Raw genomic sequence first — 126,050 nt, forward strand, 5'->3', positions numbered from 1 at the left:
GACATGAATCTGGGGGCAGAGATGGAGGGGACATGAATCTGGAGGCAGAGATGGAGGGACATGAATCTGGGAGCAGAGATGGAGGGGACATGAATCTGGGGGCAGAGATGAAGGGGACATGAATCTGGGGACAGAGATGGGGGGACATGAATCTGGGGGCAGAGATGGAGGGACATGAATCTGGGGGCAGAGATGGAGGGGACATGTCACGAACTGAATTCTCTGGGTCTTGAACCCATGACTTCCTGGCTATGTTCTGCGGCCTTAACGATAGTACTATTTGGAATCCTGTTTTGTTCTGTGCTTTACCTTGTCTGGTCTTTTCTGTTGAAGTAATTGGTTATTAAGATCACCTGTTCTGTGGCCAATCACAGTTTAGCCTGTCCTATATAAACCCACAGCTTACTCCATCCTGTGCCTGATTATTCTGGCTGTCTGCTTCCTGTTGCCCTGAAACTCACCACTACCTTGCTGCTCCTGTGTACCGAACCTTGCTTACGCCTGACTACGATTGACCTGCTCCTCCTGTGTACTGAACTTTGCTAACGCCTGACTATGATTGATCTGCTCCTCCTGTGTACCGAACTTTGCTAACGCCTGACTACGATTGATCTGCTCTTCCTGTGTACCGAACCTTGCTAACGTCTGACTACGGTTGATCTGCTCCTCCTGTGTACCGATCCCGGCAAACATCTGACCACGGTTTCTTCTACCTCTGAGGTACCTTTCCTCCATTTATTATTATTTAAGTACTGTACCATTTGCCCCACCATTTGGACTCCAAATCTGATAACTAGCATTGTTACAGGACATGAATCTGGGGGCAGAGATGGAGGGGACATGAATATGGGGGCAGAGATGGAGGGGACATGAATCTGGGGGCAGAGATGGAGGGGACATGAATCTGGGGGCAGAGATGGAGGGGACATGAATCTGGGGGCAGAGATGGGGGAACGTGAATCTGGGGGCAGAGATGTGGGGACGTGAATCTGGGGCAGAGATGTGGGGACGTGAATCTGGGGCAGAGATGTGGGGACATGAATCTGGGGACAGAGAAGGAGAGGACATGAATCTGGGGGCAGAGATGGAGAGGACATGAATCTGGGGGCAGAGATGGAGAGGACATGAATCTGGGGGCAGAGATGGGGGACATGAATCTGGGGGCAGATATGTGGGGACATGAATCTGGGGGCAGAGATGGAGGGGACATGAATCTGGGGCAGAGATGTGGGGACGTGAATCTGGGGCAGAGATGGAGGGGACATGAATCTGGGGCAGAGATGGAGGGGACATGAATCTGGGGCAGAGATGTGGGGACATGAATCTGGGGACAGAGAAGGAGAGGACATGAATCTAGGGGCAGAGATGGAGAGGACATGAATCTGGGGCAGAGATGGAGAAGACATGAATCTGGGGGCAGAGATGGAGAGGACATGAATCTGGGGCAGAGATGGGGGACATGAATCTGGGGGCAGAGATGGAGAGGACATGAATCTGGGGGCAGAGATGAGATGGGGGGACATGAATCTGGGGGCAGAGATGAGGCGGCATGAATCTGGGGGCAGAGATAGGGGGGCATGAATCTGGGGGCAGAGATGTGGGGACGTGAATCTGGGGGCAGATATGTGGGGACATGAATCTGGGGGCAGAGATGGAGGGGACATGAATCTGGGGGCAGAGATGAAGGGGACATGAATCTGGGGGCAGAGATGGGGGACATGAATCTGGGGGCAGAGATGGGGGACATGAATCTGGGGGCAGAGATGGAGGGGGCATGAATCTGGGGGCAGAGATGGAGGGGGCATGAATCTGGGGGCAGAGATAGGGGGACGTGAATCTGGGGGCAGAGATGGAGGGGACATGAATCCGCGCCACACATTTTGTCCCTCTTTCGGTTCTTCAAAAGTTGGGAGGTATGAATCTGGGGTCTGAAATGTACAAATCCTGTGTGTCATCCAATGATCGGGTGGCCTGGTACCAAGTAGTCCACTGCCAGGTACTTGTCCGCAGTAGTGGATGGACGGTATTGGCCACCATGTTCCAACAAGACTGCAAAGTTAGCATGGAAAAGTCAAAGTAATTTTTTGAGCCAGAAAAAAATCATCTTCATGCATGACAATGCACCATCTCATGCAGCAAATAATACCTTTAAGTCATTGCCTGCTATGGTCATAAAAGGAGAAAAATTAATGGTGCGGCCACCATTTTTCCTAATCTCAACCCTATTGAGAACCTTTGGAGAATACTCAAGTAAGGGTGCATGCACACTGAGTAACGCCGGGCGTGTATGAGAGCCGTACACGCCGGCATTACGGCAGACTGCCGAACACTTCCCATTCACTTCAATGGGAGCGCTCGTAACAGCGGCGTTTACGAGCGCTCCCATTGAAGTGAATGGGAAGTGTTCGGCAGCCCTGCTGTAACGCCGGGGTGTACGGCTCTCATACACACCCGGCGTTACTCAGTGTGCATGCACCCTTAGGGTGCATTCAGACTACGTAACGCCGGGCGTGTATGAGAGCCGTACACGCCGGCATTACGGCAGACTGCCGAACACTTCCCATTCACTTCAATGGGAGCGCTCGTAAACGCCGCTGTTACGAGCGCTCCCATTGAAGTGAATGGGAAGTGTTCGGCAGTCTGCCGTAATGCCGGCGTGTACGGCTCTCATACACGCCCGGCGTTACGTAGTCTGAATGCACCCTTAGGGTGCATTCACACAGAGTAAAATGGAGTGTAATTTGGAGCGTATACGGAGCGTTTACGTTAACGCTCCGTATACGCTCCGTAAACGCTCCGTAAACGCTCCAAATTACACTCCATTTTACTCCGTGTGAATGCACCCTAAGAGTTCTATAAAGGTGGTTGGCAGTATATCAAAACAGCAGCTCTAGGAGACTATTCTGACTTCACAAACTCACAAGTTCAATGGATGCAAGAATTGTGAAGGTGATATCAAAAAAGGACTTCTATGTTAGGGTGAATTCACACTGAGTAAACGCTAGCTTATTCTGAACGTAAAACACGTTCAGAATAAGCGGCGTCTAAAGCAGCTCCATTCATTTCTATGGGAGCGGGGATACGAGCGCTCCCCATAGAAATGAATGGGCTGCTTCTTTCACTCCGTGCAGTCCCATTGAAGTGAATGGGGAGTGCCGGCGTATACGGCAAGCTCTGCTCATGCCGGAGCGTACACGCCGGCACTCCCCATTCACTTCAATGGGACTGCACGGAGTGAAAGAAGCAGCCCATTCATTTCTATGGGGAGCGCTCGTATCCCTGCTCCCATAGAAATGAATGGAGCTGCTTTAGACGCCGCTTATTCTGAACGTGTTTTACGTTCAGAATAAGCTAGCGTTTACTCAGTGTGAATGCACCCTTAACATGTAACTTGGCCTGTTAAGATTTTTTATTTCAGTAAATGTGACCTCTTACTGCTGCAAATTCAACATGTTACCATTTTCAGTTCTTTACAACTTATAGAATATTTATTCTGTTGTGCATATTAATTTGGAACAGTGGATCTGAATTTTTTAATTTAGGGGAAAAAACGTTATCATTGGGAAGTTTATCTCATAAAATTTGATTTATACTCTAACGGTTGAAGATTTTAACATTATTCAGACTCTCATTTGCATCGATCATTAGGAAAATCAGTAAATAATAAAATTTGCATAATAATTCAGAACACAATTATAAAGTCATCTCACCCACTAAGCCAAGAAGTTTCCCAATTTTCCAAACTAATTTTTGCCAATTAGTGAGCTAATTTTAAGGCTAAATTTTGGGCTAATCTTCTCTTTTCTGACAGTGGAAGGCTGTTTGTCATAAATCTTCTCACTCCAGCTCACCAGTGGGGGAGGGTCATAAATTTACAAAGCATAGACTGCCAGACATCAAGGAAAATCAGAAAATAGATCAAAGAAAGTCTATCGAGTCGTAGTGTGTTGTGCATGACCTTTGGGACCCACTGGTTTCTGGACTCAGTTGCAACTGTGACCCCTACAGTTACAATCCTATGAAAAAGTTTGGGCACCCCTATTAATCTTAATCATTTTTAGTTCTAAATATTTTGGTGTTTGCAACAGCCATTTCAGTTTGATATATCTAATAACTGATGGACACAGTAATATTTCAGGATTGAAATGAGGTTTATTGTACTAACAGAAAATGTGCAATATGCATTAAACCAAAATTTGACCGGTGCAAAAGTATGGGCACCTCAACAGAAAAGTGACATTAATATTTAGTAGATCCTCCTTTTGCAAAGATAACAGCCTCTAGTCGCTTCCTGTAGCTTTTAATCAGTTCCTGGATCCTGGATAAAGGTATTTTGGACAAACAATTCAAGTTCAGTTAAGTTAGATGGTCGCCGAGCATGGACAGCCCGCTTCAAATCATCCCACAGATGTTCAATGATATTCAGGTCTGGGGACTGGGATGGCCATTCCAGAACATTGTAATTGTTCCTCTGCATGAATGCCTGAGGATTTGGAGCGGTGTTTTGGATCATTGTCTTGCTGAAATATCCATCCCCGGCGTAACTTCAACTTCGTCACTGATTCTTGAACATTATTCTCAAGAATCTGCTGATACTGAGTGGAATCCATGCGACCCTCAACTTTAACAAGATTCCCGATGCCGGCATTGGCTACACAGCCCCAAAGCATGATGGAACCTCCACCAAATTTTACAGTGGGTAGCATGTGTTTTTCTTGGAATGCTGTTTCTTTTTGGACGCCATGCATAACGCCTTTTTTTATAACCAAACAACTCAATTTTTGTTTCCAAAATGAAGCTGCCTTGTCCAAATGTGCTTTTTCATACCTCAGGCAACTCTATTTGTGGCGTACGTGCAGAAACGGCTTCTTTCTCATCACTCTCCCATACAGCTTCTATTTGTGCAAAGTGCGCTGTATAGTTGACCGATGCACAGTGACACCATCTGCAGCAAGATGATGCTGCAGCTCTTTGGAGGTGGTCTGTGGATTGTCCTTGACTGTTCTCACCATTCTTCTTCTCTGTCTTTCTGATATTTTTCTTGGCCTGCCACTTCTGGGCTTAACAAGAACTGTCCCTGTGCTCTTCCATTTCCTTACTATGTTCCTCACAGTGGAAACTGACAGGTTAAATCTCTGAGACAACTTTTTGTATCCTTCCCCTGAACAACTATGTTGAACAATCTTTGTTTTCAGATCATTTGAGAGTTGTTTTGAGTAGCCCATGATGCCACTCTTCAGAGGAGATTCAAATAGGAGATCAACTTGCAATTGGCCACCTTAAATACCTTTTCTTATGATTGGATACATCTGGCTATGAAGTTCAAAGCTCACTGAGGTTACAAAACCAATTTTGTGCTTCAGTAAGTCAGTAAAAAGTAGTTAGGGGAATTCAAATCAATAAAATGATAAGGGTGCCCATACTTTTGCACCGGTCAAATTTTGGTTTAATGCATATTGCACATTTTCTGTTAGTACAATAAACCTCATTTCAATCCTGAAATATTACTGTGTCCATCAGTTATTAGATATATCAAACTGAAATGGCTGTTGCAAACACCAAAATATTTAGAACAAAAAATGATTAAGATTAATAGGGGTGCCCAAACTTTTTCATAGGACTGTATGCTAGAGTGCCCACACTTCCATGACGATTTTTCATGACACATCTCTGCAGTTTGCTGCCAATGTCAATGTCTTTGTTATTTACAATATACAGATATTACCTATTGAAAAGGTATGGAATAACTGACGGACTGAAGGGCTCCAGCGATAAGATAAACAGGAGCCTGCAAGTTTCCCAAGTGTACCATGAGAATAGGGTGCTGAAGCAAATGCTCATTCAGGACTACATTCACATCAGAAGAACACCAAGGTACTTGTGGGCCTAAATACATGGGTGTCAGTGTGAAATTAGGTAATCTTGTCACATATCATTGGATCACTATATGGCAGCTTTATATTAATTTGAGTTGTTATTATTACAGATTTTTCTGTAGTTGCTTGAAAACTTTCTTTTCACTATAACAACACTATAATTATTTATATGAAGATGTTAAAACAATACTTATAATTTTTCAATCCCACGTTGTATGATTTATCACAGGACCAAGAATTTAGAACATAATTTTCTCATTTCTAGCCAATAAGTATTTCAGAAAACAACGACCATTGAAAACTTTGAAGAATGGTCTGTTTTATTACTCCAATATTTTTGTGTGTAAAGATATGCATAAAAATAAAGGGAGCTACATAAAATTAACAGCTCAGATCAAAGATACAATAAAGCAGAGTGATGCTGGAAACTTGAAAAAGAGATAAAATCTATTTTACCTTCAGCTTTGTATTAAATACAAACCAGATTAGCTTTTAATTCATATGGTTTGACTGAATTATACCAGTTTGAAACATATTTCATATACCTGCAGTTATTATACACTCCTGCCCTCTAGTGGCCAACTACGTTGCAAGAGCATTGAATTCATTTTGCGGAAAACTGAAATGCCTTGCCATTGCCCAAGTGACAAGTTATTTTCATAGATATGATAATTAGCCGTCTTTCCATTTCTTGACCCCTTTCGTATTCTTGATTATAAAAACAGCAGGTTCCAGGACTTAACATTCTTTCCAGCAATTACAGCTCTGCATGACTGCAGTCTACTCCTGGCGTCTCTGACAGCCCAGAGCTTAAACTAGTTTACGGAGACTGACAGTGACTTAAAAGGTCAATAAGTCTCATCTTTATTGTGGCAGGCTTATGGGAAATGCGCAATACTGGGCTGCAATTCTAAGCTTGTCAACCTACCCATGCTTCCCAACTCTTGGAGATGTAAAAAATGTTGTGTCAGTCCAGGTAGCTGCAACGGGGCTAAGGAATAGTAGTAGGAAATCTCACCCTGCACTACTCCCACTAGCTAACCCGGTCCCTGCCTCACGGGTGTGGGTCGGCTGTTCTCAGGCTAAGCCTGACCCCAACAGCTCCTCTCTCACTGATTCCGTAGGCCTAGAGGGAAGTGGGAGAAGGAATGCCCTATAAGACCTCTAGGGACTGGAGACTAAAGGGGGTCACCCCTAACGAACAAGTGAAGCTGCTACTGACAGGGACTGACAAGGGTGTGCGCTGACTAACAACACAAGCAGCACACAGGAAAAATGTGGGAAAGGATTCCCCCAAACCAATATGGGAAGGAACCTTACACTAGGAAACAAACACAGGGAAACTGAGTAGAAATCAAAGGATAAGGCAATTCACTCACACAGTCAATTATACACAGAGGGAGGTTTGGTGAACACAGAAGGGAAAACACACAAACCAACTCGTTCACCCAAACCTCCCAAAAACCAACCACGGAACTTCCTCTATCCAAGATAACCACCTACTCCTCCTGCTAAGGCCTAGCTCTGTAAAAGCGACACTCAGCACAGAACCATGGGAGGCATGGGTTTAAATACAGAGTAGAGACCACTCCTTCCAGGTGCAAATGGGAGGACAGATTAATCAACCAGGAAATAAAGCTGCCTACCAGCAGTGCGCGCGTGCAAGTCAGAAGGTGTGCACCAATACCCACGACAGGACAACCCCGCAGCGCCAGAATGCCACCCCAGACACCGCGCAGCCAAAAACTCCCCAGGTAAGAAAAATAGAAAGCAATGAACCACAATACTCCTAACAGGATCCTCCCCTCAAGGAGAAGACTGCGGATTCTCTAGGAGCATCCTTCTTCGGGAACTCCTTGTGGAATTTCTCCACGAGTCTGGGGGCTGACATATCCGACTCCAGAACCCAAGAATTATCCTCAGGACCGTATCCCTTCCATGCCACCAGATACCGTAGCTTCCCCCGAACATATTTGCTATCCAGAACTCGGGATATCTCATACTCCCCGGACTCAGAAACTGGTGGAACCCTAACTGGAGACGTTCCCTTCTTGGCCTTCTTTAACAAGGAGACATGGAACACCCGGTTTATCTTCCACCTTTTAGGTAGTTGCAGCTGCGCCGCCACTTCATTTACCATCTTGATGATCTTAAAAGGACCCACAAACCTGGGACCCAGCTTCTTGCTAGGAACCTTCAACCTGATATTCTTGGTGGACAACCAAACCATCTCACCAGGGAAGAACTGCAACTCTCCTCTCTTCCTATCCGCCTGGACCTTAGCCTGGTGCGACGCCCGCACCAGATTCTCTCGGATACGGGACCATACCCCTTGCAGCTTTTTAGAAAATAGCTCCTCCTCCGGAACTGGGGAAGAAATGGAAGAAAATACTCCGAAAACAGGATGTCTACCACCGGAGCAAAAAAAAGGTGTGGTACCTGTGGCGTTGGAATCATGGTTGTTTAGGGAAAATTCTGCCAGGGGAAGAAAGTCAGCCCAATTATTCTGATTCTCTCGAACAAAACACCTCAGAAACTGTTCCACATCCTGATTCTTCCTCTCTGTTTGCCCGTTAGACTCCGGGTGAAACCCGGAGGAAAACGACAGTGTAACTCCCAGCCTGCTGCAAAAAGCCCGCCAGAATTTAGCCACAAATTGCGGACCCCTGTCCGAAACGATCTCCTCAGGAAGACCATGCAACCTTACAATCTCTTTAATAAATGCTTCTGATAGTGTCTTGGCACATGGCAGCCTGGAAAACGGGATCAAATGGCACATTTTCGTGAAGCGGTCAACGACTACCCAAATGACCGTGAAACCCTTAGACACCGGAAGGCCCGTGATGAAATCCATAGACAGATGAGTCCAAGGTGCCTTAGGAGGTTCCAATGGATGTAGAAGACCGTGGGGACGGGTATGCGACGCCTTGGCTCTTGCACAGACCGAACAATTTTGAACAAACTGCAAGACATCCCTACTCCACCCTGGCCACCAAAAATTCCTAGACACCAATCTCATGGTCTCTGAAACCCCCGGGTGACCAGCAAGAACCGACTCGTGACACTCCCTCAGGAGACTTTGTCGGAGAGTAGTTGGGACAAACAGCTTGTTTCTAGGTATCTTGGAAGGTGCAGCGTGTTGCGCTTCGATCAAGGCCTTCTCCAATTTCGCGCCCAATACTGCTACCACCACTCCATCCCCAAGAATAGTGCCAGGCGCCTCTCGTTCCTCCTCGGTCGACATATACCGGGATAAAGCATCAGCCTTAACATTCTTCGAACCCGGCACATAAGTCACGGTAAAGTGGAACCGCGCAAAAAATAGAGCCCATCTGGCCTGCCGTGCATTTAATCTCTTCGCCGACCCAAGATAAACCAAATTCTTGTGATCAGTAAATACCTGGACTGGCCTTCTGGCCCCCTCCAGGAAATGACGCCAATGTTCGAACGCTAGTTTTATTGCCAGTAGTTCCCTATCTCCGATTTCATAATTCCGTTCAGAGGCAGAGAGTTTCTTAGAAAAGAAGGCACAGGGATGCGTACCCTCCTCGAACTCCTGAGAAAGTACTGCTCCCACCCCCACCGAGGAGGCATCCACCTCCACTCGGAAGGCCAACCTCTCATCCGGCTGTCTCAAAATGGGAGCGGACGAGAATCGCTTCTTCAATTCTTCAAACGCGGCTAGTGCCTCTGGCGACCACTTAGCACAGTCAGCCCCCTTCTCAGTCAAGTCCGAGATGGGTTTCACAACCTCAGAAAATCCCTTAATAAACTGGCGATAGTAGTTGGAGAATCCCAAGAACCGTTGGACCGCCTTTAGGTTCTCAGGTCGCGGCCACTCCAAGACTGCCCTGACCTTCTCAGGGTCCATCTCGAACCCCTTGTCCAATAGGATATAGCCAAGGAAACATAATTTATTGACCGCGAACACACATTTCTCCAGCTTAGCACTTAATTGGTTAACCCTCAGGAGATCTAAAACCTCTCTCACTCTCTCCCAATGAGTCTCCAAATCCGGGGTGTAAATGAGTATATCGTCCAGATAGACCACAACCCCCCTCCCTATGACGGCACTTAGTACATCATTAATAAAATTCTGAAAAAACGCGGGCGCATTAGTTAGACCAAAAGGCATCACCAGACTCTCAAAGTGTCCTAGGGGTGTGTTAAACGCTGTTTTCCACTCATCCCCCTTCTTGATTCTCAGCAAGTTATACGCCCCACGTAAATCTATTTTACTAAACCAGCGAGCTCCCGTAATCTGGCTGAATAGATCCGAGATCAACGGGATGGGATAGGGATTCCGCACCGTGATTTTATTAATCTCCCTAAAATCCAAACAAGGGCGCAACCCTCCATCTTTCTTCTTTACAAAGAAAAACCCCACTGCTACTGGGGACTTAGATGGGCGAATATGCCCCACCTCTAGACTCCCCTCAATATACACCTTGAGCGCCTCCCTCTCCGGAATAGTGAGATTGTACAACCTTGTCTTGGGTAACACTGCATTTGGTATAAATTTAATTGAGCAATCATAGGTGCGATGTGGTGGTAATGTCTTGGCTGCCCTTTCCTCAAAGACCTCCCTGAACTCACATATTTCTTGAGGCAAATTGTCTATAGACAAAGACATAACGGATATGGGCAGACATCGACCATTACACCCCTGCCCCCAAGAAACTACTGACTCGGTCTCCCAGTTGATAATAGGGTTATGCTGCTTCAGCCAGGGCCACCCCAACACTACTTGTGCTGGTAACTTAGACAATAAGAACAAGTTAATCTCTTCCTTGTGACCACCCACAATAAACTCCAGACTCTCCACCTGTTTGGAGATGACAGCTTGCTGTAGAGGGGTCTTATCAATAGCCCACACCGGTATCTGAGACTTCAAGACCAAAGGACTCACCCTTAGTTGCTCACAAAACTCTGAGTCAATAAGGTTGACTGCTGAACCACAATCAACCAAAATCCGGCACTTCTGCCCATTTACCCATCCATCAAGGGTCAACCCGGCAGTCTGAGTACAGGAAACATACACACCTCCCTCCTTAGTAGGTTTTCTCCCTTTACCCTCAATAGACCTGGGGTTATTACTCTCCTTGGCGAACCATTCTCCGGAGGGGCATACCCTTGCTACATGTCCCATCCCTCCACACACAAAACAGCGTACTGTGCGGGACCCTTCACTCTTGGGTCTAGCACTTCGCACAGTGGCCCCAATCTGCATGGGTTGGTCCCCCGAGTCCTCTCTAAATACAGAGAATTGAGGAGGGCTAACCCCCCCAGGACTCTTGTCTCCATGCTCCCGGAGGCGCCGTCCAACTCTAATTGCCAGCTGCATGGCCTCATCTAGATCTCCCGGAACAGGGTGAGAAACTAGATGGTCTTTAACCTGGTCTGAGAGTCCTGTCTCAAACTGACTAAGTAGAGCGGGGTCATTCCAGTGTACTTCTGCTGCCCACCTACGAAACTCTGTGCAATATTTCTCTATAGCGTGATCCCCTTGCACCAAACGTCATAGGTTATACTCAGCCGTGCGTACCCTGTCTGGGTCGTCATACAGTAACCCCATTGTGGAGAAAAACGCCTCTACAGTTAGTAAGCAAGCTGAGTCGGCTGGTAACGAATGTGCCCAGATGAGGGGATCATCTCTCAATAAAGTAATAATAATCCCAACTCTCTGTACCTCAGAACCGAAGGAAAACGGCCGTAGCCGGAAATACAAAAGACAGTCCTTTTGAAAGCGGAAAAAATCTGACCTCTTACCTCGGAAGGGTTCAGGTAAGCTGACTTTTGGCTCCAGAGGCCGACCCACAGGGGCGCTACTCACCTGCCTCTGTATGCCCTCCACCTGAGAGGCTGTGTGTTGAGCCAACTGCTGTAACTGAGATACGTCAGAAGCTTGGATGGCATCCATTCGTAGCTTGATCCCCTCCATCTCAGTGGAGATCTGCTGCACCGCCTGGTATAACTGTTTCAGGTCCGTCATAATGCAAACGAACCTTTCCTTTTTTTTTTTTTTTTTTTTTTTTTTTTTACGGCTGAGTGTACTGTTGTGTCAGTCCAGGTAGCTGCAACGGGGCTAAGGAATAGTAGTAGGAAATCTCGCCCTGCACTACTCCCACTAGCTAACCCGGTCCCTGCCTCACGGGTGTGGGTCGGCTGTACTCAGGCTAAGCCTGACCCCGACAGCTCCTCTCTCACTGATACCGTAGGCCTAGAGGGAAGTGGGAGAAGGAATGCCCTATAAGATCTCTAGGGACTGGAGACTAAAGGGGGTCACCCCTAACGAACAAGTGAAGCTGCTACTGACAGGGACTGACAAGGGTGTGCGCTGACTAACAACACAAGCAGCACACAGGAAAAATGTGGGAAAGGATTCCCCAAACCAATATGGGAAGGAACCATACACTAGGAAACAAACACAGGGAAACTGAGTGGAAATCAAAGGATAAGGCAATTCACTCACACAGTCAAATAACACACAGAGGTAGGATTGGTGAACACAGAAGGGAAAACACACAAACCAACTAGTTCACCCAAACCTCCCAAAAACCAACCACGGAACTTCCTCTATCCCAGATAACCACCTACTCCTCCTGCTAAGGCCTAGCTCTGTAAAAGCGACACTCAGCCCAGAACCATGGGAGGCATGGGTTTAAATACAGAGTAGAGACCACTCCTTCCAGGTGCAAATGGGAGGACAGATTAATCAACCAGGAAATAAAGCTGCCTACCAGCAGTGCGCGCATGCAAGTCAGAAGGTGTGCACCAATACTCACGACAGGACAACCCCGCAGCGCCAGGATGCCACCCCAGACACTGCGCAGCCAAAAACTCCCCAGGTAAGAAAAATAGAAAGCAATGAACCACAATACTCCTAACAAAAAATAACTACATTCCTCATAAAAGTTTGATAATTTTGTGCTCTAAACTTGTCCACACAAAGTTGGAAGCAATTTTCTAAAATGTCATTGTATGTTGTAGCATTAATATTACCCTTCACTGAAACTTATCCAAACCCTGAAATACAGCACCATATTATTATTTTCCTCCATCAAATTTTACATTCTGAAAGGTACTGTTTCCCAGGCACACCTGCTACTCCTAAACTTATAGCCGATATATCCTCTAGACCACTGTCAGGAATCTCAGCTCAACTACTATTGCTTTAAGGTTACCATGCTGACCTGGACGGTCTCTGCAGTGTCAGAGTTCTCTGGTTTATCCAATTATTAGCTGTGGATTTGTATTTAAACCCTCTTCCTCCTCAACCAGGTGCCGGCAATTGGTAGTTCCATGTCTGATTTTCACACCTGATTCTTTGTGTTGCACAGCTTTATACTAACCTCCAGGCACTGACATTTGGCTTGATACTGAAAAACTACTTGTCTACTTATCTGACTCTGAAGTGATCTCTAGGAACTGACTCATGCCTTAATAATGGAAAAACGCTTGTCCCCTGACTCCTACTTTGCTGTTTCCTCTTGATTTGACTACTGAACTGGATGTTAACTCTCCTGATTTATCCTCCTGATTCTGATCAGTTTATTGTAGGTTCTGATTTCATTTCTGATTGTGGAGCGTTTATTCCTCGTATGGTTTCTGAGGTGATAACTTGGACTCTGAGTTCAGCACAATTCCATCTATCTATCTCTCAGTGCTGTATACGGTTTAAACAGCTAGTTCTACTGCTATCAGCCAGATCCTGCTATTTTCTGATATAGTCTACCACTCAGTGTCCACAGTGCATTGGGTATGCCTGTCTTCCCTTGAAAATATCATTGAAGCATTAAGATAGATCAGTAGAAACAAGATGCTTAATGAAGCCTTGATGAAGATGATGAAATAAAGGCTGAAGTTTTATGATCTACATCAGTGATTTGGTACATCAGTTGTCATTTATCATGTTTCCACTACTCTAGAGTCAAGTAGCAACTTGGTCTCTCTACACCACTCCAGCCAATGCTTACTATTGCACATGGTGATCAAAGACTTGTTTGCTAAACCGCTGCTAAAGCATGGAAACAGAATTCCTGAAGCTTCAGATGTACAGTTCCTGTGCTGATAGCACTTTCAGAGGCAATTTGGTACTCTGTAGTGAGTCAGTGAATAGGGAGTTTATATGCACCCAGCACTATGAGATGATTTGGTTCTAGCTGCTTCCACTTATAATAAGTTACAGTATACAGAAGTGATATGAAATGATTAGTGGTAAAGGTGACACCCTTTTATAGTCATCACAGTCACTATATTTACTATAGTTGTGACTGATATTGTGAATTGAATGCAACTATTAAAGAGGTTTTCTTGTTACACTCTTGCCATACAGTTTATATTGTCATATAGCCAAAGTGGTCTGAATACAGAGATGGGAAATTCTTGCACTGTAATGTTGACTAAAAGTATTAGTTATTAATAATTTTGCTGTCCCCTTGCATGCTGTGGTATATGGTATTCAAGTGGGCATGGCCTAACAGAACTACAGGAGCATACTGCGCCTGCTCGCGTAAGTGACCACAAAAAAATGGCTGCATGTGAAGTCGGCTCTGCCCGAGGCCTGCTGGCAGAGCTGACTTGCATTGAATTTTGAACCCCCGCGCACCAGAAGAAGACGCGTGTAGAGGCCGTTGCTGAAGAAGATGGAGGCGGTACTGGAGAGAGTTGTCTCGCAGCATTGGGGACGCCCCCAGTGCTGTTTGAGTGCTGGGGCCCGCCCCCAGTGCTGCGAGATAAGTCATTTGCATACCGACAAAAACCAGGATTTCAAGCAGTTTCTCCCCATAATATAATGTCCCTCTCCTGGTACCAGCCAAACAAAAAAAAACAAAAAAAACACTGATACTCACCTCTCCCCATCCCCTGCTGTTCTGACTGAAGTCTCTGCTCCTGGAGGCTTCAGGGAGTTATAGCGCAATGTGAGTGACATCATTACATCGTGCCTATTCCTCTTGGAGCAAACAAGGGGAGGATGATGAAGCAGGGAATGGACGGATCCCTGTTGAACATTTATATTCAACCTCTTCTGCATCTGAATGCAGATGAGTTGTAGTCGGGACATACATCTAGCCAACCAAGACAGTGAGCGGGACAGGACCAGTAATATGGGACTGTTCCACTAAATCCAAGACAGTTGAGAGGTATGCATTACGGCCTAAAGCCAGCAACTAATGGCTTAACACTGCACATTCAGTGCATGTTAGAGGTTTATGTTGGGTGGATTTCTTCAAATTTGAATATGGCATAGCGCACCAGACTGTAAGTTCCATACAATTGCAAAAAATAGCATAACAAATTAGCAATGCATACCAGTCCAGAACACGACTTTGGTATTTGTCAGATGAATGTGTGAGCAGACTGTAAACAAAAGTACAGGAAATTGACAAAAACTGTTTTTTTACAGCATTGTGTTTAGTGAATCAAAAGAGGAAGTTTGGAAAGTGTGCACAACTTTTTCTTTAAAAAAAAACCAAACCAAAACCTCTTTTCAGTAAATGACATTAAAATTCAGTCTGTTTCTATGGCACTAATACATCCTCTAAGTGAAAGATGCTGATTTCATTCATTTTTTTACTATAATAATGGTGAAACAAGACATGTCTGAATGTCTAAAGAGTTCCTCATAGTGAGGTTTTATGCTGCCATCTTGTGAAGAAAAAGGATTTTGCATGAAGTTCAGTGGGGGAAAGCAGCAGGGCCAAAGATAGTAAAACAGGAATACACAATTACACAGGAATACACTTTTTCGAGGTATCATTCACATGTCAATGTGAATGGCCATTACAAAGTCTTGGAATATTTTCACATGTTTTTGTCTTTGTTTTTTCACATGTTTTTTTACGGTGCGCGCATACGCCGCGTTAACACCGCGTGTACGCGGCGTTAACGCGGCGTATGCACGCACCGTAAAAAAACGCGGCATACACGTCCCGTAAACGCGCCACGTTGCGTGGCGTGTTTACTCCGTGTGAACGAGCCTTTAGACTAAGGCCCCACAGGACGTCTCGAAGCTAAAAAGTGCTACAGGAAAAACCACAGTGGCAATGCATCACGGTTCTTTTTGCAGCGCTTTGACCAGAAAACCGCTGGCGTTTCTGTAGATATAATTGACATTCTGCAATTTCCAAAACTGTGCCGGTTTTGGAAATCACAGCGTATCCGCACCACAGTTTTTAAAGCAAAGTGGGCAAGGGATTTGCTAAAATCCCATCCACTTTGCCTGTACTGTAAACTGCCATGATTTTTCCCGCTGCGTTTCCGCAGCGGGCAAATCGCAGTGTATCCGGCCCATGGGGCCCCAGCCTAATGTGGTAACTCCTTAATTGGTTGGAGTTTCCATCAATAGAGCCATATGAGGGCTTGTTTTTTTGTAGAATAATCTGTAGTTTTAAATTGCACCATTTGGGATATATACAATGTATTGAATAACTTTCATAGATTTCTGGGAGAATTATATATATAAAAAAAAAACATCAATTCTGTAGAAATCTGCAACTTTTTTAGTTTGTTTGCACAAAAATGTTTCAATTGTTTGAACCCTTATGCCACCCATTCCACGTTTGAAAAGTAAAGGAAAGCAGGTGTGAAAAATCTATACACCAAATTTATGAAATGTGACCTAAAAATATACATACTCAGTTTTCTGTTCTGCCTGGGATTCAACAGATCCCCAATCCTCATGTAGGCAGAAGATCAACAAAGACCAATCTGCAACCTCCTCCAGAGAGGTGCGTAAGCATATTTTGTTATTTTAAACTTCCATAGAGGGGAAGAAAATGACTTGGAACACCCTTTTCAGATAGAAGTGTTATAAACAACAATTTTAGGGTAAGTTCACATGGAGTTTTTTGGTCAGGGTTTTGAGGCCGTATTCACCTTAAAACCCTGACCAAAAAGACGGCTCCCATTGATATCAATGGGAGCCGCTCAGGTCTTTTTTCCGGGAGCCGTTTCTTCCGCCTCCCGGAAAAAAGAAGCGAGGTACTCATTCTTCAGGCCTCATTCTTCGCCTGAAGACACACCCTCCTCCGGACTAGGCCCATTCAGTGGGCCTAATCTGGAGCAGAGTGCGCGGATTGATGGCGGTGCAGTGCACCGGCTTTCAGTCGCAGCTACCCGTTTTTTGAATCGGAACTTAAGGCAGCCTCCGCCTCAGGTTCTGATCCAAAAAATCCTGTGTGAACTTACCCTTATCATTTTGCGGAACTTGCATCAGCTTTGGTACAAAATACGTCCCTCCATCAAAACTGACTTTATAAACTCTTTCTGGGTAAGGCCCCATGTAGCGAAACACAGCAAATTAAAAAAGCAGAAAAAAAAGGCGAAGGAAACACATCGCTGTTTTTTTCACAGAATTTTTTCATTGCATTTTCGCAGTTTTCCTCAACGGACTTTATGCCCCTATTATACCTATACAGAAAATGCCAGTGTTCCTGCCTGGTATAACTGACGTGCCAATTTTCAAAAATGTAAGCGTCTTTGAAAATGCAATTTTTCCGCTGCAGATTTTTTTCTGTTATGTATGGATGGGATTAGCCACAATCCAGGTACTGTAAAGCGCAGTGTTTTTGCAATGTGGGGCTTCAGCTTAAGACTGAGTTTTTTATAGAATAAATTGTTTTTGTATTGCTGCAAAGACAGACCTATATAAAGAGTTGTTTTTGCAGGACCACTTTTGATTGTCATTAGTGATATTTTGGGGTACATTTGACTTTTTCATCATTTCTCTTTTTTTATGCTTTATAATGTATTTATTTTAATAAAGGGGTCATTATTAGAGATGAGTGAACACTAAAATGTTCGAGGTTCGAAATTCGATTCGAACAGCCGCTCACTGTTCGAGTGTTCGAATGGGTTTCGAACCCCATTATAGTCTATGGGGAACATAAACTCGTTAAGGGGGAAACCCAAATTCGTGTCTGGAGGGTCACCAAGTCCACTATGACACCCCAGGAAATGATACCAACACCCTGGAATGACACTGGGACAGCAGGGGAAGCATGTCTGGGGGCATAAAAGTCACTTTATTTCATGGAAATCCCTGTCAGTTTGCGATTTTCGCAAGCTAACTTTTCCCCATAGAAATGCATTAGCCAGTGCTGATTGGCCAGAGTACGGAACTCGACCAATCAGCGCTGGCTCTGCTGGAGGAGGCGGAGTCTAAGATCGCTCCACACCAGTCTCCATTCAGGTCCGACCTTAGACTCCGCCTCCTCCCGCAGAGCCAGCGCTGATTGGCCGAAGGCTGGCCTATGCATTCCTATGCGAATGCAGAGACTTAGCAGTGCTGAGTCAGTTTTGCTCAACTACACATCTGATGCACACTCGGCACTGCTACATCAGATGTAGCAATCTGATGTAGCAGAGCCGAGGGTGCACTAGAACCCCTGTGCAATCTCAGTTCACGCTAATAGAATGCATTGGCCAGCGCTGATTGGCCAATGCATTCTATTAGCCCGATGAAGTAGAGCTGAATGTGTGTGCTAAGCACACACATTCAGCACTGCTTCATCATGCCAATACAATGCATTAGCCAGTGCTGATTGGCCAGAGTACGGAATTCGGCCAATCAGCGCTGGCTCTGCTGGAGGAGGCGGAGTCTAAGGTCGGACCTGAATGGAGACTGGTGTGGAGCGATCTTAGACTCCGCCTCCTCCAGCAGAGCCAGCGCTGATTGGCCGAATTCCGTACTCTGGCCAATCAGCGCTGGCCAATGCATTCTATTAGCCCGATGAAGTAGAGCTGAATGTGTGTGCTTAGCACACACATTCAGCTCTACTTCATCAGGCTAATAGAATGCATTGGCCAATCAGCGCTGGCCAATGCATTCTATTAGCTTGATGAAGCAGAGTGTGCACAAGGGTTCAAGCGCACCCTCGGCTCTGATGTAGCAGAGCCGAGGCTGCACAAGGGTTCAAGTGCACCCTCGGCTCTCCTACATCAGAGCCGAGGGTGCGCTTGAACCCTTGTGCAGCCTCGGCTCTGCTACATCAGAGCCGAGGGTGCGCTTGAACCCTTGTGCACACTCTGCTTCATCAAGCTAATAAAGTGCATTGGCCAGCGCTGATTGGCCAGAGTACGGAATTCGGCCAATCAGCGCTGGCCAATGCATCCCTATGGGAAAAAGTTTATCTCACAAAAATCATAATTACACACCCGATAGAGCCCCAAAAAGTTATTTTTAATAACATTCCCCCCTAAATAAAGGTTATCCCTAGCTATCCCTGCCTGTACAGCTATCCCTGTCTCATAGTCACAAAGTTCACATTCTCATATGACCCGGATTTGAAATCCACTATTCGTCTAAAATGGAGGTCACCTGATTTCGGCAGCCAATGACTTTTTCCAATTTTTTTCAATGCCCCCGATGTCGTAGTTCCTGTCCCACCTCCCCTGCGCTGTTATTGGTGCAAAAAAGGCGCCAGGGAAGGTGGGAGGGGAATCGAATTTTGGCGCACTTTACCACGCGGTGTTCGATTCGATTCGAACATGGCGAACACCCTGATATCCGATCGAACATGTGTTCGATAGAACACTGTTCGCTCATCTCTAGTCATTATGATTGATGGATGGACAACAGCAGAGCCAGACAGATCCTACTCACACCTAATTGGGTCTATCAGGGATCCATTATTTTGAAAGACAAAAAAAAGTCCTGTATGCAGGACCTTTTCATCTGCAATTTCAGGCAGACTCTATGATGGAGGCTCGTAAGAGAGCTTCCATTACAGATATAAACCCTTAAAAGTAAGTGCATTTATATGTATTTCTATAATGAAGCTGAGGTCACACTCAAGGCGCAGCGAATGCAGCTCAGTTTGAAAACAGCAAGACTTCAGGATTTTTTTCACTATAAATAATGACAGAAAATGTAAGAAAACATACCTCATAGACAGAGATTTACAAGTTGGCAAAATAAAATCCAGTCACAGAGTGCCCTAAACTTCAAAGTGCTTGTGGCATAATACATTTTGAGCAAATTCATACTGTGTTTGCAGTTCCTGAAGCATATACTGAACACAAACATAGGGCCTTGTTTCAGGGCCACTTTAACCATAGGGTCAACGGTGTACTTGCACCAGGCCCTATGGTAGCCAGGACCCATTTGGGACACCCCCGCATATAGGGTGCTGTCTCAGGCAGTGGTTCTGGACTGTCACAACTCCAAGTCATCCATGTCCTCTGTAAGGAAATGAGTTGGGTACAAAGGTGTTGTCCAGGTTCTGTTTCACCATTTGGTCCCTGTCTCTTCTCCCATTGTCTTGGTGCAGTTGGTGTGATGTAGTGCGGTCAAATAGATTGTGCCTGTTGCTCCCTGAAGCCTCCGGGACTAAAGACAGTAGAAAACAGGGGAATGGGGAAAGGTGATTATTAAGGTCTTTATCTTTGTTTGATATATACGGTGGGGTACCTGAAGAGGACATGAAACTGTGTGGGCAAATAGGAGGGGCATAAGAAACTGTGGGGGTAACTTGGGGGAGACATGAAACTGTAAGGGCAACTTGGGGGAGAAATGAAACTATGGGGGCAACCTGGGGGGGGGGTCATGAAATTATGGGGGTAACCTTGGGAGAGGCATGAAACTATGGGGACAACATGGAGGTGGATATGTGGAACTGTGGGGGCAACTAGAGGGAACATGAAAATGTGGAGGCAACTGAAGGGGGCCATTATTATATAATATCTGAGGGCCTACTAGGGTGAGACAGGTTAATGTGTGATGAATGCAGTGGTATTTCACTGTGTGATGGACCTCAGAGGGACATTATATTGTATGAGGCCACATTGGAGGCATTATACTGTTTGAGGGCCACTAAGGGCCATTATGCTATGTGGGAACATTAAAATTTTACGTGGGTCAGGTATTTCAAAGTGGTGGTGATGGGTTAAAATGGCCCTGACTTTTGCCACGTTGGGAAGGTATATGTAAAAATATATTATACTCATTAACCTAAAAAATTGACTAAGAAGAAGTTGTAGGAATTATATGTAATGATGACCTATGTAAGTGACTACAATATTACAAATGGAAGCATACAGGTTCCATATGGTATCATGCAGCACAGTTGCCCATATATGTTGCAACCGGGCCTATAGATTCTGCACACTGGTAGGCTGCTGAAGCTGGTTTGGTTTGGGACCATTTGGTCCCAGAAATGCTGACAACTGACAGAAAAAGGAAGTGTTGCAATCTATTAGAGACATTCTGAGGGAAACCCTCATTGTGTGTGGGTGAGCACAGCCCTGCTGAAAAATTCTAGTTGGAAGCCCTAGTCGCAGGACATTCTGCACACGTTACTGAGTTGTTATTGTCCTTTGTAGTACTACTAAGGGTGAACAAATATCACATTTAATGGTTCTCTAAATCATCACCAGCAGTTGAGGCAGTGTATCTCTCCACAGTAAAGACATGATTGCAATGCTCACCATGAAGCCTTCATACTCGATCTTGACCATTGTCAGATCCCAGCCAATATGTAGAAGTCCATGACTTTTGGATATGGGATGTCCCTCACTCCTTCCTAAAACCACCCAAACTACAGTAAATATTGACTTTGGAATAAATGCACAAAACACTTTATTTTGGGTGTCAAAATGGCCACAGCTTTATTAAACTCACAGAAGTAAAATAATGACAGAAGGTGTCAGGTGAAGTGCTAGACCATTGGGATTCACGAATACTGTGAGATCCCCTGCTGTCTGACATACAGCACCCGGCCAGACAGCAATAAATAAATAAAGGCTTGCAATTCTAGCAGAGCCAGTACACTTTAAGGGCACCAACGACCCTGTGCTTAACCCCTGTGCCCGCCCCTGGATGACGTTACTATTACCACATCCCTTAGGCTGGCCATTTCCAAAGCTCAGCCTGTTCACCACCATGAGGTTTAACCTCCTCTATTAGCTAAAATAAGTCCACAATAACTTGCCTGCAACTTCCACCTGACTCCTCAACCGCAAAAGTAAAGCTGTGACAGTTTACCAATGGACCATGTGACACGTAACACTTTATTACACATGACTTACTAAACATGGCAAACCCCCGACTCACAAAGAGTCATCCTACAGCACTCAGGAGAGGAAAGACCTGTGGAGGAAACCTCTAGGGAACCATGGCTGGAGGACTGCCCTTCCCTTGGGCTTAGAAGGATAATTCCCAACAATAACTCATCAAAGTCATCTCATAATTGAATATATAGAGCCAGATACACAATTACAGTAACAAAGAAATGATACAATAATAGAGATGAGCGAACAGTGTTCTATCGAACACATGTTCGATCGGATATCAGGGTGTTCGCCATGTTCGAATCGAATCGAACACCGCGTGGTAAAGTGCGCCAAAATTCAATTCCCCTCCCACCTTCCCTGGCGCCTTTTTTGCACCAATAACAGCGCAGGGGAGGTGGGACAGGAACTACGACACCGGGGGCATTGAAAAAAATTGGAAAAAGTCATTGGCTGCCGAAATCAGGTGACCTCCATTTTAGACGAATAGTGGATTTCAAATCCGGGTCATATGAGAATGTGAACTTTGTGACTATGAGACAGGGATAGCTGTACAGGCAGGGATAGCTAGGGATAACCTTTATTTAGGGGGGAATGTTATTAAAAATAACTTTTTGGGGCTCTATCGGGTGTGTAATTGTGATTTTTGTGAGATAAACTTTTTCCCATAGGGATGCATTGGCCAGCGCTGATTGGCCGAATTCCGTACTCTGGCCAATCAGTGCTGGCCAATGCATTCTATTAGCTTGATGAAGCAGAGTGTGCACAAGGGTTCAAGCGCACCCTCGGCTCTGATGTAGCAGAGCTGAGGCTGCACAAGGGTTCAAGCGCACCCTCGGCTCTGATGTAGGAGAGCCGAGGGTGCACTTGAACCCTTGTGCACCCTCGGCTCTGCTACATCAGAGCCGAGGGTGCGCTTGAACCCTTGTGCACACTCTGCTTCATCAAGCTAATAGAATGCATTGGCCAGCGCTGATTGGCCAATGCATTCTATTAGCCCGATGAAGTAGAGCTGAATGTGTGTGCTAAGCACACACATTCAGCTCTACTTCATCGGGCTAATAGAATGCATTGGCCAGCGCTGATTGGCCAGAGTACGGAATTCGGCCAATCAGCGCTGGCTCTGCTGGAGGAGGCGGAGTCTAAGATCGCTCCACACCAGTCTCCATTCAGGTCCGACCTTAGACTCCGCCTCCTCCAGCAGAGCCAGCGCTGATTGGCCGAATTCCGTACTCTGGCCAATCAGCACTGGCTAATGCATTGTATTGGCGTGATGAAGCAGTGCTGAATGTGTGTGCTTAACACACACATTCAGCTCTACTTCATCGGGCTAATAGAATGCATTGGCCAATCAGCGCTGGCCAATGCATTCTATTAGCGTGAACTGAGTTTGCACAGGGGTTCTAGTGCACCCTCGGCTCTGCTACATCAGATTGCTACATCTGATGTAGCAGTGCCGAGTGTGCATCAGATGTGTAGTTGAGCAAAACTGACTCAGCACTGCTAAGTCTCTGCATTCGCATAGGAATGCATTGGCCAGCCTTCGGCCAATCAGCGCTGGCTCTGCCGGAGGAGGCGGAGTCTAAGGTCGGACCTGAATGGAGACTGGTGTGGAGCGATCTTAGACTCCGCCTCCTCCAGCAGAGCCAGCGCTGATTGGTCGAGTTCCGTACTCTGGCCAATCAGCACTGGCCAATGCATTTCTATGGGGAAAAGTTAGCTTGCGAAAATCGCAAACTGACAGGGATTTCCATGAAATAAAGTGACTTTTATGCCCCCAGACATGCTTCCCCTGCTGTCCCAGTGTCATTCCAGGGTGTTGGTATCATTTCCTGGGGTGTCATAGTGGACTTGGTGACCCTCCAGACACGAATTTGGGTTTCCCCCTTAACGAGTTTATGTTCCCCATAGACTATAATGGGGTTCGAAACCCATTCGAACACTCGAACAGTGAGCGGCTGTTCGAATCGAATTTCGAACCTCGAACATTTTAGTGTTCGCTCATCTCTATACAATAATACATTAGACAGGAAAATGTGAAAAAAGCAAGTGTAACTTAATGATGAAAAGAGGGCGGACGGGCGGGAAATGCTTCATCCAGGTCTTGTGATGAGAAAGAGGATGAAGATGGATGAGACAGGAAGTGACATCTATTCCTAACTCCTCCCTCCCTACAGTAACACACTAAGCACTATATACTAAAGCAGAATATACACAGATATATACTCCTAAAGCTGAATATACACAAATGTATACTCCTAAAGCAGAATATACAGTTAGGGCCAGAAATATTTGGACAGTGACACAATTTTCGCGAGTTGGGCTCTGCATGCCACCACATTGGTTTTGAAATGAAACCTCTACAACAGAATTCAAGTGCAGATTGTAACGTTTAATTTGAAGGGTTGAACAAAAATATCTGATAGAAAATGTAGGAATTGTACACATTTCTTTACAAACACTCCACATTTTAGGAGCTCAAAAGTAATTGGACAAATAAACATAACCGAAACAAAATATTTTTATTTTCAATATTTTGTTGCGAATCCTTTGGAGGCAATCACTGCCTTAAGTCTGGAACCCATGGACATCACCAAATGCTGGGTTTCCTCCTACTTAATGCTTTGCCAGACCTTTACAGCCGCAGCCTTCAGGTCTTGCTTGTTTGTGGGTCTTTCCGCCTTAAGTCTGGATTTGAGCAAGTGAAATGCATGCTCAATTAGGTTAAGATCTGGTGATTGACTTGGCCATTGCAGAATGTTCCACTTTTTTGCACTCATGAACTCCTGGGTAGCTTTGGCTGTATGCTTGGGGTCATTGTCTATCTGTACTATGAAACGCCGTCCGATCAACTTGGCAGCATTTGGCTGAATCTGGGCTGAAAGTATATCCCGATACACTTCAGAATTCATCCGGCTACTCTTGTCTGCTGTTATGTCATCAATAAACACAAGTGACCCAGTGCCATTGAAAGCCATGCATGCCCATGCCATCACGTTGCCTCCACCATGTTTTACAGAGGATGTGGTGTGCCTTGGATCATGTGCCGTTCCCTTTCTTCTCCAAACTTTTTTCTTCCCATCATTCTGGTACAGGTTGATCTTTGTCTCATCTGTCCATAGAATACTTTTCCAGAACTGAGCTGGCTTCTTGAGATGTTTTTCAGCAAATTTAACTCTGGCCTGTCTATTTTTGGAATTGATGAATGGTTTGCATCTAGATGTGAACCCTTTGTATTTACTTTCATGGAGTCTTCTCTTTACTGTTGACTTAGAGACAGATACACCTACTTCACTGAGAGTGTTCTGGACTTCAGTTGATGTTGTGAACGGGTTCTTCTTGACCAAAGAAAGTATGCGGCGATCATCCACCACTGTTGTCATCCGTGGACGCCCAGGCCTTTTTGAGTTCCCAAGCTCACCAGTCAATTCCTTTTTTCTTAGAATGTAACCGACTGTTGATTTTGCTACTCCAAGCATGTCTGCTATCTCTCTGATGGATTTTTTTTTTTTCAGCCTCAGGATGTTCTGCTTCACCTCAATTGAGAGTTCCTTTGACCGCATGTTGTCTGGTCACAGCAACAGCTTCCAAATGCAAAACCACACACCTGGAATCAACCCCAGACCTTTTATCTACTTCATTGATTACAGGTTTACGAGGGAGACGCCTTCAGAGTTAATTGCAGCCCTTAGAGTCCATTGTCCAATTACTTTTGGTCCCTTGAAAAAGAGGAGGCTATGCATTACAGAGCTATGATTCCTAAACCCTTTCTCCGATTTGGATGTGGAAACTCTCATATTGCAGCTGGGAGTGTGCACTTTCAGCCCATATTATATATATAATTGTATTTCTGAACATGTTTTAGTAAACAGTTAAAATAAAAAAACTTGTGTCACTGTCCAAATATTTCTGGCCCTAACTGTACACAGATATATACTCCTAAAGCTGAATATACACAGATATATACTCCTACCGCTGGATATACACAGATATATACTCCTAAAGCTGAATATACACAGATATATACTACTAAAGCTGAATATACACAGATATATACTCCTAAAGCAGAATATACACAGATATATTCTTAAATCTGAACCAGTCTGTATAAATCTACACAACTACTGCACGAAGAAGAAACTGCAGGAGTTATTGGTTCCCCCATCCCAAAGTCATGTCCCCCTTTGCCGATGGCTCCGGGGGTGTCTGGATTCTTGTTCACTAAACCACTTCAAACAAAGGCAGAGGAGAATGGTTATCAATGGTAGTCCATGTAATAGACACCAAAATATCTTCTGTGGTGTGCCTGGAAATGGTCCGGGCCCTCATGTAACAACTGCTATTTACACCTTCTAACAGCTTGGTTACAATAGCCTAGATGGCAAGCAATTCATCTAAGCGACTATCATACTTCTTTCAGTCCAATAAGGCGCTCCCTCTCAAAGTCTGTAAACTGGGCAAACTGTTTTTGAGTGGATTGAAGTAGCAGCATTTCTAGCAGTCAATGATCTCTCACCAAAAAGTAAACTTCTGAAAAATAGCCTCTTAGAAACTTTTTATCGGGCAGCACTTTTATGTTCTCTTGTATCAAGACCCATACGGTGAAAAAAAATCAAAAGTACCACCATTTTACTGCAGTTTTGCCTTCCATAAAAATTTGGATGAAAAGTGATCTAAGCTATAGCAATTCCCCAAACATAAACAGCTGAAAAATAAATCTGTCCCCTTAAAAAAAAAAAACAAAAAAAAAAAACGCCTTATACATCCCAGTAAACAGAAATAAATAAAAAGTTTAAGGTGTCAGAATATGGCAAATGCAAAAAATATCTTTGCAAATGTTTCGCTTTTAAGTTAAGATGTAAATAAAACTATATATATTTGGTATGCCTGGAATCGTACTGACCCATAGAATACCGAAACACAGTTTTTCTCCAATTCCACCAGATTCTGAATTATTTTACAGCTTATTGAAAGCTACCATTACAAAGTGCAATTTATCTGTGAACAAAAACATAAAAAAAAGTTATGGGGCTTGGAAGACGGGGAATCAATAACTGTGCTGACTGTTGCTCTCTGAAGCTACTGGCAGCAGAGACAGAAGGCAACAGGGGATCAGTGAAAGGTGAGTATTAGGTGATATTATTTTTTCCTTATTTGATTGATACTGGAGTGGGGCATCCTGGAAAGGGGACATTATACTTTTGGGATAACCCGGAAAAGGAACAATGTACTGTGGGGGCAAACTGGAAAGGGGACATGATACTGGAGGGAAAGCAGGAAAGTGGACATTATATGTGTGTGTGTGGGGGGGGTGCAAGCTGTGAAAGGGACATTATACTGTGAGGGAAACCTGGAAAAGGGAAATTATCCTGTGGGGGCAAAGTAGAAGGGAACATTATGATATAATGTCTGAGGGGCCACGGGCGTAGCATATGTTAATGTATGAGGGGGCCACTGGGGGTGGACCTGTTATTGTGTGATGCCTCTGCAGGTTCATTTTATAGTGTGATGGGCCAGTGAAGGGCATTATACAGTATTGTATGGGACCACTAAGGAGGCATTATACTGTATGAGGGCCATTAAGGGGCATTATACCACGAGGGAGCCACTGATAGGGCACTATAATTTGAGCAGGTTAGTTATTTCTAAAGATAGGTGCTTTGTAAGATTTTTGTAGACCGAAAGTAGAAATGTGGTGTGATAACACCCAAATGCAATTGACATATGGTTAAGGTCCACAGTGAGATGTCCATAGTAGACATTCCTCAGTGGATCCAGCAGTGGTAAAGAACAAACAAAATTGTCTGGTTTTCACCTTTGCCAAGATTGAAAGCCATAGTTGAAGCTGGCGCAAAAACTGCCATGTGGTAAGTTCAAAACCTGCAATGCAAGACACTTTGTTCTGCGCTTCTCATCTGCAGTGTGGAGATGGGATATGTTTGAACTGCAGTGGGTCAGCTACCACTGTGAACTTCCGCCATGCATCCATTGTATTAGTCTTCACATCCATGAATTCAGCACCGTTCTACTTGTGGTTATTCTTCATCCCAGAGATCAAAGGGGCTCCTCAAATCCCAGGCATTAGAGTAGTAGCTCAGCCAGTCGCGTAACTAGGGATGGCTGGGCCCCGAGGTCCCATGTCCCCTCGCTCCAACCGGCCCCACTCTTGCACAAACCGCATTTCCGCACACATTATTATGCCCCAAAGTGGCCCCTACACACACTATCTGGAACATCACCAAACAGAGCTGAAGCCTGCCGGAGCGCATGAGACGTAAGTAAGGGCCCCTTCACACGGCGTAAGCGTTCGGCTCATTCCGAGCCGTACACGTGAGCGCTTCTAAACACTTCCCATTCACTTCAATGGGAGCGCGCGTAAAGCCGGCTTTACGAGCGCTCCCATTGAAGTGAATGGGAAGTGTTTAGAAGCGCTCGCGTGTACGGCTCGGAATGAACTGAGCGCTTACGCCGCGTGAAGGGGCCCTAACAGTGTTTTTTTTATGTTCCCCTCACCTCCCCATGCCATCCGATTATTATACTTTGGGGTCTGAAAACCCCCCAGAGTACAGTGACAGCACTGTTTATGGGGATCACGGTCCCGTGGCCTTATTTACCAATCCTCGCTCCTGCTCACAGCCACATCCGCAGAAGGGGAAGCACAGGCAGCCGTGAACAGGAGCGAAGATCGGTAAGTAAATAGGGCCCATTACCTGCTGAAGTTACTCCAACAGGTAACTGCCTATTAAAAATTAAAAAAAAAAACATCAGGGGCCTGCCGGGCCCACTCATGTGGGAGCTGCTACCGCTGTTACGCTCCTGAGCTCATCTGTCGGTGGCATGGGACACGTGTTCAGCACTTATACACACTGCATTATACCGCTGCTGTAAAAAAGGAATTTGGGGTTAAAAATCATACAGTATATGTCTAGCCAATTTGAGCCTTCAGGCTTCTGACATGTAGATCTATTACTGATCATGCACCAATATTTTGGAGGCATCCTATCCTATCCTATCCTACTAACCCTATCCTACTTCCTATCCTATTCCTACTATAATATTATAAATGTGAAACTTTATTCACAGGCTAAACGGATTTGGATGAAATTTGACACATAGATAGTTTGTAACCTCGATTAACACATAGGCTACTTTTTATCCTGGTAAATGTCATGGCTTCACAACTGTTATGAATTTATGTTCATATATTATATTAAACTGCTGCTGCCAGCAGCAGTATCTCAGCTAATTGGAGTTTGCTGATAAAGCCTGGTCTGTTATCTCTCTATGCAAACACACAGATAACACTGAGTCCATTGTGTACAAGCATTTGAATATTATCTGATCTGCTCCAGGCTGGCACACTGAGAAGGGGAAACCCACCTTTAAAGGGATCCCATCACTCAGACACAATTTTTTCTAAGTACCACTTCGGAAAAGCCTTAAGAAAGGCTATTCGTCTCCTACCTTTCGTCGTCTTCTCCGCGTCACCGTTCGCCTATAATCCCTGTTTTTCTCGGGATGCAAATTAGCTCACTCGCAGCACTAGGGGCAGACCCCAACGCTCAAACAGCACTGGGGTGTCCCCAATGCTGCGAGAGAACTCTCTCCAGCGCCGCCTCCATTTTCGTCGGTAGCGTCATCTTCAGCCTCTTCCTCCAGCGATGGCTTGTAACTTCTAGGCCTCGGGCAGAGCAGACTGCAGTGGCGGCGGAGATGAATAGCCTTTCTTAAGGCTATTCTGACATGGTACCTAGAAAAAATTGTGTCTGAGTGATAGGATCCCTTTAATCCAAATTGGCAGTTTCCCAATGTTAAACATGCCGGGAAAAAGAAAATCTAATTCGTCACAAAATTCTCAAAAACGAGAGCTACGAAAATAGCCAGAAGTCACAGACTTCTCCTCAAGCGGAGCTGAGGAGGATTGAGCAAACTACGCGTCAAGTGGCTCTTAGAGCAGCCAAAACGCCAGGGCAGGTAGATCATTGGCAACACACTCATTATATGACATCAAAGCCAGCTGCTGATTTGCTGGAACAATCACAGGCACGGCGTGAAGAACAAGTTCAGCAGCAGGACAGCTTGAGAGCAGGCAAAACATCGACGGCGGCAATTCATTGAATATAGGCAGATCATGGATGCCAACAACCCGCAGACTAAGTCACAGTCAGAGGCTAGTATTTCATATTATTAGTAGATTTGGCAACTCTCTCTTGGCAAATCCTCTAAGCCACAAGTTTTTATAAAAACTAGGTTTGTTGTACATAACATATTAAATACATTTGTATGCACTTTCCTTAGTAACTATATGGAGCCATAAGAGATGACTCTTCAGGTGTCTGCTCCTTATAAGCAGCGCTCACACACGGCCGCTCTCTGCCGATGACACACACAACAAAGTGACCACGCTGTCTGTGACGTCAGCGGCCCGCCTCCAATCAGCACGCAGCCTGTGAAACGTCCTCCCTCCTGCCCTGGCCCGGGATTATCCCGCCCTCCTTCCCTCACAGCACAGGGGCGTGTATGTGTACGCGGTGCCGGCCAGAAAACCACGGCTGCCTCAGCAAAATAACAGGCCAGCAGGGGGAGGAGGGAGACTGGAGAGCTGCTGCTTGCTGCAGTCCTTGCTAGGAGGCTCGTCAGCGCCAGGTAACCGGAGGAGGAGGGGGGAAGTCATCATTCCTCTCCTAAGTTCAGTACACATTGATACCCGTTGCTGGCTGCCCACTATGTGCCAGCTCTGCAGCCAGGTGCCATGAAGAGGAGAACTGATAAGAGCCCAGGGGCAACCAGGAGGAAGAACTTGGGCTGGCGTAAGAAACCCCGAGATGAGCTGTGGGAAGAAGATGAAGACATGGAAGATGTGGAGTATGTGGACGATGACATCTACATTAGTGTGACAGGTGAGAGTGTGGCCCTGCCTGCAGTGGTGGGGGCTGCAGGCCACAGAGGGTACTGCCAGTCCTGGCGTCACACAACCTATAGGGGAGAATAGTTTGCTATCTGTTGTGATGTCATCAGGAATGTGCTAGGAATTGCCTAAAGCAACCAATCAGGATGCAGCTTTCATAGTCCTAAGCTACTCTGAAAACTGAGAGCTGGAATCCAACTGGTTGTTATGAGCAAGCCCTTCACTTTTCCCTTGCACTAGTTTTCTTACGTTTCCCTAGTTTCCTGGTATGTACATATAAACTGGAATAGGCTCTTGTATGCTGGTGTGTCCTTGGCACTATACACACATGCTTTATTGCACCTCTCATGCTACATAAAGGTTCATACATGAGCCCCAGTATTTGGGTTGGTATGTGGCATATATTTCAGTATATTCCACTTATCTGTTTCTATACAAAGACAATACCATATTCTAGAAGATGTGGACAGAGAAGCAACCTCATTTATACAAGACTCCAGGGGCAACATGGTGGCTCAGTGGTTAGCACTGTAGCCTTGCAGCGCTGGAGTCCTGGGATCGAATCCCGCCAGGAACAACATCTGCAAGGAGTTTACATGTTCTCCCTGTGTTTGCCTGGATTTCCTCACAATCTTCAAAAAGACATACTGACGGGAAAAAAAATGTAAATTGTGATCCCTATATAGGGCTCACAATCTACATTAAAAAAGAAATTCAGACTCCAATAATAGTGAGATATGAGGCCTGTAAGGCCCGGTTTACATCTGCGTTTGAGCTGTTGTGTCCCCCTCTCTTCTGCATAAATATTGCGGAGAGAAAAGTGCTACAAGCAGCACTTTTTTTCTTCGCATTTTTCATGTGGAAACGGAGCAGAAACCACACACATCACATTCTAGTCTATGGGGTTTGCAGGTTTCCTCAGGTAACTGATTTTTTTTTTTTTTTTTTAAATAATGCAGATTAGGTTTCCGTTCGGGGGGCCCCAAGCAAACTCCCTGAACAGTAACCCATGTACAGATGTGAACCGGGTCTACCAAATGGCATATAATATTGAACTGTGTGGTTGCCATCAGGGTTTGTGTTTCTTGCAGTCCCAACTTTATTATTGCTTTTATTATAGTTTATTTATATAGCACCATTAATTCCATGGTGCTTTACATTTGAGGGTTTACATACAGTGCACAAAATATACAAACAAATATAATACTAATAATGACCGACTGGCACAGTGGGATAGAGGGCCCTGCCCGCAAGGGCTCACAGTCTATGTGAACTGGTGCCACAGCTATAGAGCTATTCCAATAGAGGGGTATTTTTTTACTTATTCAAGACAATCATGTAGTTTAACGTCCAGAGATTTAAAGAAATTTTCCAACACGTCCTAGCCTGGCATACACCAAAAGGACCCTCTTTGACTGGGGCCCCATGCATATGGTTGATATGTGCCAGAAGCTTTTTCAGCACGTAAGTTGAAAGAAATTTATGCATATAATGTGAACAGAATCTATGGTATATGTAAAGAACATGATCAACTTAAACAGTATTGGCCTGTAACAGCTTAGAGGTAAGAATCTTGTGATCTCCGTCACTAGGTGAAGATGAGAAGTCATGTCAAGGAGTCTTCACATTCATACAGCCTTGTTCTGTTTATGCCAGCCTCATTTCTCAAACTGATCACAGCAATGTGAATGGAGCATTGTGAGTTATGGTGCAGAGGGCTCCCAAATGGGCACATCACTTCAGTACTGAACTGACATAAAGCTGTTTAGTTTAGTACAGTAGCACTTCAAGCTATTCTTAAGCTCACTACATTATGACTTGTGATGAGTTCTATTCGCACAGCCATGGTCAGTACAGGGAATGTGAGATGGCTCATGATGCCTAGGCCCATTAGTTACTACTGTATTACAACAGAAAACTAGAAAAATGGATTTACTTTCCGACTCACAAGAAATCTGAAATGCTTCAGAATTATTAAGAGGCCAGAGCCTAAGAATTCTAGCCTATCTTGTGCCAGCAAGGGAATGGATTAAGACTGATTTAGCAAATACAAATTTTAATAAAATTTACTATTTTCTTTAATTGCAGATTTTACTGCCTTTTTTTTATTTTTTAGCTAAAGCCAGAAGAGCATTTTAGCAAGGTAGAGAAACAAGTCTTTACTTTATTTTTTGCCACTCCTCTTAAATTTGCTCTTGTCTTCGTGGGGAGTTTGCTGGCACAAAAGCGGCACATTTTTAGAATACATGCATGTATCACTTTGTCAGTCTTCTGACCCGCTCCCCATTGTTGAGAAAAGTGAGCAGAACAGGGAAGCCTTATTCTGTCAGATTCACTATAATATGCCAGAAAACTAATGTGAGTTATACCCGAAATCTACACCAGTCTCTAAATGGTGTAATTTTCAATTCTGGCACATGGGTGCTCTAGAATTATTCACAAGCTAATAAGATAACCGCAGGCAGACAGATGCGTCCCAGGACAGCCAAAAGAAGACTGTTCCTGGAGAAGAGGGATTTACCACTTATGAGTTGGAGGTGGGGCGATGGCCATCAGAATGAATGAAAGGCTATCCTGGCACCCCAGGTGTGAGGTCCCGGGGCTCTGGGGTTTGGGCAATCAGATCGTCCATCCTATACAGGACCATTTTTAAATAGTATGAAAAGACTCTTCCAATGACAGGGAGAACGTCGTTTTGTTTTTTTTTTAATAGCCAGTAGAAGGAAACTAGCATGGGACCTTTTACATCTGGAGCAGTCAGTTGGGATCATAAACAAGAGTAAAGCCTCAAGGGGGTTTGGGAGGAAAATTTCCGTCATTTTGGCTGCATGTGTCATGACTTGAGTCCAGAAATCTGGAATCGGAGAACAGCTGCACTATATGTAGGCCATGGTAGAAATTAGTCAGCTGAGCATAGTCAAAGGAGGCCCTGTGGGTATTATGGTCACAGGGAAGGAGATCTGATAGAAGGACTATGGGTGTGCTAGAAATGATGTGGAAAAAGCAGAGGCGTAGCTAAAGGTTGAGCACAGGGGAAGGTGAACATGTCCATGTGGGCTCCCAACTTGGGTATACCGATATTATGACTATACGGTCACCATATAATGGTAGAGATCGGTTCTACACAGGACTCTGCAGACGATTTAGGTGAATACAGGGCAGTAACATTAAGTGACTTACCAGTGGCGTCTCTGACTAATCGTTTACTTAGAATAGGGATACAGACTTCGTCCAGGTGCTGAAGCTAGGGTCCCACCCCGTATCAATTAGGAAAAAAGGAGCTTCACACAAAGATGCGTGCCAACAAATCAGGTGTGTTTTATTAGTAGAGCAAACGTTTTCGGTCTAGGCTTGACCTTCCTCAGGCTCTACATGAAAACATAACACAGATACCAAACAAAAAGGTGGGATATTACAATTATGTCCCAGAATTTGAAAAATAAAGTACATGACAAACATCTCACATTGTGCACAAACAGTAATATGTACAGAGAACCAAACAGTGGCTGGCTTCTGATGCTATCTAAAGGATATATATAAACACATAGTCAAGGTGACATAACATGTCAATACATGAAAGCACAAATAATGGCCAGGTTTCCATTAAACTATCGATAAACAGACCATATAGATGAAATAAATGGCAAAGTAAAATAAAGGAAGATAGAAACCAGGCTAGTAAGTGAGATAAAAAAGTGTGTGAGAAATTCTCTATACCTGCTCAATATAGTTCTCAGTCACAGGTGTTGGTCAGGTAAATAAAGTAGGAGGTAAATGAGCTAGAGATATAGGGTGCATGTTAGTACTGCACATGGTGTAGTAAATGGACTTCAAGATCATAGACCAAAACATGCTCGTTGTATAGGGGGATCTTACCTCTGTTGCTGCTGTTCCGAGGCCCGCTCACTCAGTGGAGGAGTAATGTTGCGCATAAAACAAAAGGCAGACGTCTGCCACAGGGGAGCGCACAGAGTTTGTGGCGTCTCACCTGCTTAAAAAGGCGCCGGACCGCAATTCGTTGGTCCGTCGGGCGCCTGCGCATTTCCGTATGCACGGAGAAACAAAAAAGTCAGTGCGCATGCGCGAACGCGCGCACAGTGCGAGCCCGAGGTACGGGTTAGAAAATAAACTGCGCATGCGTGAGTCCTAAGGAGACATCACGGAAGCAGGGGACGGAAAGTGGATATAGATGAAGCTGTGCAGACGCTGACAATACTGGATAATAGTCATAGTAATTAGAGAGACTCGAGTAAAATGGATAATGTGACAAATGGCAACAGACCTAAATAGCCAGGTGAAAATAATAAAGGTGTGATGAAACTGATGTGCCAATAAAGGAACATAGATGAATATATATAAAAACAAAAAACAGAGGGAAGGAAGAGGAATAAGGTCCAGAATCAGACAACAAAGAACAAGTAGAAAAGAAAAAAAGAAAGAAAGAAGAAAAAATGAGAAAATGAAAAATAAAAATAAACATAAAAATAAAAATAAATAAAAATAAAAATGGAAAAACTTGAAAAGTAAAAAATAAAAAATAAAATAACAAATAAAAAATAAAAAAATAAAAAATTAAAAATCACCTAGGTCGGTAACCAAAAAAAGGGGGGGAGAAGTGAACAAGACAAAAATTAAAGAAGAAAAATTGAAAAAATGAAAATTAAAAATAAAAAAATATAAAAAAATAAAAAATAAAAAGTGAAAATTAATATGCAACTATCAGTAAGTAGCGATCAGAAAGGATACTGGGATAGGCGGGCCCGGAAAGGTCAGTCAGAGGTTGATTTAACGAGTCTGTGAAAAAAATAAAAAACAAGCAGGTGAGAGAATGCAAATGAATATGACATGTTGATAAGCATATATATTGGATAATAAGCAGATAGAGCATCTGGTTCACAAATACGCCTGTATTTCATACTCTCTATTTAAGCCATGGGGTTCCATGGTTTGTAATCTGTGGATCCAAAACGCCTCTCTTTTTTTAACGACTTCTTCACTTGTAACTCCAATTTCGTCGTTTATCTTATTAAATGTCCGTGCGGTCTCGCATACGTTGGGGAGACCACCCAACGTGTGCGAGACCGCATAAAACAACACAAATCCAATATTCGATGTCGCAATCTACTGTTACCTATCCCAAGTCATTTTATTCAAGCAGGACATAGTGTCGCACAACTCAGATTTCAAATACTCGAACATGTGGAGAGTCCACGGAGAGGCGGTAATAGAATTACCCTTCTTAAAAAAAGAGAGACGTTTTGGATCCACAGATTACAAACCATGGAACCCCATGGCTTAAATAGAGAGTATGAAATACAGGCGTATTTGTGAACCAGATGCTCTATCTGCTTATTATCCAATATATATGCTTATCAACATGTCATATTCATTTGCATTCTCTCACCTGCTTGTTTTTTATTTTTTTCACAGACTCGTTAAATCAACCTCTGACTGACCTTTCCGGGCCCGCCTATCCCAGTATCCTTTCTGATCGCTACTTACTGATAGTTGCATATTAATTTTCACTTTTTATTTTTTATTTTTTTATATTTTTTTATATTTTTTTATTTTTAATTTTCATTTTTTCAATTTTTCTTCTTTAATTTTTGTCTTGTTCACTTCTCCCCCCCTTTTTTTGGTTACCGACCTAGGTGATTTTTAATTTTTTATTTTTTTATTTTTTATTTGTTATTTTATTTTTTATTTTTTATTTTTTACTTTTCAAGTTTTTCCATTTTTATTTTTATTTATTTTTATTTTTATGTTTTTATTTTTCATTTTCTCATTTTTTCTTCTTTCTTTCTTTTTTTCTTTTCTACTTGTTCTTTGTTGTCTGATTCTGGACCTTATTCCTCTTCCTTCCCTCTGTTTTTTGTTTTTATATATATTCATCTATGTTCCTTTATTGGCACATCAGTTTCATCACACCTTTATTATTTTCACCTGGCTATTTAGGTCTGTTGCCATTTGTCACATTATCCATTTTACTCGAGTCTCTCTAATTACTATGACTATTATCCAGTATTGTCAGCGTCTGCACAGCTTCATCTATATCCACTTTCCGTCCCCTGCTTCCGTGATGTCTCCTTAGGACTCACGCATGCGCAGTTTATTTTCTAACCCGTACCTCGGGCTCGCACTGTTCGCGCATGCGCACTGACTTTTTTGTTTCTCCGTGCATACGGAAATGCGCAGGCGCCCGACGGACCAACGAATTGCGGTCCGGCGCCTTTTTAAGCAGGTGAGACGCCACAAACTCTGTGCGCTCCCCTGTGGCAGACGTCTGCCTTTTGTTTTATGCGCAACATTACTCCTCCACTGAGTGAGCGGGCCTCGGAACAGCAGCAACAGAGGTAAGATCCCCCTATACAACGAGCATGTTTTGGTCTATGATCTTGAAGTCCATTTACTACACCATGTGCAGTACTAACATGCACCCTATATCTCTAGCTCATTTACCTCCTACTTTATTTACCTGACCAACACCTGTGACTGAGAACTATATTGAGCAGGTATAGAGAATTTCTCACACACTTTTTTATCTCACTTACTAGCCTGGTTTCTATCTTCCTTTATTTTACTTTGCCATTTATTTCATCTATATGGTCTGTTTATCGATAGTTTAATGGAAACCTGGCCATTATTTGTGCTTTCATGTATTGACATGTTATGTCACCTTGACTATGTGTTTATATATATCCTTTAGATAGCATCAGAAGCCAGCCACTGTTTGGTTCTCTGTACATATTACTGTTTGTGCACAATGTGAGATGTTTGTCATGTACTTTATTTTTCAAATTCTGGGACATAATTGTAATATCCCACCTTTTTGTTTGGTATCTGTGTTATGTTTTCATGTAGAGCCTGAGGAAGGTCAAGCCTAGACCGAAAACGTTTGCTCTACTAATAAAACACACCTGATTTGTTGGCACGCATCTTTGTGTGAAGCTCCTTTTTTCCTGACTAATCGTTTACATTACCATTCTATTATTCTTCCATCTGGACCACCATGACCACTTCGATTCGAAAAGTATGATTGGTTTCCGCTGCAATTTTTCCTGCAGTGGTGTTTTGTTTTTGTTTTTTGTTTTTTTGCGGCAGCCTGCTACGTGGGGCCTATGTGAATTGCCCCTTTACATTATGCCCCTGACATAAATATTGCACACCTAATTAACCCTTATATAAATGACCTCCTCCCACTTTGTAATGTCCCCTAATAGCCCTTATATAAATGACCCCCCCCCCCCCCCACATCGTCCTAATGCCCTCTGCAGAATCCTCTCTTCTATTTCCCCCTCCTAACAATCCCTTATACTATGAAAACAGCCACAACTGCGCTAAAAAAAAAAAGGTACTACTCTCCTACCTGCAATCCTTTGCTGAATAGAGGAGCCTCCTCTGCGTCCACGCATAGGACATCTGTATACCGATGCAGGAGGCGCGATGACCTCATCCCGCGGGCCTGTGCCGAGAACAGACTTGTTTTGTATGGTCTTGGTGTCCTGTAAACCGCAGGCCTAAAGTAGCTTGCGGATTACAAGACAAGGATGGGTTTTAACTAGATCGGTATCTGCAGACACTGATCTAGTTAAAGTTAAAGCATTAATGGCGGTCCTGGGATGGGCCCCACAGAGTCAGTGGGCACGGGGCAGTCATCACCTCTGCCCTACCCCCGCAAGATATGCCTCTGGGAAAAGGTAAAGGGGGTAAATTTCAATCTACCAAGAATGTGATTGCATGACGCTTCTGGAGGGAAACCTGGGTTGTCTGTTTTAGGGAGCGTAGATCCCGTAGGGTCTATTAGGGAGTTGGATGGGAATAACGTAAATCTAAAAGAGTGTCATATGTACTGAAAGGTTACGTCTGCAAAGAGAGATTAGGGTGGAGAGGGCTTAGATCAAAGTAATTGCTCTATTTGGATCCAGAGAAGAGCCATGAAAGAAATCGAGCATGCAAGACTGAACTGTAGTAATACAACTCCAACCTCCCTTGTCTTTAGGTCTAATTGGTATTCTAGCCCTCATGTGCTTTCCTGTCTGTCCACACAAACTGGCAGAAAAGTTTGATGCAGTCAAACAAGGGTTAGGCGATTTGGCCAAAAAATGAAAATCTCTGGAAAAGAAAGCCTGCATAGAATATATCGCTGACTAAACGGACTGTGAGCAAATGCTCTGATGAAGGGTGCGTGGCATGACTTAAAATGGGGTTGGGTCGTTCAGTACATTTATTCCATATCCACAGGACGGTGTCTGATTGGAAAGGGCCAAACTGCTAGGTCCCCTAGTAATCAGGAGAGCAGCGGAGTAAAAGTCCTTCTAAAGCCTCCTTGTGAATGGCGCGCCAGAGGGCTTGTGTTATTGCCCCTCTATTCATTTGTATGGGGCTGAAGACGCTACAAGAGATTATGCTTAGCATTTCATTGAAGTGAATGGAGCACTGTGGATAGGGGATAAAAGTGTCCTTAATGGCATTAGGGCAAATTTTTTTTTTTTTTTTTTTTTTTAAGAGCTCCCTCTAGGGAGCCTGAACCAGCGATTAGATCGCTTGTATATACTCTGCATCATTACTGTATTGCAGCCCATGTTAAAATTCTTGTATAAATATAAATAATGTATAAAAATAGTGACATACTATGGAAGGTACGGGACCCTTGAGAAAGTGCCTGGTTGACATAGGAACCAAATGGCTCCTGCAATCGTGAAGGACAGGAGCTGTTCGAAGGGGAGGGGGGTTTGAAAGCAATGGATCCTCTCAGGGGCCATGGTCACATCTGACTAGGGCACCTGATGTTAAATGCCAGCGATCAGAGGGATTAGGAAGTCATGTGCCTCAGTGTTGCAAACCAATAGAGGGCACTCACTGGAATGTGCAAGCCTGTTTTCCCTGATGTAATTAGCAAGACAGAATCTCAATGATATAGATTTGCATATTCTTCCCATGGTCCCTTGCACAGTGGAATGCTAAAGGCTTAATAAGTCTCCACACACCTAAATGGTGGTCTCTCCCCAAGGAGTGATGATATCCCCCTATGCTGTATGAAGCAGCAGATACTACACAGCCATGGTGCCTCATCTGGCAGCTCCTGATATGGTTGCCATGTTTAAAGCCATGCCACCCTATCAAATGTCTATTCAGTGTCGAGGGAGAGGATCATGAAAGAGATGTGTTCGCATTGAGCATAATGAATGATGTCTAGCATTTCAGTATAATTGCAGATTGCCTTCTTCAGGATTAACCCTACCTGGTCAAAAGAGGTTTCAGCTTACTGGCTAACACTTGTTCACAACGTTTGAGGTCTACGTTCAGAAGAGAATTGGGACGATAGCTTGAACATGTTGGGTTCCTCATTAGGTTTAGGGAATACCAAAACATGGGTTTTCATGGTCTGAGAGAAAAGGATGGATGTCTAGAGAAACTATTAAACACCTTCAGGAGTAGAGGGGAGAAACATTTTATAAAACTCAGGGCTCGTTCACATCTGCGTTCATCTGTCCTTATTGCAGGTTTCCGTTTCCTGCATAAAACAGATGCAGGAGACGGAAGCCTGCAGGAGACTTTCTCACCCATTCATTTGCATGGGTGAGAAAGCTGTCCGGCCGTGAGCGGCGGTGAGCGTTTTGCGCTCTCCGCCGCGAAACCGGGTTTTATAATCCGGACACAGTCGGACATGCACTACTCTGTGTCCGGATTAAAAAATCCGGTTTCGTGGCGGAGAGCCTAAAACGCTCACCGCCGCGCACGGCCGGACCCGGTCTATGGTTTCCGTCTTCTGCCATGCAGAAGACGGAAACCATAGAACGGAGACATGAACGCAGGTGTGAACCTAGCGTTAGTCTTGAAGCTATTGGGACCTAGACTTTTGCTTTCAGGGAGCATCACCTTTGAAAACGGGTCATCCAAGGCTGGGTATATCCCTGTGGGGGGGGGGGGTCATCTGGTCGCTTTCCTTGGTGGGGTGGGTAGAGGCTGAAGCCTCTTAAAGATGTTTTTCCACAAATTAAACTCTGCAGGACCTTTGTCCTGTTCTGAATTCAAAATGAGTGCAGCCAGAATGAATGTGGGCAGGACTAGTGACAGTCGGTACCCCTATTCAATTCAGTGGGAGCGAAGGCAATACCAGAGTGCTGTATTTTGGCTATCTTGGGCTCTCCCATTGAAGTGAACTCCCAGTCCTGCCCATATTAACACTGGCTGCGCTAATTTTGAATGTAGAATGGGACAAAGGTCTTGCTGAGTTTACTTTGTGGGACACCCATTTAATCATTTTGGTGCACCTTCCACCAGTACTCTCAATGTTAAGGCTTATGCACAATGCGCTGGCTCTTAATGAATTCCTTTCAATGTGTATCTTCAGCCTTAGGTTGGTTCCATTTACTAAGTTGCTTGGGCCATTATTTTAGCGTAAATTGCACCGTCTGTTGGCACAAAATAGTACAACTTTGCATTGCTGTGTAAATTGGTCTTAAATCTTAAGGGCTAAGGAGTATCCTTGTCCTTCTCCACCCTCTTGTGCCACTCTTTACACCAGAGGTTGTTTTAATCCGGTTAGTAAGTTCCCCAACTGTCTCTTGCTGTGGAAGACTTTGGTATAACTTTAGGGTTACAATAAAACCAGTATATGACACTTTTAATCTCCAACTCCCACTACTTCTATAGACAATAGTTATCCCAGATCAAAAATAGATAACTTATGCATGGCAAAAATTGTTGTGTAGGCCACTGACCTCCAGCTGTTGGTAAGATCTAATACCCATTGTGCTATGATGGTGACTGACATGATTTCACATTTAGATATCAGTATACTACAAGGAAAAATCTTTATGTAAATTGGCTAGCTGGAATAAATGACGTCTATTTTTATGCAGTGTAAATGACATGAAGCTATAAAAGTAAGATGAAAATACAGTTGTATTGTTAACAATGTACTGTAATTTGCTTCTTTGCTGCATTCTATAATGGACTATATGTTTTAACAACATTTTTGTATCTAAAAATTCACCTCTGAGGTAATGGTGTTATTAACATTTAACTGACTGGTACTATATAATGAGAAATTGCAACTCCCGAATTGACATCTACGGTAATGGTTGGAGAGAGCTGCAGGGACTTATAAAGAGACTTAGGGCTAGTTCACACGTGAACTGCCCGCGCGGGTTTTGACACAGAGAGAGACGCGGCGAGCCGTGTCTCTCTCTTGTCAAAACCCGCCCGCCGCGACCATCGCTGTCGCGGCTTAACCCTCTGCTGTCGGCTCAAATGAATGAGCCGACATAGGAGGGAGCTGCCGGGGGCGGAAGCCGCGCGGCTGAGCCTGCGCGGCTTCCGCCTGAAGAAAGGACATGTCCTTTCTTTTCTCCGCTAGCAGCAGCCCGCCGCTAGCGGAGAAAAGAAGCCCGGCGGTCTCCATAGACCACCATTATAAGGGGAGGTTTTGGACGCGAAATCCGCTGTCAAAAACCTCCCCTTATACTCACGTGTGAACTAGCCCTTAGTCCTGTGTTCAACTGAGTAGTGGACACCATTGTATTCAGACTAGGCAATACTCTGTGAGCTAAGTACATGTGAACATCTTTCTGCTAGTTTTCTACAACATCTGAAGACCAGCCGATTTAGGTAGCCAAACACTAGATCTTGACAGCTGATTCAGCCAGCAAACGTCTGGCTATCAGACAGGGGGATGCAGGCTCACTGCACTTCCTCCCCTCATTGGGAAGTTTTGGTGGGACCATTCATACGATTGATCCCATAATCAATCTCTAATATTTATGGCCAGCCTTGCGCTCAGAGAACATAGCCCGACTAGTGACTGTTGTATTCACATCTCAGCTGAAAGCAGGGCTAGCCATACTTATGTACAGTATATGGTGTTTTCAGGCTTTGAATATAAAGCTAGGTTCATGCCTGCGTCAAAGTCTTGTTTGGAGACTCCGTGACAGTGTCCATCTAAAAAAAAAAAAAAAAAAAAATCACATGACGGGAAAGTCCTGCAAGCCCAACTTTTTCATCTGATAATTTCTGTTAAAAAGAACAGATAACCAACTGACCTGAATATAGTCAATAGGGTCCTTTTGGTCTCTGTTAGTGTCCACTATTTTATAGGTCCGTTTGTCTGTTCTTCTGGTCCTCTGACAGACCCGAACAACTAATACCCTGATGCAGGTGTGAACCTAGAATATGCAAGATTTTCTCGTAATCAAATGCACCCCCTATACATGACAACTCAGATCAGCTGAGCAGTACATCTGTAGAGAGGAAGCTCCTCCTCTGCCAGTGCTTTTCTACCCCCAGAACAAAAGGATTAAACCATTGAAATCCGGCCAGCTTTATTCATTCTGCCATAACAATTTCAGAAGTTGCTAATTGTAAATCATTCCTAAAACAAGTAACTTAATTCTAGATGTCCTGTGTTCATTAGCTGCATCACACTACTTCACTGAATATTGGGGCCAGGACTCCTTTGTTCATTGTCCAGTCGGGGTCCAATGGTATGTCACACTTTTATGGCATTGTAAACTGAAGCCCATCTGTAGTGCTGGTTGTTGTGTGAGTGGCTGGTATGCTTGTGAATGGTTAGTCTTGCATTGTATGGTAGTGAATCCTATTAATATTATAAATGTGAAAGTTTGTGGGTTTGTGAGTTTGGATGTTCGGATGTTTGTTCCTCAATCACGCAAAACCCGCTCGACCGATTTGGCTGAAAGTTTCCACAAACATAGGCACTACACCCGATTGCGCAATAGGCTACTTTTCGTCACAATAGCGCACATACGTTTGTGCCAGGACCCCCACAAAACCCAAACTCGCACCACCATCTCTGCAATCTCACACACTTTGGACCATAGCAAGCCACAAAATTCATATTGCCCTCTGCAGTCTCGCCCCTAACCCCACACAATCACATATACATATACTTTACCACTCTGCCCCTCACCTTAACGATACTCCAGGAGGCGCTCTATAACGCTCCGGAGCAGCCATGTTTGCCGACCCCCACCGCTCTGACAATCCGCAACACCGCCCACCCATGTCAATACCCCTAGGCGGCCTAATAAATGCAAAAAAAAGTTAAAAAAAGTTAAAAAAATATAAAAACAAATAAAAAGGATTAAAAATTCAAATCACCCCCCTTTCCCTAGAACACATATAAAAGTAGTTAAAAACTGTGAAACACATACATGTTAGGTATCCCCGCGTCCGAAATTGCCCGCTCTACAAAGCTATACAAATATTTTTCCTGTTCGGTAAACGCCGTAGCGGGAAAAATGGTCAAAAGTGCCAAACCGCCGTTTTTTCACTGTTTTGATTCTGATAAAAATTTGAATAAAAAGTGATCAAAGCAATAACATTTCCCAAAAATGGTAGAACTACAAAGTACACCCGGTCCCGCAAAAAAAGACGCCCTATGCATCCCCGTACACGGACGTATAAAAAAGTTACGGCTGTCGGAATATGGCGACTTTTCAAAAAAAAATTTTTTAACATAGTTTTGGATTTTTTTAAGGGGTCAAAATGTAAATAAAGCCATATAAATTTGGTATCGCCGGAATCGTAATGAAACACAGAATACAGGGGACATGTCATTTTGGCTGCAGAGTGAACGCCGTAAAACCAAAGCCCGTAGGAAAGTCGCAGAAATGCATTTTTTCTTCAAATCCACCCCATTCTGAATTTTTTTCCCTGCTTCCCAGTACATTATATAGAATAAATAATAGTGGCATCATGAAGAAAAATTTGTCCCAGAAAAATTAAGACCTCATATGACTCTGAGAGCGGAGAAATAAAAAAGTTATGAGGTTTAGAAGGAGGGGAGTCAAAAACTAAAAACCAAAATCACAAAAATGCCATCGGCGGGAAAGGGTTAACTTCAAATACTTCTGTCCCAAAGTCACTATGTAAAGTTTCTCACAACACCGTATAGCAGCTCAAATACAAAGTAACTTCAACACAAAAGTCTCACGTATTCTCTGAATTTCAGCAAAAACAAGATACAAAGTTACATTTCATATCCCATACCTTATACACAGTACGAAAACCTTACCCGCGCCTGTATATACCCACTTCTACAATCACCGCAGACGAAGTCGCGGGTAACAGCTAGTGGAAAATAAATGAATGGTATCCCTAACGAATAGTGAAATATAGAGATCTACCAGATTATGGTGTTTAGTAAATTCCTCAGTTGTACGGACTATACACTGTATATATACTTTTATATTTTGTGTGTCAAAATGAAGCGTCATCCATCACTGAGTATAGATGCTTCTGTCTACGGTTGCTGTGATTTATTGTAGATTACAAGAGTAAGAAATCTGCATGAAAGCCAGAGACCTGCCCTGTTTCCATATTGTCCAATATAGTATACTATAATCTGATAATCTTTGTGCATTATGAAAGATGTGTGACTTCACAGCACCCCTCCATCACAGTCTATGGGTGTTAAGAAAATAGCTGAGTAGAGGTCGTGTCTCCTTTTTTTTTTTTAGTGTTCAGAAAAGTGAATGGAAAACTGTGTATGCATTTTAGTCTTGTAACCGTTCCAGCATCAGTTGTTGATGTCCTCGGTTGTCATTCATGGATTTCTGCCTTCTTTGTCATACATTCTCTTCTGCAGCACCATCTGGTGGATGCTAATGGAATCATTATGTATTTTTATCTCTTACAGTAGTATATTTTACAGATATCCACTCCTAACCCGTTTTAAAGATGCAGCACTTTTTTGTGATTTATTGATTTGTTTTAGCAGAATGCATTCCAAGAGCCATAACTTTTTTTTTTCTTGCATTCCTGTGTTAATGTGTGTGGTTTTTTTTTTTTTTTTTTTTTTTTTTAAGGCCACATCTCCACCAAAGAATTTGTGATGCTTTGTTAAAAGTAGGACTGGACAATTATCACAAAAACGCGATTAGTGGGGCATGTTACATCGATTAAGATTATTGGTGATTATTCAGAGCACACCCCTTAAAATACACCCCTTTCTAAGTATGAGTATGTTTTGGGTGAACCTGGCAAGGTTTTATGTTCAGATGGAACACATCCTGAATATCAGAATATAGGGTCTCTTCAAACACCAAAGTATAATTAGTGAGGCCCATGGGATGTGAGCAAAAAAAAAACAAAACACAACGGTGTTACTCACCTCCTCTGAGCTCTGGCACTTGCATCTTTGTTTCTTGAAGCGATGTGACTGCTGAGGCTCAATTACAGGCCTCAGTGGTCACTAATGTTATTCAGGAGCCCGGAGGAAGACTAAGACCAATGTCGGAACCCAGGGGAGGTGAGTAGCACTGTTTTTTATGTTTGCTCAACTCCCATGGGCCCCTGCTAATTAGACTAGTACAATAGTAGTTCCAATTCAGACATGTTTGGCCCAAATGAAACTGCAGGAAAAGGCTTTTAAATAATGTAATAACCGAACCGAAATAATGGCATGCACAAAATCATGTTGGTTATCCAAATTAACAGTCAGTTTCAGTTAAAGGTACCTGAGTTTTAATGAAAAGTTGAAATATGTGCAGGGTTTTCCCTGGCAGACTGTATAAGTCTTCATACATTGTGTCCTATAAGCTTTGTTTGCTTCTAATTAATCACATTTTGGCTGCAGTACATTTTGCTTTTGTCTCTGATGTAGGGTGGATGTATGATAAAGAGCCATCTCCCCCTTCCCCTATCCATTACTACTTTCTTTGCATGTAATTCTGCCAGAAGTCGCTGTACAATAGCAATGAAATACAGTCCTATGAAAAAGTTTGGGCACCCCTATTAATCTTAATCATTTTTAGTTCTAAATATTTTGGTGTTTGCAACAGCCATTTCAGTTTGATATATCTAATAACTGATGGACACAGTAATATTTCAGGATTGAAATGAGGTTTATTGTACTAACAGAAAATGCGCAATATGCATTAAACCAAAATTTGACCGGTGCAAAAATATGGGCACCTCAACAGAAAAGTGACATTAATATTTAGTACATCCTCCTTTTGCAAAGATAACAGCCTCTAGTCGCTTCCTAATTTAGAAACTAACACAGTAGCAGCAACACTTCTCAAATTTGGGTCGAGCCATGTCTACCATTATGTAGCGCCCCCTCTTCTTTTTGCAACAGTCTGTAAATGTTGAGGAAATGGAGTGACCAATTGCTAGAGTTTTGGGAGAGGAATGATGTCCCATTCCTGTCTGATACAGGATTCTATCTGCTCAACAGTCCTGATTCCTCTTTGCTGGATTTATTGTTCCATAAAGCACCAAATATTTTCTATAGGTGGAAGGTCTGGACTGTAGGCAGGTTAGTTCAACACCCCGATTTTCTTTCTGTGGAGCCATGCTGTTCTGATGGATGCAGGATGTGTCTTAACACTCCCAAAATTTGCAAAGACTTCGCTGAAAGGGACTTTGTGTGGATGGGAGCTTATGTTGTACTAAATCTCTATATACTGCTCAGCATTCATAGTGTCTTTCAAATTGTGTAAGCTACCCAAGAAACTATTTCTGAAAGTATACACTCACCGGCCACTTTATTAGGTACACCATGCTAGTAACGGGTTGGACCCCCTATTGCCTTCAGAACTGCCTCAATTCTTCGTGGCATAGATTCAACAAGGTTCTGGAAGCATTCCTCAGAGATTTTGGTCCATATTGACATGATGGCATCACACAGTTGCCGCAGATTTGTCGGCTGCACATCAATGATGCGAATCTCCCGTTCCACCACATCCCAAAGATGCTCTATTGGATTGAGATCTGGTGACTGTGGAGGCCATTGGAGTACAGTGAACTCATTGTCATGTTCAAGAAACCAGTCTGAGATGATTCCAGCTTTATGACATGGCGCATTATCCTGCTGAAAGTAGCCATCAGATGTTGGGTACATTGTGGTCATAAAGGGATGGACATGGTCAGCAACAATACTCAGGTAGGCTTTGGCGTTGCAACGATGCTCAATTGGTACCAAGGGGCCCAAAGAGTGCCAAGAAAATATTCCCCACACCATGACACCACCACCACCAGCCTGAACCGTTGATACAAGGCAGGATGGATCCATGCTTTCATGTTGTTGACACCAAATTCTGACCCTACCATCCGAATGTCGCAGCAGAAATCGAGACTCATCAGACCAGGCAACGTTTTTCCAATCTTCAATTGTCCAATTTCGATGAGCTTGTGCAAATTGTAGCCTCAGTTTCCTGTTCTTAGCTGAAAGGAGTGGCACCTGGTGTGGTCTTCTGCTGCTGTAGCCCATCTGCCTCAAAGTTCGACGTACTGTGCGTTCAGAGATGCTCTTCTGGCTACCTTGGTTGTAACGGGTGGCTATTTGAGTCACTGTTGCCTTTCTATCAGCTCGAACCAGTCTGGCCATTCTCCTCTGACCTCTGGCATCAACAACACATTTCTGCCCACAGAACTGCCGCTCACTGGATGTTTTTTCTTTTTCGGACCATTCTCTGTAAACCCTAGAGATGGTTGTGCGTGAAAATCCCAGTAGATCAGCAGTTTCTGAAATACTCAGACCAGCCCTTCTGGCACCAACAACCATGCCACGTTCAAAGGCACTCAAATCACCTTTCTTCCCCATACTGATGCTCGGTTTGAACTGCAGGAGATTGTCTTGACCATGTCTACATGCCTAAATGCACTGAGTTGCCGCCATGTGATTGGCTGATTAGAAATTAAGTGTTAACGAGCAGTTGGACAGGTGTACCTAATAAAGTGGCCGGTGAGTGTACGTGAGCCCATGCAGTGATTTGCTTAACCAATTTGTGCCTGTATTTAATGCAGTGCCACCTGAGGGTCTATAGATTACGAGCATCAAATATTGACTGTTGGTTTTGTTCCTTGTGCTCATGGATTTCTCCAGATTCTCTGAATCTGTTGATGGCGAAATATTCAGATTTTTAAATTTTCTGTTGAACATTTTTCTGAAATTTTTAGATGCAATTTTTCACAGAATGGTGAACCTCTGATCATCTTTGCTTCTGAGAGACTCTGCCTCTCTAATGGCATAAATAGAAACTTTTTACTAATAATGTTATTTAGAAAGTAGGGTTAAGGTGTTTAGATTAGTGTAGGGATTTCAAAAGATCCCGGACAACCCCTTTAATTGATATCTGCAAACGCCATGGGGAAAGGGGGGTGAATACTGATTAACTGTGGCATCTAAGAGGTTAATGCCGCCAGATCGGCAACATTTCCACTCTCACTATCTGCCACTATGTACTACAAGAGACAGATCGGGAGAAAGTGGAGTGGGAGGTGGTGTGAGTCAGCTCCTGAGTGGCCCAAGGCACCATGGTAGTTGTAGGAAGACAGAACAGGAAGATACCTATGTATTCTAATGCAGAAGATACCAGGAGCTCCCAGAGAAACCCAGAAATCACTCAAAACACTGCTAAACATATTTGGGTGCATTTATTAACCTATTAATAGCACTATCGGACCTTTTTTGAAAAATTATTTTTGGCCCAGGAAACCCCTTTCCTCTGGGGCCTCATGGGGCGGAAATCATGGAGTTTTACAATACGGGCAAAGTGGATAGGATTCTAGCGAATTCCATGCACACTTTACAGTAAAAAGCACAGTGTGGACACGCCACAATTTACAAAACGTTGCGGTTTTGAAAATCACAGACTCTCATTTATACCTATGGAAACACCGGCGGTTTCCCCATAGGTATAATGGTAACCGAAAGTCCGCAGAGGAAATTTTCTGTTTAAAGCGCTGTGGGAAGAACCGTGATGTGTTGCCACCAAGGTTTTTCCCGCAGCGCTTTATTGCTGAGGGACGTCACATGGGGCCATAGCCTCAAAGAGGACCTTTCATGTCTTAGGGGGCATTCCTCACAGTTCAGCATCATCACTGGGCGGTAAGAAATGCCCCCTCTGACAGTACAGCGCTACGGACAGTACTGTCAGGAGGTGCTTTCCTCAGCCCTGCTTTTTTCACAAGTGAAAAAAGCCTAGCTGATTTTGTCACTGATTTTTCAGCGTCACTTTTTTTTGGACACTGTTTTTTGCATTGGACGCTGTTTTTGACACTGTTTTTGACGCTTTTTCGGTCGCTGTTTTTTTTTTTTTTTTGAAGCTTTTCTTTTTGCACTACAAAAAAGTACATGATAAAAAATGCTAGTGGTTTCAGTCGCTGTTTTTGCCAAAACAGCTGCAAAAATAAGCGACCAAAAACCGCTAGCGTTTTTTTCAGCGCCCCATAGACTCCAATTCATTTTTTCAGGCGTTAAACCCCTGAAGAAAGGTCATGTTGCTTCTTTTTCAGCAAAAAAAAAAAAAAAAGCTAGCAATTCACATAGGGCTACATTTTATGGAGGCTGATTTGGCCGCAAAATCAGCTGTCAAAATCAGCGTCCATGTCCCCATGTGAACTAGTCCATTTCAATCATCTTTATTTTTGGATGACCAAAAAAAATTAAATCTGAATTTATGTAGATGGATATGGGAGACTTATTTTACTTCCCAATCTCCCACTGTGACAGGATATGGGATGGGGGACATTGATGGCTACTTTTTATACTTTTATTACTTCCAAAGTTTTTGTGAGCAGTTGGACAGGGCTGGGCATGGCAGTGCTCACATGCATACCCTGTGCCAGTCAGGGTGGTTTACATCAGGCATGTCAAACATGTGGCCCGCGGGCCCCATGCGGCCCTTTACAGGCATATCTGCGGCCTGCACAAAAGTCTCAAACTTTGTCTCTAAAGTTTAGAGACAAAGTTTGAGACTTTTGTGCGGGCCGCAGAGGTGCAAAACTCTCGCTGCTACACGCTGCTGTATGCTGCTGTGTAGACGTGATGACGTCACATCGCGTCTACAACTGTTAGCGCGAGAGAGAGTGCGGCGGGGGAGCGAGGACTTGGAGTCGTCGGAGAAGGTAAGTTTAACGTGTGTACACATAGAGGTGGAACGTGAAACTGGGGGCAGATGAAGGAGGGGACGGCATGACACTGGGGGCAGAGATGGAGAGGACGGCATGACACTGGGGGCGGAGATGGAGGGACATGAATCTAGGGGTAGAGGTGGAGGGACATGAATCTGGGGGCAGAGATGGGGGCATGACACTGGGGGCAGAGATGGGAGGGGGGACATGAATCTGGGGGCAGAGATGGGAGGGGGGACATGAATCTGGGGGCAGAGATGGGAGGGGGGACATGAATCTGGGGGCAGAGATGGGAGGGGGGACATGAATCTGGGGGCAGAGATGGGAGGGGGGACATGAATCTGGGGGCAGAGATGGGAGGGGGGACATGAATCTGGGGGCAGAGATGGGAGGGGGGACATGAATCTGGGGGCAGAGATGGGAGGGGGGACATGAATCTGGGGGCAGAGATGGGAGGGGGACATGAATCTGGGGGCAGAGATGGGAGGGGGGACATGAATCTGGGGGCAGAGATGGGAGGGGGGACATGAATCTGGGGGCAGAGATGGGAGGGGGGACATGAATCTGGGGGCAGAGATGGGAGGGGGGACATGAATCTGGGGGCAGAGATGGGAGGGGGGACATGAATCTGGGGGCAGAGATGGGAGGGGGGACATGAATCTGGGGGCAGAGATGGGAGGGGGGACATGAATCTGGGGGCAGAGATGGGAGGGGGGACATGAAACTGGGGGCAGAGATGGGAGGGGGGACATGAAACTGGGGGCAGAGATGGGAGGGGGGACATGAAACTGGGGGCAGAGATGGGAGGGGGGACATGAAACTGGGGGCAGAGATGGGAGGGGGGACATGAAACTGGGGGCAGAGATGGGAGGGGGGACATGAAACTGGGGGCAGAGATGGGAGGGGGGACATGAAACTGGGGGCAGAGATGGGAGGGGGGACATGAAACTGGGGGCAGAGATGGGAGGGGGGACATGAAACTGGGGGCAGAGATGGGAGGGGGGACATGAAACTGGGGGCAGAGATGGGAGGGGGGACATGAAACTGGGGGCAGAGATGGGAGGGGGGACATGAAACTGGGGGCAGAGATGGGAGGGGGGACATGAAACTGGGGGCAGAGATGGGAGGGGGGACATGAAACTGGGGGCAGAGATGGGAGGGGGGACATGAAACTGGGGGCAGAGATGGGAGGGGGGACATGAAACTGGGGGCAGAGATGGGAGGGGGGACATGAAACTGGGGGCAGAGATGGGAGGGGGGACATGAAACTGGGGGCAGAGATGGGAGGGGGGACATGAAACTGGGGGCAGAGATGGGAGGGGGGACATGAAACTGGGGGCAGAGATGGGAGGGGGGACATGAAACTGGGGGCAGAGATGGGAGGGGGGACATGAAACTGGGGGCAGAGATGGGAGGGGGGACATGAAACTGGGGGCAGAGATGGGAGGGGGGACATGAAACTGGGGGCAGAGATGGGAGGGGGGACATGAAACTGGGGGCAGAGATGGGAGGGGGGACATGAAACTGGGGGCAGAGATGGGAGGGGGGACATGAAACTGGGGGCAGAGAAGGGAGGGGGGACATGAAACTGGGGGCAGAGATGGAGGGGGGACATGAAACTGGGGGCAGAGATGGAGGGGGGACATGAAACTGGGGGCAGAGAAGGGAGGGACATGAAACTGGGGGCAGAGAAGGGAGGGACATGAAACTGGGGGCAGAGATGGAGGGGGGACATGAAACTGGGGGCAGAGAAGGGAGGGACATGAAACTGGGGGCAGAGAAGGGAGGGGGGACATGAATCTGGGGGCAGAGAAGGGAGGGACATGAAACTGGGGGCAGAGATGGAGGGGGGACATGAAACTGGGGGCAGAGATGGAGGGGGGACATGAATCTGGGGGCAGAGATGGAGGGGGGACATGAAACTGGGGGCAGAGAAGGGAGGGACATGAAACTGGGGGCAGAGAAGGGAGGGGGGACATGAATCTGGGGGCAGAGAAGGGAGGGGGGACATGAATCTGGGGGCAGAGATGGAGGGGGGACATGAATCTGGGGGCAGAGATGGAGGGGGGACATGAATCTGGGGGCAGAGATGGAGGGGGGACATGAATCTGGGGGCAGAGAAGGGAGGGGGGACATGAATCTGGGGGCAGAGAAGGGAGGGACATGAAACTGGGGGCAGAGATGGGAGGGGGGACATGAAACTGGGGGCAGAGATGGGAGGGGGGACATGAAACTGGGGGCAGAGATGGGAGGGGGGACATGAAACTGGGGGCAGAGATGGGAGGGGGGACATGAAACTGGGGGCAGAGATGGGAGGGGGGACATGAAACTGGGGGCAGAGATGGGAGGGGGGACATGAAACTGGGGGCAGAGAAGGGAGGGGGGACATGAATCTGGGGGCAGAGAAGGGAGGGACATGAAACTGGGGGCAGAGATGGAGGGGGAACATGAATCTGGGGGCAGAGATGGAGGGGGGACATGAATCTGGGGGCAGAGAAGGGAGGGGGGACATGAAACTGGGGGCAGAGAAGGGAGGGGGGACATGAAACTGGGGGCAGAGATGGAGGGGGGACATGAAACTGGGGGCAGAGATGGAGGGGGGACATGAAACTGGGGGCAGAGAAGGGAGGGACATGAAACTGGGGGCAGAGAAGGGAGGGACATGAAACTGGGGGCAGAGATGGAGGGGGGACATGAAACTGGGGGCAGAGAAGGGAGGGACATGAAACTGGGGGCAGAGAAGGGAGGGGGGACATGAATCTGGGGGCAGAGAAGGGAGGGACATGAAACTGGGGGCAGAGATGGAGGGGGGACATGAAACTGGGGGCAGAGATGGAGGGGGGACATGAATCTGGGGGCAGAGATGGAGGGGGGACATGAAACTGGGGGCAGAGAAGGGAGGGGGGACATGAATCTGGGGGCAGAGAAGGGAGGGACATGAAACTGGGGGCAGAGAAGGGAGGGACATGAAACTGGGGGCAGAGAAGGGAGGGGGGACATGAATCTGGGGGCAGAGAGGGGAGGGGGGACATGAATCTGGGGGCAGAGATGGAGGGGGGACATGAATCTGGGGGCAGAGATGGAGGGGGGACATGAATCTGGGGGCAGAGAAGGGAGGGGGGACATGAATCTGGGGGCAGAGAAGGGAGGGACATGAAACTGGGGGCAGAGATGGGAGGGGGGACATGAAACTGGGGGCAGAGATGGGAGGGGGGACATGAAACTGGGGGCAGAGATGGGAGGGGGGACATGAAACTGGGGGCAGAGATGGGAGGGGGGACATGAAACTGGGGGCAGAGATGGGAGGGGGGACATGAAACTGGGGGCAGAGAAGGGAGGGACATGAAACTGGGGGCAGAGAAGGGAGGGGGGACATGAATCTGGGGGCAGAGAAGGGAGGGACATGAAACTGGGGGCAGAGATGGAGGGGGGACATGAATCTGGGGGCAGAGATGGAGGGGGGACATGAATCTGGGGGCAGAGAAGGGAGGGGGGACATGAATCTTGGGGCAGAGAAGGGAGGGACATGAAACTGGGGGCAGAGATGGGAGGGGGGACATGAAACTGGGGGCAGAGATGGGAGGGGGGACATGAAACTGGGGGCAGAGATGGGAGGGGGGACATGAAACTGGGGGCAGAGAAGGGAGGGACATGAAACTGGGGGCAGAGAAGGGAGGGGGGACATGAAACTGGGGGCAGAGAAGGGAGGGGGGACATGAATCTGGGGGCAGAGAAGGGAGGGACATGAAACTGGGGGCAGAGATGGAGGGGGGACATGAATCTGGGGGCAGAGATGGAGGGGGGACATGAATCTGGGGGCAGAGAAGGGAGGGGGGACATGAATCTTGGGGCAGAGAAGGGAGGGACATGAAACTGGGGGCAGAGATGGAGGGGGGACATGAATCTGGGGGCAGAGAAGGGAGGGACATGAAACTGGGGGCAGAGAAGGGAGGGACATGAAACTGGGGGCAGAGATGGAGGGGGGACATGAAACTGGGGGCAGAGAAGGGAGGGACATGAAACTGGGGGCAGAGATGGAGGGGAGACATGAAACTGGGGGCAGAGAAGGGAGGGACATGAAACTGGGGGCAGAGATGGAGGGGGGACATGAATCTGGGGGCAGAGATGGAGGGGGGACATGAATCTGGGGGCAGAGATGGAGGGGGGACATGAATCTGGGGGCAGAGAAGGGAGGGACATGAAACTGGGGGCAGAGAAGGGAGGGACATGAAACTGGGGGCAGAGATGGAGGGGGGACATGAAACTGGGGGCAGAGAAGGGAGGGACATGAAACTGGGGGCAGAGAAGGGAGGGACATGAAACTGGGGGCAGAGAAGGGAGGGGGGACATGAATCTGGGGGCAGAGAAGGGAGGGACATGAAACTGGGGGCAGAGATGGAGGGGGGACATGAATCTGGGGGCAGAGATGGAGGGGGGACATGAATCTGGGGGCAGAGAAGGGAGGGGGGACATGAATCTGGGGGCAGAGAAGGGAGGGACATGAAACTGGGGGCAGAGATGGAGGGGGGACATGAATCTGGGGGCAGAGAAGGGAGGGACATGAAACTGGGGGCAGAGAAGGGAGGGACATGAAACTGGGGGCAGAGATGGAGGGGGGACATGAAACTGGGGGCAGAGAAGGGAGGGACATGAAACTGGGGGCAGAGAAGGGAGGGACATGAAACTGGGGGCAGAGATGGAGGGGGGACATGAAACTGGGGGCAGAGAAGGGAGGGACATGAAACTGGGGGCAGAGATGGAGGGGGGACATGAATCTGGGGGCAGAGATGGAGGGGGGACATGAATCTGGGGGCAGAGAAGGGAGGGACATGAAACTGGGGGCAGAGAAGGGAGGGACATGAAACTGGGGGCAGAGATGGAGGGGGGACATGAAACTGGGGGCAGAGAAGGGAGGGACATGAAACTGGGGGCAGAGATGGAGGGGGGACATGAAACTGGGGGCAGAGATGGAGGGGGGACATGAATCTGGGGGCAGAGATGGAGGGGGGACATGAATCTGGGGGCAGAGATGGAGGGGGGACATGAATCTGGGGGCAGAGATGGAGGGGGGACATGAATCTGGGGGCAGAGAAGGGAGGGGGGACATGAATCTGGGGGCAGAGAAGGGAGGGGGGACATGAAACTGGGGGCAGAGAAGGGAGGGGGGACATGAAACTGGGGGCAGAGATGGAGGGGGGACATGAAACTGGGGGCAGAGATGGAGGGGGGACATGAAACTGGGGGCAGAGAAGGGAGGGACATGAAGCTGGGGGCAGAGAAGGGAGGGACATGAAACTGGGGGCAGAGATGGAGGGGGGACATGAAACTGGGGGCAGAGAAGGGAGGGACATGAAACTGGGGGCAGAGAAGGGAGGGGGGACATGAATCTGGGGGCAGAGAAGGGAGGGACATGAAACTGGGGGCAGAGATGGAGGGGGGACATGAAACTGGGGGCAGAGATGGAGGGGGGACATGAATCTGGGGGCAGAGAAGGGAGGGACATGAAACTGGGGGCAGAGATGGAGGGGGGACATGAATCTGGGGGCAGAGATGGAGGGGGGACATGAATCTGGGGGCAGAGAAGGGAGGGACATGAAACTGGGGGCAGAGAAGGGAGGGACATGAAACTGGGGGCAGAGATGGAGGGGGGACATGAAACTGGGGGCAGAGAAGGGAGGGACATGAAACTGGGGGCAGAGATGGAGGGGGGACATGAAACTGGGGGCAGAGATGGGAGGGGGGACATGAAACTGGGGGCAGAGATGGGAGGGGGGACATGAAACTGGGGGCAGAGATGGGAGGGGGGACATGAAACTGGGGGCAGAGATGGGAGGGGGGACATGAAACTGGGGGCAGAGATGGGAGGGGGGACATGAAACTGGGGGCAGAGATGGAGGGGGGACATGAATCTGGGGGCAGAGATGGAGGGGGGACATGAATCTGGGGGCAGAGATGGAGGGGGAACATGAATCTGGGGGCAGAGAAGGGAGGGGGGACATGAAACTGGGGGCAGAGAAGGGAGGGACATGAAACTGGGGGCAGAGATGGAGGGGGGACATGAAACTGGGGGCAGAGAAGGGAGGGACATGAAACTGGGGGCAGAGAAGGGAGGGACATGAAACTGGGGGCAGAGATGGAGGGGGGACATGAAACTGGGGGCAGAGAAGAGAGGGACATGAAACTGGGGGCAGAGAAGGGAGGGGGGACATGAATCTGGGGGCAGAGAAGGGAGGGACATGAAACTGGGGGCAGAGATGGAGGGGGGACATGAATCTGGGGGCAGAGATGGAGGGGGGACATGAATCTGGGGGCAGAGAAGGGAGGGGGGACATGAATCTGGGGGCAGAGAAGGGAGGGACATGAAACTGGGGGCAGAGATGGGAGGGGGGACATGAAACTGGGGGCAGAGATGGGAGGGGGGACATGAAACTGGGGGCAGAGATGGGAGGGGGGACATGAAACTGGGGGCAGAGATGGGAGGGGGGACATGAAACTGGGGGCAGAGATGGGAGGGGGGACATGAAACTGGGGGCAGAGATGGGAGGGGGGACATGAAACTGGGGGCAGAGATGGGAGGGGGGACATGAAACTGGGGGCAGAGAAGGGAGGGACATGAAACTGGGGGCAGAGAAGGGAGGGGGGACATGAATCTGGGGGCAGAGAAGGGAGGGACATGAAACTGGGGGCAGAGATGGAGGGGGGACATGAATCTGGGGGCAGAGATGGAGGGGGGACATGAATCTGGGGGCAGAGAAGGGAGGGGGGACATGAAACTGGGGGCAGAGATGGGAGGGGGGACATGAAACTGGGGGCAGAGATGGGAGGGGGGACATGAAACTGGGGGCAGAGATGGGAGGGGGGACATGAAACTGGGGGCAGAGATGGGAGGGGGGACATGAAACTGGGGGCAGAGAAGGGAGGGACATGAAACTGGGGGCAGAGAAGGGAGGGGGGACATGAATCTGGGGGCAGAGAAGGGAGGGACATGAAACTGGGGGCAGAGATGGAGGGGGGACATGAATCTGGGGGCAGAGATGGAGGGGGGACATGAATCTGGGGGCAGAGAAGGGAGGGGGGACATGAATCTGGGGGCAGAGAAGGGAGGGAAATGAAACTGGGGGCAGAGATGGAGGGGGGGCATGAATCTGGGGGCAGAGAAGGGAGGGACATGAAACTGGGGGCAGAGAAGGGAGGGACATGAAACTGGGGGCAGAGATGGAGGGGGGACATGAAACTGGGGGCAGAGAAGGGAGGGACATGAAACTGGGGGCAGAGAAGGGAGGGACATGAAACTGGGGGCAGAGATGGAGGGGGGACATGAAACTGGGGGCAGAGAAGGGAGGGACATGAAACTGGGGGCAGAGAAGGGAGGGGGGACATGAATCTGGGGGCAGAGAAGGGAGGGACATGAAACTGGGGGAAGAGATGGAGGGGGGACATGAATCTGGGGGCAGAGATGGAGGGGGGACATGAATCTGGGGGCAGAGAAGGGAGGGACATGAAACTGGGGGCAGAGAAGGGAGGGACATGAAACTGGGGGCAGAGATGGAGGGGGGACATGAAACTGGGGGCAGAGAAGGGAGGGACATGAAACTGGGGGCAGAGATGGAGGGGGGACATGAAACTGGGGGCAGAGATGGAGGGGGGACATGAATCTGGGGGCAGAGATGGAGGGGGGACATGAATCTGGGGGCAGAGATGGAGGGGGGACATGAATCTGGGGGCAGAGAAGGGAGGGGGGACATGAATCTGGGGGCAGAGAAGGGAGGGACATGAAACTGGGGGCAGAGATGGAGGGGGGACATGAATCTGGGGGCAGAGATGGAGGGGGGACATGAATCTGGGGGCAGAGAAGGGAGGGACATGAAACTGGGGGCAGAGAAGGGAGGGACATGAAACTGGGGGCAGAGATGGAGGGGGGACATGAAACTGGGGGCAGAGAAGGGAGGGACATGAAACTGGGGGCAGAGAAGGGAGGGACATGAAACTGGGGGCAGAGATGGAGGGGGGACATGAAACTGGGGGCAGAGAAGGGAGGGACATCAAACTGGGGGCAGAGAAGGGAGGGGGGACATGAATCTGGGGGCAGAGAAGGGAGGGACATGAAACTGGGGGCAGAGATGGAGGGGGGACATGAATCTGGGGGCAGAGATGGAGGGGGGACATGAATCTGGGGGCAGAGAAGGGAGGGACATGAAACTGGGGGCAGAGAAGGGAGGGACATGAAACTGGGGGCAGAGATGGAGGGGGGACATGAAACTGGGGGCAGAGAAGGGAGGGACATGAAACTGGGGGCAGAGATGGAGGGGGGACATGAAACTGGGGGCAGATGAAGGGTGTATATGTAAACAGATAATTTTCTTTTATGAAACTATCAAAATCTTCTCAGAGAACAAGGCTGACTGATCACCACTCATCAGCTTTGATCAAAGTAGGCACTGCGTTGTCATTTCAGCCTGATATACCAACAATTGTTAGCACAAAGAGGTGTCAAGCTTCAGGACAAAACACTAAAAAGGATTGAAAAAAATGATAGCAAATAAATGTTTAGTTTTTAATTGCTGTATTTTTGTTAAATATATTAGTTGCTGTTGCGCACTGCAAATATATGTTGCTGTTACATATTACTACTTCATATCTTGTTTTCATGACTGCTGTTAAAATACTTGTGTGACATTAGCTGCTGTGTGTGGCCCTCACAACAACCTCTTGTTGCTCATGTGGCCCTCTGGGTACCCTGAGTTTGACATGCCTGGTCTACATGATCAGTTGTCAGTAAGTTTTGCCCAGAGTTGTACTTGATGAGGAGGCAGACATGCTAATCTCTCAGAGAGGCTGACAAGGGGGAGACCGGCGCTTCAGCCAGTGGAGTTTGTTAGTAGGTGCCAGACATTATTGTGACTGGCTGTGATATGCCCGGAAACCACACATATATACAGTATATATTTATAGACGGTGAGACCTCGGATCTCGCTGCAGATACATCCTTACAGAGTTAGAAAGGGACTGCAGACATATTTACTCAACGGATGGTCCTGAACTGTTCCAGGTGCAGGTGTCTAATGGTATGTGCCTGTGATCTCGTGTGTCTAATCACATTGCAGTGGTGACTAGCACATGTTACTATGCATCATACCAGTATACTAACAACCAGTACACCAGAGATTTTCAGCTTAATACAGATAAGATGTATACTAACATGTGCTAGGCATAACTACAATTAGAAACTGGTGATAGCAAAAAAGCACTGTCTAAACCTAGCCTAATAGTGGGTAATTTAGCGTACAGCATTTAGAAAGCCGTATCACTTGGTGTTCATTAAACAGAATGGGGAGGGGGTTATAAATTTGTCATCTAACATAACCTCACAGATTTTGTTGGCCGTGCACAATATTCAGAAATTGCATTATCTTCCATCTCTTAGCTAAAAAAAATTGTAAACTGTGGGGTGAGGGGTAGTAGGATGTGCAGGTTGCCCTGTACTGGTAATTTATGAATTTAAAGAGAAACCCTAAAATTAGTGTGGGGAAAGTAAGAAACAAGAACTAGTGGACCGTACTATAAATATGTGATGAGGGACGAGTTGTGCTTTGAGGTGATGGAAACTGTAGAGAATTTATATTATAGATAAGTACTCCAGGGCAGCAGTTCTCAACCGGTGTGTACCCTAGGGGTTTCAGCCTGTAGGCTTAGGGTGTGTTCACACAGAGGAAAATGGCCTTGAATATGGTGTGGAATCAGTGTCAGATTCAGAGCTGAAAAAAAAAGCCTCCCATTGACTTTTTTTCAGCACTGAATCTGGCACTGATTCCAAACCAAATTCAGCGCCATTTTCCTCAGTGTGAACGCACTCTTAGGGTGCCTTCACACAGAGTTGCGCTCCATGCATTTTATCCATTTTACACGAGCGTAACTCCGTGTGAAGGCACCCTTACACTGATCGTTTGGGACTGAGGATGTGGGGAGGTGGGATCTCAATCTGAATTTTCTGCTTTGGGCACCAGAAAACCTTGTCCTGGCTGGAAATAAAATACATATTATATCTTATGAACTCTTGTGACCTTTTTGTCCCTTTGTAAAACCTCTTTTATGATGTGTGACAGGCCTGGTACTAGCAGGAAAACATGTTAAACATGTGGCACATACTGTACAAATGATGCACAAGGCATGCACCTATTGGCCTCACCCATACATACAGCTGCCAAACAAGTTTGTGAGAGCGTTAAGAATGATAGGGTATAGATGTACATGTTAACTCTAGCGGGGTTTATTGAATAAAATGAAACTACAAACTGGATTAGATCTAATCTTTCTGAGAAGAAAGGGTTTCCTTCATATTCTTCTCTGCTTAGGATCTACTTCTAGTTTGTGCCTCAGGGTATCAAACGAAATGATGTCTGACGGTGAGTCTCGTGTCCCTAAGTTACAACATCCTGGGGATCAGTGATGCTGTGAGTTGTGGTCATTATACCCAAGGTTGGAAATGGATTTGTAGTTATACGGTCTGGAAAATCCAGATGCATTACAGCTGCATGAGAAAGACAATAGGATTTAATCTTCCTAAATGTCAGGAGGTGGAAGCCCTTAGACTCATGTTATGCTGCTGAGGTTGTTGGTTTAAAGGGGCTTTCTAGTGCCAGAAAAATAAAGTAATTAATAAAAATAATTAAAATGTACCCATGTTTCCACGATCCTTACATACTGTTCAAATACCAACTGACCTCCGTTTAGTTATGTCTCCTAACACATGGGGTAACATGCTTTGAGATGCCCATACGGCCAGTCACTGGTTATAGCGGGAACCTGCCAATGATTGACTGGATGGGCGTCTTGTAGCATTTCTCCTGGTATCAGGAGGTACCAAAAATAGAAATCTGTGGATTTGGGCCAGCCTGTGATGTTTAGTACAGATGACTTATCTTACGTTAATATACCCTTATGCAGCTTTTTGGTTTTTCCAGGGATGATGCATACAGAATAGTCCTGTTTAAGGAGCTTGTCCTACAGTTACACTGTATCGCTCCTTAATATAGAGCAATACTTCTTCCACATGAAGTCTTAAGCTCAGTGTGTTGCTGTGTGTGCAGAGACATTCCCTTCTAGAAGCAATGCCTTTGGGCACAATACCCATGTACACTCACCGGCCACTTTATTAGATACACCATGCTAGTAACGGGTTGGACCACCTTTTGCCTTCAGAACTGCCTCAATTCTTCGTGGCATAGATTCAACAAGGTGCTGGAAGCATTCCTCAGAGATTTTGGTCCATATTGACATGATGGCATCACACAGTTGCCGCAGATTTGTCGGCTGCACATCCATGATGCGAATCTCCCGTTCCACCACATCCCAAAGATGCTCTATTGGATTGAGATCTGGTGACTGTGGAGGCCATTGGAGTACAGTGAACTCATTGTCATGTTCAAGAAACCAGTGTGAGATGATTCCAGCTTTATGACATGGCGCATTATCCTGCTGAAAGTAGCCATCAGATGTTGGGTACATTGTGGTCATAAAGGGATGGACATGGTCAGCAACAATACTCAGGTAGGTTTTGGCGTTGCAACGATGCTCAATTGGTACCAAGGGGCCCAAAGAGTGCCAAGAAAATATTCCCCACACCATGACACCACCACCACCAGCCTGAACCGTTGATACAAGGCAGGATGGATCCATGCTTTCATGTTGTTGACGCCAAATTCTGACCCTACCATCCGAATGTCGCAGCAGAAATCGAGACTCATCAGACTAGGCAACGTTTTTCCAATCTTCAATTGTCCAATTTTGATGAGCTTGTTCAAATTGTAGCCTCAGTTTCCTGTTCTTAGCTGAAAGGAGTGGCACCCGGTGTGGTCTTCTGCTGCTGTAGCCCATCTGCCTCAAAGTTCGACGTACTGTGCGTTCAGAGATGCTCTTCTTGCTACCTTGGTTGTAACGGGTGGCTATTTGAGTCACTGTTGCCTTTCTATCAGCTCAAACCAGTCTGGCCATTCTCCTCTGACCTCTGGCATCAACAACACATTTCCGTCCACAGAACTGCCGCTCACTGGATGTTTTTTCTTTTTCGGACCATTCTCTGTAAACCCTAGAGATGGTTGTGCGTGAAAATCCCAGTAGATCAGCAGTTTCTGAAATACTCAGACCAGCCCTTCTGGCACCAACAACCATGCCACGTTCAAAGGCACTCAAATCACCTTTCTTCCCCATACTGATGCTCGGTTTGAACTGCAGGAGATTGTCTTGACCATGTCTACATGCCTAAATGCACTGAGTTGCCGCCATGTGATTGGCTGATTAGAAATTAAGTGTTAACGAGCAGTTGGACAGGTGTACCTAATAAAGTGGCCGGTGAGTGTATATACAAGTGACTAAAAATGCCTCAATATAAAATCTGAAAGAGTGCATAGGTACAGTAGAGTCTTTGTGGACCATTATGGTTCTGTAAAAAAAAAAAAAAAAAAAAGGATTGGTTATATGGCTGCGTAAATGAGCCTTAAAGATAATGGTGGGGAAGATATTGTAAGTGAAAGGAGATTGAGGGGATTGCAAATTCTGGGCAGAATCCTCTCACAGGTTTTATAAGTAACATAACAAAGTAATGGTTTAATAATCCTGCACTTTACAAACCGGACAGCTATATAATGGAAATTTGCACTATGAGGAAAAGCCAATTGGATGAACACTTGTATAGTTTGAGCTGCTTGTTTCATGTTACTTTATTTCTAGCTTTTCCATTCCTTTATGTGACTTTTATGTATAAAATATCTCATAACTCTTCTCACGAGGTCCTATGGAAAGCAGACTGAATAAATGTTACTGCAGTATGCACCTCCAACATAGTCACATGGTTCTTTGTATTAGTGACTATCGTCAAGTATCCATGTCTTCTAACCAGTTTATCAAGGATGTGAAAAGGCGGTAATGTTATTGGTTTTACATAATCAGATGGTTATTTAAAGCTGAGTAATAATAGGACACATGTTCCTTTAGCATTCGATTTAATAGATCAACAAATCTCACGTGTGTCTTTGTGAACAAACCTGGTTATGTAATCTGATAAACATCAGGAAGGCATTATCTAAGTGCGTGTAATAACTACTCGGATCAGAAACTTTCATTACCTCTGTTGTAATCCACCGATAATAGTCCATCATGTTATATCTTTTAGCCCCAGGAATCGGGATCTTTCATGGAAGGTTTTTGTTTGAAACACTGAGCTAGATTTACTAAACTTGTCTAATATTTAGAAAAACATAGTAAACTTCACACCACTACTGAGGGGGTGTTCACACTTGCGCCCGTGTCTGCCCGCCGGGTCTCCGTCCTATTCCCCAGAGACACTGCATAGGGGACAGCTTCCGTATGTGAATGAAAGCAAGCAGAGACTTTAAAAAATAGTGAGGAATTGATTCTAAAAGTATATTGGAATTTTTATTTTTATATATATTTTTTTTATTATACAAACAAAAACATTGGTCTCTTTATATTGATCTGTAAGGGGCCAAGCCCTTTGGCTATAAATAGCTTAGTCTTCCAGATAGGTCATAAACACCTGATTGTGGGGGCTGAGAGCCGGCCCCTGTAGTGATCAGATGTACAATGCTGCTTCTGTAGCTCACAACCAGGGACTGAATTTTCTGCTACTTGCCCTGCACAGTATGTATCAATAGTTCTCAACCTTTTTCAAGCGAAGTAACTCCTGGTGATTAAATTTCCCAACAGAGTACCCCTAAAGTAGCAATCACTTATAAATATTAATAAAATAAGGCTTTGTTTAGAACTTTCGTTAACAATTATGTAATGGACCCATCAGTACCCCACATGTAATAGACTCGGCTCAGGTGTGAACCTAGCCTTACCTGGACAGTCAAATCAAGGGACTTGTACAAAGTGGCAAATGACCAGCCAAATTTGATCATGCCATACACCTGCATTTTTGTTTGACTATGGATGAAATTTTCCAACCTAGCTGATAGCATTATTGGTAGACATAACACTGGCACCACATGCCATAAAAGATGCTAAAAATTTTTGGGTATAGGCAGCATAAGAGAGCATACATATCAATGGGGCAGTCAGAAAATGTGCCAAATCTATCAGTCACTTTTTCCCCTCTTTATACCACCTTTTTACCACCGAGTCTGTCCATGACCTTAATAAATGCGGTGCATTTTATAGCTCAACGAAGTTATCTTTCCTTCTTAGGCTAAGGCCCCACTTTGTGGAAATGCTGCTTCTTTTTTTTTTTTTTTTTTTGTTGTTGTTGCGGTTTTCTAAGCCCAAAATGGCTACAAAAGGAATGGGAAATATATAGGAAGCTTCTAATACTTCTCCCTTCTGCTCAATCTACTCCTTCATTTGAGCCAAAAAAAAAAAACCTCAGCAAAATCTGCAACAAAAAAAAGCTGCATTTCCACAATGTGGGGCCTCAGCCTTAGCCACTCTGAAAGTGGGGGGGGGGGAAGAAAAAACTTCTGCACAAATTTTGTATGTTCTTTACTTCTGTAGGTTTTCTCCCAGATGCCAAAGACTTTATGGTCTATTCATTTAGATTGTGAGTCCTACAAGGCATGACCATGTCTGTAAAGTGCTGCGATTTATGCTAGTTTATGTTAGCGTTGTATAAACAAGAAATAAAAAATGGCAAGATACAGACAACTGTCCTTTTTGGAGTAAAGTGTATAAAATTTGGCAAAATTGATTTTGCTCCATAATTATGATGCAAGCAATACCGGAATAGTGTCCAATTTTGGCAGTACGTGATTTACGATCTCGCTGCCTTTTGTCCCTGGTTGTGATGTTCTTTTATCTGCTCAGGGAAATGTTTCTATTAATCACAAAAGACTTGGACTGCTCCTTCTCTTTCTCTATTTGAGTGTTGGATTGGGAGATGGATGGAATAATTCCCAATGATTCATATACAGAGATAGGTGAACCTGTGGAAGACTTTATAGTCTGCGAATAGTATGTGAGGAAACTAGTAGAGCTGGTCTTTCTGGTTTTTTTCTTCTAGCTCTCATACAGTGGATAGTAAGAATTTTACAGAGCTCTAGTGTTTGGGAAATTGTTGGATACAAAAGTCATATCCATTCTTTATATACCACGAATACGTTCTCATTTCTGGAAATTCCTGAAGGCCGGGGACAAACTTTGCATAGTTATGCTGGGTTAGCTGCTGTGAAATTGCTGGTATGTATCTCCCTGGAATGTACAGTAGCAAGTCAATGGCCTACCTATCCTGGAGATCATTGGGTCTAAAATTAAAAAGCAGGTAGATCAGTATATTAAGGACTGTTATACCCCAAATCAACCACCCATACCCACCACTTCCCCCCAACCCCGAGTCCAACTCCCCCACCACACTTTACTAACTTTGGCAATGCCAAATATCTATTCGGACGTGCCAATAAAGCCTGTTTTGTTTGATTTGAGTCTTCTAATGCATTTACTTCTAGAGGGCTGGTCAACATCTCTACCAACTCCAACTAAACTGCATCCTTCAATAAATGCTAATTCACATATCACTCCCTTTAATAAATTAACTACTTCTCAAAATCCACCATAATTGCTACGGAGGATGTCTAGTATTTAAATATGTATTATACAGCAAACATTGGGCCCGAATATTATATAGCAGAGACCTGGAACTAATACCTGCAGTCAGTGCCCGCACTGATGATGGGCATTAAGGGCCCCGGTGCCTGTCAAAGTTGACCAAGGCGTCATTTTGCCAGGAGGTGCCGCCAGAATCTGAGGCTGGCGTCCTGTTGTCATGATGTTGAAGTCTCCCAGGCTTCTCTGCCATTCATTTGTATGCTTAGAAGAGGACCGGAATACAGATAGGGCACAGATGCCCGAAACGCGTTGTTTCTTCTATCGAAATAAAGCACTTTTAATTCATCCACTGAGCGCGGTGATCCTATCTGTATTCCGGTCCTCTTCTAAATATTCGACTGACACCAAGGGTGGTACAGGATCCTGCAGTCTCATTATCCCGGGAGAGAACCCCCCTCATTAAGTGGTTCAAAAGCCTATAAAAGCGGTTGTGGTCACAACCATCCAAGGTGAGAAGATATCTTACCAGCTCTTTTCGAATTATTATACAGTACTTCACTATATACAGCTCGGTGCTGTTTTTTGTTTTTGTCTCATATTCATTTGTATGCGGGGCTGCTTTATGAGCCTGTAAGAAAGTCGTACAAATGCACTTTCTTCAATTCCACCCAATTATGAATCTCTTTCCAGCTTCACAGTACATTATACAGAATAATAAATATTACCATTTATGAAGAACAATTTGTCCCATAAACATTAAGCCCCCATATGGCTCTGAGAACGGAAAAATTACAAGTTTATGGGCTTTGGAAGATGGGCAGTGAATATGAAAATTTAAAAATTCCTCCAACAGCAAGGGGTTAAATTAAATTCTACCGTTAAATTTTTAAAATCTACTCCCAATTCCTCACTGTTATATATGTAAGCAATTAATTTGAAGCAATGCCTTAGCCTCATGTATATATGGTAATGTGACTGCATCTTTCATGGCCTTAAAAGGAACCTGTCAGCTGGTTTGGGACCACTAAACTGTTAATATGCCATTAAGCAAACTTATTTAGCATACTACTGTTGGTGTGTGTAGCAATAAAAGTTTGAAGAGGTCCTGAATCCACTAAGTTGAGTCCGCAGAAAGACCCCAAGTATGTGCATTGCATGCATTGAAGCTAAGGTCAGAACACCTTGCTTCACTGCAACAGATCTGTATATCTGGCACCAGAGTACCTTAGAGGGGCTCTATCAGCAAAATTATGCTAATAGAGCCCCACATATGCGTGAATAGCCTTTAAAAAGGCTATTCAGGCACCGTAAATGTTATATTAAATCCCGGTCCCATTTTTAAATACAAGCATTAAAACCTATATGCAAATCTTACCGAACGTGCACCATGGTCGGGGATAAACGAAGCGACGTCAGCTTCGGGCACGCCTGCCTCTTCTGTCTTCTTGTAGTAACGCCCTCTGGTTCCGTGTCTTCTTCAGGCTTCTTCTCTTCAAATCCCGCGCCTGCGTAGTAGCGCTTCCCTCCGGAGCACTACTGTGCAGGCTCACTCGCCATTTTACTTAATGGCAGTTCGCGAGTGAGCCTGCGCAGTAGCGCTCCGGAGGGAAGCGCTACTACGCAGGCGCGGGATTTGAAGAGAATCTGTTTGATGAAATGACTAGAGATGAGCGAACACTAAAATGTCCGAGGTTCGAAATCCGATTCGAACAGCCGCACACTGTTCAGCTGTTCCAACGGATTTCGAACCCCATTATAGTCTGTGGGGGGAAATGCTTGTTTCAGGGGTACGCAACATTCGATAAAATCATACTTACCAAGTCCACGAGTGACGGTCGGGCTGGATTCTGCTTAAAGTCTTTTCCCGACGCAGGGTCCCCGCGTCCTCTTCCGGGTGGAATTCACTCTGCCTAGGCATCCGGCCTAGGTAGAGCCGACTGCGCGTGCATGCCCGCACATGCGCAGTCGGCTCTGCCTAGGCCGGATGCCTAGGCAGAGTGAATTCCACCCGGAAGAAGACGCGGGGACGGAGCGTGGAGAAGACTTCAGAAAGGTAAGAGAAGAACCAGCGTTGATTGGCAGAATGTATACTGTAGCATTCTGCCAATCAACGCTGGTTCTGAATCGAACCTTAAACTTCGAACAGCTAGTAGTATTCGATCGAACACTACTCGCTCATCTCTAGAAGTGACAGTTCCTGTTAAGGTTCTGGTATGAAACCCAAGCAGAACTCTGACAGTCCATTCATATAAGGAAAAATATCTTTGTATCATGTTAGCCAGTAAATATAAAAAAAAAAAAAAATTGAGGAGTCTTCAGTAGTTGATACCTTTATTAATGGCTAACTAAAAATGATGACATATTGCAAGCTTTCGGGATAACTAAAATGTTCCCAACCTGATGAAGGGAACATTTTAGTTATCCCAAAAGTTCGCAATCTGTCATCATTTTTAGTTAGCCATTATTAAAGGTATCAACTACAATAAGTGAGGAGGTGGTTTTATTAGTCTTTTCAGCTTAATGAAGAAATCTGTTGTAGATTATGAATGCATTTCATTGAAGCTGTCAGAGAATGTGGCTACTCTGAAACTTAATAGAGTATTTTTTCTAATGTCGCTGTGACTGGCCTGTGACATCAGATTATCTCCTAATTATCACAATACATCTTCCCAATTACCTTGATGTAATGTAATCACTGCTTGAAGTAGGACAGATTAGTATGCGGCAGGGTCTGCAGCACAGCCAGTTAAAGGGCCTCTTTATGTCCTGTCTATTCAGGTCAGTAGCACAATAGATTTTTTTAAAAAAAGGAAAGAGCTATACATGCCCTCTCATTTAACAGTCTATAAGTATGGCATACTGCACAAGTCAAAAGCCCAGCAACAAGAAAGACTCTGTGTGACTATGTAGCCACCAAGTATACACTAAATCTTTGCAATATATTCTCCACTTTTTTAAAACATCAGTTGCCACAAATTTATACTGCAACTGGTGTTTATAAAGTCGCAAATCCAAGGTGACGTTTTATGCCAGACATTTGGTATAAAATAATATTAGACGTTGTAAAGGCAAATCAATTAATTTTTAAAATAGGCCTTGAGGAGTTGGGGGGAGGGAATCATTCTCTCTTGTCCTTGGTGCTCCGATGTCCTCCCTACGAAGTCCAGTATTCCTGCTCCAACGTCTTCTCAAACTGCTCGCTGGCTGTTACTTCATGGATCCCGTCTGATGAAGCTGTTGATTAGGCCTCAACGGTCATATGCGGCAGGGACTTCTGCCAGAGAACATCAAACGGACCGAGTAGACCAATCCATGCTTGTAGGCATCGGGGAAGGGTGAGTATGATATTTTTATTTGTTTACTAATTAGGTTGGGGGAAGTGGGGAAAAAAAATACTCTCGGGTCCCCGATTCTCCTATTCCTCCACGCGCAACCTGGTCCTGCAGCTCTGTTCTTGCCTTCCAGTGGAAGTACCCATGGCATGTGACCACTAAGGCCAAACAGTGGCCTCAGTGGAAGGAAACCAGGATGTCTCAGCCGGAGAGAAATTCCACAGCAAGAAAGCAGCTGAGCTGCATAACTGGCTCGCCCTGGGAGAACCCTGGAGCTTCAGGGACAGGTAGTATGCTGTGTTTGTAGCTTTTTGGATGGGAGGGGGTTTTAGATAGATAGATAGATAGATAGACAACAAAAAAAGTTAAGGCTGCACATCCCAGCGTGTACAGGTGCTCACTGTGAAGTAATATATATATATATATATATATATATATATATATATATATATACACACAAAAATGCAGGGCACACAGCACAAGGGCATATAATAAAAACACCTAATATGCTATACAATTTAGAGGTTCTTTGTTCTACATATTTGATCAAACCATATGAAGCCCACTTGCCCCGACAAGGCGACCTTATTTAGATGGGAACCTACACTAAATAAACATACCTCTCTTGGACCTGGATAGGTCTACAGTGTGAACACAGGGCAAACTACCTCTCTCGGACCTGGAACAGGCCTAGAGTGTTAAAGGGGCTCTATCAGCAAAATCATGCTGATAGAGCCCCACATATGCGTGCATAGCCTTTAAAAAGGCTATTCAGGCACTGTAAAAGTTAAACTACCCCGCCGTTTTAAAATAATAACTTAAAAAAGAATGTGATCTACTTACTGAAGGTGCACGCTGGGCGGGCATTCAGGGTGCGCCGTCTTCTTCTTCCCCGCCTCGTCTTCCTCTGACGTCTTCGAGTCCCGTCCTCCTCCGGCGCACCGGACACTGATAAAAAAAAATAGCCCGGGCGCATGCGCAGTAGCCGTAGTAGAAGCCGCGTGCTACTGCGCATGCGCCCGGGCTATTTTTTTTTGTCAGTGTCCGCGAGCAAGCGCCGGAGGAGGACGGGACCCGAAGACGTCAGAGGAAGAAGAGGCGGGGAAGAAGAAGACGGCGCACCCTGAATGCCCGCCCAGCGTGCACCTTCAGTAAGTAGATCACATTCTTTTTTAAGTTATTATTTTAAAACGGCGGGGTAGTTTAATTTAACTTTTACAGTGCCTGAATAGCCTTTTTAAAGGCTATGCACGCATATGTGGGGCTCTATCAGCATGATTTTGCTGATAGAGCCCCTTTAACACAGGGTGAGTGAAAATATATAGCTTTGTACCATATTAGCCAGTAGATATAAATTGATCATTTTCAGTAGTTGATAGCTTTTCAATGGCTAACTGAAAAGATGACAAATAGTAAGCTTTCCAGAGTACTTGGTTTACCCCATTAAGTATGGTATAGCACAATATCTGAATAGCTAAATATGTATGTTCCTATGGCCTTCTGTACACAAATATGACTCTTCGGCACACACATGGGACCATGTAATTCATGGTGATGTGTACCCACAAAATAAATAGGGCCGTGTGCTATCCGGGAATAACCCAGATAGCACACAGTCATCTGTAAGGGGCTTTACTGTGATATGCCGAAGTTATAAGTGACTGAAGTAAAAGCACACCTTGTCATAAATTAGGCGCATCCTCCAGGGCAGGGCTAGGGAACCTTTGGCTCTCCAGCTGCTGTGAAACTACAACGCCCAGCATGCTCCATTCACTTCCATGGGAGTTCCCAGAACAGCAGAGCCAGTATGCATGCTGGGAGTTGTAGTTTTGCAACAGCTGGAGAGCCATACGTTCCCTACCCCTGCTCCAGGGTGTTCCACGCCAGGTCCTTACTAGTCTAGAATTCTGGCACCATTTATTCCTGAAAACTGAAATCATTCTGACAGGTCAGGAAAGGTGGTGTGTGTCAGTTTTTGTTTTGTTTTTTTTTTCTTCATGGCTTGTATGCCAGTAGGAGTAGGGTGGGTCCTAGACATCGTAGTCCAACACTGCTGGTGCACTACTAAATTGACAAAGCTGGCAGTTCTATATTTTAGGGATCCGGACAGTCAGGATCTCACTGCATCACAACTCATTATATGGCTGTAGTCAGTCCATTAAAAACAGACAGAACATGGTGGTGAGAATAAGCCCTAAGTCAAGGTGGCCAATATTTTTCACCACCTCCAAGTTCAGCTTTTTAATCATTTAAAGGGGCTCTATCAGCAAAATCCTGCTGATAGAGTCCCACATATGTGTGATATGGCAGCTGCATATGGCGATGCTGCTATTCTGCTCCTCCGCCCCCCCCCCCCCCCCCCTCCGGAATAGCAGCATCGCTCCTGCCGCTGCTGGCTTCACCTGTGCCGGCGTCTACACTCCCCGGCATCCGCCTCTCTATTACAGCAGATGCCGGGTCTGTATTACATTGTGAAGGCTGTATGTCCGATACGTAGTGCATCGGCAGCGCCCACGCAGGGCCAGCGGCATAGAAGCGACTTCTCGCCGCTGGCTTTGCATATGTAACCCCCCCCCCCACCAATGACGCAACAAAGCCGGAAGACAGAAGAATTTACTGCAGCGAAGACTAGCGAGTATGCGACGTGGGACAACCCCTTTAAAGGGGTTATCCAGTTTGTAATACTGATGGCCATCAATATTAGATCTGAGGAGTTCTGTCATCTGGGACCCCTATAGATCACAGGTACTGAAACGGCACAGCTTGCAGTATTGTATACATACCACAAGCCGTGCTGCTCACTTGCTATGCAACTCCTGGTTCACATCTGTGTTCGGGGAGTCCGCTTGTGGACACCCCCCCCCCCCTTCCCTGAACGGAATACTGCATGCATTAAAAAGCGGTTAGCTAAGAACCACATGGGCCCCATAGAATATAATGGGGTCCGTCTGTTTTCCATTCCAGTCATGTGGAGAGAAAAGTCCTGCAGCACCACTTTTAGGTGCATTCACATGGAGGAAAATGACACTGAAAAAAAGCCTCCCATTGACTTCAATGGGTTCCTTTTTCAGCAGACTACTTTTTTTTTTTTAGCGCTGAATCTGACTCGGATTCCACACCAAATTCAGCGCCATTTTCCTCTGTGTGAATGCACCCTTTCTCTCCGCATGACTTGAGTGGAAAACAGATGGACCCCATTATACTCTATGGGGTCCGTGTGGTTTCTTAGCCAACTGCTTTTAACTCTCGGCACCGTTAGGCGGATCCCCAAGTGGACTTTCCGAACGGAATGTGGAACGCAGATGTGAACCAGTCCTGAACCATAGCGGCGAGTGTGGGTGCTGTAGCAATGTGCCATTATAAGCTATGGGGGCCTCAGCCTAAAGGGGTTTTCCAGCCCCAAATCGCTTTTGTTTCCATACTGATGACCTATGTACAGGATACTAGTGGGGACTTCTTCGGCTTTAGCTTTAACATTCTGATTTAAAATGGTAAAGAAATCTGTACTGTGTGAATAGGCGTATCCATAGGGTTTTCCGGACAGGTTGTAAACACTGAGCACATTAGGCATGTTCAGTAGCGCTACCTCTAGGAGACCTGAGACTGATAACGTCAGTCTGGGAGCTGAATGTACGGCGCAGCGCTATCTGTGCGGGTCGCCCTGTCAGTACGCAGTGCTTGTGGAGGGGGCGGAGCATGCTCTCTGGGCATTTAAACTTCTGGCCCCTCTCTATTGGCTCCGAGCCGCATTCCTTTTAACAACGGCTGGCGCGGTGACCAATCAGCTAGTAAGGATCGGACACTGGGCGGGGCCACAGAGTAGCCCACGTCCTCCTTACTTTTCCTTGTTTGCCAGGTTGGGATCCATAACAAACTGGACTGGTGCTCACTAGTGTGTGCGGGCAGCGCTGCAGTCCTGAGCCGCTCTTGGCAAGACAGATGCCCAGCGAGTGAGGAAAGTTTCTGTCGTGCAGCGGCGCAGTTCACTAGCTGCCCGGACTAAAGCGGAAGCTTCCTCTCACTACTAAGCACTTGGCTCGGCACCAGAGTCATCACAGATCTGCGGGAGGACTGAATGGCCGGAGATTGTGTGCTGGCAGCTCCTGTGCCAGCCCGTCACACCTACTAACCCTCCATTCTCCGCTGTCGCCACTCTCCAGCCTCTACTACTCAGCATGGGGGACGAGCCAGAGCTCCCGCCCGGTGCGGTGGAGGTGTTCGATGGTAAGCAGTGTTGGCTGGCTGCCATTGTCATAGCCTGTGTGAGAGGGAAAGACCCCATATCCTTACACCTAGTGTGCGAGTTAGAAGAGGGGGATGGCTGGTGACTGTATAACCCCCACCAGCCTTGTCACTCCTCTGCAGACACCAATCACATGCCTTTTTTACTTCTGCAGTTTGCAGTGAGGACAGATAAGCTGCTTTGGGATTGCCTCTTGTCTATCCCTGAGACCCCTGGTGAATGGTTACAGGCCAGCTCTGGCTGCCTCTTCCTGTCCCTCCCTTGTAGTAAAGGTCATCTGCACATGTATGGTGACCTGGGGCACTCCTCACAACCTGTAATGTGTACACAGTTACTGTGTGTTTTGCTTTGGATTGTTGTGGTGGCAGAATGTCTTCAGTTTGACTCTATCACACATGATATAACAGTGCACTTTTCTGACCACTGTCCTCCATACCCATGTCTATGCAAGGACAGTCTGTAATATACGTGCAGTCATTCTTCTTTCCACCTCATGCAACATTCAGGCACATCTTTTCCATAGTGAAGCTGGCGCTAGACTCTGCAATTTTTCCATAAGAAATGACTAATAATGAACCACCCTGACCATATTTGTCTATGACCCGGGGGGAGGGGGGATGGAGTTTTCCATGTTTGTTCTGTGGAGCTCAAAGCAACCACGGTCAATATAACATTGGTTCACAATGTAGTGATGTATAAAAGGTAGCCCTGCATATGAAATCCCCCTCCGTTTATAGTTCCACACAGCTGAGGTCATGTGTAATAAGTATATCACCTAACATTAGCCCCATGTTCCTCTTTTGCTCAATGTTTCCTTTTGTTGTAGTGTTGTGTAAACACCAGTTATATTCACTTCTGGTGAGAGTTGTGTACACTTTGTAACTCAATAGTAACCTTGTATTCAGTGCTCGCTTAGGAAAACGCTATTCTACTCTTGCGCTAGGTTTACATTTGTGGCGTTATTTCCATTCTTCTGTTTTTCTATTGTCCTGATTCTTTGACGGAACAGATCTGTTCTTTGACGTAAACTGAACCCGAGGGACTCCATTGACCAGATTTCTGAACATAGCCTTAGTCTCATTCCAGGGTTACATTACTTTCTATTTGTAAGGTATAATTTTCAATAGTTTTTACATTGTGCAAAGATGTACACTATAAGAACAAAAGTATTAAGACACCTGCTATACATATACAGACACGCATACATCAGCTTTTGACATCTCAAATCTCATCAGCTGTATCCCTAGGCATTAATAGGGAGTTTGTAACTCTCATGCCCCCGACCCTCTTGTAGTTTAAAACTTCTTCCTCTCTTCTGAAAAGCTATGCCACATGATTTTGTAGTGTATATGTAGGAATTTTTGCCCATTCATCAAAAAGAGCATTCGTGAGGTCAGACACTGGTCTTGGGAGAGAGAGCCTGGCTCACAATCTCCATTCTAATTCAACCGTGTTCAGTAGGGTTGGGGTCAGGGCTTTGTGAGGAACAGTAAAGTACTTCCACACCAATCTTACCCAAATCATGTCTTTATGGACTTTGCTTTATGTGGCACAGTCATGCTGGTCCAGAAAAAGTCTACAGTTGTCCAAAAAATGTTTCAGTATGTTGAAGGAAATAAGGGTTTTAGGCCAACCTGAAAAGAACAACCCCATAGTATTAGCCCTCCCTCCACCAAACATTACAGTTTACAATGTAGTCAGTCAGATAATGTCTTGCCACTGATAATCTCAGACTTGACCATCAAATTGCCAGATAGGGAAGCGTAAGCACTTGGCTTGTGTGCAGCTGCTTATCCAAGGAGACACTTGCTAGGAAGCTCTTGGCGGACAGTTTTTCGTATTTTCATTCAGTTCTGTTTCCACAGGTGTATAAAATCCACCTAGTCATTCAGTCTGCCTTTATAAAAATTAGTGAAAGAATGTTTGTTCTAAATGATTCAGATAATGGCTATATTATACCACAAATAAGCATGTGAAGGATCTAAGGCAATGTTTAAACAGCAGTTTGTTTGGATTCAATCCAAATTTTGATTTCATATATGACCTGTTGGCTGTCGATCTATGCATTGCAGATGCACAGTAAATTGCAGTACAATATATATTGATGAGGCTTTGAAAATCTGCAGCATACTGCTTTTTCCTGATGAGAAATATTTGCCACATCTGGGCCTTCAAATTGTGGAAATACTGTGACTTTCTCCCCTGTAATGTATATGGATAAAATTCACATGTACCAAATACAGATTACAGCCCCATACCTGAAATTGAACATATTAAAGGGAGTCTGTCACCAGAATGCCACCAAGGAGGCATCCATTCAGAATGATGGTGAAACCCATGTAGTGTTAGTTTTTCAGAGATAGACTCAGTAGCCAATGTGATCAGGCCATCAGCCTTTATCTTCTACGCTGATTCTGCCCTCCTGGATGCGCACACAGGCTTTCTTATACGGTAACACATACAGTGTTGGCCAAAAATATTGGCACCCCTGCAATTCTGTCAGATAATACTCATTTTCTTCCAGAAAATGATTGCAAGCACAAACTCTTTGGTATTAATATCCTCATTTAAAAATTCAAAAGTCAAATCATTGATCATTTTACACACAACTCCAAAAATGGGCCGGACAAAAGTATTGGCACCCTCAGCCTAATACTTGGTAGCACAAACTTTAGACAAAATAACTGCGAACAACCGCTTCCGGTAACCATCAATGAGTTTCTTACAATGCTCTGCTGGAATTTTAGACCATTCTTCTTTGGCAAACTGCTCCAGGTCCCTGAGATGTGAAGGGGGCCTTCTCCAAACTGCCATTTTGAGATCTCTCCCCCACAGGTGTTCTATGGGATTCAGGTGTGGACTCATTGCTGGCCACTTTAGACGTCTCCAGTGCTTTCTCTCAAACCATTTTCTAGTGCTTTTTGAAGTGTGTTTTGGGTCATTGTCCTGCTGGAAGACCCATGACCTCTGAAGGAGACCCAGCTTTCTCACACTGGACCCTACATTATGCTGCAAAATTTGTTGGTAGTCTTCAGACTTCATAATGCCATGCACACGGTCAAGCAGTCCAGTGCCAGAGGCCCAAAGCACCCCCAAAACATCAGGGAACCTCCGCCATGTTTGATTGTAGGGACCGTGTTCTTTTCTTTGAAGGCCTTTTTTTTTTTTTTTTCCTGTAAACTCTATGTTGATGCCTTTCCCAAAAAGCTCTACTTTTTGTCTCATCTGACCAGAGAACATTCTTCCAAATTGGCAAACTCCAGCCTGGCTTTTTTATGTCTCTGGGTAAGAAGTGGGGTCTTCCTGGGTATCCTACCATACAGTCCCTTTTCATTCAGACGCTGACGGATAGTATAGGTTGACACTGTTGTACCCTCGGACTGCAGGGCAGCTTGAACTTGTTTGGATGTTTAGTCGAGGTTTTTTATCCACCATCCACACAATCTTGCGTTGAAATCTCTCATCAATTTTTCTTTTCCGTCCACATCTAGGGAGGTTAGCCACAGTGCCATGAGCTTTAAACTTCTTGATGACAGTGCGCACGGTAGACACAGGAACATTCAGGTCTTTGGAGATGGACTTGTAGCCTTGAGATTGCTCATGCTTCCTCACAATTTTGCTTCTCAAGTTCTCAGACAGTTCTTTGGTCTTCTTTCTTTTCTGCATGCTCAATGTCGTACACACAAGGACACAGGACAGAGGTTGAGTCAACTTTAATCCATTTCAGCTGGCTGCAAGTGTGCTTTAGTTATTGCCACCACCTGTTAGATGCCTCAGGTAAGTAACAGGTGCTGTTAATTACACAAATTAGAGAAGCATCACTTGATTTTTCAAACAGTGCCAATACTTTTGTCCACCCACTTTTTTATGTTTGCTGTGGAAATCTATCCAATTTTGCTTTTTGACAATTCTTTTTGTGGTTTTCCATTGAAGACAAATTTAAGTGAAGATAATAATACCAAAGAATTTATGATTGCAATCATTTTCTGAAAGAAAATGAGTATTATCTGACAGAATTGCAGGGGTACCAATACTTTTGGCCAACACTGTAAGTGGGGAAGCGATGTTAGACACCAATTTTTCTGACTGTGCATAGTAAGCAAAGCGTGCGTGTCTCTGCAGTATACTAAGGGGACTGCTTTACCACTTTGTACACTGCACAGTTCGCTATTCTCAAGGGGAAAAAAACATGTTAGGGTCACCTGAATCAAACCATCTATACACAGGGCTAGGTTTATATGATGGATTCTGATGACAGTCCTTTTAATGATCTACAATGCCATGCCTTTTGTACAGAATGTGCATTGTTTTACACCTGAGTGCGTCTTGTCTTGTTTATGGAATTTGGGAGTGCGGTTAGGTGTGTCTTTGGCATGCTATATTTATAGTATCATTGTGCTTTGTGTTCTTTTCTTTGCTGAAGTACAGTGACTCGTCTTCACTGAGCAAGTATTGCTACACCTTTTGTTGTAATGAGCTGTAGAAGTGTTGTGTATGGCATGTGTGGTATGTATGGCCTTTTTGCACTCCAAGTGAGTAGCTGGAGTGTATTGAAATTTACTAGTGGAACCATAACCTAATGTCCCTCACATACTGAGTCTGTCCCCCTTGCCTCATAGATTGTAAGCCCATGCAGAGTTGTACTGGTTTTGTGTATTTTTGTGACTTGTATGTAAACCCTAAAATGAATATCACCATGGAATTTAATGGTGCTCTAAAAATTAATAATAATAAACTTTTTGATGCCATGTAACGTATATTCTTTTTGCATCTTTTTAGAGCGTCTTTACTTTGCCATCCTCTGCGGCAAACCAAAGACCACTTCAAGTACACATTATTTCAGCATAGATGATGAGCTTCTGTATGAAAAGTAAGTAAACTGAGTTATGCTATGAAAGATTGAAGATTGATTTGTGCCTGCCCCCGATCATGAGAAGGGGAGGTCCTGTGAATGCCCTATGCATAGAGCTGCAGGTTGTGCGTGCAAGTTATTGTTTCTATCAATTCTGTGGGAATACCGCAGATTCTGCATTACTGAATCATCTTTAACAATGCTTCAGCTATACAGGGTATTTGTAACCTCTATTCTTGTGATCTGTGAGGCTCTGGGATAAGGGATTACGGTAATATTCCTTTTAAGTTGACTTTAAACATTTACAAGCAAGGTACAGTACAGGGTAGTGGGAGAGGGCCAATACAGGAGAGGCACTAGGAGTAAAGGGCAACCCCTTTTTCCAAATAAGATAATCATTCACATGAGTGGCAGCAAAGACAGCAGCTGCAGAGGAGAGTGGGAAATGGACAATTTATTATTAATTAATTGCTCTATTAACCTTTTGCCTACCTTCAGAGAACTGCTCTAAATGCAGGGTAGCATTTCTCTTGAAATGTATTTTTTTTTCTAATTTTACACTGCAACTGACACATCTCAAATTCTGTTGCATACTTCACTGAGATGAAATCTATTCCTCTCCTACTGTATTCTGGTGAGCAGATTGAGCATGACTGCTTACAATTGTCATGTCCATTTTACAAAAGCGGTAATCTGACCATACAAATCAGTACAGGAGTGATGGAGTAATTCCTTTATGTTAAACTACTGTTTGTTTCTTGTCCAATGTTCTTAGGCCCTATTCATATCTGCGTTCAGGGAGTCCGCCTGGGGACCCCCCTTCCCTGAACGGAAGACTATACGCATTAAAAACCTGTTACCTAAGGCGGGTTCACATCTGTGCCCGGTTTCCGCTTTCGGGTTTCCGACTTCTGCCAAGAGAAACTGAACAGAAGACTGAAACCCGGTGGTCAGTTTTCAATCCCATTCACTTGAATGGGTTTGCAAAGTGACCGCCCGTGCGCTTCTTCTGCCTGTCCGCGGCGAAACCTTCTTTTTAAACTGGACACAAAGTCCTGCATGTCCGACTTTGTGTCTGGTTATTAAAAAAAAAAAAAAAAGTTTCACCGCAGAGAGGGTAAACCCCCCTATAATGGGATCTGTGAGGTTTCCACTGGGCTTCCGTACAAAACGTGCAGAGAGAACTGCTGCTTGCAGGACTTTTCTCTATGCATGTTTTGTGCGGAGACTACACGGTCCCCGTTATAGTCTATGAGTTCCATGGGTTTCTTTAGGTAACTGCTTTTTAATGAATATAGGTTTCCATTTGGGGGGTCCCCAAGCGGATTCCCTGAATGCAGATGTGAACCCGGCCTTAGTTTGTACAATATTATATTTTAATTAATGTTTATTACAAATTTTCTATAAGTAAAACCAGTACAAAACGAGGAGAGAACGACAATAACAAACTGAGCCACAGGACCACAGTGTAATGCAGTAAACTACCAGCTCACAGTATACTGCGTAATAAATACCACGTGATAAAGACAAATGGGTCAGCAGCATTAAATGGAATCCAAAGGGCAAGGCACCTGGTGAAGTCCCAGTGTACAACAGGCAACCACAAACTCGGGTGACACCAAGGGCCCCTCCACTGAAGCCATGGGAGCTTACAGTTAGGATGAATGGGGAGAGACAGACAAGAAGGAGGAGACCAAAGGAGGGAGACAGGAAACAATGCTGCATGCAGGATTTTTCTGTCCGCTTGAAAAATTGGACGTGGTTGTAAACGGACACTTAAGGACACAACATAATATCCCATTTAAATTAATGGAAATTGTAAACTGACACAGGTAGTGTCCGATGCTAAAATCTTGCGCGGACATTAGCTATGGACACTGCTGTCGGACACCTATGGTAGTGTGAATGCCCTCTTACAGGTCTGGATCACTGTTAATTGATACTATTATTTATTGTGGGCTGGTATGTTTGCTGCACCCTTCAGCTGATAGGCCATATTTTAGACAAGCTCCTGACATATTGCCAGACATTTTAGTGCTTTATTTATCTTTCTCTTGTATTTTCATTCCCTCCTAGATGTAGTAACCCGTTATCTGTTTATGTGAATTAGCAGTGGTTGTATTGTGTCTTTTAGCTTTTATGCTGACTTTGGACCTCTTAACCTGGCCATGCTGTACAAATACTGCTGTAAGCTAACTAGAAAGATGAAGGTAAGTTCCAAAGGTGCAGTAATCTGCCTTTTAAAGAGGACCTTTCACCACTTTTGGGCACATGCAGTGTTATATACTGCTGGAAAGCTGACAGTGCGCTGAATTCAGCGCACTGTCGGCTTTCCCGATCCGTGCCCGGTGTACAGAGCTTACGGTGCCGGTACCGTAGTGCTCTATGGTCAGAAGGGCGTTTCTGACCATTAGCCAGAGACGTCCTTCTGCCTCGCGGTGCCAATCGCGCTGTGCTGTGGAGCCGGGAGGAACTCCCCCCTCCCTCTGCTCACAGTACTCATCCATAGACGAGCATTATCAGGAGTGGGAGGGGGCGTTCCTCCCCGCTCCACAGCACAGCGTGATAGGCGCCGCGAGGCAGAAGGATGTCTCTGGCTAATGGTCAGAAACGCCCTTCTGACCATAGAGCACTACGGTACCGGCACTGTAAGCTCTGTACACCGGGCAAAGATCGGGAAAGCCGACAGTGCGCTGAATTCAGCGCACTGTCAGCTTTCCAGCAGTATATAACACTGCATGTGCCCAAAAGTGGTGAAAGGTCCTCTTTAAGTGTGTGGAGGTATTTTGTGTGTGTGTTGGTATTGAGCTGTGTGTCCTTTCTAGCTATAACATTTGGCTTCTCATGAGGCGTTTATATGCTCTCCTTTGAAACCAACTGTATTGTCCTATGATCTCACTATGGGGGTTGCAAAGTGTCACAGAGATGTAAAGGAATACAGAACACCAAAACTAGAAATCCTGCTGCATCTTCTTCTTTTTTTTTTTTTTTAATTCCTACTGCAGCTGTTTTTTTTTTTTTGAAGGAGCAGAAGTGTCATCAAAATGCTGCTTTTAATACGACTGGAGCAGCTATCTTGACTTGTCTATTTTAGTAAATACATCTATCCTTCATTAATAAAAACATTATTTTAGTTAGATATAGAGAAATAGATGTGTTTTCTGGTGTATGTTTCCTTTGTTATTTTGGTAGACAGTGCTGACAGAATTGTTAGGAAAGTTGTAAATTGTACAGGAAGGATGCAGCACCACAGAGGCTTGTATCAGGTGAAAAACTGACTTTTCTCTTTGTTGGATCAAACTAATGTGTCACAAAGTGTGTGGCGTGCCACATTTCAGCAGGCGTTCCTTCCGAAACATTGCTTGATGTGCACTTTGTGATGTACCTTCTGTGAGCCAATAAACAAAAGCCTTTTTTTTTCTTTTCTTGATGCGAGTCTCTGTGGTGCAGAGATGTTCCTGTACGATGTTTTTGTTTTTGGATTGGCAATTCTTGTGGCCACAGTCACACAGAGACTGAATGTTGGTGTTAGACATTCTCTGTTTGGGCATGTAGAGAGAAGTCCTATCTGGATACATAGCACATCCTAATACAATGCTCAGCTTCACCATAGTGTACTAAATATAATATATGGGTGAATTATGCCCCCATTCTGTGATTACTTAAACGGTTTTCTCGGAATTAAATATTGATGCGTTATTCTTCGGAAAGGTCACCAATATTACATTGCTGGGGATCCCACACCCCTATAAGCAGCAGTTCTAAGTAGTGGAAAGCACAGCTATACAATGTACAACACTGTGCTTGGTAAGCAGTGAAGATGCCGTAGTCTCTTCAAACAGCTGTTGGGTGTGAGTGGTGGGTGTTGGACCCTTGCACATCTGACATATACTAAATACAATCGTCCAAAATGGAAAAATCCAGCATCAAATTCCTTCAATAAAACTTAACTTTTATTGTGAAAAGTTTTTCTGAACATTAAATGTTCCATAAAATTTCAATAAATATTCATGATGGCAGAGTTGAATACGAAAAACGTCCGGCTGACGCGTTTCGGGGCGTTAACGCTGCCCCTTCCTCATAGTCTCAGGTTATGAATATTTAAAGAGGACCTTTCATCAGATTGGGCACAGGCTATATACTGCTGGAAAGCTGACAATGTGCTGAATTCAGATCACTATCGGCTTTCCCGATCTGTGCCCGGTGTAAAGCGCTATCTGTCCCAGTACCGTAGCGCTTTATTGTCAGAAGGGCGTTCCTGACAGCCAGGGACGCCCTTCTGCCCAGCAGCGCCTACCGCGCTGTACTGTGTGAGCGGGGAGGAACGCCCCCTCCCTCTGCTCACACAGCTCATCCATAGACGAGTATTATCAGGAGAGGGAGGAGACGTTCCTCCCCAGTCTTAGAGCACAGCGCGATAGGCGCTGCTGAGCAGAAGGGCATCCCTGGCTAACTGTCAGAAACGCCCTTCTGACTGTAAAGCCCTACGGTCCCGGGACTGATAGCGCTTTACACCGGGCATAGATCGAGAAAGCCGATTGTGCGCTAAATTCAGCGCACTGTAAGCTTTCCAGCAGTATATAGAACTGCCTGTGCCCAATCTGATGAAAGGTTCTCTTTAAGTAATAAAAACCCACTTTGAGGGGGAAGGCACACTATACATAATAGTAATAAATGTGTTTGAAATGCTTATGTTGCACTCTCTGGGTTCACAAAGATGTAATGCTTTTGCTATATGGCCCATAATACACTCGTGAATTTAGACTAACATAGTCTTTGTAGTGACCCGTATAGTGTGTTGTTTTTTTTTTGTTCCTCCCCTTTTATTCTAAAGCCACACCCTCTTGTTAGAAAAAAAAAAACATGGACACAGTGTCATGCATGGTCACATGCTCTGCCATCTGCAACCATCTTATGTATAAAATAGCCAAAGCCTTTTATTGCCCCTTTATAGCAGTGGTCCCCCACCTTCTTTGCACCAGTGACCGGATTCAAGCAAGACCATTTTTCCATGGCAGGGCAGGGGCAAGGGTTTGGTCATATGGGGGTGGGGTTATAGGTGGGCTCCACCATGTAGATGGGAAGGCTCTCTGCCAGGTGGTTGTAACACGAGCATCTGAGTGGACATGGTGAATCACTAGACACACTGCCTAGATACTTTGCGCTAGGCCACGTTGCTATGGTAACATGTAAACTATCAGCTCAGTGCCCTTAGCAGCTACAGGACGCCGCGCTAACAATAGTATACATGTCACCATAGCAATGTGGCCTAGCGCAAAGCATTCAGCTAAGGGGTTTTTATGAGGCCGTACTGCAGACCTGCATAAAAACCCCAACGACCCGATCCTGGTCCGTGGACCAGTGGTTGGGGACACCTGCTTTCTAATAATAGAGATGATCTCGCAAAGACTGCTCCGGTTCTCTTACTCCTAGAAATTATCTGTTAAGGGGAAGCCGCATCTGCAGGGGAATGTAGAGTACAAAATCTGTTACAGTCGGAGCTTCTAAATATTAAATGTGTCCCTGTGCTAGTGAATGACTGACTTAAAATAAGACCAAACTGATGGCTATCACCTATTTTGCTTTAACACATTCACTTCCTCTGGGAACGTTTTATGTAACATAACTTAGACAAACAACTTTGAGGATAATAGTTTTCTCTGATTTTCTGTTTAACGTTTTGTTTTGTTTTTTAGTCTTTCTCTCTGACAAAGAAGAAGATTATACATTACACCAATGGTGACCAGAAAAAGCAAGCCAATGCTGCCTGTTTAATAGGGATTTATGCTGTAAGTACAAGAGTTACACCTGCCCATTACAGTCTCTGTGCTCATCAATGCTTTGTGATAGAGGGGTGAATTCTGTGCAGGTAAGGGCTCATAAATCCAGGAGTTATATTCAGTCCTTTTGTCAATTATCTGAATTTTATCATCCGTTCGAATTCCCAAATCTTTCTTTTTGACATTCTTAGAGACCTTTTAGAATCAGGACTTTTAAGTCTGACACGTTATGGTCTAATCCAGAGAAGTGATTCCCTACACGGGGTATCCAGCTGAAACTTTGTGACCCGGCCTGCAGTTTTGTTTTGTTTCTCCAATGTAAATTCCTTCATTTGGACATCTTGTACACAGTATAATGTACACCACATTGGAGGATGTACATGAAAATGTTCCATACATTTTATAGTCCTGCAGTGTGTTTGCCAGTCTCTGATTATGACACAAGCAAACTTCTAACCAGGAGATTCCTTATGTTTGCTGGTTGTTTATAAGTAAGGAAAGGCAAATCTAGGAATACTTCATATTTATTATAGTTTACTGCCCCTTTGAAATATTGATTGAAGGTCAGCAGTAATTTTCCTCAAGATGTTCATTTGGAATCACGTTTAACCACTAAGGGCACCCTGCGGCTGTTCTCCTGTTTGTACTGTAAGAGATTACTCCTTGGAATCCTTGTAGCTCTGTGGATCTGCTCATCTGCAATCTGTGGATGATATCCCAATTTTGAGAAAATATTCCTTAATGTTGGCAGGTGTTTCCTGTCTTTACTGCCTAAATAAATCCAAATATACCAAAGAGCTTGGCTGTAAATGGAATTTTTTCTGTGTTGTTAATGAAACAAAATAGCAAATAGCAGTGTGCAACAATTCAACAATAATATTATCAGCTAGAAAACACAAAAAAATATAGTAAATATCAACTAAGATTAAAACGTAAAGTTTAATCTAAGATGCGTTAAAGGGAGTCCATGATTGGCTAGATGGGTTTTTTTTACATATCACCTCATGCACTAAATTACTTTTATGTAGCATCTTGTCAGTGTTGTGTTCTGAGTCATTCATTTGGAAATGGCCTGAAGAAGGAGCTTCGGTGCTTTGAAAGCTTGCAAATGTAGTTCTTCTGGTTAGCCAATAAATGTATCATACTTGCAACACTTTTTTATTCTTATTGACACAAACTTATCTAATATTGCATTCATCCTAATGTAAAGAAGTAGATTAGCGAGACTTTTTACATGAAAGTTGTGTTCAGAGTAGCTGGCAATATAAGAAAGGCACTGTATGTAGCTTCCTTCCCAGTTTCTACAATGCAATTGGTAAAATACTTAATGTTTCTGTAATTTTACTTTTTAGGTATTATATTTGAAGAAACTTCCAGAAGAAATGTACAGAATTTTGCAGATGGGAAATATTACTTACCTTCCATTTAGGTAACCATAATGTTGCATTGCTTTATACACCTAGCTAGATCTTTTAATGGTCTGTTCACATCTGCATTGGGGGCTCCTTTATAGATTCCATTGTTCTTGACAGGAAGCATAGTGTTTCAAGCAGCGCTTCTTTTCCTGTCAAATCAACAGACCTCTCAGCAGAAACTGCCGTATGGGATCTGTTGGGCCCCACCAGTACACGTGTTGCTCCATTATGGGCAGAATCTATGACACTAGTGTGAACAGAACATAAGTAGTTATCCATATCCTGTCATATTTAATTTCTCTGTATTTACACTGAAGGTCTTTAGTCTCTTTAGCAAGCTTCCTGCTTTGTGTTCCAGGGATGCCTCATTCGGTACCTGTAGTTTCCATTTAACGCTTCTAGACTGTTTCCATGCTATGCAGAAGGTGAGTTGTTAAAGAATTCTCCTGTACTTTAATGTTAAAGGGGCTCTATCATTGGGAAAAGTCATTTTTAACTAAGTACATCCTTGCATAGGCTTTAGAAAGGCTATTCCACACATACCTTTAGTATGTAAATTGGCTCAGTGGTTTTTGAATGAGCCAGTTTTTATTCATATGCTAATTAGCTTCCAGCCAGCACAGGAAGTTCCCTGCAGCACTCGTCGCTGCTATTCTTTCCTATCTGTGTGTGCAAGCAGGAAGTCAGCAGCAGCCTGTGCTGTACACATACATAGGAAAGAATAGCAGAGGGTGCACAATGAGACTTCCGGGGTGCACCGAGAAACTAATTAGCATAGGAAAAAAAAATGGGCTCATTCAAAAACCACTGAGGCGATTTACATACTAAAGGTACATGTGGAATAGACTTTGTAAAGGCTATGCAAGGATGTTCTTAGTTAAAAATGACACTTCCCAATGACAGAGCCCCTTTGAATGGATTTTCCCATCAAAGCAAGTTATCCCCTCTCCATAGGATAGGGAATAATTTGCAGATTGGTGGAGGGTCTAAGTAGTTGAACCCACATCGATCATGAAAACGAGGGACTATTGGAGCGGTTGTCGGGCAGCACACACACTATTCCATTCATATAAATGAGAGTGTCGGAGATAGCCGAAGTACAGCATTTGGCTTTCTCCAGCTGCCCCATTGAAATGAATGAAGTAGCAGCAAAAATTCTTGTAGTGAATGAATGTTTTTCACTAGCTTGTTATGTATGGCTACCTCTACATTCACAGTGGCTGTGACTCCATGATGAGAGTTTGGAAATGGGTGGGACCTATGTTTGTAACATGGAAATGCCTATTTAACACTTTCCTGTATTATGATGCAGTTTCCTAAATTTTCTATGAATTTTATTTTAGGCACATCAGTATGAATTCTTTGATTTTAGGACGTTTGATGTGGCGGAATACCAACACTTTGAGGTGAGGTTTATGTTTAATCTGATTTTATAAAATTTTTCAAATATCACAGAAAAAAAAACAAAAAACAAAGGCGTAGTGTCACGCAGGCCATGCCTGGGGACGGGAGTGAGACCGTAGCCAAGTATGGGGCCATGAAAACAATATTAATTCAGATATGGGGGGGAAAACAGACAAGGGGAACACGCAAAGGGAACTGCATTCGGGAAAACACATACAGGAAAAGAAAAGGGGGGGGGGGAGGTGCAACAGAGGGAGGAAAGGGTTACCAGCAAGCTCCAGGGAAGGGAGAGAAAGGATAAAAAGGTAATACTGCATCAGGAGAAAAAAAAGAGGGAGAATTCAGTGGAATCCTGGAACACCTAAGGCTGCCAGAGAGCCTCAAGCTTGGAGGAGTCAGGGGAATCCTCCGCCACCAGGGCCTCCATTCTCCATATTTAGGAGAAGCTCCACTAGAGAGGGCGCAACAGTGCTCCGCCAATGCCTAGGAATGACTGTTCTGGCAGCCGTGAGAAATTGTTGCAGGAGGTCTTTCTTCACTGCCAAAATCCTGCCAGGGATAATTGAAAGAAGGGCCAGTTGGAGAGTCTCTGCAATGGAGCAACCACACACCTTAGCATATAGGGCGAACACAGCATCCCAGAAGGGCCTAAGAATGTCACACTCCCACCAAATCCTATTAATATTATAAATGTGAAAGTTTGTGAGTTTGTGTGTTTGGATGTTCGGATGTTTGTTCCTCAATCACGGAAAAACCGCTCCACTGATTTGGCTGAAATTTTCCACAAACATAGTTAATACACCCGATTAAACAATAGGCTACTTTTCGTCACAATAGCGCACATACGTTTGTGCCAGGACCCCCACAAAACCCAAACTCACACCACCATCTCTGCAATCTCACACACTTTGGACCATAGCAAGCCACAAAATTCATATTGCCCTCTCCAGCCTCGCCCCTAACCCCACACAATCTCATATACATATACTTTACCACTTTGCCCCTCACTTTAACGATACTCCAGGAGGCTCTCTTTAACACTCCGGAGCAGCCATGTTTGCCGACCCCCACCGCTCTGACAATCTGTGACACCGCCCACCCATGTCAATACCCCTAGGCGGTCTAATAAATGCAAAAAAAAAAGTTTAAAAAAAGTAAAAAAAAATATAAAAACAAAATAAAAAGGATTAAAAATTCAAATCACCCCCCCTTTCCCTAGAACACATATAAAAGTAGTTAAAAACTGTAAAACACATACATGTTGGATATCCTTGCGTCCGAAATCGCCCGCTCTACAAAGCTATACAAATATTTTTCCTGTTCGGTAAACGCCGTAGCGGGAAAAATGGTCAAAAGTGCCAAACCGCCATTTTTTCACTGTTCTGATTCTGATAAAAATTTGAATAAAAAGTGATCAAAGCAATAACATTTCCCGAAAATGGTAGAACTACAAAGTACACCCGGTCCCGCAAAAAAGACGCCCTATACATTCCCGTACACGCACGTATAAAAAAGTTACGACTGTCGGAATATGGCGACTTTTCAAAAAATAATTTCTTAACACAGTTTTGGATTTTTTTTAAGGGGTCAAAATCTAAATAAAACCATATAAATTTGGTATCCCCGGAATCGTAACGAAACACAGAATACAGGGGACAGGTCATTTTGGTTGCACAGTGAATGCCGTAAAACCAAAGCCCGTAAGAAAGTCACAGAAATGCATTTTTTCTTCAAATCCACCCCATTCTGATTTTTTTTCCCTGCTTCCCAGTACATTATATAGAATAAATAGTGGCGGCATCATGAAGAAAAATTTGTCCCAGGAAAAATTAAGACCTCTTATGGCTCTGGGAGCGTAGAAATAAAAAAGTTATGGGGTTTAGAAGAAGGGGAGTCAAAAACAAAAATCAAAAAATGCCATCGGCGGGAAAGGGTTAACTTCAAATACTTCTGTCCCAAAGTCACTATGTCACGTTTCTCACAACACCGTATAGCAGCTCTAATACAAATTAGCTTCAACACAAAAGTCTCACGTATTCTCTGAATTTTAGCAAAAACAAGATACAAAGTTACATTTCATATCCCATACCTTATACACAGTACGAAAACCTTATCCATGCCTTTATATACCCACTTCTACAATCACCGCAGACGAAGTCGCGGGTACCAGCTAGTATGGTATAAAGTGCCCTTTTCAGTACCACTGTGCCAACACCAGCCAGTCGCAGCAGGATAGATTCTGTGGAGGAAATCAGGGCACTTGTACAACAGAGACAAAATGTGAGTTTTGGAGGTGAGGTTTCAGTAAATGTTTTTCATGGATCCTGGTTTTCCTAGTAATTGTTTGATCATAAGAACACTGTTCGTTGTTAATTTTCTATTTTTATATTTTTTTCAGAGAGCTGAAAATGGAGATTTCAACTGGATAATTCCACAGAAATTTCTAGCTTTCAGTGGACCTCATCAAAAAAGTAAAATGGAAAATGGTATGTAGTTGTTGGCTACTTGTTTTATTATGCTTCGTAGGGTCCCTTTTTTTTTCCTTCTAGTTTTTCTAGCACTTAGAAAAAGACCTGGGACCTGTTTTAACCTGTTCAACACATAGATATCTTTTTCTTCTGTTGTGACAACAGTAGTGTGTTGAAGTACTCTGGGAGATATTCACTAATGCTTGTGAACACACCAGTATTCCTTTTCTGTGTAAGGGGGCGTTCACACTAGCGTTGGTGTCTGACAGCTAGTGTCCGATGCTAATGTCTGTGGAAGATTTTTAGCATCGGTCACTAGCTGTGTCCGTTTGCAATTTGCATGATTTTAAATGGGACATCATGTAGTGTCAATGAGTTTCCTTAAGTGTCCGTTTGCAAAGATGTTTGATTTTTCAAGCGGACAGCTAAATCCTACATTGTGTTGCTAGAATACCAAACAATCTTGCTCTGCCCCCTCATCCTTGTGCTCCAGCTGAGTGCTTTTCACTGGTGTATGTATAAGGTATGTGGCACAATGCCAGTGTGAACTTAACTTTAGTGTGTTTTGTATGCATTTTTTAATACATAAACAAGGTTAAATTCTATAAGTGCATACAGTTCTTCTAGTTGTTCAATGCAGATGAAAGATTTAGCATAAGCTCTACAGATGCCTATAATAGGGCACCGAACAATGTTTTTATTTTAAAAATTTGCACAAAGGAGGTTAAAAATATTTTATAAAATAAATTATATCCAGGATAAACATCAGTACACTGTGAAATTGATCAAACATACACTTGATAATAATTGTATGAGTTCTTCTCATCTAGGGTACCCTCATCATTCACCAGAAGCTTACTTCCCCTACTTCAAAGAACAAAATGTTTCGACAGTCGTTCGCCTTAATAAGAAGATGTACGATGCCAAGCGATTTACAGATGCTGGCTTTGAGCATTATGACTTGTTCTTTGTTGATGGAAGCACCCCAAGTGACTCCATAGTGAAGAAGTTCCTGAACATTTGTGAAAATGCAGAAGGCGGTATTGCTGTACATTGCAAAGGTGTGTACTAGTGCTCTAGTCTTCTAGACTTCCTCTTCCTCTATATTGTGTATTGGCACATTTGGACCTTGAGAAATGTTTTCCAATGCAATGCCTTTCCATATGGTTTCTTTAGTGAGACTGCTGATTAAAAGATGTTTGTAGTCAATTATAGTAAAGAAAAAAGACAGTTTAGTTATGCAATTTTAGAGGACTATTTTTTTTGACCGTTCTGGTTTGTATGTTCCCTTTTCAGCTGGTCTGGGAAGGACAGGTACGCTGATAGCATGTTACTTAATGAAGCATTACAGAATGACTGCAGCGGAATCCATCGCTTGGCTCCGAATATGTAGACCTGGCTCGGTGATTGGACCTCAGCAGCAGTTTTTGGTTGAGTAAGTTCTGCCAGTGGAATACATATGTTTATTTAACCAGTATTTTTATGGGAGGTAAAGGACTAGTTAGTGCCCATTATCATGGGGGGTAGGGGGCAAAACAAGATTACTATTTATGCTGGAGAAAGCTGTCTTATCTTAGGACCATTTTCTGGCGCTTGCTTCTTTGTCATGTCATGTCTTATTTAGAGATGAGCGAATACTATTCGAAACGGCAGTTTCGCATACCACGCTCCCATAGGAATGAATGGGAGAGGCTGGCGTCGGCTGCATCCATTTATTCCTATGGAGTGAGGTATTTGAAACGGCAGTTTCGAATACTATTCACTCATCTCTAGTCTTATTCATTGATTTTAGCAGGGTGAAAAAGGTAAAATCATAAAAGCCCCAAAAGCTGTTCTGCACTAGGATGCAGCATAAACTTAGCATAACGTAGCAGCTAATATCAATGTGATTTATTAAGAGTGGTGCATTATGTCCTGGTTTTAATATTAATTCCACCAACACCATGTCTTTGCATCTATCAGTAGGTGCTACTTCATTGATTCCGGCACAGTTGAAATTTTCTTTGTCTAGCCCCCACCATTCCCAAACCATCACTTTATATCTGTAGTCCTGGGCTGGAGTGGATGGTCTGGGACCACGCATCTGTGTATATAGCCTAGAGAGCATATTGGGTGCTGAAATTTAACTGCACTGATTGTTTGGGAATGGCAGGTGCTAGAGAAAATATAATTCTAACTGCACTAGAATCATTGGAGCAGAGACTATTAAAGGTTGAAAGAGGGGGTGAAAGGTCCTCTTTACTGTGCTGGTAGTGGAGGCATCAGAATTAGGAGGGCCTGGCTTAAATGATTAAGAAATCCGGCATAAATGACGGGTGATATATATACACTAGCTACAAGCTGGCATACATTTTCCCTCCAGATGCACAGCTGCGGGGACAAAGAAGATTGCAGTGCCAGCACCATAAAAGGTGCAGATAAATAAGTAGTTAGATGGCCGATAGCTGTCAAAGCTTTGAATAAATCAACTTTTTTAATGAAATGAAGAAACTCTAATAGATTTCACAGAATAATACATTTCCTGCCCATCCTTTTCCCTCCTAATCTGGAATTGAAATCTGTGCATAAAGGGAGTCTGCCAACAGTACCCAGCATAACAACCCCTACCCACATATAGATAGGATAGGGTGACCTGAATTAAATGGTGTTTTCCCTTTGTGAATTTGTATTTTTTTTTTTTTTTTTTAATTTCAATCTAGGTTTCTAATTCTCTATAAAGTCCTGTATGATTGGACTGATATATCTAAATGTGAGGGTGAGCCATGTCTGTTGAAAGATTAAGTACACTTGAATCTTTGTATCCCATTAATTCAGCTATAAGTTGATGTGCTTTCTACATAATTTTTATTATAAGCGATCTTTTGCCGCATTGCCTGCAAACAAAAGCACTATTTTTTTTTTATATTTTTTAAATTACTGTTTATTATTGACTACACTTAAAAGTAGTCATTTTACATAATGGTGAGATGATCTGTAATCTATCTATATGTAATTTTTTTCCTTCAGCAAGCAAATGAGTCTATGGAATGAAGGTGACATCTATCGAAAAAAGAGGAGAGATCAAGAAAATGGCAACAAAGCAGCAGTGACCTTTATTCTCTCTGGGGTGGATGATATTTCACTTCGGGATGACCTGGGCACAGCTTCGGGGAAAGAAGACATTGAACTAGTAAGTCTACAGAAAGAATCCACAAGTTAGGCTAGTCTTACACGACCGTATTGAATGTACAGTCCGCAAGTTGGTCGGCAACATAGACTCCGCAGACGCAGAGTTCTATGGGCGAGTCCCTGCAGTGCCGCAATTCACGACCATTACGGACATGTTGTATAAATTGCGGACCACAGTTGCGGCCCGGCCACACCACTGATAAAATATCCAGTGGTGTAAGAGGCCGCATTGAGTATAATGTGTCCGCAAATGGTCTGCAATTGAAAACCCTGAATTGTGGACTTACATTACGGCCGTGTAGGACCAGCCTTAAACTTCATGATGCCTTCGACACCCATATATTCTTATAGTAATAGGATTTGTGTAAGATATTCTTCCCTAAATGCTTCATTCACTCCCTTTGCTGCTTTTAACAGCCACGATTTGTCCTGTTACATGCAGATTCACTGCTGCTGTATATAGAGTAGGCAGACCAAAGCTTTCTATGTGTTTTTTCTAACTGTTTGTGATTAGTTTTCTCTGACTTGGCTGGCTTTGTCTAGGAAACGTGTGTTTTGTGCCAAAAACTAGTTTCTGTCCTTTAGAGTGCGCTTTCTAATGTAAAAATCCTCTAAAAGAGTCATCTGAAATGGTTTGCATGATGCATTTTCACAGCTGTTCTACGACTATTCAGTCATTCTGTTGCTTTAACTTTCTTTAATTTCTTCCCCCTACAGTATAGTGATGATGATGACGATGATGAAGACGATGAGGCCATCAGTGTGACACAGGGGGATAAACTCAGAGTCTTAAAAAGTAGGAGACAGACAAGGACGTCATCGGCAGCTCCACTGTCGTAAGTAAATCTTTATGAATTCACTCAGGATGTAGGGGACTAAAATCCAAACCAGATAGACTCAGGTATATGGCAGTTTCCCATGACTGAATGCAAACTTGAAAGGAATCGATCACTCACATTCTACACCGAGTAGCAAAACAAAAAGGGTTGTCTGCTTTATACATTTTCTTTTTTTCTTTTTTTTTTTCTTCTTCTGGTGTTTGTGTGTGTGGGGACAGGAAGTCAGTTTCTTCATTCATTTCTATGAGAGCCTTGATGTGAGTTTCATAGGAATAAATGAAAAAACTGACTTCCTGTCCAGACGTGACAAGCTGAGACAGTTGGGGATTCTTATTGCTGGTCACATGACACGGGTGTGGACCAGAAAAGAGTGAATTACTAACAAATACAGCCACTGGTAAAAAAAAAAAAAAATGGCCTGCACTACAATTCACATCATGTGCCTTTCTCACAGACCAGAGAATAATAATTTTTAAAAGTAATAAATACTATAAAATGTATTTAAAGTGTAACGAAATTTGGGGAAAAAATTTGATTTTTCTGGCAGGATATATGACATATGTAAATTTTAGAATTATACTTTTATTAGCAAATTTTGTTGGCATTTTTTCACTTTCCCTTGTTTCTGTATTGAGAACTGTTCCTGCTTCTCACTGAATGTTACTGTGTACTGGAGTATGGGGTTGTGTAATATGTAGAGAAAATAAGGGTACGGGAGGATCACTTCAAACAGTTAGGGTGAATTCACACTGAGTAAACGCTAGCTTATTCTGAACGTAAAACACGTTCAGAATAAGCGGCGTCTAAAGCAGCTCCATTCATCTCTATGGGAGCCGGCATACGAGCGCTCCCCATAGAAATGAATGGGCTGCTTCTTTCACTCCGTGCAGTCCCATTGAAGTGAATGGGGAGTGCCGGCGTATACGGTAAGCTCTGCTCATGCCGGAGCGTACACGCCGGCACTCCCCATTCACTTCAATGGGACTGCACGGAGTGAAAGAAGCAGCCCATTCATTTCTATGGGGAGCGCTCGTATCCCCGCTCCCATAGAAATGAATGGAGCTGCTTTAGACGCCGCTTAATCTGAACGTGTTTTACGTTCAGAATAAGCTAGCGTTTACTCAGTGTGAATGCACCCTTATATCGCAGACATTATAACACATATAAACTTGCTTTGCTATCTATATTGTTTACAGAATTATTACTGCTTGTAAACAGTACGAATTAGGATACTTATATTCAGCTAATAATATCAATGACATAATCTGAAAATATAAGAACCTCATATTTAATATGACACCAAAAGCAAGATTGTATGTTTTTATATCACCGGAGATATAACGGTTTGTTTGAAGTGATCCTCTCCCACCCTTTTTTTCCCTCTGCATACAGTATTACACAGCCATGTACTACATACACAGTAACACTCGGCGATCTGCATGAACAGCTCTCAATGCTAAAGCAAGGCAAAGAATGAAAAGAAAAATACAGGATTTCACAGAAAGGATCCAAAATATATTCATAGGAATGACACATACTGCCAGAAATCAAAAGTTGTGCGAAAGTTTAGACACGCTTTAACAATGATCTCCTAACTGGATTAGAATTGTTCTACACTCCTGAGCAGTTTTACTCATTGCTTGTTTCTGCAACTAAATATCTTTTGTACTTGAATGTTATACAGGATATGAATGCACTTTGCTTAAAAACTACCAGTTAGACTCTGTTCACATTCATTTTGATTCTGAAGAATCCCATCAGCCTTTTAGGTTTTAACTTGTAGTATTTTGCTTTTTTAGTGTTTGACCATACGGAATAGAACCGCATACTATGCAGTTATGGCAGTGGAAAGTGAATGTTCTAGAATCATGAAACCATTATGAATAGAGCCTTAATTTTTAGTCTTCAATTTTCTGATGTGTTTCCGGGGTTAACAATATTTACTAGACTGATGTTGAGTAGTGTGAGGTTAAAGTTTAGGGCACTAAATGCTTCCTGAATCTAAGCGAGGAATAGATCCTTGCATCTTCGTAGATCCCTGTCCTTATTTTGCAGTAGTTGTATTAAAGGTGTTGTCTGATCTAAATAGACATTTCTAATCTAAGCTAAACATGTGACCATTCCAAGCGTATTTTCCGATTTTTCCAGTGACGTTCCGTTTCCGGAAGGGGGAAAACAAAGCGTCACCTATACTAACCTTGTACTTGCTGAAGAATCTTTTCCTATAACTCTAGTGTGTTAATCCTCCCAGAAATTTATCAGGTAATTGATAACTGGTTATTACTTTTTGCCAGTATATTAGTATCCAACTGTAAGCACGTGCCCAATTGATAATAGTAACAATACAGTTGTCAATTTCTTTATACCGTATACAAACACATGTATTAGGACACCGATACATTAACCACTTCAGTACCGGGCCAATTTGTGGTCCAGGACCAGACACATTTTAGGTTTATTTTGTATGTGCAGTTTTGAGATCTGTAAAATTTTTCTCGTATGTCTTAGTCAACTAATTTTTGCGTCTTTTTTAGGGGACACATAGGGCTTTATTTTTATGTTATTTTTATTTTCAAATGTGTTTAAATTTTTTTTATATCCAGGAAAATATAAACCAAATAGGAGGGAAATTGTGTCTGGTTTTCAATGTATAATTTTTTTTTTATTTAATAACACAAAGTGTCACTGAAAAACTTTATAATATAGTTTTTCCTCTCCGTTACGGTAATTTTTATTTTGTATGGTGTCGTCGGGGGTGGGGCTATAACCTTTAATAACGGTGTTTTATTAGCGTATTATTTATTTTTTATTTTATTTACATTTTTTTTCAAACGTTTTTATTATATTTTTATTTTATTTTTTTTTCCAGATTGTGTCCCCATAAGGTGATAAGAGACCTTTGGGGACATCTGATCACTTTTTTTTTTTTTTGTACTTGAGGCTGATTTCTCCTATAACTGGAGCTGCTACATTTAACCTCAGTTACAGGAGGAATACAGACTCCTGCACACTGTATACACAGTATGCAGAGCTGATCTGGGGTACTGTAGGACCCAGCAGCTCTGGCAGGACACTGCTCCCGGCAGATCACGTGTCTGCCGGGTCAGAGGGCAGCTGATTTATGGCTGCGTCCATAGCCGTGTATACAGCGCTCATTGAGCGCTGTATACACAGCGATTGAGAAGGCAGGGGAGGTAATAAATCTTCCCTGTCTTCTCTCTGGGAGCTCCGGCTGAAGTTACAGCCGGCTCCTAGTGAAAGCAGCTACACGATCTTGTGCAGCTGCTGTGTTCTAACTTGGACGTACAGGTACGTCCTGGCAGAACTAGACAACCACTATCCGGACGTATATAGTCTATGGGTGGTCCGGAAGTGGTTAAAGGGGTTGTCCAGCATTGGAAAACATGGCTGATTCCTTCTTCCTATGATGTGGCCATGTTGTCTCAGTCCCATTCAAAATTCATGGGTATTAAATATGGAGTTGGTTCCTCTCTTGCAACAAAAACCGCGTCTGCTCTTTTGGGAAGGCTTTCTAAAAGTTCTTTGATTCTGTGGGAATTTTGGCCACTTCACACAGAAGAACATTTGTAAGGTCATATGCTGATTTTGCATGAGAGGCCCAGACTCGCAAGCTCAGTTCTAGTTCATCTCAGGTATTCAATGAGGTTGGGGTCAGGGCTTTGTATGGGCAAGTGAAGGACCTTCCTTGCACTGGGGCACAGTCATACTGAAATTTAAAAAAAAAAAAAATGGCCTTCCCCCAAACAGTTTCCACAAAGTTGACTGCATAAAATTGTCCAAAATGTCTTAATATGCTGAAACATTGATTTCCCTTCACTGGGACTAAGAGACCGTAGTCCAAAGCCTAAAATAACGTATTGTCCCTCACCAGACTTTACAGTTGGCACAGTGCAGCCAGGCAGGCAATGTCTTCCTGGCATTTGCAAAACCCAAACTGATCCAACAAACTTCCAGATAGAGAAACCAGACACGTCAGTCCACAGACCATGTTTCTACTTCTCCAGAGCACAGTGATGGTGTGATTTACAACAAGCTATACGGTATTTGGCATTCGTCATGTAAGTCTTGCAGCTGCTCAACAATAGACATTCATGCTGTGATACTCCCAGTACATAGTTTTTGTGCTGATGTTAATGCCACAGGAGATTGGAAACTGCGCAGTCATCAGAGCATTGGCGACTTTTATGTATAATGTGCCTCAGCATTCGATGACTCGCTCTCTCACTTTACGTGGCATGCCACTTCGCTTTCTGTGGTTCTTAACCCCTTCCCGACACCTGCCGTACTGTTACGGCAGATGGCAGCTCTGCTGCAGAGCAGTTGCCGTAGCTACCGGGTCTCCGCTGTAATATCCGTTCTATTTTTGGGAATATCTAAATTTCACAAACTGACCTTGTCACACTGGGGGGGGGGGGGGAAATGGATCTTCCTAAAGAGCTCAATTAGAGTTAGAGTACGTCAGAGGAACACATCCAGTTTGTATCAGAGTGTATAAATCTGTATTTCTTATTCACCTTCTCTCCCCATAGGTTTTTTTTAAGGGGTGTTGGTTTGGTTAATATTGTTCTTTGCTTTTTCTCACAAATGTGCTGCTGTATTTCTATATTCACTCGAGCATGGTCCATTGACAGAGGATGCTGCATGACCTCTGGAGCCTGTGATCTATCATATGACACTGCCGTTGTGTGTCTGCTGTTGCCTGCCAAACCCTGCTTCTCCATTTGCCTTTTTGCTCATCTTTTCCCCTTCTTTTAGATGGGCCCTAGCTATGCTGTTCTCTGCATTTTGTGCCATAGTCACCTGGTGGATTGTATGTGGCTCCCCTCTACCCTTCGTGCTAATCTGTCTTGATGGTTTAAGAACATTATAGCTGTCAGGACCATGGCACTTGGCCAGTGTAAGTGTCTCGTGTTCTGTGTTTTGTGTGTAAGTGGATGGGTTATGTCTGCTGATTTTTACCCTGGTTTGTTGCGTTCTGCCGCCAGATTTCTATTTCATGACCAATGTATTCTGCTTAAATCACTGCCACTTTAACTACAGATAAAAAAGCATGAACTGCACAAAAAGGTTTGAGAAAATTCTAATAATTCTATTAGTCTGCTTTCTCCTCCCAGCTGTAGTGTTGAAGTCATTTGAAAAATGTGCCTGTATATTCTATATTGCTTAAAACCTTTCCTAGCTACAATATGGGTGCAACCTTTAAGTGAATAGGTGTATACTGTAGGTTGACATATGTATTTAATATGCCCTGTAGAGTGTATTACAGGAGTGTAAAGTGATAATGTATCTCTAGAATATGCTGTCACAATCAGATTTAGTGTTTGTCTACCCACTGGTACCCCACCTCCAAGAGGATGCAATGCTAGGATAAGTGGTCCCTGTGCTGTATTTCAGTGCAGGAAGAACAGCATGGACCAGTTTGTACAACTGGGTTACCAGGAGCGCTGCTCTACAGGGAAAAGCAATGATCAGTTCATAGTCCCTTTATTCAGAGGATCTGTAAGGTACCCAAAGGCCAATAAGTAGTAAAAAATACTTGCTAGAATTCTCTGTAATACCCCGTACAGGAAAAACATGGACCATATAGCTGCGTGAGCGCTACAGCCTGTGGTATGGATGGGTTTTTTTTTTGTTTTTTTTTTGTTTTGTTTTAAATACATGGTTTTGAATGTTCGCCTTTCAATCTTTCATCTTCTCTCATTTCTCCTGCTACATCTCCTTTCCCTTAAATTGCATGATAAAGACATGGATATTTTACATTTCATGTAATTAAAAAAAAAAAGAAGAAAAAAAAAAAGCACTCCAAGAATATTTATTAATTGGTCCATTACCAACATGAATATTTTGTGTTCTTTTGTGGATTGTGAGTTCTCATGAGACACTTAAAACGTAAGTAAGCAGTTGTGAAAAAGAACTGCCTCTATATAGTGCAGCTATCACTTATATAAAGTATACTATAACATTTATCTTCACCTTTGGATTTATTTTAAAAATGTGATTATGCTTTTGCCCCTTCTTTAAAGTAGGGGTTAGAAGAAGCTGTCAATTTAAACTACTCTAACTCTGCAGGTGCTAGAGCTGTGATCTGGGTCTTGTTTTAAAGCCAAGAATGCCTGTAGCCCTTCTAAATTTTGAGAGATGTCTGGTTAAAGTGGTGCCGCATGTATGTGCAGCTTACACTTCAACCAGTATACATAGAGACCCATTATAGTTAATGGGTCCACAGTGCTTCGTATGTGACTGCTATTTTAGCGGTTCGCTTATCAGAAGGACCAGAACATCAGAAAGGTGTTTCACAGATAAAAAGTAAAAATGGGACTCCCCCATTGTTAATGGAAAAAATAAATACACAATTGATATTTCCATGTAATAACCCCTAAAATAAAATGAGTATGTTATATATTCTACATGATAGATATCATAAACCTTAAAATTCAAGTGGCAGAATTGTTTTCTGTTCATCTCTCCTCTTAACAAAGTACTAAAACCATCAACAAGTCTTATGCACCCACAAAATACAAGGTCTTGTACAACTACAATGAAATATAATGTAATAAGTTCTGAAAGATGAAACGCAGAGAGAGAAAATGTTGCTGGTTTAAAAAGTGCCTCCAGTTAAAAAACATAACCTAAATTAATATTACAGGTGAAAATAAGAAACTTGGTAAATCTTCTTTAAGGCAGTTACTTTCTCCATATTAGTCTATTAAGAGGGGAGGGTTATTTAAACAAACACTCAAATGATTGCTGCTGTCACAATCTGCTGTTTCTTTCTTTTAACACTGCTAGGTTGTAGATAAGAAGCTGACCGTGCATAAATGAGACAATAAATAAATTAACCAGTCAGCAGCAGAATTCTGCTCAACCCTTCCCTGCTCCATAGAGTTGTATGTGTGCGGTTGAATACAGAGACTGATATATTGTGAGCAAGCGTAAGGAGCAGGAGAACAGCTTAATAACTGTAATGCATCTTATTAAGGAGATTGGTTTCCTTCACCAAAGTTTCTTTATAGCCACATGTACTAATCATTTATGAAAAGTTGCTTAGAAGTGGAGGTTCCCTTTAAGGCTAAATGTGTGTCACTAAAGGATTACAATGTAGGTAAGACACCATGGTTATGTGCCAGTTATATTTATTTGATCTACAAAATCTGCAATAAAAGGGACATTTTTGGGAAGGTGTCTGCAGGAGATTGAGAGTCTTTATAGGAATGCATAGGGAGACTAGCTTAGGTCCACTGTAAAATTCAGTCTTATATGATACAGCAGAAGACCAGAGTACTCAGCCAGATGACTTGTGTTACTGTATGTACATTGCTAGCAGACCAAAGGAAAAAGCTATATGGGAGTGCTACTTTAATTATGAAATGTTGTTCAAACGAGACTCAGAATTTTATACCACATCTAAAACCATACTTATTTCACATGCATACTGTTTACTAAAAGTCCTGGGTTAAAGGAAAGCAACGATCACTGAAGCTCAGGAGATAAAACATGGCTGACATGCAGGTAGGTCAGGCACCTGTCTAGGTAGACATTAAATGGTTTTGTCATATCTGCTTTTCATGGACATCTAGAACACTGCAGCTTCTTTATTTATATTTGGTTTGCACGCTGTTAATATTATAAACTCTACTTTTATTAGCAGTATTTTTTTTACTATTACTCAAGAGAACTGGATGGATCCACCAATAACTCAGGCATTGGAAAGAACAGAAACTATGCTTCAGCTAATTTTGTGTTTTTAAGCAAAACATTATGGCTTTCTTCTAGAAAGCCTAAATGACTAATTCACCTAGGGTTTCAATTTATAGAATACCGTAGTAGGCAAATTCATAAAAGGAGTTTTCCTATTAACACTTATTTTCTATCCTCAGGATTAGAAAATAATTGTTGTCTGATCACTGGGAGTCTGATTGCTGCAACGCCCTTTTGATCATGTTATTTCTGTCAATCCCATAAAAGTTTAAAGGGGTTGTCCCATCTCACTGTTTCAGCAGTTTGCCTGTTGTTTCTTCTCCTCACTTCTTGTATTCCGCCCCCTCTCTTGGTGAAGGGGACACTGAGGTATCACAATACTTATGCAGATCAGATAATATGCATAGGTTTGTAGAGAACTGACTGAAGTGTTATCTGTGTGTTTACATAGAACAATAACAGACTTGGCTTTCAGCAAAATGCAATTAACTGAACTAATTATCCTGCTGTAGATAACAATGAGAGCAGTGTTTGACACTGTTTCACAAATCCATGGTTATAGCAATGATGTGTAAACAATGGGAGGAATAAGTTCACATAGCAGGCAAACAAAGCAGCATTTCTAAAGCAATATATTTAGAAAAAGTCTTCAATTTACATAAGTTAACAGTATTGATAGGATCCTTGAGATTGGACATCCCCTTTAATGGAGTGTATTCTGGTGGCCAAGCATCCAACATCTGAATGGGAGTTATCTGAAATCATACAGCTGGACCGCTATAAGCCGTCCGGCTCTATATACTGTCTTTAGAACAGCTAATCATGTTGGGTCCCACTGATCACATATGCAATGACCTATCCTCAGGGTTAGTTCATTGATTTAACCCCTTTAAGATTTCTGTCAAGTAAAATTCCTTTGATAGTTTTGTTTTTTTTTTAACCCAGTGTTTTCCAACTTATGTGAGTCTCCTTTTCAGTGACCACCGAAAAATTGGCAGATGAAAAAAAAAAATCTGACTTTTTAATCGGCCAGTTCCAATTTAGAAGAACAGATACCGACAGATCTCATTATAGTCAATGGGGTTAATCAGGCACTGGTGTCTGGATATTTTAGTGGTCCGTGTATCCTTTGTTCTGGTCCCCTGACATAGGGGCGCAATGTAAACCTAGCATCAGCTTAAACTTTTTTGCCACTTCTGTGCTTATCTTATCTGGATCCATTTCTAAGCAATAATGTCTGCTTTTGTTTTAATTATTCTACTCCTTAGATTGTGTATTTGGCTTTGGAATTTCATGATTTTCTTGACGGCAAGATAGCACTTTCACACAAAAATTCCCACAATCAGTACAATTAGTTTTGGTGTCTGATATGCTAATTTTGGATCTTTATTGTCATCTAGGTTGTCTTAGGAAGGAGCAGGCAAGGGGGTGTAATTCTGACTTCTCTGACACTGTTCATTTAGAGATGGACAGGTCAGAATTCGGAATCACGCCCCTTTCATCTGCTCTGACCCAAGACTACCCACTTCACAGTAAAGAGTCTAATTATCATATCTGGTACTAAATGCTCAGGAATGGTGAGGTTTAGAGAAAATATCCCAAGTGCACCGAATCAGTACAGCAGCACCAGATCAAGAATCCAAAGAACAGGACTTGATCTTCTTAATAAGCGGAACTCTTAGGAAAACTTGTAGATAATGAACAGTCACTCGGTAGTTTACGTTGGTGCCCAGAAAAGGCTTCTCACGGCCAACTTATACAATAAATGAAATTTCCGGCACTCTGAGAGTATGCTTCCAAAATGTAACTTAATCCCGACAAATATACAAACGTTTCGGTCCAAATTAAAGACCTTCTTCAGTGTGTCTGTAAAATTATACAAAATGTACAACATATAATACACATACAATATTCAGTCCAAAATTAATGTACAAAAAAATAAACCATAAAACAAAACATACAACACTATAATATGATGCAATGCTAGCATGTATACAATTAATGGCTATGGTGTATGAAATCACAATGGGATAGTGTAACATATGGGGGTATACTGATAATGCATAGCCAGAAACAGCTCCCGCTTGGTTAATAAAGAAACCAATGCAACAGGGAAGGTATAAACCACAATTAAACCATGTGCATAATGAAAATTGGTACAAGGTTAAACCAGAAACAAGTATAAGGGTAAGTAGAACAAATACATTTGTAAATTAGAGGATGGGTGCCCAGCTTGCTAGACAATAATAGGTAACCTAATACAATGTAGTAAATATCCTATACAATCTTACCGGTAGTAGAAAGAAGAATAGGAAGCCAAAATAAATGGGATGTGGAGTCCAATTAGAGGAGTGTAAACCAGCTACTAGAAGAGAGCGTCTATTTATGGGGGTAACTGCGCTGTAAGAGCCGTCAGACCGGGAGCCCCGCCCCTAAAGGGGCGTGGCCCCAAGTCCAAGCGCCCCCCCAACATCAAAGATAGGTATATGGGGAACAATTAAGGAACATTGGTGGTGTACAGTGGTGAAGAAGTATGTGCCGTTCATCAGTAGCGCTCCAGGAGTCTGTATAGGTGAAGAGAAGCTCACTTCTGGTTCGCGATCGTGCATCACGCTCGCAATGTGCCGCTGTAGTGAGCTGACAGCTGGCACTTGAAAGGCATGGAACGAAGTGTAGTGGAAGAAAATAGGAGTAATGGGGGAGAATCTGAAAGGAGAGAGATAGGGGGGAACATAAAAGGGATGAATAAGAGGAAGATTAAAGCGAAGAGGCTGCATTCCACTGGATGGAGGTGCGATTGGATTTTCCAATCGATTATGAATCTTTGGGAGGACGTAAAAAACGGGTATTATGGGATGTTTTTTCAAGAGAAATTCATGCGTTTTGCTATCAATAATGTTTCGGTCAAGAAACATATCTATAGTCGTCCTGATCTTAGCTGCTATGGAGGTGGTTGGGTTGTCAGATAATTTACGGTAAACCTTAGTATCAGCCAGTTGTGTATGAGTTTCTTTAACATATGTTGTACATTTTGTATAATTTTACAGACACACTGAAGAAGGTCTTAGGAAAACTTGTAAACCTTGCAACCACAAAGAAATATCAAGTCCACTATGCAGGTGGATAATAACATGTAAAGTTTATTCTACATGTGGCCTGCCAACCTCCCTAAGTCAGACATGTGATGCTTATGTTTGGTCATTGCGTACTGATGTGTTGTTCAGTGCAGACCACATCAATGTATTCTGTTTTGAACTCTTTCCAGAGTAATTCTGCAGTCCAGTGTGCAGTATCCCAAGTCAGATTTATCTGAGAGTTCATGCACTACAAAAAGGACAACTAGGTCTTCTGCAGGAGGCAACACATTGAGAGGGTAAGCTTGTACCTCCATTACCCAGTGTGCATCCTTTCTTGCATTTAAGACTTCTTTTTATTATGGAGACCTGGTTCATATATATGATTTTATGTACGGTATATGACCATGAAGTTAGATGTGTCTTTGTCATAGTTTGGCTTTTTTTTTTTTTTTTTTGATAACCCTTTATGTAGTTATGGGAGGCCATTCCAAATTGAACAGCCTCCTAAGCCAGAAATGTATTAGATTCCATGGGACTTCCTTATGAACACCAACGTTTTTTTAGTTATAGATATCTATATTACAAAAGCCTGAAGATCATATGTAATCTTAAGGAAGGCACTGGAAGTAGCATTCTAGGATTTGCGTTTGTATTGAAATGTTTAAATGCTGCAAGAGCTGGTGGGAGTCAGACCCCCACTGATCAGATATTGGCCTGTCCTGAGGGTAGGCAATCTATACAAACAAAAATCCTGGAAACCCCTTTAATAAGTTATCCTATGTATAATCAAACATATACTATTAAAGTTTCCCAGTTTAAAAGGCATTCTATCATTGGGGAAATTCATTTTTAACTAAGCATATATTTGCATAGCCTTTAGAAAGGCTATTCCAGATATACCTTTTATTTGTTAATCCCCTCAGTCATTTTTGAATTACTTTTACTGATATGCTAATTAGCCAGTAATGCGCATCGGAAGTTCACTGAGCACTGTCTGCTGTGTGTACACAGGGAGAGGTGAGAGCAGGGAGTCTGCCGCCGATGATGATGACGACGACTTATCAACCAACCTCCCTGCTCTCACCTCTCCCTGTGCATACACAGCAGACAGTGCTCACTGAACGTCATTGCTGGCTGATTAGTATATCAATAAAATCAGACTAATTTAAAAAACGGCTGAGGGGATTAACAAATGAAAGGTACGTGTGGAATAACCTTTCTAAAGGCTATGCAAATATATGCTTAGTTAAAAATGAATTTTCCCAATGATAGAACTCCTTTAATGTATACTGAAGGGCTCAGCAGAAGGAGCTGAGCAGCTGCCTATACAGGGTTGTGGGCAAAGATCCAGTACAACTTGTAAATTATCCATTGAACTCTCTAATCTTTCTATAGTACTTTTACGTTGAGCAGCCTCTCCTCCGTGATGCTGTATGCAAAGATAGGAGCACCTCCTCAGTGAGTCTTTTTGCCCAGTATTGTGTAGCCCTCTGCTTAGCTCCTCCTGCTCTAGAACTTGTTGCCTGCAGATTCCATGTGACAGGTTCTCTTTCAAAGGCCTAAGAGTGTTCACCAATATATGAGTTGGAGTTAATCAGTTTCAGACAAGCTTATTCAGTAAGTGAAATATGGATTGTATGTCGGCTGTATATCCTGGACTGCACACTGAGGTTGTTTGTTAAAATCCTTGAAAAGACTATGGGGTAGATTTACTAGATTCCACTTTGTGGTGTAAAATAGTTGCAGGCCTAGGGTTTGTGACTCTCAAACAGCATTTTTGACAAAAATGCCGTTTTGTATATCACCTTCGACTCTTCCCACAATGGGAGTAAGCTGTGTTGAGGCCATCACTTGCACCATATTCATCATTTATGGACATGCTTTGGTGTAAATGATGTCTGACATCTATGCAAGGTAAGAGCTGGCATAGATTTCTGTAGGGGACTGTAGGGATATAGGTTGGACTTGATGGACTAATGTCTTTATCCAACCTCATCTACTATGTAACATGACCTCTAGTTCTTAATGGGTCACTGTCTGAGGTCCGTTTGTAAATAAATTGTACATATTGATCTTACCATTTATGTGGGATCCACTGTTGTATCACATTATGGGAAATGCAACAGATGTACGTTTCTATTTCACAGACTGAATATACCCACCTAAAATGGTTTGGGCTAAGTTCACATCCACATTGGAGGTCCCATCGATTATGTGATGGTGCCTCATGCCTTTATCTCTAATCATTGCTCTTCTAATTCCTCTTAACATGAAGCCTCTTGCTTGTTTCATTACTTGTTACCATTCTTTCTACTTTCCCCACAGCGTGATTCCTGAGCGGAAGAAAAGGATTGCTTTGCATCAAATGCGCTTAATGAAATTATGGTACTCCCCGGGCTCTGCTGCTCTTTGCCTGCAAAATGTGCTTGACCGGCTCTTTCAGTCCTATTAAAGCTTCCTCAATGTATCGCTTTCGCACTAATACAGCACTCCTTGATTTATCAGCAAAAACCCATCTGTCTTGGCTGCTTTCATTTGATCCTTTTTGTGTTTGCTTCACCAGTGTGTTGGTTTGGTGTGTGTGTTTGTGTGTGTATTACTTTATCTTTTTGTTTTATGTTATTAGATACTTCTTGATGTGCTATTTTTCGTTTATTTTCACATTGTATTGAATTGCAGGCTTTTTTTTTCTTTTTTTGCATTAATTTTTTCTTTTTTTTTTTTCTTTTAAACAGCCACACTGTTCCACGAACTCGGACGGTGTTACGGTAAATAGATTGAGGTTGACTGGAACACAAGGACTGCATCTCGAGAGAATATGAAGAAGTATGTACAAGAAGATGGACTTCTCAAAATAAATCCTCAATCTGGCTTTATACCACCTTCCAAAAACAAACAAACAGAATCTTTGTTTTGCAGTCTTCAGTTTGCCTCCCCACCAACAGGAAGGGAAAAAAAATCCATATAGGTGGTCTCACACACTGTAGGTTACATTTGGCACCTGGGTGCTGAGGCAGTCTAGTGCATGCAGCAGATGATGCCAATGTGGCATGCACATTGTGATGGCAATCATTTCATAAGGACTGGGCACTACACTTCCAGGTGTATACCAATAACCTACGTGCTATAAGACATCTCAGTAAGAATTCATGCAACACATTCCATTCTCCTCACATAATGATATTTTCCTTGTTTTAAAAGGAGACTTTCTATAGAAATTTGTGTATATAGAATATTCTATATCTGATGTGTAACTGGGATACTTTATAACTCAATACCAAAGGGTTTCATTCCCACAGTCGCTGTGGAAGACAGAAGATGGCTGGACCAGGCCTCCTTACAGGAATATATCGGGAAACATTGTAGTTCATGTATAGCTTGGTATGCTAAGCTGCTCGCCCATGAGAATGAGCTTTTACGAAGAGTCTGGAGCGTCTATTCTACTACGTGGATATCTTTGTATTTCATCATTTTTTATTTTTTTTTTTTTTACCCCTTCACTGTTTTAGAGAGGTAATGTCTAAAATGAAGAAGTTGGAGTAATTTTGGGGCAAAATATTCTTTTGTACAATATTTTTTTTAAATTTTTTTTTACATTTATTTCCTTTTTCTTTGACAAGAATGTAATAATCATTGTGATACTGATATACTAGATTTAAAGCAAATCTGTCACACTGAAAATGTCGTACAATCTGCAGACAGCAAATACTTGTCATGTCTCTGCTGAGTCTGCTCAGACAGCCATCTCCATAGGGCTAATCATGGAGTAGGACTGCCCACAGGACTCCTAAGCCCTAAGAGAAGATCAGAGATGTAAATACACAAATGACCAGTTATACTGAATCTATATATCAGTAGTCTGCTCCGTTCCTCCTGTTTCTTACAGGTTGTACTGCATTTTCTACATGATCGGTTCCCTATTGGAGTCTAGTGAATGTGCTGGGTGTAGTATCTAATAAGGGAACTGATAAAGTCTGATCACTTTACTATGGTATTCTCTTACCCTCTCTAACAAAACTAAATACCTTAGAAAAAACCCCAGTTTATAATATTCAGGCCCTGAAAATCTGAAATTGTATAGACAGTGACTATAATACAGCTACAGTTTAGCATCCATATTGTGGTGGAATGTGGATGCAATAAAGACATTTATATAGCACTTTACCTTGAAATTAAGGTATGCAAAATATTCTTCCCATGTAGAGCACCTAGGTCTCAATTCAGGGAAGTCTTTTGCCAAATCTCCTCTAATGAAAGCCTGTTATACACAGTAATTCTACTTCGTTACATGGTGTCTAATATTAATAGAACTGATTTTCCATACTTAACATGTGAAATTCTATTCCCAAAAAAGGGATGAGTTGGTAGCATGTTAGGGTATGTTCACACAGTTTTTTTTGTTTGTTTTTTTTTTTTTACTTCAATGGTAGCTGCTCGCTTTTTTTTTTCCCACTAGCTAGTAGCGAAAAAAAGAAGCGAGATGCCCTATTTTGCCATGGATTCTGCAGCTTGAGACGCTCCTGTTTCGACCCATTCATTTGGGTCTAATCAGGAGCGGGATGCCGCGACGGAATGCTGATGCTGCATCAGGATCCCGCGACGGAATGCTGATGCTGCATCGGGATCCCGTTGTGACTGGTTGCGCGGAATGTTCACAAGGTAGAAAAGGCAACCTTGTCCTCCATGTGAACATACCCTTATAAAGCAGGAGGAGCTAAGCAGCTTGAATATGTATCATTTTGTTGGGGGAAAAAAACATTTCTGTGCATCTTGTATGTTATATTTCTGCTGATTCCTGGTTGAAGATATTGTATAATTAGATACATCACTTGCTGCATATTTACTTTCCTAGGATTCAAGCCACTGGCTTTTTTTCTTGAAGATAAGGAACTTTATTACTACTTTTTGACCATGGCTGCCATTTATTAAGAAGTCTGACACTGAAAAATAGGAGTTTGATTCTTAATTTTTGGCTGACTCCACAGCCCTGCTTAGGAGTTCAGTGGGTGGTCCTACTTGAGGATCGCCAGCTTCCCCAGTATTAGTGTATACAGAGATAGTGGTCAGTAGCCATGTAGGCAACCATACTCTGTGACTAAGTCCTGAATAAGAAAATATTAAAATGTATAAATGACAAGTTGTTGTAAATTACAGATGTATTAGCGTCAACCAGAAGTTCTACAATTGGTTAAACTGCTAGAGTGTGATGTCTTATCATAGAAGACAACAAAAACCAATGAAGTGGATCAGTTTAGTCATGTGTGTAATCACTAAATTAACCAAAGTAGGCACATGTAGCCACTCACTGGCCACGGATCCCCATGTACACAGTACATGACCACTGAAGCCAGTGATTATTTACTTTCCTGCTCACGTACTTTATGTATGCATGTGACTACTGCAGCCAAAGATCAATAGGGGACTGAAGAGGGGAGATTACATTTTTACTTCCTCACATTTCTGCTCAGTCAAGCTTTTGTCAGTCCTGGGCACATCTTTTTAATATAAGACCCATCTGGGTTTTGGCAGTGTTAGTTTGTGCGTATTGGAATGTGAAGGTTGGTGACTTGAGGAGAGAACAGGTGATGTAGCCAAAAGTGTAGAAATGTGATTTCCCTTGTGTGAGATAATGTAGTTCTCCAGTATATGCCCTGAACTGTAGAATTGTGAGCGGTGTTCTAACCCCAGTCAGCCTAATGGAGATGGAGCGCTTCTCGATTACAGCCAATGTTACTAGAAATGTACTGCATAGATCTTCAAGCCAAGCACAAAGAAAATGTGGCCCATGCAACTGCAATACTACAAAGCACAAGCCCTTAAAGGGGTTGTCCCATTGAAGGCACTTAATCCCTATACTACAAATGGGGAGAAGTGTCAGATGGGAGTAGCCAATATCAATCCCAGAATATATGGCTGTGACAAAAGAAAAGACAAGGTGAACTATTATAGATGGTCATGTATGTTAGGTGGGCATGCATATTGGGACTCTAGTAGAAGGGACTAACAAAAAAAAAAACCAAAAAACATTGGGCCACATTTATTATACCTTGTATGCCAAAACTGGCAAATAAGACATAAAGTCGCAATTTTGCACAAAAAATTGGCACTGAAAAGGCATTTGTTGAGGGAGAGGCCATTGACTCCACCAGAATTATCATTTCTGCCCAAAATCATGTGCAACATGAATCATTTCCCCTCTAGTGCATGGACTGATAGCGGCTTGTGCCTAGTCATAAGTGAGGCACGCCCTCCGCCAACCTTGGGGATATACCAGTCTTCATCAAACTACAATTAGGGTATTTCTCAAATGAAGGAAGGAATTCTTAGCGCCCAGAATTGTTTATACCCAAAGTGGATGGTAACGATAACTTATCAAGGTTTCCATTTTTGTATTTGGTTGAAATGTCATAACTATATTTTCCTAGTAATTTTGTTCTGTTCCCATTGAAATGTTTTGGAGGTGGAATTTGGTGCTTTTGTATTTGCCTCAAAATCTCCAAATTCCTGTGTGTGAACTGCTCCTAAAGGAATGGACAAGACTGCAAGCGAGTACCAGTGTACTGTAAACCATTGGCAAATGCGCATAGTGTTTATATTAAACTGTAATTATAGTGAATGATCACTCTGTACATAGGCACATAATACCAAAAAAAAAAAAATTATAGAATCTCATTAATTCCTGGTTGTATTTTTTTTTTTTTTTCTTTAATGATGAAATGATGATTGAATGCCCAAGAGATACTCAGGGATGTGGCAATGAAAAGTTAAAAAAAAAAAAAAATGTAAAAGCTGTCCATATTGGGCTACGTTCACATTTTTGTATTTGTTCTGCACCTGATCAAAATTGTAGAAATCATGTAGAACAGAGGGCCGGGAATCAGTACCCAATATATTGCATCATGGCGGGAATTTGTCACTTATATGAAATCAGTCATAAGGAGGTAAAGAACCGTATTCTAGTCCTGAGCAACTTGCAGGTGCCAAATGAAGACTGATGCACTTTGACATTGGTTTGAGTTTAACAGAAATGAATAGGATCCATAATTTTTATTTAAAACCTGTGCCAACAAAAAGTATGAACTTCGTCTCCTGTACATGGACTGCTCACAAAATACATCATCTATTGAACTGGATGGGAATGGCGCATGGAATAGCACCTTTACCCGTACCCTCCATTATGACTGAGATGCGTCAGTGTCTGTGCCTTTTTCTGTTGACTCGTCATTTCAGAATGTTTTTGATTTTTAGTAAATTGTATATTTGTAATCCTATTTTTTTAAACCGAAGTGAACTACTGAGAGGTTGATATTTTCAAGAGGGTATTTTTACTGAAAAAAAATTAAGCTGTTGCGAAGTTCACTGTTTAATATGCTATGTATAAAAACTCTGGATTACATAAGTGTTTTTATACAGTCCCTCAAATACTTGTAAATATATGATTCAGCAAAATAAACTAATTCATTCTTTCTACCTACAATTGTTATTTTATGTCATTTAGGCTAGCTGTTCTATTGCATACATCAGGATTTGTGTTTTGGGTGGTTTACATCTGTGTTGGAGTCTCCGTACAAGACTCTGCTTAAAACTGGCGGAGCAAAAAGTCCTGCAAGAAGGACTCTTCTCTCCACCAGTTTCAGTATAAAACCAGGCATAGTCCGTAGGGTCCGCAGGTCACCCCTTTAACCTTTTCACTGCCAAGGGTCTCTGAAAATTGCTCTGGCTACTGGAGGTGCAAAATTTCCACATTTTTGAGATGGACAAATCAAACCTAAATTGCAACATTAAAAAAGCATCCAACCCCCCCCCCCCCATACCTATATATTTTCTTAAAGTAGACACCTGCAGCATTGTCAGAATGCCACTTGGTACTGTATACGAACAGGCACCTTCATGCAATTTTGATTTAAAGTGAATGTTTTATGAAAAAATGCAAATAAATGTATATTAGTTGTTAAAAGCGGAAACCAAACAAAAAATTAAATGCACCAAACCTCCTAAAAAATAAGAGTTCAACATGTGCAGAGTTCACACATATCACTATGGCCTGAACCCGCATGCACGTGTCTTCAGAAAATCGCTAAAACTGGAAGGAACAAAATTCTGCTTTGAAGCTGGAAATGTTAAAAAAAAAAAAAAGTATCATCCTATAAAATGTAGGGATTACAAACCATGAAAAGTGAACCCCTAAACCCTATATATTTTTTGAAAGTATACAACCTGAAGATTACAAATGTCTTAATGGGTCATCGATAGCCACATCCACCTTCATGCAACTTTGCGACCAACACAAATAATTTTTTGAAAAAATATGCTAAAACACATATTTGCACCTAAAACTCATGTTCGATCTCACATTCATATACAAAATATTTTTAAAATAATAGCTTATGATGTATATAATGTGTATATATACTATATGTTCCGCAAACATCTACACAACTACAACAAGAGCTTGGACTCCCAAAAACACGAATACAGAAGACAAGCAGGATTTTGCTGCTGTTCACTAATTTGTTAAAAAGCTATACTGCACCTACCAAACTGTGACTGTGATACCAAAATCTAACTTTTTTCAGAGTACACAGCATACCGTATATAAAAACACAATTTAATAGTTTATATATAACCACCTTCATTCAACTTTGCCGCAAACAGAGATTGCTAGCAAAAATTGCGCAAAAATTCAAATTTGCCACTAAAGTGCGGCTCAAGAAATCCCTTTCTGCAAACATAATGTACTTTCCATAAAACTGCAATATGTGAGGAGTTCATACATACCACACATGTATATATTTACAGGGGCGGGTGTTAAAGAATCGCCAAAATCGCAGAATTGCGCCATCCCATTTTGTGCATGCAAATTAAATAGGACTTTACATAAAAATGTTATTTTCCATCCCCCTATAATAATTTTAGCAATCTATACGTTCATCTCTAGTGATAATCGTTATTACTATTATTTTAGTGTGTAACGGACATCACTAGAGACGTATTTTACTGTAGAAAGCTCAGGTATAGACAGGACAGGGATTGGGTGAAATGTAAACTTTATTTGCGACTTTATGTATATGTTGTGTAAGTGTTTGGTGCGACTTTTTTTTTTGGCTCTGCGACCTGGACAATGGTAAACGTCTGGGTCACAGCGCCAACAAACTTCCTGGTTATGTTCAGGAGGTATAACATAAGAATACCCCACTAGTAAAGCTCAGGGGGGGAATTACATTATACCTGTATGTGACAATCAGAGACAAATGTATAGTATGTTCTCTGATTGGCAGGAGAAGGGTTAATAGGGACAATAGAGTCCCTGCCACCCCCCTCCTGATGTCACATACAAGTTATGCAGAGAGTCAGTATGTTTCACTGTCTCTCTCTCTCTGCTGCACTGCTCCGTGTCCCTCTTCCTTTCTTGTTAGATCGCAAATTGCTTGCTTAGACAGGAGGGGGGGACACTTTGGAGCTCTATATCTTTGGACTGCATCAACATATCTTGATGCTTTCAATTGCATTTTAAAGAGGAGAATCTCATCTTTAAAATTATATCAAGAACTCGATGATTGGATGTACAGTTTTGGAGCAATTCACTGTTGAAACGCTGTCTGGAATTGAGATCTGCAGTTGGATCTCAATGCCAAATAGTGTTTTCAACAGTGAATTGTTCCAAGACTGTAAGTAAAATCATCAAGTCCCTGGTATCATTTTAAAGATGAGTCTCTTCTTTAAAATGCATTTTAAAGCATCAAGATATGTTGATGCAGTCCAGAGATATCGGCATTAGTAGGGAGGACGTAGTAACTACGTCCTCCGCTACTGAAGTGCCACCGTGGGAGCACATATAGCATACGTGCCTGGCAGCGAAAGGGTTAAAAGCAGACAGTCTCAGTTTTTTGGGTCCCCATGCTGAACCATGAGTGAACCTGTTGTCATATATATTATAATATATGATGAATCAGGGAATAAAAATTGGTTAAAATGCTGCAAAGCTATCACAGAAGATAACAAAGACCAATGAAGAGTCACTAATAATAATCTTTATATAGCACCAACATATTCTGATGAAAAACAAAAACATGACACTAAACCAATGGGGGGGATACACTATAATATAGACCAAATGGATAGTCGCCCCATTTATACAATATACACACCTTTAAATTATTTTTCGTGTCTCTACCTCCAGAAAATGATACACAAACACCAAATAGATAGGAGGTAGACGATACACTCAGAGTATGAAAAAAATATATTTATTGGTATATCAATGTATACATCAAAGACAAAACATACAACAATACAGGAAAATTCCCACTAAAGGTGAGCATAGCGGCAGTAAAAATCCCTTAATATCTGTACACATACAGGTCAAATAAATATAACATGATCTTGAGAAAACATGAAGCTACAAAGTCGCATGGTATCTAACACTCCTTCAGCACTGTGCATCATTGTACATGAAAAATGTTTTTCTAAATGGGCTTACAAGGTACAAATACCGCATCTTTGACACGCGTTTCGGCTCTTTGCCCTGACGAAGGCAAAGAGCCGAAACGCGCGTTGGGCAGTCTGCACGCGGCGGGTCCCGGTTATAGTTGCAGTGCTACACATGTGTAAGCATCTGATGGTGCTACATTTGTATACTTGCTCAATGTCACATATCTAATTTGGTTTACCATCTAGTGGTGTTATACTTTGATTAATCATACACATTGGGTACTGTTACACCACGGCTATTCAAAGGCCTAATGCCGTATTTCCAACCTGGTCCTGTGCTATTCTACTTATATGTGGGTGGGTTTTGTCCGCTTTTTACATTTAATTACTACTTCTGAGGTTTATAATACTGGATATATATACATTCATTAGAATTCAGGGCTATTTACATCTGAGGCTCATAACATTGGTTATATGGACGTATTCCTACCTGGGAATATCAGATGCAGTATTTGTACCTTGTAAGCCCATTTAGAAAAACATTTTTCATCTACAATGATGCACAGTGCTGAAGGAGTGTGTTAAAGAGGACCTTTCATCAGATCGGGCACATGCAGTTTTATATACTGCTGGAAAGCTGACAGTGCACTGAATTCAGCGCACCATCGGCTTTCCCGATCTGTGCCCGGTGTAAAGCGCTATCGGTCCCGGGACCGTAGGGCTTCACAGTCAGAAGGGCGTTTCTGACACTTAGCCATGAACGCCCCCTCCCTCCTGATAATACTCGTCTATGGACAAGTACTGTGAGCAGAGGGAGGGGGTGTTACTCCCCGCTCACACTGTACAGCACGATAGGCGCTGCTGGGCAGAAGGGCGTTCATGGCTAAGTGTCAGAAACGCCCTTCTGACTGTGAAGCCCTACGGTACCGGGACCGATAGCGCTTTACACTGGGCACAGATCGGGAAAGCCAATAGTGCGCTGAATTCAGCGCACTGTCAGCTTTCCAGCAGTATATAAAACTGCATGTGCCCGATCTGATGAAAGGTCCTCTTTAAATACCATGTGACTTTAGCTTCATGTTCTCTCAATATCACGTTATATTTATTTGACCTGTATGTGTACAGATATTTAGGGACTTTTTACTGCCGCTATGCTGACCTTTAGTGGGAATTTTCCTGTATTGTTGTATGTTTGTCTTTGATGTATACATTGATATACCAATAAATATATTTTTATATTTTTTTCATACTGAGTGTATTGTCTACCTCATATCTATTTATTGTTTGTGCACCAACATATTCCATAGCACTTTACAAATCAGAGGACACATGAACAGACAATATGAGACATTACAATGTGACAAAGAAATAAACATATCAAACAATAGGCGTGCGGGCCCTGCTCACAAGAGCTTACATTCTATGAGGAGATAGGGGGACACAGGAGGTCAGAGGGCTTGTTTGCTACAATGGTCCAGCCATTTTTTAATATAAAAGGTTGAGTAACTAAAGCTGTATGAACCCATCACCAGCCGGTATCTGGGAAGAAACAGATACTAAATGCAAGGAGTGCAGTGTAACTTCTAGAAGGAGAAGATGGGATCTGAGGAACAGAGGAGGAGGAATAAATAGTTATTGTTCTACACCTCCGCACACTACACAGTGATCAGGTCACACAATAAGCCTGATCAAACAGATGTGATTTTAGGGCAGTTTTGAAGCTGCTGCTGTAGTTGGGGAGTCAGAAGAATATTTCACCTGTGTGGTAACCATTAAACTGAACTTCTGGTATACTGGTCTTTATCTTATAGCTGCATTTCAGAATGACATGTGCTAGACACTACTGCAAGTAAAAACCCTCACACAGTTAATACCATCTAGTCAAGACATAGTAGCCAGCTGTTTCTAGGAATTGGCTATAAAGGGGCTGGGGCTTGGTAAAACACTCTCTGTTGTTTGAAGAATGAGCTATGTCAAGTTCCCAGTTATGTAGATATAATGGTATACACCCACAGAGCAATATGTCCCAAGGAGAGAACACTGTCTCTCTCGGTTAGACATGGAGTTACCAGATGTGTAAATGCTACCAGAAGTGGTAACTATTTTATGAAAGAACTCAAATGAGTCGCCCTCTAAGTCCCTAAAGGGGCAAGGCTCGTGGAAGGGCTGAAAGATTCCTACTAAGTGAGTGCGAGGCTCAAGAGTCTCATTCTGTACCACTGTCTAAAAGCAAGGTAGTCTACACTAAAGGAGAAAGAGGAGTTACCAAGTGGAGGGACCAGTGATGATGGGCCTGGTGGGAACCCCTAAGGAGTTTGGTCAGTACAGTTAAAAGTCGGGAGATAGCAAGGTATCATTTATGATGTGTAAATAAACTCTCCCTAGGTTCTTGGGAAGATCTAGCCTGGATTTGGTTATTCTCAATGGTTTGCGGTATGTGTGTCATCCTAACAAGTAGGATCTTATGTCTTTATATGTGACTCACTCTTTTAGATCAAATTCTGTTTATTCATTTGTATTCTTGATATGTCTATTTGATATGACATGGAACATTATTATACATTGATCTAAATCTTAAAAAAAAAAAAAAATGAACACACAGGTTCACAGTGACCTCTATCTAGTGGGCTCCTTTCTCTACAGGGTGTGGTGTCACATAGCACCAGCAAGGGGAGCAACCAAGCAGTCCAGCAACTCTGCTGCCAAGCTAAGCCCTCCGATCAATATTCACATCAATATGTATACTAAGAACCTTGTGCTCACTTTTGCAGATTTTTCATAAGATCCATGTATAATGCTGGGATGTGCAGTCTTTTTTTTTAAAAAAAAATTCCCTTCAAAATAGTCTCATGGCTAGGGTATATGTTGTATATAATTATCCAGAAATGGAAGAAATACTGAAATAAGTTTGGTATGAACCAGAGCTTACATTGGCATACAACCTAGTGTATGACACTGTCAGGGCTCCTAGGACTTTATGTAGCCAATTTCTAGCTCTCGAAGGTCAACACAGTTGAAGTTTTGTGATACAAACTCCCAAGTTTAACCATATACTACGCTACCATTTTGCATTTTAACACTTAAAATGGTCCAAAAATTACCCTTTTTATAGAAAGGTGCTTGACCCTGTTTTGTTATATATACATTGAGGTTATGTTGCAAGAAACAATGGTTTTGTATAAAAAAAAAAAATTACAGGTTATTTGGGAGCAAATTTGTGGCTGTGTGCCTAGGTCAAAAGTGATGGTTATCCCTTCATGAAATTAGATGGGCAGTTTTTTACATTAGGACCTTTTCCAATTCACTTTTCTTTTTTTTTTAATTTCACCACTGATGCCAACAGTGTGATATGGTCGAATTTTATGACCAAGGCCACAGGACAGGTCTGGCTTGATGGTGGCAGCTATGGCAACATCAGCTGCAGTACGCCATAGAATGGCACCATCAACAGTACAGTAAATGGAACATGACACAGGGAGACATTAGCAGATCTCTCAAGAGGCATCAGCCATAATTGTGTGAAAATTGTTATGGATCCATGGCTGATTCATTTAGATGAAAGTAGTTTTTTCCATTCTAGCAGTGGACAGTTTGGTCCTTCTAGTTGTTACAATACCATCAGCAGCACTGAACACCCTTTTGACCATAATGCTCGAGCCTGGGCAAGATTAAACTCCCATTGCAAACTGGTCCAGTTTCTTCCACCAATCTAACCTATTAGCCCAGAATTCCATGGAATCACAGTTATCTGCTCAAATATGGGAGCCTTCTAGGTTCAACTGTACCTGCTGGTGGGTGTCAGTTATGGGTCTGTTTTGTGCTGTGAGGTGAAACATTTCTGGTGTGTCATGTTCCAGATACGGTACTGGCTGCTGCTTTTACTCCTGCTACTTGTACCTGTGGCATTGGCAGAGAAGGCAGGGCACTTACTGAGTGAGGTGGACTGGGAGTGGGCAGAGACCACCTGTGCACACATGCAACTGGCCTATCTTGGTGATCTACCAATTTTTCCTCCCTTCATGACGCAGGGAAGAAATACCTAATTTTGGCTTTAAAGAAAGGATTTTATCACAGCAATCCAGTGCTCCTCTGCTTCATGCTAATAATATGCTTGTCCCCGTTTTAAGCAGAGGAGCATACAGCTTGCCATGGGTGCAAGTGTGTGAATGGACCTAGTGACCTGCCATGGTTGGCCATCTTGACAAAAGCATGATGGTCATCAACATCATTATCCTCTTGAAAGAAATAGAAAGCAGACCGATGGACCCTGCATGGTGTTAGAATTGGGCCTCCACAATCAGAATGGAACTAGCACCTGGTCTGGTCGCAGTTCCAGGCTGTGGCTACTACCACTCAAAACACTCACCTAGTGGGCCATGAAAGCCAAGTATTGTTCTTGTAAATAATTGCTGCTCTACCTCTCAACTGTGGCATACACCTTTTTCCACAATGGCATATCCAAAGAAAGGATTACATTCTGTAACAGCTGGCGATATAAAGCAGGGACAGCTAGAGAAATAATGGCAGCTAGGTATCTGCCAGCAAGGTTGAATATGTTATTAGTTGGCAAAATGCAATACAATGTTGCATCACCAGCACCTCGGCCAAGTGAGGACCTTTCATCAGATTGGGCACAGGCAGTTCTATATACTGCTGGAAAGCTGACAGTGCACTAGGTATGGATGTGGCCGACTTACAGGAAGGTCATTGGAGGAACGAGTAGGAGGGTTTTTCTCACTTACCCTGCCAAGTCTATTTTGCCAAATAATCTGGCAATGCCATTTTATGGAAGTACATAGGAACTACATTTGTTCATGCACTACCAAGGCTAAGTTTGTGCTTTCAGATCTTGCACATTGTCATGGATTTGTCATTAGACAATGTACAAAAAAATTTAAAAAAATTCCCACAACGGATATGACTGCGTGTAGCTGGTGCAGCAATTGAAACATGTTTGTCATGGCCACCACCTCCACCCTGTGAGCATTGGCTGGAACAGTTACGGTCACCATTGCCACCACCACCACCATCTTCTTCTGATGTGATCCTGACCCAGTTGCTAGGTCCTAACTGCAAAAGAATACGTAAAGACAGCGCACACAGGTGGCAGGAGTCTTTTGGGGAGCTAGTTCTGGGTTGGACTGATCACCTTCCACAATAGAAAGTTCACGAAATATAGACTAGAACAGCACTCAATGAATGGTTATGCTTCAAAAACTTTTCTTTATTAATGTGCAATGTTTCGGGTGAACCCCTTCATCAGGCACATGAGGCATATGCAATACAGATTCTGCAATGAAGTCCAAATAGAAAGTTGAATCCATATGATTATATCAATTAATCATCAAATCCGTGTGAAAAGCAGAGAGACATGAAGTAAGGTCCATATATCAGCTTATTCCCAAAAGAAACGGCAGGCAAGCGATGAAGGGATTCACCCGAAACGTTGCACATTAATAAAGAAATGTGCAGTGAAAAAACGCACACATTAGTATCAGTTAGTGTCCATTTTTTTTTATACTGTCCGTTTTTTGCTGTTTATGCCTTCTGAGCATGCGCAGAAAATAAACGGACACAAAAAAGGACACTGATGGCTATCAATTACTATCCATTAGTAGTCTGTTGCCCATAAACTTCAATGTTAGAAAAATAACGGACACTTGCTGTTTTTTTCAAACTGACAGAAAAGTTCTACATGTAGGATTTTTTCTCCGCTTGAAAAACACACATGGTTGTAAATGGACACAAGATAAAATTCCATTGAAATAAATGGAAATTTCAGGCGGATCAGCTAGTGTCCGTTGCTAAAATATGGTAACAGACAATAGCAATGGACACTGTTGACAGAATCCAATGGTAGTGTGAACGCCCCCTAAAGGAGAAGAAGGAACACTCACAAGACTTGCTCAAGATGTCTCAGGATCCTGTGATGGAGATGAGCAAGCTAAGTAATCAAAAACTTCATTTTCATTCTCAGGTACAGGTATTCTCAAGTAGAACAATCTTTTAGCTACTTTGCATTACCACCCGAAGTAATGTTGCCACCCATATTCTTATTGTTTGTGCTTGCACAAGCGTTTCTACTTCCCGCTCCTTTAGCCAGTCCCTTGCCCTGTCTTTTCCAGTCATTTTACTTCTGCTTAATCCTATAGTAAGTTAAGGGAACCATCATTTCTCTCCAGGCCTATTTCATGAATTTTATTTTAATTCTTTAAATTCTGTTGAAGCGAAAAGCAAATGTCTGACTTTCATTTTGTTCATTTTCATAGAACTTTTACTTACTATTCCTTTTGTTAGGGTGCATTCACACTGAGTAAACGCTAGCTTATTCTGAACGTAAAACACGTTCAGAATAAGCGGCGTCTAAAGCAGCTCCATTCATTTCTATGGGAGCGGGGATACGAGCACTCCCCATAGCAATGAATGGGCTGCTTCTTTCACTCCGTGCAGTCCCATTGAAGTGAATGGGGAGTGCCGGCGTATACGGCAAACTCTGCTCATGCCGGAGCATACACGCCGGCACTCCCCATTCACTTCAATGGGACTGCACGGAGTGAAAGAAGCAGCCCATTCATTTCTATGGGGAGCGCTCGTATCCCCGCTCCCATAGAAATGAATGGAGCTGCTTTAGACGCCGCTTATTCTGAACGTGTTTTACGTTCAGAATAAGCTAGCGTTTACTCAGTGTGAATGCACCCTTAGAGTCAAGTTATTTCTGTGACCATTGTGGATTTTTCTTTCATTAAACAAGGGGTACCAACCATTTTGTCCACATGTGTATAAAAACTCCAAGGTAGAGGCATTAAAGTGACAGTAGGTACAGATAAAGAGAGAAATTTTAAATAATAATAATAATAGATGAAGAGATATCACAACTTAAAGAGGACCTTTCATGTCCTGCACAGGCGGTTTAATATACTGCTAGAATACAGCTCACTGCTTTCTAGCCATATATAAAACTGCCTGTGCAGGACATGAAAGGTCCTCTTTAAGGATCTTTCAGTTCTCTGTATGGAATGATCTTAGCTTAGCTCAGTGTTGGTTGTACAGCCTAACCACAGCGGGGAGGAAAGACTTCCAATAGCGTTCCTTCTCACACTTGGGGTGAAGCAGTCGGTCACTGACAGTACTGCCCAGTGCTATCACGGTCTTACACATGGGATGGGAGTTGTTCTCCCTCATGGAGCTCACCACTGACAGTATCCTTCTGTCACTCACCACCTGTACTGGGTCCAGGGGGGGCTCCCTAGGACAGAGCTGACCTTTCTAATCAGTTTGTTAAGTCTATTCCTATCCCTGGTTGATATGCTGCTCCCCCAGCAGGCCACTCCAAAGAAGATGGCTTATACCACTATAGAGTTGAAAAAGGCCCTAAGAAGTGCCCCCTGGACTCCAAAGGCCCTCAGCCTCCTGAGCAGGTAGAGCCTGCTGTGACCCTTTCTGTGCAGCGCATTCATGTGATTAGCCCAGTCCAGATTATTATAGATTTTCACTATCTCAATGCCCCTCCCCTGGATGTCCATTAGTATTGGAGCATATTTCCACTTATGAAAGTCCATCACCATCTCCTTGGCCTTTCCAGTATTAATCCTGAGGTGGTTCTGCTGGCACCAATCCACAAAATCCCAGTTCAATACTCTGTACTCCCTTATCATCTGTCTATGATGAGATCTACTTAAAGTCATCAGAATAGTTCTATAAGTAGCCGCTGGATGAGTTGCACCTAAAGTCAGCAGTGTACAGTGTGAAGAGGAAAGGGGCAAGAACTGTACCTTGATTTGTGTATTACAAATCATGGTATCTAACAGACAGCCCCGGGTTCTCACATACTGTGGTCAGTTTGTGAGGTAGTCTAATATCCAGTTAGAGAGGTGGTAGTCCACTCCAACAAGGGTCAGCTTGTCGCTCAGTAGTCCTGGCTGTATGGTGTTAAAAGCACTGGCGAAATCAAAGATGTTCACAACGTTCCCGGGTTTCTCCAGGTGAAAAAGAGTTCTGTATAGAAGGTGCATGATAGCATCATCCACCCCAATGCCCGGCCGATAAACTGGAAAGGGTCCATATCCAAGCACAATAGAAGGCGGAGATGTGTGAGAACCAGTCTAAGTTTTCTACTTTTAATCCCCTTATCTCTCCTCTAGGGGACAGCGTTTGCTACCAGCATAAAAAGGTGTCAATATACAATCAGTATGTGCATCAGTCCGTTTTAAGTCTCAAACTGAATTCAAACGGACGGATGGCATACTGATGTGTGAACCAAGCATTAGTCTAAGACCTTCAAACACATGGGATGTCAATGCTACAGGTCTGTAGCCATTAGGCTGGTCTTGCACGACCGTAATGCTTTTACAGTCCACAAGTTGCTGATCAGCAACATAGACACTGCAGATGCCCGTAAACTGCCACACTCGCCCATACAGTTTTATGAGCGAGTCTGTGCAGTGCCGTGAATTACGGCCATGTTCTATAAAGTGCGGACCTCAGTTGCAGCCCAGCTACACCACGGATAAAATATCCGGTGGTATAAGAGGCCGCATTGAATATAATGTGTCCGCAATTGAAAACCCTCAATTGCAGACCATTTGCAGTCCTAAACTACGGTCATGTAAGACCAGCCTAAAGGTGTCAATAAGATAAAGTGTCTTTGGAACTGATACCACTCAAGATGATTTCCACAGTTTCAGACTCTCATTGAACATATATGTTATACCACCACATAGCTGGTCCCCGCAAGTCTCAATACTCAAGTCTTTAAGCTACTTAAGTATTCAGTTTCATTAAAAATTGAACAATTTGGAATATTCTATGCAAATCCATCTCGTAACAATTATTGTGTACTAATAGATTTGGCTCATACACAAAGGGTTATATCTAGATTTTTAGTGTGAAATGTAGCATTGCATACTGTCAAACACTTTACATTGTCTTTTTGTAGTTTTATGTTGTATTTATGTATTTTTTTTTCACTGCGTTATATAATGCACAAAACTTAATCAGTGCACTTAATTTTACTAATACATAAAAACTTATTCAGGTTCTTATTGAATTTTTTTTTGCTTAGAGCTCATAGCACTTCTGTAGTTATTTTTTTCAAATACAGGTATAGCCTCTATATTCTCAATTGTGTTAGAGACAGCTATTGCTGAATTTTGACACGCTAGTGCCATATATCAGTAAGTATGGCATATTGCCTGTGGTCTCACTGTATGTGGAGTGAGGAGGTGGTGTGATTGTACACACTCGCTCCCCTTCCATCCCAGTACCAGACTGGCAAGTTTTGCAAGACGTAATGAAAGGAAAAGCCAGAATAGGACATGCACGTATCTCGCTCCCCTACTTTTGTTATAAGGAAAAAAAAAAAAAAAACATGGTAAATATATTCCTTCCTGAAGCATGTGTGTAGGTAGTCTGTACTATATACAGAGCTTTGCAAAAGTATTCATGGCCCTTGAACTTTTTTTGCATTTTGTCACCTTACAAACACATGCATTTTATTGAGATTGTAAGCGATAGAATACAAAGAAGTACATAATTGTGAAGTGGAATGAAAACGATATCAATACGTTGTAGAGCCACCTTTTACTGCAATTACAACTGCAAGTCCTTAGTGGTATGTTTACCAGCTTTGTACATCTAGAGACTGAGATTTTTGCCCATTCTTCTTTGCCAAATAGCTCGAGCTCATCCAGATCGGATGGAGAGTGTCTGTGAACAGCAATTTTCATGTCTTACCACAGATGCTCAATGGGATTTAGGTCTGGACTGGGTCATTCTAACACAAATATTCTCTGATCTAAACCATTCCACTGTAGCTCTGGCTGTAAGTTTAGAGTTATTGTCCAGCTGGAAGGTGAATCTCTTTCCCAGTCTCAAGTCTTTTGCAGACTCCAAGGGCCCCTTCACACGGCATAAGCGCACCGCTCATTTAGACACGTATACACTTGTCAGAGTGCGGCGCTTCAAAACAGAGTCCATTGATTTCAATGGGAAGTGCACATATATGACAATATACGCGCACTTCCCATTGAAATCAATGGGCTCTGTTTTGAAGTGCTACGCTCGGACAAGTGTATACGTGTCTAAATGAGCGGCGCGCTTACGCCGTGTGAAGGGGCCCCGTCAGGTTTACTTCCAGGATTGCCCAGTATTTAGCTCCATCCACTCTGACCAGATTCCCTGTCCCTGCTGAGGAAAAGCCTCCCCACAGACTGATGCTGCCACCACCATATATCACAGTGGTGATGGTGTGTTCAGGGTGAGGAGTTGTGTTACTTTTCCACCACACATAGCGCTTTGGTCTTATCTGACCGGAGCACCTTCTTCCACTTTCGTTGTGTCCCCTATATGACTTATAGCAAACAGCACTTCTGTGTACACAGAGTGATTTTGTAAATACTGGCGGTTTCCCTACAGGTATAATTGAAGCAGAAGTCCGCAGGGAAAACTCTGCACTTTGTCAAAAGCCCTATGGGAAGAACCGTTTGGGCACAGTTTAATCGCTAGCAAGACATCACTGTTCACACATAACGTGCTGCAGCCGGCAGATCTTTTACATGGCTGCATGAACAACGCAGTTTGTGACCCAGATTTACTATCGTGGTCACAACTACAAACTGACATAAAAATGATACAGCTTTGGCACATATAAATTGAGCAAATAAAAGTTTTGACTTTCTATACATGCAAGAGGTTGTTTTAAAATAAAAAGGAGAAATTGCTTAAATATATCAAAATGATATCTTTGTACCAATAAGTGAGTGTATGTATTGATCAGCAGAGGACTCAATTTCAATACCCTCAGGCCAGAACCACACAGAAAAAACCTCTGTGTCAAACACCACAGTGTTTTACAGCCACTGCAAAGTGGATGGTATTCTAGCCAATTCCACCCACATACTGCAGAAATGTCCATAAAAATATAACAATTGCGGTTTTGTAAAATGGCGCATGTCAATTATTCCTATGAAAATGCCAGTTTTCCCATATAGGTCTAACTGAAGCAAAGTGTCTACTGTGGAGTTGTTTTTTTTTCCTCTTGCTTTTAACGCCTACTAACCCAGCATATTTTTCAGTACTAAAGATCCAACA

General features: G+C 43.5%; 1 protein-coding gene across 5 annotated transcripts; it reads left to right on the forward strand.

Moving 5' to 3' along the window:
• Window positions 1-30,441: 30,441 nt before the first annotated feature.
• Window positions 30,442-108,820, forward strand: CDC14B (cell division cycle 14B). 5 transcript variants are annotated; one of them, XM_075277750.1, is made up of 15 exons: window positions 30,442-30,787; window positions 78,589-78,679; window positions 80,796-80,871; window positions 84,358-84,450; window positions 85,794-85,870; window positions 86,215-86,281; window positions 87,200-87,262; window positions 89,659-89,746; window positions 90,559-90,789; window positions 91,025-91,163; window positions 92,735-92,897; window positions 93,614-93,732; window positions 104,720-104,827; window positions 106,857-106,916; window positions 107,267-108,820. In XM_075277750.1, the coding sequence occupies exons 1-15, from the start codon at window positions 30,640-30,642 to the stop codon at window positions 107,301-107,303; spliced, it is 1,560 nt and encodes a 519-aa protein (XP_075133851.1). In that variant the 5' UTR covers window positions 30,442-30,639; the 3' UTR covers window positions 107,304-108,820. The 5 variants fall into 5 exon arrangements, with proteins under 5 accessions (XP_075133851.1, XP_075133861.1, XP_075133889.1 ...); XM_075277768.1 differs by lacking the exon at window positions 30,442-30,787 and adding an exon at window positions 73,607-73,790; XM_075277760.1 differs by lacking the exon at window positions 106,857-106,916.
• Window positions 108,821-126,050: the final 17,230 nt, after the last annotated feature.

This window comes from Leptodactylus fuscus, chromosome 1 (genome assembly GCF_031893055.1).
Source record: "Leptodactylus fuscus isolate aLepFus1 chromosome 1, aLepFus1.hap2, whole genome shotgun sequence".
Taxonomy (NCBI): Eukaryota; Metazoa; Chordata; class Amphibia; order Anura; family Leptodactylidae; genus Leptodactylus; species Leptodactylus fuscus.

Bases quoted from the DNA above. Each gene is read 5' to 3' on its own strand.
- CDC14B (XM_075277750.1), top strand. From the start codon at position 30,640: ATGAAGAGGAGAACTGATAAGAGCCCAGGGGCAACCAGGAGGAAGAAC. The intron at 78,680-80,795 runs GTAAGTAAACTG...TGTGTCTTTTAG, and splicing joins GATGAGCTTCTGTATGAAAA to CTTTTATGCTGACTTTGGAC. The intron at 89,747-90,558 runs GTATGTAGTTGT...CTTCTCATCTAG, and splicing joins AAAAAGTAAAATGGAAAATG to GGTACCCTCATCATTCACCA.